A 139714-nucleotide genomic window follows, 5' to 3' on the forward strand; every position below is an offset into this window, starting at 1 on the left:
CCTCTGGAGCCGCGGCCCTTGTTCCACCGAAAGGAACCGAGGACGCATGCCCGGCCCGGCGTTCCTGCCCGTCAGAGCTGTCTGCTCCCATCAGGACAGGGCCTCTGACGTACAAAACCCAGGCCCTGCCTCGGGCTGGTCTCAGGTTTCCACGGCACAGTAAAGCGGCGTGTTTTTATTTCTCCATCTGTAAACATCTCTCCCTCTAACACGGTAACTGCTGTTTATACAGAGCTATAAAAACAGAGGTCAGAGCACAATAAGATTATAGTCTTACTTCAATACATCCAATCCATAATAAAATAAAATCTTACAAACGATCCAGAGGACCCGTTTAGGGGTTCTCGAAGAATTAATGTCCGTCGTATGTAAGGATTCTATTTGGGCATAATATTTTCCACAGCTGTCAGGGTCGATTTAAAAGGCAATATCCTTTCACTGCATTTGATTTAAACTCTGTTTATACCACGTGGGGGATTGTTAATTCTGCAACATCTGACTCAGGGGTGTTTGATTACGCCGAGGCCACCGCCAAGGGGACGACACGTGATGTCGTGGGAGCCCGGGGAGCAGGGAGAGAACCCAGCGGCGGGAAACGAGGTGCTCTGCTCCCCAGGCAGAGCCGGTGGGCTGGTGGCGGGAGCTTCGGTCTGAGATGGCTTGCCCGTGGCCACGCAGCAAGAACGCGCAGAGGTGGACTGTATCGGGCGACCTGGCCCCTGTCCGCCACCCCTGTTGCCCTACTCCGCTCCTTCCTGCTCTAGAACCTACCTCACCCCTCACAGCTCGCCGGCTTGAACCCCTGCCTGGGCTACGCCGGGTGCCCGGAAGTTTCCACGGGAGTTAATTTCCGATTGCCCAGTTCTACCGATGTCCGCTCCTGAGGAAGCGTATTTGGCCAAGGTTGTCCGTTGAAACAGAACAATAAAGAGATTCGTTAGAAGGGATGGGCTCACGCAGTTATGGAGACGGGCAGGTCCAGGCTCTGTAGGGCGAGCAGGCTGGCAGGCCGGAGACCAGGGACGAGGCGATGTTTCCGTTCAAGTCCGTCGGCTGGTGGAATTTCCTCTCGCTCAGGGGAGGTCAGTCTTCTGTTCTCTCCAGGCCGTCTACTGCTTGGAAGAGGCCCATCCACTTAATGGAGGGTAATTTGCTTTACTCAAAGTCTACCGATGTAAATGTTCATCTCATGCCAAAGACGGTGGTCACAGAAACACCCAGAATAACGTTTGACCGCGTGGCTGGACATCGTAGCCCAGCCAGGCTGAGACGTAAATTAACCATCCACAGAAGTCAGGACGTCCACATACCATGCCGCTCCTTGGAGCCTCAGACAGCACAGCGGCTCGAGCCCAGGGGCTGCCGTCAGCTCCGCCTTTCGCCAGCTGGGGACCTTGGACGAGTCACTTCCTGTGTCTTGGGTCACGCCCTCTGCTGACCAGGGGAGTCAGAGTCCTGCCCCTTGCGGCTGGGGCGAGGGCCCAATGGGCCGGCGTCTGTACGAGCTCGGCAGCGCGGCCGGCCCGCGGGGAGGTCTGGGAAACGCTGTTCCGGGGCGGCGGCGACGGCACGGCCCCACTGGCCGGCCCCCACCTCCCCGCACCCCTGCCCTCTGCAGCTGTCACTCGCCTGCCCCCTCTTCGGAAGCAGTCCTATGCTCTCCACGCCTTTCCATCTGCTCTGACCACTGGCTTCTGACTCAGCCAGGCCCTCTGGACCCTCCTTAGCCTCCATCCCTGGAGCCCACAGGGCTGATCTCTGTCCCCTCCCCCCCCCCCCACGTATGTGTGCACATAGACACAGGTGCACATTCGCACGTGTCCAACACACGCACACACACCCCTCACGTATACACACATGCACACTCCAGGATTGGGCAGCTGTGCTGGTTTGGCAAAAGCAAGCGGTATATAAAATCCCCTTTGTCTCCGCGTTCAGACAGGGTTTACAGAGACGCCCGCCGTGTCCGGCACTGTGCCTCCCTCTGGTCGCACGGAGACAACAGCGAGAGCGTGTGCTGTGTTCTTCCGGCCGCCGTGACCTTACGTGCCCGCTGAGGGGCGGATGGACGCCTGACACGGAAACGCGGCTGACAGACGAGCACTTTCCTTCATCCCACAGTTACTGGGCCCCCACCGGTGTGCCGGGGGCTCGACCAGACCGCTCCGGAAGCTTCCATCTGAGGCTGTCCTTGTCCCAGCCGTGACAGACCCCACGGACTGTCATCCCCTGCTCCCCCGGTCGCGGGGGGCTCCGGCCCCGCGTGAGGCTTGTGAGCCCTAGAATACTCGTCCACAGAGCCAGAGGCAGGGCAGCGGGACCCGAGCTCCACGCCATCCGTCACCAAGCACCCATGAGCGACAAATCCGTGCCAGGCCCAGTCCTCGAGGAGGAGGTCGGTAAACCCACACGGTGGATCTCACCCCGCCGGGGTCAGCGGCCGCAACGGCGCCGATGGCGAGAGTCACAAGAGCCCTCGTCCCTCCCACCGCCCCGGGGTGCCCCCGCCAGCCCGGGAGCGACGGCTGCCTCCGAGCGCGCCCAGCCCGGCCCTTTCCCTTCCTGCACCCGGCGCCTCACGCTTCCCCACCCGAGCACCAGGCCACGGGGTTGGCGGGTGTCTAGAGCTGCATTTGAGGAAAAAGATGCCCCTGTGAGTTCCTGGGAGCTGGGGCTGAGGCAGGGCGGGAGGCAGGCCTCCGTGGGCCTCGGGGGGGGGAAGGAGGGAGGAATCACCTGAATCGTTTAGATTGGTTTTCACTCCCGTTTTTCCCACCGGCTGCGTATAGTTGAAAATGATGGTCCTGGGACTCCACGGTGCGTCCTCAGATCACGGCTCACAGGGATATGTTCTGTGACAGGGGCTGTGGCTCTGTGAGGGTCTGTGACACGTTCTGGCGTGTCTTTGTGTATCAGTGTGTGCGTCAAGGACTTCAGCTGCGCAGCCAAGCTGTGTGGGTGACATCTGTGTACAAGGTCCAGCCTCACGGAGGCGGGTAACAAGGACGGCCATGCAGGTCGGGAGGCCGGGGGGCCTGGAAGCAGGGGGGTTGGGGGACCAGGGGGCCTCAGCCCAGCCTCGTGGCCCACGGTGTCGGGGCAGCCGTGTCACTCACCTGCTCTGTGCTGGCACAGGACCAGATTCCCAGCCTCTCTGGCTCTGATGGTCCTACGTGCGTGGAATGTTCTCGGCTTTCTCTAGATTGGCAACAAGCTGTAGTTGTGCGACTTTCCATAGATAACTTCACCCTAGAAAACTGCGGGAAACCAGAGCAATAAAGAAGGTTGAGGGAGAGCCCAGGGGGTGCTCCAGACCTGAATGAGGGCCTCGGAGGTGCACCGCAGTGGGGCAAAAACCCGGACTCTGAAGTCAGACAGACCCGGATCCCTGGCTCTGCCCCTTGCAGGCTGTGTGACCTTAGAGAAGTCACTCAACCTCTCTGGACTTCATCTCCTTCATTTGCAAAAAGGAACTGGCCACAACGGCAATGACAATCACACGGGCCACATGGGGAGACGCGAGGGTGAAAACATCACCGCGAACTTACTGGCAAACCGCCACGTGGTAGGTGCTTCCGGCACATTTGTTGCTATGATTGCTGGAATGCGTACCCGAGGTGCACATCGGCGGCCCCTTCCCTGGTGGCCGCTGGTCGCAGGGCTGAGCAGCACACGGCAGCGCTTTGCCTGTGAAAACATTTTGGTGCAATTTTCCGACCCGCAAAAATATTTTTACAATGAAAACGCACGTCTGGTGTGGAGCTGCTCAGTCTCACTGGCTTATTTAGCTTTTCAGGAAAATAAACAAAAGCGAATTTGCGGACACTGGGGGATGGCCTCCAATCAAACAATCGTGCCCTCCCCCCCCCACCCCACCGCCCTGCCCAGCAGACAGACCGGGTCAGCCAGTTTGTCACTTGTCTGGGAGGCCAATGAGCCCAGGGCCTTGCAGTCTCCAGGTGCAGCCGGGTCCCCTGGGCGCCTGCCCGGTCCTCGTCGCTCAGAGGAGGGGACAGCCCACAGCAGGAAGGGGACCCGCCCACGATCTCGCCGCAAGATGGTGTTTGCTCACTTGTCAGCTTGTTTAGATATCTGATATGATGTACCGAACACACAGCAATTCCTTAAGGAAGCCAGTCCGTCCCCGTTTTTTTCACAGGAGGAAGATGAGGTTTGCAGAGGTTGCTTGACGTGCCCAAGATCATCAGGCACCAGGGCTCAAGATTCCTGAACTCCCAGAACGTCTCCGGCCACGGCTAGATGCACCTGCAGCCGGCTCACCCCAGGGGCCTCAGGAAGCCGCCCTGGCCGGTTCCTAGCCACCCGAGACGTGCGGCGAGGTCCGCTCGGGCTAGAGGCACCGGCAGACACCAGTGTCCTCACGTTTTCCCAAAGGCCACTCTCCCGTGCCCGCAGCGGTTGAAGGCTTCACGCAGGCACAGCGGGCCCCTGGCCTCCGGCAAGTGCACCCAGAGCTGCACCTGCAATCACTCGCTGGGACGAGTGTGGAGAAGGAGAGGCAGGGACACGTGGGCGCAGATGTCGGGGGGGGGGGGGCCCAGCCTTATGTGGGGGGCAAGGAGGCCTCCCGGACGACGCACCATCGCCGGGGTGAGGTAGCCAATGAGCAGGAAAAAACACCCCCACAAGGGGAGGGGCGGGGAGGGGCACAAACCGGGCGTTGACGAGCCGGAGGTGGCAAGAGCAGCAGGTGGGGGCAGAGCCACACGAGATGGGGCAGGGCTGACTCAGGCCACGCCTCCGGGCCTCGGAAGGGATTCGGGGCCTTCTGTGGACACGGGGCCAGTGGCTCGAGGGCTCCGAGGGTTAAGCAGGAGCCTGACTTGATGGGAATTAAGCATATTTACCGTCATTCTGGCCACCAGGTGAAGAGCGGCTTAGAAAAGGCAGGTCTGGGGGCGCCTGGGTGGCTCAGTCGGTTAAGCGGCCAACTTCGGCTCGGGTCATGATCTCGCGGTCCGTGAGTTCGAGCCCCGCGTCGGGCTCTGTGCGGACAGCTCAGAGCCTGGAGCCTGTTTCAGATTCTGTGTCTCCCTCTCTCTCTGACCCTCCCCCGTTCATGCTCTGTCTCTGTCTCAAAAATAAATAAACGTTAAAAAAAAAAATTAAAAAAAAAGGCAGGTCTGGGGGGCCGCCTGGATGGTTCAGTGGGTCAAGTGACCGACTTCGGCTCTGGTCATGATCTCACGGGTCATGAGTTCGAGCCCTGCGCTGACAACTCAGATCCTGGAGCCCGCTTCAGATTCTATGTCTCCCACTCTCTGTTCCTCCCCCCACCCCCCCCAGAGTTGTCCGGGAAGAAGAAGAAGAGACCGGCCATGGGGACGGAGTGACACCAGGCCTCCTGCCTTCCTGGGCTTGGTGACCAGGCAAGGGCAGAGGGTCACGAGAGGGAAGGGTTCCACATCACCCCGGGTTTCTGCCTGGAGCACCTGGCTGGAAGCAGAGGAAGAAGACAAGTCTGGGGGCCCCTAAAGTCTGGAATGTCCTCTTTTGTTCTCGACACAAGACGGGCCCCCGCAGGTCTTAAGCGCTGTCCAGCTCCTGTGGAAAACCCAGCTGAGCCCAGAGGCACGGGAAAAACAAGTTCAGCCACATTCCCATCCACAGCCCAGCACCTGGCCTCTGTGATGCAACTTGCCCCAGGCACCTTGGTCAAATGCAGGTTCTCAGTACGCAGGTCTGGGGAGGGTCCCAGGGTCTGCAGTCTCACGGGCCGCTGCTGTTGGCCCCCATACAACCAAGTAGCAAGGGGTTACGGAGACCCTGCCTGGACTTCCAGTCGGAGACTCGATGGCCCCGTGCCTGGGGGAGGTCCTCTGGCTCGTCCCACCCTCAAAGGCAGGATATCTGCCCCTCTCCCTTGCCATCCTCGGCCCTCCCGAGGAATCCTGTGGTCGCTTACGTGCTCTTGGCCCACGGGTGGTATCTGCCACTTTCCTGCTCACCTGCTCCAGGACCCAGGAGCTTTGAGCACGGAGGCCGCCGATGCCTGCCTGGGCACCAGAAGGACACAGCCAGGCCCTGCTGCAGGAAAGCCGGGCTGGAGGGGCGCAAGGAGCGTCCGGGTGGACACCGCCAAGCAGCACTTGTATATGTGGGTCTGGAACCCAGAGCGCCGTGGGTGGGAGTGGGCAGTGAATGGTTCCCGGCAGAGGACCTGGAGGAGGGGGGCTCGTTAGCTTCCTAGGGAGGCAGCTTCACGCAACAGGAACGTATTCTGTCACAGTGCCGAGGGTCAGAAGTCCACAGTCAGGGAATCGGCGGGGCCGGGCTCTGATGGTTCCGGAAGGAACCCTTCCTTACCTCTTCCAGCTACCAGTGGCTCCCGGGATCATGGCAGTCCTTGGCTTGTGACGGCACGACCCCAACTCTGTCTCCAGGGCCACAGGGGCTTCTCCTCTCTGTGTGTGTCGTGTCTTCATAGGGCCTTCTTTATATATATATATATTTTTTTGGTATGTATATTTTAATTATTTTAATTATATATTTTATATATATTAAAATATATTTTTATATATTATGTATATATTTATATATTAATATATATTTATATATTAATATATATTTATATGTAGTATATAAATATACTATATATAGTATATATATACTATATATAGTATATTTATATATATTTATATATATATTTATATATTTATATTTATATATAGTATATATAGTATATAAATATATATTAATATATATTTATTTATATATATTATTTATATATTTTTTATTTTAATTATATATATATTTTAATTATTTAATCTTTATTTATTTTTGAAAGAGAGAGTGCGAGCAGGGGAGAAACAGACAGAGAGGGAGACACAGAATCCAAAGCAGGCTCCAAGCCTTGAGCTGTCAGCACAGAGCCCGATGTGGGGCTCGAGCTCTCGAACTGCAAGATCATGACCTGAGCCGAAGTCGGACGCTTAACTGACTGAGCCACCCAGGCGGCCCTCTTCATAGGGCCTTCTCATGGGGACACCAGTCATTACAGATCAGGTCCCATCCTGATGACCACATGTTAACGTGACTACATCTGCAAAGACCCTATCTTCACATAAGGTCACGTTCCCAGGTATCGGGTTTAGGGCTTCAGCATCTTTTGAGGGGACACAATTCAGTGCACAGCAGGGGGGCGGGGAGACCCGAGGGAGCCAGGAGCCTCCCAGTGCTGCCGGTGAGGCGTTCCCATCAGCCAGCACACCCCCCACCAGCCCCTAACAGAGGAGTGACTAGCCGTGTGCCCTCTGCGCGGCCCCTCAGGGCCGCCCGGCAGTGAGGTCCTTGCCTGTAAACTGTGCTCCATTGGCTGTAAACTGTTTGTAAGGTTTTAAATAAACACCCACAGTCCTTCTGAAGTCTGGTGGCTTTTACCACTCAGCCTGGGCTTTGGCAGTTGTCAGCAAAACTCCACGGCCCCGGACTCTGGAAACTAACCAATGGGCAGAGCCACCCACAGAGGCCAGCGAGGAGGCCGCCGCCGCCCTGCGGGGACCCAACAGCCCAGGAGGCCGGGGAGGGGTGGGCTCTTCTCTGGCTCAGACGCTGTCTGGAGGGTAGGAACTTGGCACACTATTTCCCCCGTCGGCCTCGGTTTCCCCGGTTGTACAGGGAGGTCCGGACTCAGCCTCAAGCAGGGACACTTCGGCGGAAGGTCTTTATCCGCCGAGGCCGGCTGGGCCCGGGGAACAGGCCCCTTCCTTTACCATAATGGAAGCCGGGGGGACCCCGGCTCCCCTGCGGGAGAGGCAGATGGCCCATTTACCCCCGTAGCTTCTGGCCCGTATCACTTCGCAGCCCGGGGCCACTAGCTGGTAGCCAGCGGGCAAAATCCAGCCCCCACATGGGGCTAACCGGGCGACCAGAGGGTGGATTTTAAGCGTTTTTAAGTAGCGACCCATATTTTAAGGTGGGGAAATGTCCTGTAGAGATCCGGATCTGGAGCTTTCCTTGAAAAGCCCCACCGGGCAGCACGGAGCCAACGCTGCCTTCTGGAAGGAGGCCCGCAAGCGTTCACTCAGCAAGCTGGGAGGACGGCAAGGTAGCTGTGGCGCCCAGTAGAGTTAGCCGGTGGGAAAACGAGAGAGCGATTCAAGAGGCACAGCGTTTCAAAAAGAGCGGTGAGGGAGGCATGCGGAACGGCCCAGGGGTTTGCTGGGCCCACGGGGCCCCTCGGCAGCGGCCCGGCCGGCCCAGACCTCCTGGATTCCAGTCAACCAGAGCTTTCCCCAGCGTCGAACTTCCGGACGGTTCCACCAAAGGGCACCCACACGACCGTGTGCCTAGAGGTGGGAGCGCGGGCTCCAGACGCTTCCGGAGCTGGAGTCCCCACGCTGTGCTCGTGAGCCGTGAGGCCGGGGCGAGCCCAGTAACCCCCCTGCGGCTCAGCACCCTCACCTGGAAATGTGCCCCCTGCGAAGGAAACGGAACATTCAGGGAGGATGATGCGTGAAAAACGATGAACCTGCTAATTGGGATCTATTTCTGTCGTCGTTATGGTTGCTTCTCCTGCTGCTGCTGTGGTGGGGGTCTCGTGGCTTGGTTTCTCCCCCCCAGAGACAGACTCTGAGGCCAGGCGGGGGTGCAGGGGCAGGGGTTTGTTTGGGGGACAGGAAGGAGCCCAGGACACGGCGGCAGGGAGCGGGAAAATGAGACAAGGAAGGGAAGGTGGCCGGAAAAGGCTAGGTGGGCAAGCCTGTGACCGTGGTGGGCAACTGCCCCCCGGGTGCTGCTGGGGACTCTGGAGCTAGTGCAGCCCATACGCCCCAGAGCTTACGCACCTCAGGGTTTACGCACCTCAGGGTTTACACACCTCAGGGTTTACACACCTCAGGGTTTACACACCTCAGAGCTTATGCACCTCAGGGTTTACACACCTCAGAGCTTACGCACCTCAGGGTTTACACACCTCAGGGTTTACACACCTCAGAGCTTATGCACCTCAGGGTTTACACACCTCAGAGCTTACGCACCTCAGGGTTTACACACCTCAGAGCTTACGCACCTCAGGGTTTACACACCTCAGGGTTTACACACCTCAGAGCTTACACACCTCAGGGTTTACACACCTCAGAGCTTACACACCTCAGGGTTTACACACCTCAGGGTTTTTACACCTCAGGGTTTACGCACCTCAGGGTTTACACACCTCAGAGCTTATGAACCTCAGGGTTTACACACCTCAGGGTTTACACACCTCAGAGCTTATGCACCTCAGGGTTTACACACCTCAGAGCTTACGCACCTCAGGGTTTACACACCTCAGGGTTTACACACCTCAGGGTTTACACACCTCAGGGTTTTTACACCTCAGGGTTTACGCACCTCAGGGTTTACACACCTCAGAGCTTATGAACCTCAGGGTTTACACACCTCAGGGTTTACACACCTCAGAGCTTATGCACCTCAGGGTTTACACACCTCAGAGCTTACGCACCTCAGGGTTTACACACCTCAGGGTTTACACACCTCAGGGTTTACACACCTCAGAGCTTATGCACCTCAGGGTTTACACACCTCAGAGCTTACGCACCTCAGGGTTTACACACCTCAGGGTTTACACACCTCAGAGCTTACGCACCTCAGGGTTTACACACCTCAGAGCTTACACACCTCAGGGTTTACACACCTCAGGGTTTTTACACCTCAGGGTTTACGCACCTCAGAGCTTATGAACCTCAGGGTTTACACACCTCAGGGTTTACACACCTCAGAGCTTACGCACCTCAGGGTTTACACACCTCAGAGCTTACGCACCTCAGGGTTTACACACCTCAGAGTTTACGCATCTCAGGGTTTACACACCTCAGGGTTTTTACACCTCAGGGTTTACACACCTCACAGCTTATGCACCTCAGAGCTTACACACCTCAGAGCTTACACACCTCAGGGTTTACACACCTCAGAGCTTACGCACCTCAGGGTTTACACACCTCAGGGTTTAACACCTCAGAGCTTATGCACCTCAGGGTTTACACACCTCAGAGCTTACACACCTCAGGGTTTACACACCTCAGAGCTTACACACCTCACAGCTTACACACCTCAGGGTTTACACACCTCAGAGCTTACGCACCTCAGGGTTTACACACCTCAGGGTTTAACACCTCAGAGCTTATGCACCTCAGGGTTTACATACCTCAGAGCTTACACACCTCACAGCTTATGCACCTCAGGGTTTACCCACCTCAGAGCTTACGGACCTCAGGGTTTACACACCTCAGGGTTTACACACCTCAGAGCTTATGCATCTCAGGGTTTACACACCTCAGAGTTTACACACCTCAGGGTTTACACACCTCAGAGCTTACGCACCTCAGGGTTTACACACCTCAGAGCTTACACACCTCAGGGTTTACACACCTCAGAGCTTATGCATCTCAGGGTTTACACACCTCAGAGTTTACACACCTCAGGGTTTACACACCTCAGAGCTTACGCACCTCAGGGTTTACACACCTCAGAGCTTACACACCTCAGGGTTTACACACCTCAGGGTTTTTACACCTCAGGGTTTACACACCTCAGAGCTTACACACCTCAGGGTTTACACACCTCAGAGCTTACGCACCTCAGGGTTTACACACCTCAGAGCTTACACACCTCAGGGTTTACACACCTCAGGGTTTACACACCTCAGAGCTTATGCACCTCAGGGTTTACACACCTCAGAGCTTACGCACCTCAGGGTTTACACACCTCAGAGCTTACGCACCTCACAGCTTATGCACCTCAGGGTTTACACACCTCAGAGCTTACACACCTCAGGGTTTACACACCTCAGAGCTTACGCACCTCAGGGTTTACACACCTCAGGGTTTACACACCTCACAGCTTATGCACCTCAGAGCTTACACACCTCAGGGTTTACAAACCTCAGAGCTTACGCACCTCAGGGTCTAGACACCTCAGAGCTTATGCACCTCAGGGTTTACACACCTCAGAGCTTACACACCTCAAGGTTTACACACCTCAGAGCTTATGCACCTCAGGGTTTACACACCTCAGAGCTTACGCACCCCAGGGTTTACACACCTCAGGGTTTTTACACCTCAGAGCTTACTCACCTCAGACCTTACACACCTCAGGGTTTACACACCGCAGAGCTTAGGCACCTCAGGGTTTATACACCTCAGAGCTTACGCACCTCAGGGTTTACACACCTCAGAGCTTACGCACCTCAGGGTTTACACACCTCAGAGCTTACGCACCTCAGGGTTTACACACCTCAGAGCTTACGCACCTCAGGGTTTACACACCTCAGAGCTTACGCACCTCAGGGTTTACACACCTCAGAGCTTACGCACCTCAGGGTTTACACACCTCACAGCTTACGCACCACAGGGTTACACACCTCAGGATTTTTACACCTCAGAGCTTACTCACCTCAGAGCTTACACACCTCAGGGTTTACACACCTCAGGGCTTACACACCTCAGGGTTTACACACCTCAGAGCTTACACACCTCAGGGCTTACACACCTCAGGGTTTACACACCTCAGAGCTTACATACCTCAGGGTTTACACACCTCAGAGCTTACACACCTCAGGGTTTACACACCTCAGAGCTTATACACCTCAGAGCTTACACCTCAAGGTTTACACACCTCAGGGATTATACACCTCAGAGCTTACACACCTCAGGGTTTACACACCTCAGAGCTTATGCACCTCAGAGCTAAACACCTCAGGGTTTATACACCTCAGAGCTTACGCACCTCAGAGCTTACACACCTCAGGGTGTACACACCTCAGGGTTTTTACACCTCAGAGCTTACTCACCTCAGGGTTTACACACCTCAGAGCTTATGCACCTCAGAGCTTACACACCTCAGGGTTTACACACTTCAGAGCTTACACTCCTCAGAGCTTACACACCTCAGAGCTTACACACCTCAGAGCTTATGCACCTCAGAGCTTACACACCTCAGGGTTTACACACTTCAGAGCTTACACACCTCAGGGTTTACACACCTCAGAGCTTACACACCTCAGAGCTTATGCACCTCAGAGCTTACACACCTCAGGGTTTATACACCTCAGAGCTTACACACCTCAGGGTTTACACACCTCAGAGCTTACACATCTCAGAGCTTATACACCTCAGAGCTTACACACCTCAGGGTTTATACACCTCAGAGCTTATGCACCTCAGAGCTTACTCATCTCAGGGTTTATACACCTCAGAGCTTATGCACCTCAGAGCTTACTCACCTCAGGGTTACACACTTCAGAGCTTATACACCTCAGGGTTTACACACCTCAGAGCTTACGCACCTCAGAGCTTACACACCTCAGGGTTTACACACCTCAGAGCTTACACACCTCAGGGTTTACACACCTCAGAGCTTACGCACCTCAGGGTTTACACACTTCAGAGATTACGCACCTCAGGGTTTACACACCTCAGAGCTTACACACCTCAGAGCTTACGCACCTCAGAGCTTACACACCTCAGGGTTTACACACCTCAGAGCTTACACACCTCAGGGTTTACACACCTCAGATCTTACACATCTCAGAGTTTACACACCTCAGATCTTACACATCTCAGAGTTTACACACCTCAGGGTTTACACACCTCAGAGCTTACACATCTTGGAGCTTACACACCTCAGGGTTTATACACCTGAGAGCTTACACACCTCAGGGTTTACACACCTCAGGGTTTACACATCTCAGAGCTTACACACCTCGGGTTTACACACCTCAGAGCTTACACACCTCACGGTTTACACACCTCAGGGTTTACACACTTCAGAGCTTACACATATCAGAGCTTACACACATCAGAGCTTACACACCTCAGGGTTTACACACTTCAGAGCTTACACACCTCAGGGTTTACATACTTCAGAGCTTACACATCTCAGAGCCTACGTACCTCAGGGTTTACACACTTCAGGGTTTACACATCTCAGAGCTTACACACCTCGAGGTTTACACACCTCAGGGAATATACACCTCAGTGTTTACACACCTCAGGGTTTACACACTTCAGAGCTTACACACATCAGAGCTTACACACCTCAGTGTTTATACACCTCAGAGCTTACACACCGCAGAGCCCACACCTCAGAGAAAACCCACCTCAGAGCTTACACACCTCAGAGCCCACGCATTCTCAGAGCTTATACACCTCAGAGACCACACACCCCAGAGCTTTCACACCTCAGAGCTTACACACTTCAGAGCCCATTAATTCTCAAGCTCACACACCCCCGAGCTATCCATCTGCCCTACTTCCTACCCCTGTGAACTCGGGAGCTGCAGCCTGATACACCAACACCACCTTTAGCCACTCATTGGCTGAGGGCTGCCACCAGGGGGTGTTCGTCTCCCAGCCCTCTGACCTGCACGGGGGAGGAGAAGTGAGCTTCCACAGCATTTGGGAGACAAGCGGTAAGACCTGAAGTTCTCTAGGTGAGGAGATGTGGGCAGGCCACCATCGTGTCTGCCAGAGCTCATGTTTCTCTCTTCCATGGATGCAAAATCTGCATTCGATTCCATGATATGCTCATGTTTGTTTTAATATAAATACATATTGGTGGGGTGCCCGGGTGGTGGCTCAGCCGGTTAAGCGTCCGACTTCGGCTCAGGTCATGATCTCGCCATTCGTGGGTTCGAGCCCCACGTCGGGCTCTGTGCTGACAGCTCGGAGCCTGCTTTGGATTCTGTGTCTCCCACTCTCTGCCCCTCCCCTGCTCGTGCTCTGTCTCTGTCCTTGTCTCTCTCTCAAAATAAACAAATATTAAAAAAAGATAGATAGATGGATTGACACTGGGCCTCAAGAATTGAGTAAAAGCGAAATTATAAGAAAGTGCCTCATACTTACCCTGCAATTCTTTGTACTCCCTAGCACACTGCTACACACACACACACGCACACACACACACACATCCATGACCCTGTTTGTGAAACTGAACCCGCCTTACTTCCTTCAAACCTCACAACGATCTTGTGCGTTAAGCACGTATTATCTATCCCCCTTTCACAGATGGGGATATTAAGGCCTACGGTGCCGAGTGGCCTGTTTAGACCTAGGGTGGTAAGCAGGTGAAAAACACTGGAAGGCGGCCCTTGAGCAGCGAGACCCCAGGAGCTATGGAGGCTATGGAGGGGCTCCCCTATTACCCTATGCAGGGCAATAGTCGCTAGGACCAGAGGTCTCCCGGAAGTGAGGCGGTGGTAGAATCAGCCTGGCATCTCAGAAACGTCATTGCGGTGACCACGCAGAGAAGGGGTCAGAAAAGGCTGGAGTGGGGGCCGGAGAGCAGTGGGGAGGCTGCCGAGATGTGTCCTGCCTGGCCTGAGAAGGACAACCCAAACCAGGAGCTCTAACAGAAGAAGACTTGGCAGGAAGAGGGCTCACCGGGAGGCAGATGGGGAGATGGCAAAGGCAGGGGACCAACGTGATTCCCACGTTTCTGATTTGGGCAACTGGGTGGAAGCTAAAGGAAGCCCTTTACTAAGACAGGAAGCACCGGGGGAGCAGCGGCTTCGGAGAGGCTGGGAAGGGGATCGGTTCTCAAGGAGCTGATGTGAAGGGCCATCCAAGGGGAAGTCAGGGGATGGACAGATATACGAGACCAGAAGGGAGCATGACTGGTCTCGACTGAAGATGACGTTCCGGGGAGCCGTCCTCACAGCGGGTAATCAAGGCCATGGGCGTAGAAGAGCTCATGAGGAGAGGGAAGAAGGGAGAGCAGCACCGAGGGAAGAGCTCAAGGAACACCCACATCCAAGGTCAGGCAGAGAAAGAGCCAGTGCCGGAGACTAAGCTGTGGTCACAGAGGTCAAGGGAGAACCCGGAGAAAGGAAGACGTGGCGGCCAAGGGCAGAATGTTAGGATCCAGCAGCCTCTCTGGGGCTGGCACACAGCGGTTGCTCTAAGAAGGCTTTGTTGAGGGAAGGAGTGTATGAACGAATTGCATTTCCTTAGTGCTTCGTAGCTTGCAAACTTCGACCACGGCTACGGACCCATGTGACCCTTATAAGAGGTGAGCAAGACTGACCCCATGCTACAGGGCGAAAGCCTGAGCTTTCAAAAACTTCCGCAGTTGGTGGAGAACCTGTAGGTTCTTCACAGGGTAATTTCTCTTCCCTGGCTCCCCGTGGCTCTGTCTGGCCCTGAGGGCAACTAATTGGTGCCCTGGGGTTAAGCGCTTTCCCAGAGCCCCCGCCGTGCCCCTCCCGCTGCCTCTCACACCCCTAAACACCAGGCGGGTTGCCTACACCAAGCAGGGATATTTGGTGTGTGAGAGTTGATTGGTTTTTGACAAAAACAGCTTGGCCTCTTTTTAGCACCTACTCATCCCCCAGGGGTTGGAAACCTGATATTTTAATGATTTGCTCCAGACCCTTTGCGGGCGGGGTGGAGATTTTGTGGGGCCAAAATCGGTGGAGGCAGGCCTGGTAGATGTAATTAGCAGGTGAGGCTCACTGGCTGGGAAATCAGGTACGGTCAGCCCTCTGTGCTGGTCACTCACTTCCATTCCAGCCGGAGAGATTCTTGGTTCCCCAGAGGTGGAGGAGCGGGCTTCCCAGGCTAAGGATGAGAGAGACTTCGGGAGAGGTTGCTCTCTCGTCTCGTGGCCGCACAAATAATTTCCCTCCGCTCCTGTTTGTTTGGTCCCAATTGGTGCGTTTTCCTCCGGTCCCTTTTCTTTCTCTCCTAAAAGATTTTCCTACATCCTTCTGATCCTCTCTTTGGATTACAGAACCTCACAGGAGGAAGGAGGCTGATGTTCCACCTCTTCATGTTATAAATGGAGAAACTGAGATGCGGTGAAGATAAACGTCTTACCCAAAGTTACCCAGTGAGTTATTGCCATCATTATCATCTTCACCATTGTCATTGCAATCACCACCACCACCATCACCACTGCCATCATCACCACCATCACCATCATCACCATCACCATCATCATCACCACCACCATCATCACCACTACCATCATCACCGCCACCATCACCATCATCACCATCATCACCATCACCTTCATCATCATCACCATCACCGTCATCACCATCACCATCATCATTACCATCACCATCATCATCATCATCATCACCATCATCACCATCACCATCATCACCATCATCATCACCACCATCATCACCACCACCATCACCATCATCACCACCATCATCACCACCACCACCATCACCATCACCACCATCACCATCATCACCACCATCATCACCACCATCACCATCATCATCATCACCATCTTCATCATCACATCACCATCATCACCACCATCACCATCATCATTACCATCACCATCATCATCATCATCACCATCATCACCACCACCATCATCACCACCACCATCACCATCATCATCACCATCTTCATCATCACATCACCATCATCACCACCATCACCATCATCATCATCATCACCATCATCACCACCACCACCATCATCACCACCACCATCATCATCACCACCACCATCACCATCATCACCATCATCACCACCACCATCATCACCATCACCACCATCATCATCACCACCACCATCATCACCATCATCACCACCATCATCACCACCATCACCATCATCACCATCACTGTCATCATCACCATAATCTTCATCATCACCACCATCACCATTATCATCACCATCATCATCACCATCACCATCATCACCATCATCATCACCACCACCATCACCATCATCACCATCATCATCACCATCATCACCACCACCATCATCATCACCATCATCACCATCATCACCACCATCATCATCATCACCATCACCATCATCATCATCACCACCACCACCATCACCATTATCATCACTACCATTACCATCATCGCCACCATCATCATCACCGTCATCATCACTACAATCACCGGCATCATTATCATCACTATCACTATCACCACCACCACCACCACCACCACCACCACCACCACCGCCATCAACATAATCACCATCATTACCACTACCACCACGATGACCACAACCACCATCATTCCCATCATTTATTTGTTTGTCACCCCAAAAAGAATTCAAGGCACCTTAGCCACCACAAGATCATGAGTCTTCAGACTCCTTCCTGAGGGATACTCCTAACCCCCATCGTGTCCTCTGTCTCTTGCTAAGGTTTCCTACTTTCACACCATGTCTTCCTCCCCGTCATCCCTTCGCCAGACTGGGAGCCGGCTCTTGTCACCTGTGATTTCTCACAGACACACTCCTGTTCAAAATCCAATCCGTCTCTATTGTCCCTGCTGCTTCGGGAAGGACTGAAACAGAAGGACCCTGGAGAAGAAACATCTACCACCCAGAAGATGTGAGGGTGGGGGAACAGATGAAGAAAGTAGCAGGTGCTCTCAAGTGAAAGGGGTCCCGGCTGACCGCTGCCTCGGCTCCACAGCCGGGGAGGTGAGAACACAGATGAGCCACATCTACTCTCTGCACCTCTCTGTCTCCTGGTTTAGAAAATGGTCTGAGGGAGGGAAGGATTCTGCTGGGAGATCCGAACGCCCCAGACGGCCGTCACACTGCTCGGTTCTAACAGCATGAGGCCCGGGGAGGAGGGCGGAAGGTCTGGTCTGGGCATTCCCTGCAGAGGGCAGAGGAGGCAGTCGACACAGCCCCCAGCCCCTAAAATCTGACCGGCTCCAGAGGCTGGGCTGCATCTCCGCACCCCACCTGGGGATTAGGGTTTTAGCTGCCAAATCTCCTGACGGGCCACTCCTCCCTCACCGAAGCCCCTTAGGTGGGTGCCGGCAGGTTCACACGTGGGAGGTGCCAGGGGCCTAATCTCTGCAGGGACAGCCACCGGGGCAACACCGCCCTCCAGGCTGTGCCCTCCCGGGTGAGCTCCCGGGCACGTCATTCCCCAGCCTCCCCTCTCCCAGCCCTCCGCCGCCTCCGCCAAGTCTTCTTTCCCACCCTCCGTCCCCCTACCTTGCCTTTTGCAGCCTGACACTTTGAAATGCGGGTCCCACTTCGGCCGGGTTTGGCCAGGAACAGCCATCTGTCACGGCCGCGCTTTTGGAAGGAGTATGAAATTCACAAACCTCCTCCGAGAGCCTCCCAGCAGGGAAGAAGTTCGGCTCCACTGTCCTCTCCAGAGTGACAAGCGAAGGGACAAAGATGACTTCAACCGTCCGGGAGCCCCCACAGGGGCTCAGTCAAGGCCCGAGTGACGCCTGGCGGAGCGAGTCTGACAACACGGCCAGGATGCCTTCCCCTGGCAGCCTAATGAGGTCCTTCTGGAGAACGACTGCCAGGAGGCGAGGCCACGGCAATGGTGACATCCAGGGGACCGGCTCAGTCGTGGAACAACTGACCTCGCCATGGCGCGGGCCAGCAATCGATCCCCAGCCTGGCCTGGCGATTCCCGACTACGCGGGTGTTCGTGGCTCCAAGGTCTGAATTACCTTTCAGAAAAAGGAATGCAATATAGTCCCCAAATAAATGGGGGTGCAGCCAAGAGCAGCACCTTTTCCCCTCACCTGGGGCTGGGGGCCAGCTGGCAGGGGATGAATAATCATCTTCAAGACACGGATGTGACTTAGGCGATAACAGGCCTGTTTATTTCACACGTGCTGTGTGTCTGGCCCCGTGCTAAGAAACAGAAGAATCCTGAAGTGATGCAGCCACGGTCACTTCTACGCAAGAAGGTCAAACACCTGCTAAGGGGCACAATCCAGGTGCAAACCCAGCCCTGCCGGACTCCAAAGCCATGCTTCTTTCTGTCGTGTCACGTCGTCTCCACCTCGCACCATCCACTGCAACCAGATCGCTCATCTTAACCACACAAGAACCAAGGGTCGTGCCCAAGTAGCCGGCCCAAGGTCACCCAGCAAATGGATGGAGCCCGGTCCTGTGCGGCCCGAGCGCGGGTGGGGAGTGGAAGAGGAGGGCTGGAGTCAGGTGACGGCTGTGGTGGGCCAGCTGAGGAGCCACACGAGGAGGGTGGGAGGCAGGGAGTGGAGAAAAGGGGAGGACAAAGCCATCTGAGGGCAGGGCATGGTCTGGGCTATTTTTGCCCGAAAAGTCTGACAACTGCACGGACACAGATGCAGGACAGGGAGGCTGAAGATCGAGCTGCCGCTTAGGGGTCATGAGGAAAGTCCAGGCAGGCCAGTAGGAGAGGCAGAAGCGGAGGACAGTCTTGGAGAGAGGGCGAGAGGAGGCAATGCTAAGGGAGAGGTGAGCAGGAGGGAGGAGGAAGAAGGCATTTCCAGAGACGGAGGATAGCAGGTGCATCGACCGAGGAAAGTAAAGCAGAGGAAGCAATGAGTCTCCCGTGCCCATTGGAAAAGGCTGGGTAGGCACTGGGACAGCCGGGCCGGGCTTGAAGTCCAAGCTGGAGTGTCAACTCAGGATGCAATCTGCACATTCAACATTATTCACGGAGTAAATACGTACTGGAAACCTCTGGTTTCAAGCTCTGCACTAGACACTCGGGTAGGAAAGATGCTTTGTGATGGTCCTTGCACTGCAGGAGCTCAGACTGCCCCCATCCTGGGCACCAGGGATGATGACAAAGAGACTCCCCACCTTCTCCTTCCTCTAAGAGCCAGGATGCCCCCATCTCTATCCACCACATCTCCCTACCCCCATCTCCATCGCCCCCATCTCAGTCACCCCCCCATCTCCATCAGCCCCCATCTCCCTATACCCATCTCTATCACCTCCCATCTCCATCACCCCCTATCTCCATCACTCCCATCTCTATCACCCCCCATCTCCCTACATCCATCTCCATCACCCCATCTCCATCACCCCATCTCCATCACCCCCCATTTTCACCACCTCCCATATCCCTACACCCATTTCCATCACCCCATCTCCATCACCCCATCTCCATCACCCGCCATTTCCATCACCCCCCATCTCCCTACACCCATTTCCATCACCCCATCTCCATCACCCCCATCTCCCTATACCCATCTCCATCACCCCCCATCTCTATCACCCCCCATATCTCCCTACATCCATCTCCATCACCCCCCATCTCCATCACCCCCATCTCCCTACACCCATCTCCATCACTCCCATCTCCATCACCCCCATCTCCATCACCTCCATCTCCCTACACCCATCTCCATCACACCCCATCTCCATCACCCCATCTCCATCACCCCCCATCTCCCTACACCCATCTCCATCACTCCCATCTCCATCACCCCCATATCCCAACACCCATCTCCATCACCCCCTATTTCCATCATCCCCATCTCCCTACATCCATCTCCATCACCCCCCATTTCCATCACCCCCCATCTCCCTACACCCATTTCCATCAACCCATCTCCATCACCCCCATCTCCCGACATCCATCTCCATCACCCCTCTGTCTCCATCCCCCACCTCTAACCACCTCTTTCTCTTCGGTCCAGGTGTGAGTTTCTTCTCACTACACTGTTCTATTTGCCTCTGTGCACCATTTCCCCACCTGGACTGGTACCACCTCCATGGCAGGAGCCACCAACCTCCACAAAATCCATTGCGTGGTAGATGTTCAGCAGCCAAATAAGATACCCTTGATTACTATGCTTATCAGTTACTTAATAAAGGTACTCGTTGCCAAATAAGTATTCAACAGTTCCAAGTCCTAATTAAAAACAAAAATCAAGCAACCTAACTTCCGAAACTTGTGGATGACGCTTTGGGATCTGTTCCTCCGTTTTGCTTTCTCATTCAACAGACTGGGGCTGCCCTGGGCCATACAGAGATGATCCTGAGACCCAGCCCCCAGTGGCTCAAGGTAGGGCTCCAGGAACGCGGAGTAAGACTGGTGACATGTGACTCGGGAAATAGTTCTACCAAGATGAGGAATCCAGGAAGGCTTCTCAGAGGAGGGGCTGCCTTGAGAGCTGGGCAGGGCAGCCCAGGTGGAGACGGACGATTGTTCAACAGAGCAGGGGCAGGGAGACTGGGGCCATGACAGTGGAAGTGTGTGGGGAGGCTGGAGTGTCTGGGTTTTCCCGTTTGGGGGCTACGGGGCAACCACCAACCTGTTCAGAACTCACGGACCAAGGTAGGCTGTAGGCCGATGGGATCCTGGAGTTTCCTCATCACATTATTTCAAATCAGGAATCCTTCTGGGCCAGCATTCCTAGCCCTTCAACCATCCAGCACTGGCCCCCAACAGACATCCCGGGTCCGAGCTCTGTGGGGACAACCTTGCCACCACGGCCCTGGAGTCCTGCCCAGCCTCAGAGTCCATTTCCCTTTTAAGGTAACCTCCCCCCCCCCCCCCCCCACCGATCCCACCTCTACCCACCTTCCCCAGAACCCAGCACTGCCTTCGCTCCTTGTGACACCCCTTCCTTGGGGTGCAAACTGGGTTCTGGCCGGTCGGTCGGATGTTCGGGTGCTTCCCCGTCCCCTGCAGCGGAGTGGGTGGGCGTGCAGGCTCTGGAGGCAGAACGCCAGGGCAGAGGCACTGGAAGGTCTCCTGGAGGAGGGGGCCGGAGTCTTTGAAGGGTAAATAGGAGCCTGTGAGATGAGGGAGGGATGAGAGAGGGGCCTCCAGGCGGAGAGAGTAGCACAGGCCGAAGCTGGAGGCGTGAAAACACTTGGCATTTTGGGATCGTGGTAGAAAGTCGGGTGAGGAGGAGTGTTAAGTGCACGGGGGGGGGGGGGTGCAGTGGGGGGTGAAGAGGACGTGGAGGTCCGAGGGCCGGCGGGACAGGCTGCCGATATAGTGTCCAAGAAGGTAAGCGCAGCCCCTCTCGGGCCCGAGCACGTGGCTCATGCCAGCGGCCGGCAGCAGGTGCTGGCCGCACACCCACCTGGACGACACACACCTCTAGGTGAGTCAACCCTGCAAAACACCAAGGCATCGCCTCCAGGGTTTTCTAATGGACCCTCCCGTTTAGAGCTTTCCTGCTGGACCCTGCTTAGCCCTCCCTCCCCCTCCTTTCCGGGGGCTCCAGGGCTGCGATCGTATCGGCCATCATTTTTTTTTCATTCATTCATTCATTCATTCATTCGCTCACCGATCATTATCCTCCGCCCTTCCGACGCTTCAGACAGGCCGTCCGTTTAATTTTGTTAAAACTAAACAGCGTGCTCCGTTCTTTCAGGACGCGTGATGTGTTCTGGGCAATGTTTTTCAGAGCAGTGAAACATTTCATTTTTCCCCCCAGCATCGAGATGTGTCAAACATCATTTATGCCTGGACATAATTCATCCCTCAAGATAAATATTGAAACCCAAGAGAGGAGAGACGGCGGCAGAATTTCCAGGGGCCGGGGGAGGCGGGGGGTGGGGGGGGGGTGGGGGGTGGGTGGGGGTGGGGGAGAGGCTAGGAAAGGGGGTCTCCCTTCCTGATCCCACCACCGGAGGGGTGAAAAAAGCATAAACGAAGCGAAAGTAAAGTAGCTAACTCCGGGTCTGCTCCCAGTCTCCCAGAAACGGCTGCAGACTTTTTTTTTTTTTTTTTTTTTACAGGCCTCTTTTGTGTCTGTTGAACTGTTGCTCTGTCTTGCATAAAATCTCTTGCAATAGAAGCCCTCAATTAAAGTCACCTGCTGGTCTTTGTCAGCTGAGGTTGACGTTGTCAAATCGTGCAGAGCTCCTTAAGCCAATACAAGTCATTAAGGAGGAGGTGAATCAGAGATCCGACATGGTGGACAGGAGCCATCCATAATCAATTGATATCTTCCTCTGCTGGAGGCGGGGTCTCGGGGAGCCCTTTCCCGCCACCCCCCCCCCCCCCCCCGCACCCACCCTCAACTCACCTCATCCACAGGGGCCGCTACCCCTGGATCTAATTAGGCTGAGTCTCAGCAGGTCCGAGGCTGTGCTGAAAGGCCATCAGTAGGCGAGCCCATTAATAACTCGCCGGTGCCCTGCGTATTGTAATTGTCAGGCTGCAATTTACAGTAATCCTCCAATGCAAGAGCCCGAACTATTGCAGCTGATTGGAAATGCATACGCCCATTTGAAAGAGAAAAAAACACAAGATGCACGGGTTAAAAGGTCAGAGCATGCAAGTGTGTGTGCTGAGTGACAGGCATTTTAGTACTAGCCTGGGACCATATTTTAAAAGGTCACTGAAAACTCTTGGCTTGGGCCCTCTGACAAACAATGAACGTTCCATATATTTATTTGCCATCTCTTTGTTTTTACAGCAAGCAGAATAAATGAGTTAAATGACGTTGTGCGGGCCTGCATATTGTCAGCACAGGTTATAAGTCATTATTAAACTCCATCAAATCAAACCGAACCCGGTCAAGGCAATGAGACTAAAAGTTATTTGCATTCCTTCTGTCATAAAAAATCATATCCCCTTACTCAAGACTTTCGTTTCTTTATTAAATGCAGCCACAAGAGTATTTCAGGTCTGGCAATATAAGCTCAGGAAAACCTTCTCGGTATAACTCAGTGTAACAGCTTAGACCCGATTCCACTAAAAAGTCCCAGCTGAGCGTATCTGGGCACTCAATCAAGACATACATATTACTTTTAAATAAGATTAGCCTTTATATTTTGCTGCTTAAGTTAAAACTTTTCATGTCAGTCTCTACTTTTATGTAAACTCCAACATAATTCTGTTTTAGCAAAACACTTCAAACAAATTAAAAACCTCAAGTCCAACGTGTCCTTAACGAAAACTTTCTTAATGGCATCGCAATGTGTTTGCTGACACTAAAACACTTTTAAATGAGATGGATTTTCCCTCCACTTCCCTGCCTTTGTAATTACGGCTGCTGCGGGGAGTGTGCCTTCGGTTACAATGGCAAAAGCAGTTATCTGTGCTCCAAATAGTATTTGACCGATAGCTTGCCGGCGACCCACGGCAACTGCGTAAAAAACGTGTCTTCCCCTATCTGCCTCCGGCCGGGGTCACATCGGTTGAGAAATGGAAGGTGACCGACGGGGACCGTCTGGGGGAGGGGTGCCGGGAAGCCAGGGGGTAGGCAGGGAGGAGGGGAGAACCCGTCCCACCGAATGGCCCTTCTATGGTAAGTCACAGAGTTGTTGAGGTGTCGTCAGCCGAAGCAGAACCGTGGCATTAGTGGCACCCCCCACACCTGGCCCCTCCTGCCTGCCCGTGGCACCTGGCACACGGCACCTGAGGCTCCCCAGCTTACTCCACGTTCTCTCACGGAGGCCACCGAGATCCTTCCAAGACACGTAGGAATCACCACCCCTACGGAGGGCTGAGGGTTTGACAGCCCTCAAAGGGGAAGCGCCAAGAGGTACAGAAACTTGCGGAAGGTCACATCTGTGGTATGGCGGGCAGAATTCTCAGATGGCCCCTAAGACTCCCATCCCCTGGTGTGTAAGCTGTAAATAACACCCTCCCCTTGAGTGTAGGCAATATGATGGGATGTCACTGTCATAGGTTATGGTATACGATCAAGGAGAAATTATTTTGCAGATGTAATTAAGGACCCTAATCAGTTGACCTTAAATTAATCAAAGTGGGCATCATCCTTGGTGGGCCTGACCTAATCGGGTGAACTCAAAAAAAAAAAAAAAAAAAAAAAAAGGATCCAAGCCTTCCCTGAAAAGAGACTGAGGGGGGAGGGCAGCTCTCCTACCAGCCTTGAAGAAGAAAGCTTCTGGAAGTTCTGCACCTGCAAGACATGAATCCTGCCAAAAACCATGCGAACTTGGAAGGATCCCAGGCCAGATGAGACCACGGCCCAGGCAACACCTCGATCGTCACGACCTTGTGAAGCCCTAAGCAGGGAACCCAGCTAAGCTGTGCCTAGACTCCTGACCCACAGAAGCCTGGGGGGGTAACAAATGTGTACTGTTTTGACCCATCGAATTTATGTGAATCTGTTGCCCAGCAATAGAAAACAAGTCCACATGGCTTACGATGTACTCAAGGCCTCGTGGCCATCAACCCAGTAGGCTCGCCCCAATATCCACACTGCGGCCATATTTCAACCCCACATGTATACTCCTTTCTAGTGTTTGCGGTCTAAACATCAAATGTATGCTTATTTTTAAGTGGTTTGTGTCTTATCGTTTTCTAATCCTAAAGTATAGTCTTAAATACACTAATATATACTTCTTGATTTGGCTATTACTGCCAAATGTTAGGAGAGCTTTCCTAGAATACAAAAAGCAAGAGCCCGCGGTGCCTTTTCCTTTTTCATTTCCAAGTCCCACAAACGGCAGCATGGGTGACACCAGTATGAAATTTTCTTGCTGAGCCCATAAAAATTAGTACCTTATGAGAAAAGCCATACCTTTAAAAACACCTGACTAAATATTTCATAAACGCAACGTACAGCAAATTCCTACAGTAGATTCACTGGATTTACAACCATCAAACTATATTAAACTTACAATATCAAGATTTATCACCTATTAAATGGAGTCTCGTTTTAGTAATATCTAGCATTTGCTCCCAAAGGATCTCAAATACCTTCGACCCTTCACCAGGGCACTCCACCGTAATTCATAACGAGGTAATAGAAACCCTCGCTGTAAGGCTGCTGCTGCCGCGTTTGGGGATTAGCTCACCTATCAGCGAAAAGGTAGCCAGAGCTGGGCTGGACGGCGGCCGCTTTACAGAGTGCGGAAACGGTACCGAGATCCAGACCGTGGGGGGAGAACCCCACAGAGAACCACAGACGGCCAGTCGCAGGGTCCTAGCAGGCTTGTGTCCCAGTGGTTCTCCAACATCAGTTTTTGGCAGTGGAGCCCTTTCTTCCCACGCGATGTTGTAAGAAAGCTCAATAAATAAAACAGATAAAACGGGAACAGCTCTGGCTGAGCTGGGAAGGGGGCCCCCGGCCCCCCCGGGCCTTCCGCAGCACACACGGCGGGGGACAGTTTCCACTCCCGCGGTTCCTTGCCTGGGCCTCTCAGCTCCCCGAGATGCTGATTTTGTTGCGATTCTAACTCACATTTGCTGGTGCGACTGAACCCCCACCTTATGTTTGAGGAACCCGAGACTCAGAGCGGGAGAGACGAGCTTACGGAAGTCAAGGCTTAAAAGCACAGCCCGGAAAAATACAGCCTGCCCTCAGGACGTGTCCAGGGATGTCATCATCCGTGTTGAAATCATAAACTAGGGGTAAAATGTGAGTTAATTTGGAAGATTTAGAATTCCTTACCTTAAAGAACTCAAAATCAGGGCTTTATGATATAGGCAGGTGTCATAACAAAGGAATAACAAAGAATGACGTGCTCTACTGAAAAGACTGCAATGTCTACGGCACCACAGACCAACGACCACTATAGTGAGACGTTCTGTAAGAACTTCTATTCATCCCTCAAAACCCCAGCTCAAGTACTACCCTGTCAGTAAACCAGCCCTAAGCGTCCAGGCTTTCTTCTACTGTGCCCTAGTCAGTCCTTTATCAGAGGGAACACCGGATTGAAACTGATTACACACAGCCATTGCCACCGGAACTTGAACCCTGAATATAGCCTCTGTGTGTTGTTGGCTCTCAGGGATGTCTTCAGAGTCCCGGCTTCTCTTTACTCGTCTGAAAATGAGAGCAGCGGTCATACCTACTCTGACCTGAAACACAGGGAAAGTGCTTAGGACAGTAAGCACTCGATAAATGTTGTCATTACTATTTAAACTTGGTCACGTTCCCCCCAGCCTTTCACACGATCACACTACCCTGTTTTATTGTCTTCCCGGTGAGAATCATTCTCCAGAATGATCAGATTTCTTCTATTAAGATCTGTCTCCCCTCCCCACTCCCGCACCCCCACGGAGCGTAAGCTTCTGCGCAGGTGACGGACTCGTCTGACTGACGAATGTCACTCACTCCCCGGTGGCCCCACGGGGGCCCCGGCCACAGGGGGTGCCGGACCAATGTTCACGGACGAACGCATAAATGTGTTGAGCGAAAAGAGCAAGGACATGAGCTCGGCTTCTAGGAATTCGTGGTCTTAGCCAGGATTCAAATCTCTATTACTTCTGCGTTTGCAAATTCAACGTTCGTGGCTTTGCGTGTCGACTCTTAGTAGATCCCGTGGGCCAACTCCCTCACCGTAGAGGACGAGGCAGAGGCTACGGCAGGCTAATGACTTGACCAGACGGTGGCTGGCCGGGGGCTGTGCTGCGGTGCCGGCTCCTGGACACACCGGCTGCCTGGCTCCTTTCAGCATCCTTGGTGCAGGAGGGTTAAAGCTGGATCGCCCTGGGGGCGTGTCTGGGACTCAGGAATCCCAGATGCCTCGAGATGCTCAGACCGCTGGTTGACAGTACGTCCCCTTTGTCAACAAAACTGGTTTCGGGGAGCCTTACTTCTGGAAAGCCTCGGTTTTCTATTTATACACATAACCGCAAGTTGGAATCCTGGCTTGTTAAGAGGACTGATTCAGCCCTTTATTCCCAAATAGGTAAATATAAGTAAAAATAACTAACCGCCAAATAAAACCCAAAGTGGCCTTACGGCTCTTAAAAGAACTTGAAGCTCAAACGCGCTTTCCCATAAAAGCAACTCTGTCCCGCTGTGTCTGCCCACACTGGAGCCTGGCCTCTGGGTGGGAGGAAACGACGAGGGCGCTGCCTCCCCCCCCCCCACCCCCCCCGGCCCCCTTGTCACGGGGAGAGCCACGGGTGGCTGTCTTGTCATCACCAGTGTGTGAAGTGTGGCTCTACCCACCCATCACGCTGGCCCCCTGGCCGAAGCAGCAAAAGCCAGCGCCAAGTTCAAAGTTGTGACTAGAGCACTCTTTGCCTCCTCAAGGAGCCCCTTCCTCACGTAGGTCAGCCTCAGGTCAGACACTTAGTAGGCTGCTTAAGAAATATATTCTGGACCAAGGAGTACCAACATGTTTGTCCTAGCCCTTCCCATTCCCCGAAGGGTCTGTGGCAACAGTGCGACAGTGACAGTCCCCATGCCGCTACAGGACAGGGTGGAGACGCGAGGCGGGCGTCTGTGATTACAGACGCGTGCGCTAATGGGCGCACGGGGAACTGCTCCCCGGAAACAACTATCGTCGATTTGGCCACGGCCTGTCTTCCCCACCAGGATGCACCACAACATAATGGCCTGAAACGAGGGCAAAAACTTCCCATTATTCATTGCTCTGCCCCCAGCACCCCCCGGGGGAGGGCCTGCACCCAGAAGGTGCTGCATAAACACCGGAGTCAGTAGAGGGAACTGGAGGTCTACCGGAAATCTGGCTCTGAGTTGCCTAGTAGTCTGAGCAAAAAGGGAAAAGATCCACTATGAGATTCGGGGTCCATTTAAACCGAATCTTCAGGAAGATCACAGGTTCTTCCGGGCATTTCTCTACCGGGTCTTTAGCTCGACGTGTCCCAAATGTGTCAGAATGACCAGGGGACCTAGCCTTCACCCAAGACTATGACAATATTTAGGAACGCCAGGTCCTAGTCTCTTTGGAGAAAATATTGTAAAAAGCAGGGATGTTCCCCACTCTGTGCCCACGCCCACCTCCCTCCTGACCCGCACGGCACGTCTCCCGAGGGATCACGGACGTCTACGGACAGCAGATGGAGAACACCGCGGCACTGAGCCGACACCGGCATCTAGCGAGGTTCTACTGTGGTCCAGAAGCATTTGGGACTTGGGACGCGTAGTGGTGGTGAGGACACAGTCCTTTGCATGCCTGTAGCTCATAGACACGGGGGGCAGTGGCAGGGACCAAAGCACAGGCACAGGCTGACGGTGGTGGGAAGGAGGCGCCCGGCTAGGTCTGCCAGGCAGGAGGGCAGTGCTGGAGGAGTAGAGGCGGCAGGGAGGAGGGCCAGGACCGTTTCAGGCTGAGTCAATGACACAGGACAAGGCCTCTCTCAAAGCTGCAGACTTGGGATTACAGGGAAGACAATGGCCGTCCACCCGAGACGGGCAGGGGGCACCCCTCTGAGGAAGGCGAACTTCACCTCTCTGTGCCTCACTGTCCCCGTCTGCAAAAGGGGGACTGCGGCAGTAACAATGAGCATTGGTTGTGGGCTCATGACGTGTGGGGCACCGCGCCCAGCAATGTACACAACCTGCCACTGAATCCAAACGATGCCGTTCCTCATGGTAGAGGCAAGGGCGTGAGGCCAGGAGGGCTAAACCACTTAGCCAAAGTCACGCGGTGCTGGGAACCAGGCGGGCTGAGTCCGGATCTCAGTTAGAATCTCTGTGCTTTCCTGCCCTCCAGTAGCAGTCACGTCCATACTTGTGGTGCGCAGTAAGTGGCATAAAACGAATGAAACGTAGCACAGATCGGGCGTTTAGTATATGTTCAGTAAACCTTCGCTGTCATGGGCCCACAGGCCCTAGAAGGAAGCCTTGAGGCCAATGTGTTTTGCGATTCAGGACGTTTCGAGAGAGCCAAAGGCAACCCACAAGAGGGGAGGATAGATTTGCAAATCACAAATCTGGTAAGGGCTTAATATCCCAGAATACATAAAGAACTCTTACAACTCACCACCACCACGAAAACCGATTCAAAAATGGACCAAGAACCTGAACAGACATTTCTCCAAAGAAGTTAAAACAAATGGCCCGCAAGCACATGCACAGATGCTCAGCAGCACTAATAATCAGGGAACCGCAAATCAATACTATGAGACGCCACCTCCTATCCGTTAGCACAGGTGTGATAAAACCACCAACCACCCAAAGAAACAAAAAGCCCTGAAAGCAAGTGCTGGTGAAGATGTGGAGAAACCGGAACCCTGATGCAGTGCCGAGGAGAATGTACAACGGGGCAGCTGCTGTGGAAAACGGTAAGGCAGTCTCTCACAAAATTAAACACGGAATTACGGTTAGGAGCGAGCAATCCCACGTCCGGGTGTACCCGCCGAAGAACCGGAAAGCAGGAATGCAGGGTGTGTGGACACCAGTACCAAAGCAGCGTTATTCACAAGAGCTGAATGGCGGAGGCAACCCAGACGTCCATCGGCAGATGAGTGGGTAAGCAAAACTCCATGTGAATATACAGAATGGAATACTATGCAGCCTTAAAAAGGAAGTTCCGAACCTGCTCCAACACGGATGGACCTTAAGGACCTTATGCTGAATGGAATGAAGTCAGATGCCAAAGGGCAAATGCTGTCCGACTCTACTCACAGGAGAAGAGTCAAATCCAGAGACTGGAAGTAGAGTGGTGGATGCCGGGGGCTGGGGGAAGGAGGGGAAGGGAAGTTAGTGTTTCACGGATACAAAGTTCCAGTGTGGGATGAAGAAAAAGTTCCGGAGACGGATGGTGGTGACGGCTGTACGACAGCGGGTTGTACACCGAACGATGGCAAAAACGGGAAAGTTTTATGCGTGATTTGCCACAAAAAGAAGAAAGAAAAAGATCGAAGGGTCGTTCCCGCACTGCCTTGCAGGCAGCTTAGAAAGCGAGCTCTCGGCCCGCACCTCTACTGTGAGTGCACCTCCCTTGCTCCTGGCGTCTTTGCAAGGACAAGTCTGTTTACAACCCAGCCGGCTGTGAAGCGGCACGCGCCAGCCCATCTAAAGCACGCGTCATGTTATGCCGATGGATCCGTAGAAAGAAAAAATTTCACTTCCATCTGGATTCTTTTCACGCACATCACGACCTGCAAACCGATATGCTCGGCCCGGCTGTGTTCTCTGTTGCAAGCCAGGGGAGGGCAGGGTCACGGTGGCAGGAAGGGGCGGTGGGACCGGACCGATGCTCGGCCTGAACTAGCCAGTGATTTCTGGGCCGTGACACTGGCACGCACACGCACGTGGCCCTTAACCAAACTCCTCAGAATGAAAATATACAGGCTTTTTCTCCTTTCGTTTAGAGAAGGTGGAAGGAAGGGAAAAGTTAGGGATTGAACTTTTCACAAAGGAAAACTAAGATTTTTTTTTTCTCCTTCTGAGAAACTTATACTTACCGTCTTGTTCCTATAGCCAAATCATTTCTAGTAGTCCTTAGTTTACCGAGTTACAGAAAGATCGGGTCAAATCTTGGAATCACAGAATTCTTGCACAGCCAACAATATCAGGAGTACGTTCTAAAGACAGAGAAGCTGAACCACTTGGTTTCAGAACAATCAAATTCACTTAAGGAACGTGGCAAATGTATCACATGATAACCCAGGACTCGGAACACATTCAATGTGGCAGAATTTCAGAAAAACACACACTGGTTAGGATTTAAATCTCGAAAAGAAAAAGACAATTGTTGCTATGCCACCCCACAAGTCAGCGTGAAGCAGAGCTCGGGAGACAGACCTTTCATTTTATGAAAATGTGCATTTTCATAGGACCATGGAACTAACACACTTCACGGGTCCTTTTTGCTACAACTATTTTAAGTGTTATCACCCGCTTGACCTGAATCCAAACGAATCAAAACGAGAAAAGAAAAAGAAAGGAGGACACAAAATGAACAGACCATAACTTTATTGGAGATTGACTCTGCTACAATTATTACAAAAGGAAACAACTAAAGGGAACTGGGACCCATAAGGTGCACTGCGTATTTCTGCAGCATGGTGACCGTATGAATGAATTACATCATGTTCCTTAAAAACAGCTGCAGCATGTGATGGTGAATATGTTATTGTCAATCAAATCATGTTAGTTTTTCTCGATTTTAGTCATTTTCCTTCACTCTATTTACAGCAGAAAAAGCCAGAGATTCTACTTGGGGTTCACCTTTGCATTTCTGCTATGTAACCCTGCTGATGCAGTGAATTCTGAGTGCCTCTGTAGGATTTAAAGTGTCTGTGGTTGACGTCCGAATGAAAATGGACTAGGGGGGGAAAAAAAAAAAAGACCAATCAATCAATGACTAAAATATATTTACAAGTTAGTTCTGAAAGACCATTTTCACTGCGAGTGGAGAATACAACAGTCTCGATGTAAATTCCCGTGATATTGCTAACCAGGGTCTCCAACAACTGTTAAAAGATCACTTTAATATTCTTGGTCTTAAACATATCTTAGAAACTTCTCATGTACAATATAAAATAAAGAAATTTATTTGGAAAGAACTGAATTCCCGAAAAGTAATCAGTGGCTGAAAAAATAGACCTATTCAAATGCAATCAAAACGACCGTACAGGTTGATGGACGCGACACGAGTCTCTCTTGCGCAGAGAGCACGGGCTGGGTTGAGGGCTCCGACATTAATTTCAGATGCAGTTTAAATAAAGGTATCCAGGGTCTCAGTTTGGTGGCTTAACTTTTGTGTGAAAGGATTCGGTACCCTAGCAGAGGAAGGTAGAAGGTTTGAAATCAACCGGGCCTGAAGACGGAACGAACCGTGGTCGGTCTGCGTTTCGACGCTTCTCTGCACCCCGCAGTCCCCGCAGAGCACCCCGGGCGGGGGGAGAAGGATGGCAAAGAGCCCACTGCTGGGTGAGCGGTCGCATCTGGGAACTGAACCCACAGAAGCAAAGCGGCCTCAAGTCTCTTGCTCTTTAGGCAGGGCAGTCTGAATCTCTCTGAGGGCCAGCTATTATTAAGAATGTTAAAATATTAATATTTTTAAGAGATAATTACAGGAGTGTTAGAGGTCATTCTAGATTTCATCACTTCACATGACGTTAAAGGAAAACCGAAAAAGAAAAAAAAAAGAGTAACACATACGTTTAAAACATACTTAAGAGTTCAGTGAACAGATCTCTGTCATACACAAACAGTAAGAAATGCCACAGACAAAAAACAAAAAAAAAAAAATGACCTATTTAAGTTGTGCGAGTATATGACACATTGCAGGCATTATAATCATCTTTTTCAAATCCGGCAAATCAAAACAGCAGCGAGGCCAAACCACATTTTTTTTTTTCTTCCTCTCCATGAAGCAGATTTTCCTTGAAATGAGGTAAAGCATGGTACCAAGTGCAAGGCTTCTCTGTGCTACACGAACAGAACGGAGGGGGGACAAAGCTATTACAAAACGCAGCATAGTTAGGACCGTGGAAAGGAGATCACGAGAGAAAGGAAAAAATCTGTACAACGAAGGTTCGTCCCCACTAACCTCCACACAATCATCGGAAGGAGCTTCTGCAGCTGCTTCTTCAGGACACCCCCCGACCCCCCGCCCTGCCCCGCACACACGTGCCCGTGGCGCCCCCCCCACCCCCCCCCCCCCCCAGTGCCCTCGGCTCGCGGGGCTTCCGTTACATTCGCTCTCACAGTGCAATCACAGGAACAAAGGGATGACACACGCGGGTGGCAAGTGGGGCGACAGAGAGTGATTTTCCTCCTTAATCAATGGATGCAAAACATTTCAACAAGCTAAACTGGGGGTCGGGGGGGGGTGGACTTTACAGCATTAAAAATCAGCAGCACGAAAGCGTTCGTAACCCATCTCATTTGTCTAACTCGAGTTTTTATTTTTTGACTTCGTAAACCAGGGGATCACAGAATCCGTCCGAGTGTGAGTCACAGATCAAAATTAGCTATCTGTCTCCAACAACAGAAAAATGGAATAGCGAAAGGTTGCTGTTGAGAAAACATTTTGAATGGTAGCAGAAAATTTGAACCCCTGAGAATGTATGACCTAATCATATCCGAGTCTGAACTTTTTAGTTTTAACAAAAAATACTCTTCTTAAGGTTACAAAATATATTGAGGCATTTTTCTCCCAACGGGAATTGTAACTGTGAAACAATCTGGTTTTGGTGCCAGGAGGCGAGAGAATCCCTTAACGCTGGGATTAGTGCATTAGACGCAATGCAAAGCCCTGGGCTCCCGGCATCAGGTAGTTTATAAATTAAGAAGAGATTTGTGATAGAACGTTATCACAAAATCACCCTCACAAGTACAATTCACATCCAGCCTTACTTGTCAATTATACACGTTTACAGTTAATATAATTCAAGAGTTGCTTGGTGTTCACTTGCTAGGAGATCTGACACTGAGGTTTTATTTTAAAAAACCGAATAGAAAGCGAAGGTTCCAAATCGGAAAGAAGTGTTTTCAAAAGGAGTCTACCCAAATCAATTTGCTCAAAGACACACTGAATAATTTAGATCGCAATTGAAATTTAAGACCGGAGACAACGAATAACATTGGAGAAGCTTAACATCCCCCTCCAACTCAGGTCTCCTCAGAAAGTGGAGCTGACCGTTTTCCCTGCGCACGCGTGCAGAGAGAGGTGTTTCTCTGGGGGGGTGGGTGGGTGGTGCAGGTAAAGCAAGAAATACAGTATCTGAGTGTATTTGAAAACAAAAACGCAGCATTACATGAAGCATCAAGTTCAGGATGGAAAACATTAGACACCTCTGCTCGGCTTTCTTAAACTTCAAGCATAATTAACAGAGCAAATTGCAGCAAACCTCTACTGGTGTGTCGGTGGGAGTGCAGGACTGACCCGCAGCTTTTCAAAAGGTAAATTAAGAGGTATTATAGTTACAGTGCAAAAAAAAAAAAAAAAAAAAAAAAAAAAAATTAAAATTTCAAGCATAATACATAAACATAGCACCAAACACGGGAAAAATGCATGCAAAAGAAAAGAAAAACTGAGGTATTTAAGTGAAGAGTGCCTACAGGTCTAATTAAAGAAACTTCGGCAAATGCCTAAAAATGTTTTTTTTTTCTTTTTTTTTTCCTTTTCCAAAGATGGAAAGAATGAGTTTATCTAAATGAATGACCTAAATCACAGATGTATCAAAATTACGGCAGTTTATCACAAACGTTACACTTCCATGGCATTAACAGCACGGCTTTGGTAGGTGAGATCTGCATGCAACACTGTGAAAAGTACAGTAAGACATTGACGTGAAAAGAGACGAACGGTAAAGGTGCTTTGTTTTGCTTCTTTAAATAAGTAACCAATCACTTATAAAATCTGCAGCATATTTTAGGTGTGATATGTCTAAAGGTTATCTTGTTAGAGCAACAGCCTACAGGGCAAAACCGTTTGCCACAATTTCCATCAGTGGAGCTACCTAGCAGGAGGTTTTTAGTAAAACTGGGTATTTAGCCAAAGATCCTTTTTATTATGGTGCTTAGAAAAAATCCAGAGACTACATATCTATTCTGGTTTTCAAGATGCCTTCAGGACACATACGACAGAAACGCTAATATAATCCTGTAATAAGTCACAACCACACTAGTGAGTTGCAAGTATCACACGGTCTCGACACCTTAAATGCATAATAAAATGAAGGGAATGTAAAATAGTTTGTTCCAAAAGGATCGGAAATCAAAAGGACATCCATGACGGCTTTACTTTTAAGGCGAGAACCTTTTTCTATGCAAGACTACGTGGCATGAGAAAACGAAAATCTGATTCACCAACGTGCCAGCCAACGTTAATGAAAAATCTGTCCCTTACTATCTATGAAGTGCAACGGCGACCGGGAGACATCGTCTTACACGACAGGGCATGGAAAGAAAGGACGGTGCGGGCACTCTTCTCCTCTGGCAGACCGCACCATTCTCCTGGGCGCATGGGCCACCGGGGGACCCGTGCCGGCGCCCACGCTGAGGAGGGGAGGACGCCCCACGGAATCCAGGGGCCGTCTCAGCTGTAAAGCTCCTTGGCCTCCTACCACTAAGCGAAGCTGACAGGAATGAAACTAGGTTAACACAAAAACAAAAACAAAAACAAAAACCCCAAACAAAAAGAGAACTGCCGATAATTATTTTGAACACTTGCCAAATGTCATCATTAAAGCACTCTTGTGATCTGAACAAAGCGGAAGTGAGGAAAGAAGACGAGATTGTGTTTGCGCAAAAAACTAAAACTACAGTTAGCTCCAAAATTTTTATACATATGTTAAATGTTTTATTCTGGAATCTAGCTTGTTATCAAACAACCTTTAAATTCTGCCTTCGATTCATTCCGCTCACTACCGACTTGAAATCACCCTTGTCAATTTCAATGGTTTTCCCCTTAATTCTGCTTTTTTGTGTTTTTCACTTTAAAAAGGGGCTTCAGCTGTTGGGAACCTGAGGTTGATTGGCTTTGAGGCTGCGGAGGGCTCTTCTTGCTGCCGCGGACTTGGCAATCCTGTAGCTTCGGCCGACGCCTTTAAATTTCCCCTTCCCCACCACTTCCACCGTGACTCTGACCTTGCCGTCGTACGTTCTCTCAGCCGGGCTGCGAAGAAACCAAACAGCTTGTATCAGAAGTCAGAACTATTTATTATGATTGTCAATCAGCACTGAGCACGCACTCGGTGGGGGGGGGGGGGGGGTGGTGTGCAAGCCGACAGCATACAAGGAAACGTGCAGCGCACGGGGGCGCGGACCCCGACAGACGGGGCTGCGTCTCGCTTTTAACGCGGCGTTACTCTATGAAAGCAAAAGGGGAAGTCAATCAGACCACAGATATAAAGTGCAGAGCGCATGCCCCAGTGTAAACATTTTTCAGAATCATTAGTTTATGACATCTCTGACAACTCCCACTCCCCCCCCCCCCCCCCCCGCCACCCTCGTTTTCAAGCAACTTAATTTTTTCCATGCACGTTCTGCCTTACCTAAATTTGGCAGTTTCTGGTTCCATTTCAAGCAATTCTCGCACAGGGGAGCGGGGCACATTTGCCGAAAATTTTTCTGTAATCAAAACGAAAGAACAGCGTGCGTGATATCCTTGTCATTCTTTTCTAAGGATGATTTTGTTTCTTTCCGAGGGGAGCGAACGGTACCTATCAGCGGCCGCATCATAGGATAGTACACCTGCCAGACCATCTCCAGGGACATCCCGCTATCCATGTAAATGGCACCAGCAAGTGACTCGAAAATGTCCCCCATGGCCTTTGGAACTTCAATATCCTCTTCTTTCTCTTCGTCCTCCTCAGACCTCCTGAGCTATTTACACAGAGAAAAGTGATGTGTAAGCAAAAAGACCATCTTTAAAGGCGTTCCACAGAAGTGCGTTTCTTTTCTCAGCTAGGACTCTTACTGTACCTTTAACAAGGGTAATACCACCAACCATTTGGGGCAACCGCCTACTACACCGTAACAGGTTCTTCATAAACATTATCTTACCTAAAAAGAAGATTTTTCCAACTTCTCAAAGAAAAAAACAAAAACAAAAACAACTCCCTTCCCCGTTCAGTATTATTCTATACTCGGCAAAGGGAAAAAAGAGTACTTCTAAATGAAAACAAAATCAACTTTAACACAAAATTAGAAATAGTTAATGAACGTATGAAAAAAATTTTCAAATCCACTCTTCATCAAAGAACTTCATCTTAAAACATTTCTACCCCCTAGCGGCTTGGCAAGGATTAGGCAGAATACTAATCCGTACAGCACGGGCAAGGGTTGTGTGAGTTACTTTGGGGAGTAGAAGTTACCACTTTTGGCCAGGGCAATTCTACTAGAAGACAGATTTCTCCAAGCTCCCTTTTTATTAAACCCCTTAGTAAGCACTGCCTATTAAGAGTACCTGACACGTGTTCAAATTAATGTAATGAAAAATTATGAATATGCTAATGCCTTTTAAAAGTTCAAAATTCTTTGAACAGTAATTCCATCTCTAGGAATTTATCTGAAAAGGGTACTGGCTATGTTGGCCACACCTATGTTTATTAAAAGCCCTAAGTAAAAACAACTTAAATATCTAGGCACAACGGACTGTTTAAACACATTCCGTCAGAGCTATATCGACTACTGTGCAGCTACTGAAAGTTGCAATGCCGCCGGATACACGGAAAGGTGTCCTCAACACGTTACGTGAAAAAAACACATTGTGGTACACTGTGCATCATATAATGGCACTTGATAGTTCATGTATGTTTATGTTTACACGCACTGGCAACAAAACATCACAGACCGTCAGTGCTGGTTATTTCTAAGGCAGCATACTCGCGTAACTTTAATCTTCCTTTTGCTTATTTGTATTTTATAAAATAAACACAAATTACTTGTGAGAAACAAAAAAAGAGGTGAGGTTTTTTTTTAAATTTCTAGATGGACTGTTTAGCCACACAGAGCTCTATAGAAACCACTTGTAATGCTGACTCTTGGGAAAACAAGATACTTACTGTTGGTACATCATGGTTTTGAGGTAGAAAGGAATTCTAAAACTTACTGAGTTTAATTCTCTCCGTTCACAAAAGAAGAAACCGAGGCCCGGAGAGGTGGAGAGACTTTAAGATCCAACAGGAAGTCAGAAAAGCCAGACCACTGACATTTCTAATCACTTTTTAGGACTCCTAATACATACGTCTATGTAAACAAAGGTCAGGAAAAGAGGGGACACGACAGAACTGGCGTGGCCCACTGTCATCAAAAACGGCCGAAATCGAAGTTTGGCCGGTGCCTCAAATTCTAAGCTTAAACGCTTCTGAAGAACGAGACCAGAAGTCCTACTGGGAACACAGGAGCTGGTCCTAAGTCGTGGTCCCACTGCTAGCTGTGCTCCAACTCGGACCATTCACCCCAGACGAGTACCCGCCGGGGAACGTGGATTCCCCTTCGGCACACGCTCTGTAGTGTTTACAGGGTCTGACGCTTCCCTTGCGGCCACGCCTCCAATTTCTTTCACCGCGAGTCAAAGGAAATGCACTGCTCCCCAGCCGAGGCTTGGGGCAATTAAAAGAAGGGAAGGTGCAGATCACCGAAGGAACAATTAAAACGGCCACCAGCATGCCACACACATTTCCTGCCTCCTTACAAGAAATCTACAAAAGTAAGAGAAACAAAGGAATCGGGACGTGGAGAACAGGACCCGAGAGTGCTCTCCTGGGTACACACAGGCATGCGGAAGGATGGCAGCGAAGGATCAGAGGGGAAAGATGGAAGTGAGATCCTTTGCTACAAACTTCAAAACAGCCCGGAACACATTACAATGAGCTCCATGACGGAAGAACCTCGGGCTGAACTCAGGCCAGAAGCCTCTCACATGCCACCGGCTAAAATCTCAGAAGGCTGGTTTTTAAGTGAGTTCTCCTATTTTCAAGCAGCAGCAGCAGAACAGACACACGTTTGTGACGCTTACCTGACAAAGCATCAGCGAACCTTTCTGATCCCTTGGAACAAGCAAAGGCAGAATAAACCGCACGAGCCCTAAGGTCCACGCTGGCTTGGGCAGGGGAAGCCGGGGCGGCCCGATCCGACCCGGCCCCAGGCCCCGGCCGCTTCCCTCCCCCGAAGGTCCGCGCTGCGGCCCCGCGGGCGCGGTCAAGGGTAAAGGGCCGACGGGAGCGTGCGCGGCGCGCGGCTGTCACCTCCGTCCGGAGACGGGAGCGCCCGCGGTGGCGCCTCACTCACCTCCGAGTCCATGCCCTGCATCTCGTTCTTCTCCAGCTGGAACTGCACGAAGTCGTCGATGACGTGGAAGAGCTCGGGGGAGACGGCTTTGAAGTACTTGTGGTAGTCGTACTTGACCGCCAGCGACGCGAAGATGGTGTTGTTGACCAGCGCGGACCGCAGGTCGGTCAGGACGCCCGGGGAGTGCTGCCGCGGGTCTTCGTAAAGGTGCTTGGTTATGAGGTAGTCCAAAATCGCATCTCCCAGGAACTCCAGGCGCTGGTAACAATCTGCGGGCGGCCCAGGGCGCAGCCGTCAGCTCGCGCCTTCCCGCACGGTAACCCGCACGGTAACCCGCAGCGCGCGCGCGCGGGGCCCCAGACCCACCGCAGCCGGGCCTGGCGGGCTTCGCGAAGTTCGTGCATCCGCTCCAGTGACAAGCCGTGTGACGTGCCACACTTACTAAAGCCTCTGGCAATTCAATCTGGCCAAGAAAGCGTATTTCGTATCTATAAACTGGGGGTCCTAAAAGCCTACGGTGGCCCAAAGAGTGCTGCGCGAGCGGACCCACACCGGCCAGGGGGCCCCAGCAGGGCGGCCCCCCCCACCCCCCCCCCCCCCGGGGGGCGCAGGGCTGGCCAGGCGGGTGCTGAATGCCACCGAAGCGGCGGCAGCCTCGCTCCCGCGCCAGCAGTCTGGGGCCAGTCGTGCCCTGCCCCACGCACCCCTCTGCCCCACCTGCTCTTCCTCCCCCCCCCCCCCCCCCCGGGCACTTCATGCTCCCGGCGCTGATCCCCACGCACCCCGTGTTCCCCACGCTCTGAGCCCGTGCAACCCCGAACCCTGCGCTCTGCCCCCGTGTAACTCTCACACAAGTGTGCTCTTTGCCCGCGCACCCCGCGCTCTGGCCCCACTCCGGAGTGTGTACTCGCCGCCCTGCCTCTCCACTCCTGGGTCACAACAGCCACCCGGGAGGCCAGCCAGTATACTAGAAAACCCCCTTCTCTGCCTGCGCAAGAACTGCGGAGTTTGACCCGAACAAGGGGCCGGAGAAAGGAGAGGTGAGGCCGTGCGCAAAGACCCGAGGCACCACGGGTCGGCTGCCCACACCGGAGAAGGCCCCCAGCCTGGGGCCGGCACCCCTATCTCCTCACCATGCCCAGCAGGACCCGCGCAAGCCAGGAGGCTGGGGCAGGGACAGATGGGGCAGGGACAGATGGGGCAGCGCGTCCCGGATACCTGGAGCTCCGAGGCAGGGCCCCTCACTCCGCAGAGGGCAGGAGGGACCATCGGCTTCTGCACAAAGAGAAACAGCCCTCCGTGCTGTCGGTCCTTCCAGTTCAGGGCCAGATCGGTTTTTACTTTTTGGCTTTGCACTTTTCTGATCATCTTAACCTTTATTGTTTTCCTTAATACAGACCCTCTACTCTGCTCTGGGATTCCAGATTCAAGCACTTACTACTCGAATACAGAAAAAAGTACACAGGCTTTTCACAAGCTGAAGCTGACAGCAGTTCCAGGCACCTAATCTCCCTTCTAATCTGATGGCCCGGGCGCCTACTAAATAGAAGAGGAAAACCTGGGGCGCAGTGCCGAGTGGGAGACGGCAGCAAGAGCGAGAGCAAGGGCAAGGAGGCCCTCCCCGAAGAAGTTCCTTTTCATCGGCTCATCTTTAGATCCAAAGGGACCTGAAGAAAGGGAGGGGCCTTTCCGTTCAGGAAGAACCATAAAAAGATGTGACAGTTCATCCAGAATGTATGGATGAATCAAGAACCAAAACCAGCACTGAACAGGCAGCAGAGAGCCACCGGGGGAAGACTCAAATGGGAAAAACACAACAGAATACGAAGGCTCACACTCCCCTGTGCGGCACGTCTACGCGAGCGCGTAAGGAGGGCCAGGCCGCCAGCTGCCAAGGATAAGGCGCAGGGCTCCCGGAAAGCAGAGGAAAATAAAGCCGCCTTCGTTTTTCTCTTGCTCCCTCCCTCCCTCCACCGTGCACGTTAAGCACCAAGCCTGTACATGCGTAGGATGCTTTTCTCTAACGGGGCCCAAATAACGCAGTTAACGCAAAGTGGCCGTTTCAGGGAAACGGAGTGCGGGCTGGGGCTTCTTACCAGTGATAGTATTGTAGTGGTAGGAGGCGTGCGTAAAAGCTTGCAGAAGGTAAGCCTTGTTCTTGAACCTGTAGTTGATTTTCTTCTCAAAATTCTCAAAACCCGATATCAGGTGGTTCAGTGTTTTATCTGCGTCCGGATGATCAAACATGCATCGCGGTGGAATCTTCAAACAACCGTACTCCAAGTCTTTCAGGACGGAGGAGCGCGGGCCGGCCACCGAGGCGGCGGCCCGGCTCCCTGAAAGGGCCTTTTGTTGGCCGTTGAAATTCTCCCTGGCGGGGCACATGGCCTTTTCCCGATCAGTCCTTTTAATTACCGGGAGCACCTTGAGCCCCAAGGAGCAGAGGAACAGCTGGGCAGCCCTCTCCCCGCAGCTGGTCAAATAGCAGCCCAGCAGGGCCTCCACACAGTCGGCTATGCTTTTGTCCGCGATGCACTGCTCGGTGTGCAAGTCGTAAGAGATGGACTGTTTCCCTGTGTCGACGCCACAGTTCTCTTCCGACGGATTCCAGAACCCCACCACAAAGTCATCCTCTTCGACGGCTTTGCTGGGATCCAGGTAGCACATGGCATCCCAAGAGCTATAGTCGAAGTCCTCGAAATCTGAGGAGAATGGCATGCTGCCCAAGGAGGCTTTTTTGGGCATTTTCCATTCGTATGCAGAATCAGTGGCTGAGAGAGGAGAAAGAGAAATTTTCTTGACGAAAGCTCCCGATCCCATTAGCATGTTATCTATGAATTTGATATGTTCCTGATCATACTCCAGGAAATCGTCTTCGTCGTCGGCGTCCTCCTTTGGAACCTTCCACGTCAGATCCTCCCCCTCCTCGTCGTCCTCCTCAAAGTCCTGGTCCAGTTTGCCATTAGCCAACATGCAGTCTTTTGTCTGAAACGACGGGGAATGGGGAAGGAGGGGAGACATAGCTGCTGTTTTTAAAAGGGTCTGAAACTCAATAAAAGCAAGGGTTGTGGATAATTTCAAATGACAACCACAAATACTAAAAGGCAACTTTAAAATCACGGCCATTTGTTTTCAATTAACATAAAATAAGTTATTTAATCATATAAACAAAGTGAAACATGTTCTTTGAATGTTCATTTTCTAAGTTATAAAATGACCTTTAGCCAGTATGAAGCTTTAAGTTAAGGATTTCTGTACGTGGATATAAAGTTAAAATTAATGTCCGCGAGGCACGACTGCAGCTAAGGAGGCTTACTCCAGCAGACACACAATAAAAGCACTCACGGGCCGATCACAGAGGTCTTCGATTTTGCTGACAAAGTTTTAAAATGTTTCGAAAAGATTTTCAAATGAATAAAATTAAAGTCCAGATGCAGAGAAAGCATTATCTGTGCAATGAAGAGTATAAATATATGAAAGAAGATCAACTGCTTTAAAAATCTGTAGAATATTAAAAATGGGCAACAGGGATTCATGGGAAAGTCTGTCCCCGCTTTCCACTGCAAATCAAAGTACATTTGCTATAATGTAAAACTAGATTGCTCTGCTTGAAAACTAGAAGTGATCACTGAACTAAGCTACGAATTTGGGAAATTATGCTTTTCCCCTCCACCGTGCTACAGTAATCAGAGGAACAGATTATAGCATAACTGACAAAAACAGAAGAAAAGTTAGACTAACATGAAACACAACAATCCAATTTCTGTCAGAAGATCTTTGCTAATTCCGATTTCTTTGGCAAAAGCTTATTTGTGAATGACAACCTTAATAATGGGCTAGGATTCAGTAATGATGTAACTTTTTTGCAATGCTAAGAGATGCCAAATTTCTGTTGCGCAAGAAATAAAAAAAAATAAAATAAAAAGACTTTCCTTTCCTTTGGGGTGAAAGGCAGGAGAGTTTGCTTCAATTTTGATAGCAACAACTTTCCAGAGATTTCCTGACAAAAGTTTTCAAACCTCGTCAAGTATTTTTTAAATACTGCAAATATTTCATTTTAAATCGGACTCAAAAGGGACAGTGTAGTTGTTTGAAAATAAAGACGAGTAGTGAGCCAATGTAGATATGTATGTGTCTACAACAACATACCTGAATGTTTTTTGTTTTTTTTTTTTTAATAAAAAACGTTTATAAAACGTTTTCAAGGTTACGGAAGAATATGAGAAGAAACTATAGTGGCAGACCTCTAGGAACTACTTCCTGCAAAAAGCCCTGTACTCTTCCGAGGTAACATGAGCTGTTTTGACTACTGTTTGGTCCTTGCACTAAAAAAAGGCAAACTGCCATTAAAACAAAAAATCAGAGTGAAAAACCGTTTCATTAAATAGAATCTTCGTATATCTTCAGTAAGATGCTCCCATAGTCTGAAATTGGCAATATACACACACCAACCCCAAAGACTGGGTTTTATCACAAAGCAAAGTTCTTTAATGCCTCTGGGTTTCAGTTTCTCTATCTGCGAAATAGCAGGGTCCGACCTCCCTAAATAAGAACACTTCAGGCTCTTCAGAAAAATGCCAGCATAAAACTCTTTTCGTTTCCAGTTCAAGTCAACCTTCTACCTGAGTTATTACCTTCTGCACTCGCATGCAAAGGTTTCTCTTAAACCTACGTGGGGAGGAGCGAGGCGGGTGAAGCAGGAATGCACACGCTCTCCTGTGTCTGTTTCAGTAAGCGTAAATTACTAAGTGAAAATACGAACAGGATCTTTAATATATTCCAAAAGTCACGGTGCCAGGTCATCTGAAATGTTAAGGAAAATAAGAAATGTCTGTTCTAACTTAAAACAAAATTTTTTTTAATCAAAAGGACTTGTCAATGTCACCTTGATGCTAATTTTTTTTAAAGAGCCGATTATATTATGAAACTACTTACAAGGCAGAATAATTATCACTGGAATGTTTTTCATAGAGATGCAATATTTTCTCTAACGTTCTCAAAATCTACATATTTTCCTCTAAGGTTCCACCCATTTCTAAATCAGGAACGAATATAATTTTTCTAACCCAACTTGCATTAAAATATTCTGATGCTTTTCCAGAGGAGGTCAATTTCTGTGAGACACTGAAATCATCTCAAATACTGCACGAGTTAAAAATATGCTCAATGAAGAGATAAAAATCAAAACAGGGTCGCAGAGCATCAGGCCTGGAAATATTTGAGCCGAGGAACCGGGACGCGCGTGTCAGAAAGAAGACGGGCAGAGCACATATTTAGGAGGCATAATCTGTGAAAGAAACGGTATTCTCAGCGTTGGCCTGGAGGAAAAATGAAGTAACAACGATCTAGTTTCTCATTAATGCAAAATAAATGTCCAAGAAAGCAAAGTGCCAGAGAGATCGCCTTTGATTTTGGAAGAGGTGCTCTCGTTCTCCAGCCGCCCACCACGGGGAGGGACCGACCGCTCTGCCGGCTCACGAGCCCTCCGAGGTGCCCTCTGGTGGCCTTCAAGACGAGACAAAATGAAGCCGCTGCAGCTAATACTTGGTCGTCTCAAGTCCCTGGCAAAATTTAAACTGTTTCCAAAAAACTACAACCTTTAGGATCTTTTTTTTTTTTTTTTTAGTTCACTAGAGAAGGCCTAGTCCTCACTGAGAAATCCCTGAACTACAAAGCAAGGCTTTACTGAAATTAATGACTTCATAGATAGGAGATCACAGACCACTGAAGAGTCATTTTATTGAACAGAGCTAAGGATCTGTCCTCACTTGTAATACAGGGTAACAAAGTGAAATATTATGGAGTTTTGTTTTCTTCTTTTTCAGAGTCGCAACATCATATACCTCTGGAAAAGGAAGATGATAGAATTGTCCCCCCGCCTCAAAAATATCTAACACTGTTTCTGAATTCAATGAAGAGACAGTCTCCTTAGAGAAATTAACACATCAAATTCCTACTCTATTACAAATATGCCACGGAAAAGAAACAAAAAATTAAGAGAACAAAATTCTCCCCGTTCACCAAAGTAGAAGTCCTTCCAGTTACCAAAAACTTACCATTTCATCTTTTTCCCATTTATCTGTATTACTTTTGTCTTGGTTTACTACATAACCAGGAGGAAGCCAATTCACAGGGGGATCAAATATGGACACCACCATGCGGCTGGGCAGTCCCTTCTTTTTTCCAAGCCGATACAGATTACAGTTGCTGACCTTTAGCAGAAAAAACGTGTAAGACACTTATCCATAAATGCCCACTGCTGGAGTTCACACCAGGCAAATAAACACATTTTTAGTTAAATGTTGTTCGTATCACCACAACTGGTCATCAATTATAGAGAACGTACAGGTTTTCTGCCTATTCACGGTAAGAAATTTTACGTGCCCGTGTATTCTACAACCTTTAGTGTCGTTAGATGAATACTTCTGGATATAAAAACGCAGATCAGAAAAAACTAATATGCAAATTCCCTATAAAGTCAGAACAAACAATTCACACAATTTCAAACTTTAAAAAAAAAAAACACAACCTGATGATATCAAATGCAAACTGCCAACTGGGACTATCAGAATAGAAAAGAATCCCTGTAAAGCATCTAAGGTGTCACAATATTCGTAATGAAATAAATGGGGGGAAATGCCACAGACTCTAGCTATGTAAGTGGAAACTGGCACTGAGTAAATGGAGCTAAAATCATTTTATACTCCTAAGCCACAAATGACATTTTTGTTTAATCATTTTAAAACACAGCAAAGGGTAATAACTCCATGTTTATTCACATCAATAAAACAGCTTCATTGTTTGCCCTGTGCTGTGTTTTTCCTACAGACCCCATGTCCTCCCTAACTCACTCACTCGTTAACATTTCTACCTAGAAACGTCTAGTAAAAACTTGGAAACAAGGATCTAGAACGGTCCACGCCATATGCATTTTCTATAAACCAGGTTCCTTTCTACGTAAGCACTTCACGAGCCCTTTCTCTGGGGAACTCGGGACCACTGAACGGGTACCCACATCCCTGAGAGAACAGTCAGAAAACTGAGGGACTGCTAATCCCTGCAGGCGACACAGCTGGGGGCGGGGGGGGGGGGGGGGGGGGACCGGTGTCTGCAGGTGACACTACGCGAGGCACGCTGTCAGAAACGTAAGGGCTCTGATAAACGCTAGCATCCTTTTCCAGAGTCGGAGAATCACAGCATCACAGCCGGCAACAGGAGGACGAAGACGGCGATCCCATCCACTCAGACGGCACGGGTGGCGGGACGGAACAGGAAGAAAGAACTAGAGGCCATTCGACAAGCGGGGGGAGGGCCGTGAGAGAGGAACGACAGCGGGGGTGCGTGCGTGGAGTCCGCGCGAAGACCGGCGAGGGGCTCAGGCCCGGTCAGGACACCAGACCGGGCTGAGGGAATAACGATGATCTCTCCTGGAAGCAAGGAGCCAAGGCTGTCCGGGCAGACGCAGAGATGCTATTTCGGAAACGTACGCTGATTTCTTCCTTACCTAACAGAGTACATGTGCTAACGCTTTATACCGATTCTCAGCCTCTGATGTTTTGTTCCTACAACCACCTTCTTGGTGACCCCATTTGTTCTGACAGCCTCGATTATCACTCTCGTGAAGACTAGTCGCCCACGCCGTAGTTCAGTCCTAAATTCTCAACGATCCCAACGTTTCACTTCATTTTCCACGAGGTCCGAAAACCCTAATCCTCACCCCGATTCCTCCATTTGTGCTCCTCCCACCAAGAGCGCCGCCACGGCCCCAGCCTACACGAGGGCACCCCGGCATCACGGCTCTCTCTGCCCCCCAATCACAGGGAGGGGCAGTGAGAAGGGCGGCGGAAGGAACGGGTTCTCGCTTCCGACGCCCTCCCGACTGGCAAGTTAAGTAACCCTACGCCAACCAAAAGCAACCTCTCCAGGCAGGAGTCTCCCCACCTGCAAGATGGAGGCGTGTTATCCAGCCCCCAGGGGCTCAGTGAGAAGAGTAAACGAGGTCTGTAAAATGCTCAGTGTAGTGTCCGGTGTTACAGAGTGACATCGGAGGTAGGGGAGTGTGACGGTGAAGAGCACGGTCTCTGAAGCCGCACTGTCTGGGCTCCGCCACGTACTTGCCACGTGACCCTGGGGCAAGCTAACACCTCCTGCCTCAGGATCCTCGTCTACAGAAGAGGGATAATAAAAGTGTATACAATTATACATAAAATCTAAAAAATGTAATAAAAGTGGGGCGCCTGGGTGGCTCCGTCGGTCGAGCGTCCGACTTCGGCTCAGGTCATGATCTCGCGGTTCGTGGGTTTGAGTCCCGCGTCGGGCTCTGTGCTGACAGCTCGGAGCCCGGAGCCTGCTTCGGATTCTGTGTCTCCCCTTCTGTCTGCCCCTCCCCTGCTCGTGCTCTATCTCTGTTTCTCAATAATAAATAAACATTAAACATTTTTTTTAAATGTAATAAAAGTATGCAGAATTTAATTAGGCGACTGATATAACACATAAGGCTGCAAAAGTAGCGTCTGGCTGGAGGAAACGCTTAGGAAGCGTGAGCTTCAACTCTCATTCCCCCCCGAACTACTACTCACCTCGGTCCTGTCCTCACTGCTGGAACTCGAGAACCATCCCCTACTCTGCTTGCTTACACTCTGCAAAAGCCCAGCCGATCGCCCCGCTCGGTCTGGCTTTGCGCTTGGACTCAGGCCGCACTCTGCCACCAGAGCGATCACGTTACAAGCAGCGCTTCCAGAACGGGAAGAGTCCCTGACGCGAAAAGTGCCCCCGACATCCAAACACGCGCAAACTCCTGGGCCCAGCCTTGAACATCTTCCACGACAGAGCTTCCCACACCTGCCCTTTTACCCCTTCCTCTGCCTGCTGCCACAGTTGGGTCACTGAGTGCTGCCGACGCGCCCTGCCGTCTGTTCACTGTTTACACACTAGGTGCCAGTGCATCTCCTCCATGAACGCCTTCTCCTCCCAGAGACGGTCCTTCTCTCTGAGCGTCCGGGGCAACGAGCAGCTTTGTAAGTTACACGTCAAGCACGGACGTGTTGCCCTGTGACACCTCTTTTATCATCGTTTAAACATTTTACCTTCGCCGCTTCCCCTCCTGAAATCTTGATTCCCGCTGGCGTGGGGTCACACCCTTCCTCTGGGCTCTCGGTCCCCTGCGTGCTCGGAGCTCAGGCGTCACCCCCTTTATGCCGGGGAGTCACCGAGCTCCCCTCCCTTCCACACCCTCCAAAAACCCTGAAGACGAGCTCCTCCGCACAAGACCTGTGTTTTCTCCAGGTCCGGATGCCTTGTGTGCCAAGACGGCATTCTCCCAGATAAACTTTTCTCTCCACTAAAATTCAAGCGCGAGCACCCTCCCCGCCAAACAACCACGCCTCGTACCTCTTCACACCCCCTGGGGACCCAGCGAGCACATGTATTCTCGCAAACGGTCCCATCAGAGCTGAATTTCCATCCATCCACAAGGCACACACAGATCAGCTGACGCCCCAAACCTTGGGGGCTTCATCAGGGAAAGGCAGCCTCCTGTCTGAGCGACCCCTCGTCCTCTGAAACCAGCCCGCGCGTGACCCCACGTCCTAGGCACGCCGAACGCTTACTCTGAGTGAGAAACACGGTACTTCTTACCTTTTTGCTTCTCATATAGGAAAGGCGGCCCTCGTGCGCGTCGGGGTAAGTGCAAAACAGGTACGTGGTGATGGCATGCTTTAGAAAGGAGTCACCAAGCATTTCAAGCCGCTCCAGGTTAAACCCATCGCTAGCATTTGAAAGGGTCAAAGCCTGCAGAATGAGTCCAGGGTTCGGGCCAAGAGTCCTCGAGGAGTAGCCGGGACAAGGGCTCTGCGCAGAAGCCCTCCCGTCCCGGGGCGCGGGAACAGCTTCGTTAGTACCGGGCGTCGTGGCCGCTGCGGGACTTCCATCTGAGGTAGATGTGTTAGCATTTCCATCAAGGTATTTGTTACTCAGGAGAGTACATTCATCGCTGGGCTTGGGCTGGTTCTCGTGACTGTATAAATTCTGAATGGGATATGAGGTAGTTGGTTGTACAGGTATTTCCTGCTTGTAGGAACTCAGCTGATTTCCTTGGCAAAAGTCTCTGTTAGCTAAATCGCAACCGCCATTGGCAAGGTTTTTACTGTACGAAAGACCGTTGGTCGCCGTGAGATCTGTCGAAGCTTCGATCTGGAGCTTACCGGGTGACTCACCGAAGAGCGTTCTGCAGTTCACAGACATTTGGTCGTGATTTTCTAGAGAGGAGGTTCTAATAGCACCTTGACGTGCAGCATTTTCAGGGACTACAATTGTGCTGTGCTTACAGTAATTGTCGTTTTCAGCCCAAGAGGAGCTAGCAATTGAGGTGAAGGATTTGCTGTCAATAGATTTCTTCCACCCGAAGTCTAGGTTGGGGTATCTGCAGAGACATTTTTACGACTTCGTCAGACCCTTCAAAAGGGCGAGGTTCAGAGCAAGAACAACGTCAACGACATAAATAAGCAAAATAACGATCCCTCCAAACGAGCTCCCACTTTGGAGGAGAAACAAGTCTCCGAGGCAGAAATCACCATATCGGAATTCTGCCCCGAGTACGTCAGGCAGCGGGACGTGGCTCCCTGCACCGCTTTAATCCGCCGCCCGACAGCAAGCGCGGGGTGGGGGCGACGCGCGGGGTTGGCAACGGGACCCGGAGCCACCGTCTGGGCTGGGATCCCAGGCCCTCCGGCTAACGAGCTCGTGATTTACGGAACCTCTCTGCACCCCGGCTTCCCACATTCAGAAGAGGGCTGACCACTCCTACCCCACAGGGCTGTTCTAGTGATTAAATGACCCAAGACAGGCCACGGCATCCGAACCAGTGTTTGACGCCGAGGTTAAGTACTCAGCAAATGCAGCTGTGACTACTACTATCCTGTTTTAAGATTCCTTAATCCCTGGAACCACTGTGGTCTCCACAATTGGGTAACCGAAATTAATCTGAGTGGTTAAGCCAATAATTTCCTTAGAACGCGGAAACTTTCCTAGCGGGAAGAGAAAAAGACAAGGAACATCTTGAGGCAATTGCCATTTAATAGAGACTTGATTTTACAGAAGAGGAAGTGGTCTTCCAATGTCAGCAGGGCAACAAAGAACTGTTTCCGTTTTCGCTCTGACCGCCATCACTGAAGGAGGAACGACCCCCTTCTCCCTGTGCAACTTCACAAGAATGTAGGAATCAAAGGATGCATTTATTTCATGTGTGAGACATCCATGCTTTCTTTTTAAGCTTTTAAGAACCGTTTTATATAAAATTAAAATCGGAACTTAATGCAGTTTTTCTGCAAACAGGCTTCCATAACCCCGCGCTCCTTCTGGCTGACAGCACAGGCATACCTAAAATCCACGGGAAGTGATCGGACTCCCACGCCAGCATCGCTGGCCGTTTGGGCTCTTAGCTCCTCTGCGGTCAGAAGGCAGTGAAGGCGGTACAGTATGCTAGGGAGACAGACTGCTTTTCTCCACAGTGATGCTGGAATCGGATGTATAGCACAGAGCTCTGGAACCAGGATCTTTGAAGAAGCAAAAATGTGGACAAATATAAAGCAAACACACAAAAGAATAAAAAATTAAAGACCAGTTTCACTAATGGATAAAGACGAAAATCAAGAATATTAGTAAAGTCTTACTTCTAAAAGCAATCCCTTTTAAGGCTTAAGGCTTAAGGCTGAATGGGATTTAATCTAGGATTTATAAGGATGAATCGAATTTTGCCAATAGACCAAGTATCAAAGGAAACCCATCATATTTCCAAAAAGCCATTCAAATACAGGTTCACACACGGTATTAGCTAAAACATGACAAAGCCTAAGTGTTGGGGATCTTCCAGAAACTTCCTAAGTCACTCAGTTCAACCTGCTGATAAAGAAGTCAAACTTAACGTTTCAAAATAGTAAATGATGCTAGAGTAATAGTGAACACATTACCTGTTTATTCTGCAGACTTTCCCACTTGGCTTTTCTCTTCTCAGCACTGCTTAGAGGAAGGGCTTTCCCCTTCTGATTCAAATGGCGAGGTGTCAAAAGATTCAGTCTATAAGAATTTCAAAATATTTTTATCAAACAAAAAGAAGTATCCCCCCCCCCCCCCCAACCCCGACCCTTCACAGGGGTTCTCTAGCTCAGTGTGCCTACAAATCACCTGAAGAGCTCATTTAAACTGAGGACTCCTGGACCCCACCCTGGGCAGTTCTCTGTGCAAAGAATCTCCCGGTTTCAGAGTTGACAGGCAGGCAGTGGGACAGTGACCCCCCTATGGTTGTCTGCCGACCTCTGCAAATAGTGCCTCAGGTGACAGTCAAATGCCATCTCTGAAACCCCTTACCTCGAAGATGTGTGGTCCACATCCAGCAGTGGCTGGTTGAGATTGGTCAGATCAAGGTTATACTTTGTTTTATAATATTCTGCAAAGGTTTCATACTCAGGGGAAGGAAATTTACTCAGTGGGGTAAGATCAGTGTATACATCAGCTACATAAAATCGATGAGGCTGATCAAAATTACGGTATCTGAAAAAGAAAAACAATACACTTGAGGCAACTATTCTCAACGCGTGTTTTTAATATGAAAATGCAAATTATGATTTTAAAGTTCAAAGGTTGAAAACAAATAGCGCTGATGAACACTTCAATTCCAAATAATATATTTCAAGTGGGTGTCAGATGAAAATTATGTTTATATTAAGTAAAAATCGCTTCTCCATTCCGCCCTACGTTATGGTTAACCTCATTCTAAAGATCTCTGATCACTCTGATTAACACATGAAAGCTACATGGCACCTTTAACTCTCTCTTAGTTTCACTAATATATACGGGGCAGAACACTTTCAACATCCTACCAACTGAGTGAGCAAGCACTCTGCATTACAAACATGCTGAACGTGAAAGGTGCCTGCCACATAAATGCATGAAGGCACCACTCATGGTATTAACAGTCTGATGGCAGCTACCATTTAAAACAGGACTTTAAGGGGTGCCCGGGTGGCTCAGCCGGTTAAGCGTCGGACTTCGGCTCAGGTCACGAGCTCACAGTTCGTGGGTTCCAGCCCCGTGTCGAGCTCTGTGCTCGACAGCTCGGAGCCTGGAGCCTGCTTCGGATTCTGTGTCTCCCTCTCTCTCTGCCCATCCCCTGCTAGCTAGCACTCTCTGTCTCTCAAAAATGAATAATAATAAAGTCAAAAAAGTTTTTAAATATGATTTTAAGTTGCAAAGAAGAAAAAACAGAAATCAGGAAAGACCGAATTACAGCCAGTACTCTAATTTTATGAAAGGTTCCTATATTTAAATTTATTGCTCAGAAACTATCCCCTAAATTCTTACAAAATAAGAAAAAAAGCATCCTGATTTACTACTTCATTGCATTTAATACCATTATTCCCTATAAGAAGTTTAAGAAGCTATTGTTTACAATCAAATTCTTTAAGACTTTGGGGATTAAAACAAGGAAGATTTTGGGGTGCCCGGGTGGCTCAGTCAGTAAGCATCCGACTTCAGCTCAGGTCATGATCTCACGGTTCACGGGTCTGAGCTCTGGGTTGGACTCCACGCTGACAGCTCAGAGCCTGCTTGGGATTCTCCCTCCCTTCCTCCCTCTCTCCCTCCCCTCGCTCTCTCCTTCCCCTCATTCTCTAAGAAATAAATAAACTGGAAAAATAAGACGAAGATTTTAAGAAAGCCTTTCAACAGCATGTAGATGATCTGAACTTCACAAAATCAAACCCCTCCACCCACAGCATTCGAGGTGTGGTTTCTCACAAGAGGAAGTCAGCTAGGGAGAACAGGCCCCACCAGGAAGAGACACCTACGCTTCCCAGGAGATGCATCAACGCCACGGCCCCCCTGGGTTTCCACTCGAGGGAGCGACTCTCCCGAAACAAAGTGCCACCCCCGCGTGGTGCTCCGCTTAGACACTCACCTCGGAATGATGACTGCGTCCTGGTAATCCTCTAATTTAAAAACAAAGGGTGTTTCTTTTGAATACTTTGTGCTGGGAATGCCTATGCGAGCTTCAGATTTCTCAATATCTTCCATGAATTTAAAGTCAATGTCCAAAGTGCTGGAGTCATTCACTTAGGGAAGGAAAAGACTCTTTAGCTCGTTAAAACAGAATACGGGTGGGATTCTTACTTAAGCTACGTATCCGAGTAGGTGTCTAATTTGGAGTGGTCTCTAGTAAGAGATTCCTCTAGCGGCCACCATGAACTAACGTTACGCAAGCCTCCCTTTTCCAGCTAGTATCGGCCAACACGTCCGAGTCTGGGCCCTTCTTACCAACGTTAAGAGGTAGAACACAGTATGCTGAATCAGCGTCTGTGGGTTTAAATTCTAGTGCAGGTTTTTCAAGCCGAAGAATATGAGAGAATATATACTGGTGAAGTCTTGTGATCAACTCAAGCATTTGGAGAGACAACGTGAAACCAGACTTCTTCAACTCAATGGATATGGTAACCTCTCCGGAGCGCGTGTACACAGGAAAGTGCGGGATCTTAGCAAAAAGAAAAATCAAGCATCCCCAGAGTTAACAGGTATTTTATTCCATCACAAATATTTCATTTCAGAGGGGGAACGACGCTGTCAATCCGGGGAACAGAAGGGACACCTTGATTTTTAAGTAGCAAACATTCTGAGGTAACGAGAGATAGCTTTAGCCGTTCCCTCTTATCGATAGCAGTCCTAAAGAGCTGTCTACCTGAGGTATGGGTTTGGCCGTCAGTATTCCAAAGCATCTCGTGGTGTCCTCAGGGGGATAGAGCTTCCGCCTTCTGAAGTTGAGTTCATCAGGTAAGGGTGTCGTCAGAACCATTCCTATCACATACAGGTAACAGGGCTGATCGGGTTTGGGATAGCTATCCCTCAAACATTCCGGAATCTAAAATTAGAAAGAAAACTTAAGCAAGGGTGACAGCCTCTTGTCCAGACACTGGCAAACAAACAAACAAACAAATTTACTTGCAGCTTTCCTAAAAGCTGATGAGAAAAAGGGAAGCAAACACCCAGGGCAGGAGGCCTCATTCCTTAACTCTGGGGGACAGCCAGCGCTGCTCAGGCCTGGGCTCTGGTGGCCCATGGTCACCTCCCTCATAATGCACTGCTGACTCTAACACCAAAACTTTATAAAAACGACCAAACCCTGTAGGGCATTTTCTTAGAAACGCTCTTCATTTCAGCTCTTTCTTTTGATCAGAGAACTCTTCCTTGCGGCTTTTAGTCTTTACTCACTGCAGAATATCAGAAAACATGCAAAATTTTACAAGTCCCACGTAACTGTATTGCTCAGATATCGCCTCTACTATTAACTTTTTGACAGACTGCATCGTCTTCCAGATGTTTTCCTGTGTGCACACGTGGATCAACATACACACACACGTGTGCTTCATCACCCACGGAATGACACAACAAAGACTGTCGTCACCTTATTTCTTTTATCTCCAATTCCTACAATGAGAACATCTTTCTTGGTCAATACAGATCTGCATCATTTTTAATGGCTATGTAGTTATAGGAGTAAAATGCAGTTTAACGAGCCTGAGACTGTTTCCAAGCTCTCAATAGTCACACAACCCTACGCAACAGAGTCGTGAAGTTTCTGAGGCTCAGGGGCATAAAATGCATCTGTAGTTAAAAGGCACAGATGGGGCGCCTGGGTGGCGCAGTCGGTTAAGCGTCCGACTTCAGCCAGGTCACGATCTCGCGGTCCGTGAGTTCGAGCCCCGCGTCAGGCTCTGGGCCGATGGCTCGGAGCCTGGAGCCTGTTTCCGGTTCTGTGTTTCCCTCTCTCTCTGCCCCTCCCCCGTTCATGCTCTGTCTCTCTCTGTCCCAAAAATAAATTTAAAACGTTGAAAAAAAAATTAAAAAAAAAAAAAAAAAAGGCACAGAAATACTGGTGAGGAGACAGGGTTATCAGAATGCCAGATAATCCAGAATGTATCTATTGATTAAAACTGATTATGACTGACGACCTTTGTCACAGGAAACAAGCCCAGTGGTCTCCGGGGTAAATGTCGAGTAGGAAGACAGAGAAGCAAACCCTTGAGGAAAACTGAGGGAAACAAGCATTTCAGGGAACGGGTTAATATTCATAATTTTTAAACAACTGACATGATTTTGAATCTTGAAAATGCTCAGCTGAGTGAAAACCTTCTAAAAAGTAAAATGCTCAACAGCGCTGCAAAAAAAACCCAGAAGAACCATACTTCTAGGCTAGGATGAAAAATACACAGCAAAATTTTGCTTTTGTTTGCAACTCTTTTTTTTTTTTTTTTTTTATTGTTTATTTCTGAGAGTGAAAGAGACAGAGCGTGAGCGGGGGAGGGCAGACAGAGAAGGAGACAACAGAATCCAAAGCAGGCTCCAGGCTCCGAGCTGTCAGCACAGAACCCGACACGGGGCTTGAGATCATGACCTGAGCCGAAGTTGGACGCTCAACTGACTGAGCCACCCAGGCGCCCCTGTTTGTAATTTTTATGGGGGAAAAATCTTAACAAGTATTTTTTCAATAAGACCTTCAGTCCAGTACGGCTCTGCCCGGAAGTCAGACTCAGGGACATCTTAGCACATGAATCCTGCCAGGATGCCACAGAGTTAGCCAGACGCGGCACGCTGGCGGAACTGGCTTTGACTGCAGGCGGGCCACATCCTGGCTCCCGACAAATCCTTGAGTGGGCACCCTTCCACCTGCCTATCTTATCGTGCAAATCCTCTCTTGTCTTAGTCCCGAACGCAAATGAGGCCAACATCTTCCCGCTAAAGGGAATGAAACAAAAAACACCTCTCTAAAGGGAATGAACTCATTCTGGATAGAATTTGACAAATGAGGCCAAACTCCTTTTGAGGAGAAATACAAAAGCAATGTCCTAAGTGGGAAAGAGCACAGAGCGCACATGGGAACGAGGAGGGGCTGGCTGATCTGGCAGAAGCTGTGATGGGAGGAAGCGAGCTGAGATCCCAAGCGGGCCAAATTACGAGGCCTGGGAAGCCAAGCAGGGGAATGCAGATTTGAGGTAGCAGGAAATAAAAAGTCAGAAAGGCTAGATTCATATGCAGTTCTAACCGATACTAACTGCCTTTGGGTAGCACTGTCTTCGCTTTGTGGAACCTGGTCTTCCTGGAACGCTGGTCTCTTCTTCGTCATGTAAATCGAGCTCTTCTTCATATTTAACCGTCTCTTTCCCAACTGGCATCAAATGGTCATCCAGTTCACCTAGGAAATGTACCGAGAATTAACATAAACAATCCGGATTTTGCCTCTCTAATAAGTAAATAATCCAGAGAGGCACGATATTAGAAAGCAACGGGAAGGGGGGTGAAAACTAAAGCAGCTTTGCTTTAATAGCACAGCGTAATCGGACGTGATGCTTCAGGGAGGCTATTTTGGCGCTCATAAAAGTCAACATGAGCAGGATTACAAACTCTGCTCCAAGATGCAGAAATAACGTCTAAACGAGGCACAGCACAGGGAGTATAGCGCAAGGTGCTAGAATAGCATTGTATGGTGACAGATGGCAGCTACACTTGCGGGGGGCACAGCATAACGTCCAGACTTGGGGAACCACCATGTCGTACGCCAGAGACTGATGTAACATCGTGTGTTAACTACACTTCAATTAAAAAAAAAAAGTGTTTTTAAATGATGTCTGAACAGAGAAACAGCACTCTGTTTTACAAAGTCTATGGACAACAAGACTTCCCTTTTTTTTTAAGTGGATTAATTTGTAAACTAAACCGATCTGAGAAAACGATCCATTAAAACACAAACGCTCATGACTCAACAGTTACAAGAAGACCTTTATGTGTTGAAAAGGGGTCAGTAAAGGGAGCAAATACATTACAGGTATTCGCAGGGAAGCTGGGGCCTCAAAGCTGGTACATGTCACGGGACCCTCACGTTACACCGTATTTACGTACGTACGTCCGCCTTCACCAGAGCACAAGGAGAACAGCGAGTTCAGAGGTCCTTGATGTGCTTTTGTTTTACAAGGGTTTCAACCTGAGTTTTATCTGCATGTGCTTTTCAATCACTCTTACCAATTTTGTGCAGTTTTTCACAGCAAATGAGAGCTACAACTCTTTCGGCCAATCGTATACAGCTCATTGGCGGACCCTGAAAGTAACAAAAAACATTTCCACTGTACATGAGCGTAGCTATCGATCATTAGCACGTACGACTTCTAGGAAGCCTCTGCCCCAGCATCTTTAAAGCTGAACTTTACCAGAGTAAAGTTCTTCATTTTGAAAAATGCCAACAAGTTTGTTAAAACCCTGATTTCCACAGTTGAAATGGCCATTTTTAAAAGTCCTTCCCAGTAAAACCTAGATCAGCTATGATGGAGATCTGACAATTTTAATGAATACAGATTTCAGTAAGATTTTAACGTATCTTAGTCCGACTAATCTATGAAGAGGAAACAAACTAAAGATCTATCAAAATGTGACTGTAACATACACATTAACAGCACAAATTTTCGTATGTAAGAGAAATTAGTCATCCTGGAATATCTGGAAATCAGTACTGGGACCAAGCACAGCAGTTACACAGAGGCAGATTTTCGGGTGAACAACCAAACAACTACAAAAGCCCAAACATATTTAATAAATTCTGCTCCTGGAAGTATCGTAAGCCACAGCTGAGGGATTCGGTCAGAAACGCTGATACTAGTAAGATCTCAGAGGAAACTTTAGGGGTCATCTAGCTATACAGTCTGTTGAGGATCTGAACGTGCAGTTGACCACAAAAGAGACTTATAAACCTTCCCTGGAGAACAGATTTAAAGTGGGGCACCTGGGTGGCTCAGCCAGGGAGCATCAGACTTTGGCTTGGGTCACGATCTCATGGTTTGTGGATTCAAGCCCCGTGTCAGGCTCTCTGCTGTCAGTGCAGAGCCCACGTCAGGTCCCATCTCCCTCTCTCTGCCCCCATCCCCCGCACACTCTCTAAAATAAATGAACATTAAATAAAATTAAGAAAAAAAAAGATCTAAACCTAAGTTACCTATAACTTGCATTGGCGTAGAGAAGCTGAAAAAAAAAATCCATTAGTGACATATTTTCAAGGCACAATCATTTCTTTTTCTAAACTTACAACAATGGAGGCTCGAAGAGGTGAGTTAATTGGCAGATAAAGAGTTGAATAAAATGTACCATCAGGCAACTCTCGAGTTCTACATTTAGGAGCTAGATGAGTAAACGGATCACTTGGTAATCTAGCACAGTATCTGTGAAGAAAAAGAAATTCTGATGCTAAATCCACAACTGAGAAATAGGGGAAAAAAATCCGTTTTGGTAGTCATATCCTAAAGTTTAAGTTTTTATGTCCCTCTTCCCCTCTACTGGATTGGTACTGACATGGGAAGTGTGAGTTCCACTGCTTCCAACTTTCAGTAAGATGGAACAGTGCCGTCCAAAAGAATCGTCTGCCGTGACAGTCGGTGTCAACACTGTCCAACAGAGCAGCCACGGAGCACTTGGAATGCGGTGAGGACAGCTAGGAAACTCACTTCGAATTTTATTTAATTTTGATTAAAGTTAAAACTCGAATTTAAAAAGGCACGTCCAGGGCTACCATACCGCACAGAAAAATATCGTGCGGAATCCGTAAGGAGAACACACCGCCAGGGTTTGGTCCTTACTGTCTTATGTGCCCTGGCAAACTACCAGGCCCCGCCCAAGGAGGGCGTCAGAAGAGGCCGGAAGGACAGCCCAGTACTGACATATCACAAAGCATCAGAACAAGAAGACCGCCCCTGCCCTCCCACCACACCCCACGGCAGTACAAGGAGAGGGATACGGAGCAGGAAGCTAGCTTCAAGGGCACTGAGACTGAGCGAGGAGGGCGCTGGCTGGGACGGGAAGGTAATCCGGTGGGGGCAGGACTCACACAAGGAGGGCAGCAGAATGAGCAGCTGCCCTGCAAGGTCATGACCCGTGCATTCGGGACACCCAAACACGGCGGCAGCCCTGCGAAGTAGGAGACTGCCTACCTTCAGGGATACTAAACATAACGTAACTATTTTGAGGACAATGGGAGTCCTATCTCTCACTATGGAAGAAGCCAGAACAAAGATGGAAAAGAGGAAAGCTAGAATGAACCCTGTGGTGTCATGGTAAAAGTGGACGTAACAACATAAAGGTAGTCAGGTATGCAAATAAATACAGCTATAAATGTGCATGTGAATACACACACACACACACACACACACACACACACGTAGTTTCTAGCTCTGTCGACTAAGGAGCCTGAGAGTAGCAATACTCCAGAGGCAATGAACACACTTAGTACTCAGACTTTGGTTTCTAAACACCACTCATCTGCCACTAAAAAAGACCAGAAGCTTTTGGAGAAACAGCCAATATCTAGGCTGGGGCAAGGAAAATAGGAGTTAAATCTAGAACATCTTAGTGTGCCATAAAATAAGGAAGTGACCAAAGAACAATGGTGATGTAAAAAAGACTAGCTTGAAGGGGCTTCCACTGCCAAATCTGAGAGAACTGTAACATCAAAACAAATAATAAATGATAGTGAGCAGAATATAACCCACTCAATAAAACAGAAGTCCCTCAGTTTGTATTAGATAAAAACATTAATAAATAAAAAGAATAAATGAGCGGAGAAAAGAGAAAGCTCTTCGTCACGGCAGAATGCCAGCAAACAGAACAGCGGAATCAGAAAATCACCATTTTGCAGATGCCGCAGCAATGATCAATTCAGGCCAGAAATATCAATGGATACTTAAACTAATGGGTGAAACCAGGAAGAGGAATAAATTTTACATGGTCTTAAACCACCTCCCCATGAACTACACACACTATGGAGGGAGAAAAGGCAACTTTACGACAGAGGAAGCTGGCAGACCTTCTGGAAGTGATCAGGAGCCACCACCACCAGTAAGAGCACAAATCGACACTGAGCGCGCCCGGCGGGACGGGATGGGAACAGAGCATCCCTTCTGTGATGTGCCGGCTCCAGTGCACAACCTGGGGCTCAACGTCGGAAAGAGCAGATAAAGCCACGCTGAGAGACGGCCTACAAAATGGCTGGCCTGTAAGCTTCAAACGTTTCAAGGTCATTAAAGTCAAGGAAACTGAAGAGTAATTCCAGGCTGAAGGAGACTGGAGAGATGAGAAAAACACACACAACTCCTGATCCTGGATTGGATCCTCTCCCTACCAAAACCATTCTCGCGAAACCTGAATGGGTCTCTCTGGGTGCGGGGCATATGAGAGTTCTCTGCAGTATCCCTGCAACATTTTAAAGTGTGAAATGGTTTCAAATTAAAGAGTTAAAAAAAAAAATCTTATGTCGGTTGCTGCTTTATTTTGCCTCTGCACAGAAACTTATCCTGATACATAATCTAGGCATGTAGCTGCTTTTCTTAGTTCTTGGAAAGGTTATTACCAATTCTGGACAAAGTAAATTAGCCCATGATCAGAAATACAAGTTAATGTATCGTCATCTTGTAATATCGCAGCTAATGGAAAATTCAACATCCCTCAACGTTCATGGCACGAGATTTTTCAGGATTAAAAAAAAAAAAATTCAGTGAGCAAGGTAAAATTAAATTAAATCTAATTAAAAGAAGCATCCCTTGGGGCACCTGGGTGGCTCAGGCAGTTGAGTGTCCTACGTGAGCTCAGGTCGTGATCTCATAGTTCGTGAGTTAGAGCCCTGCGTCAGGCCCCACACTGACAGTTCGGGGCCTGCTTGGGATTCTCTCTCTCTCATCTCTCTCTGCCCCTCTCCAACTTGTGCTTTCTCTCGCTCTCAAGATAAATAAATAAACTTAAAAAAAAAATCATGCCTTCATTAAGTCAGCCTTCCAACAAAACCTAAACATTTATCACCGTGCAATACAGTTTTTACCTTTTGACCAAAAAGGAGCATGAGTGGAAAAAAGCAACTTCTTTTCTTTCTCTCACCAAAATATTACAAGCCACAAATGCAAAGACTGGTGATTGTCTGCAACAGGTAAACACTACAATACTCGCAGGTTTAGACCTAAGCCTTGTAACACTCCTAGGTTTTCCACGCAAGTGACTTCATATCATACCTGTTGATGTGTCCAATGGCCGTGTTGATCGTGACTCGCGGACCACCATCATCGGGCCTCAACACATATGGCGGGAACACATCGTCATCATCCACAACAGGTTCAACGTCAGTCTCACCCGCATCAACGGACTTGGAACACTTGTTTCTCAAGATCTGGACGTTGTAAAAACAGACTTTACGAGGAGAACAAATGCCGTGTTGCCCTATGTCAGTTGTCTGCCTCTGCACCTACGGAAAAAGCTCTCTTGACGTGCAACAGCGCTCTCTCCTAAACATGCTTCAGAATTCCAAAGTCACCTGATGCAGAAACTCCCTCCCGGAGCACTCCCCCCGCCCCAGCTCCAACCGTGGAGACACTCACCGCACGTGCACAAGGTTTGCACGGTACCGTATCTACACACACACGCGCGCACACACACACGCACACGCACAGGGGCTGTGTCATCACCCTGTGACGGCTCCACAACTCAGCCCCTCAACTGGGACTGCAGCGCCCACACCAACAGGACACACTTTCCAGGCATTTTTCCCCCACAATCCACAGGACCATTTTCACCGTGGGCTTTCAAACAGTTCGTAAAATACTGCTGGCTCTGTGGTTACTTGACTTTTCTTACAACGTACACACTGCACACCCTTGCTGAGACTACGCTCTGTAGGTAAAACTGCTTTTACCCATTTCTTTGCACATAAAAAAAAAAAAAAAAAAACCAAAAACTTAAAGACACCCTACTGACTCTCGGAACTTACCTTTTCAATAGCTTTGTATGTTTTAAGGTCTTCTTCAAAACTTTTTATTTTGTCTGTATCTGCTAACATTATGTAATTAGAGATCGGTGCCCTTGCTCGTCCCTTAGATTGAACATAGGATCGATACTCTGTGGGTAAATCAAAACGAACCACCAAGTTGCATTTTGGTATGTCAACACCCTCTTCCACAATGCTTGTCGCAATAAGCAGGTTGGTCTCATGTGCTCGAAATTTCCTAAGTACCTGAAAAAAGTCCACCAAGAGAAGCAATTCTAAGAAATTTCCAAAGGAACGGTGCAGTACCAGTAAGTGAAAACTGCCGTTTCTGACACGTGTGCAGAGAGACTCTGGTTTATTTTCAGCTGAGCACGACTCGAAAAATCAAAGTGCCCTTCTGCTGTACACAAGTATGCACGAGCCACAGAAAGCCTTCCGGGCGGAGAGGCTGGCTTCTTCAATGGCCACCACAGAATGCAGCCAACAGTGACCAAACGAATCCGCTTCTGGAGTCCTGCTGATACTCTGACCTCACATAGGGTATCTTCCGGCCGTGACACTGTGCCAACAGCCTCCCAAAGATGGCAAGACTCTTTCACTAGAATCCCTAAAACACTTGTAATTCAAAATGACAAGTAAGGCATTACTTACTTTCTGGCATCTCGGGACATTTTCGATTTAAGGAATCAGAACTACTCATTAAAAAAGGTAAGTGAACAATTTTTTATGTTAGATTTAAAATAACACCATTTCCCAATCTAGGAGAAGTTAAATTATAAAGGAAGCTGCCTTTTAAACAGATCTAGCATACCGGCTGTTAGACTCTCCAAACTTGGAATATTATCAAATAGCTACGGCATAGAAAACGAACGCCAACGTGAATTAGTCTACCTTGAAGTTAAATAACAAACTTCAAATAAAAACTTTTTGTTTGCCAGCCAGAGCACTATATTAGGTTTCCCATCTTTACAATGCTGTCTCCTATATTAAAATCTTAGAATGTATGAAAAACTTTAAGCCCAAATCTTTAAAACATAGCGTTATTTTTGAAGTATTCAAGGCAGAACTTTAAACGGAAAACAAAACACTTTATAGGAGAACAAATTCATTTTGTAGCTCAGTCATACGCAGTCAACAGGAGTTACGGTTACACATGCTTTGTTTTTCTAGGAAATGCCATCAGTCCAATAAAGGAAAATGAAATGGTTGATGGTAATTAAGACCAAATTGATTTCCTAGACGGCTATTCTAATTCTGAACATATGAATCACCAAACAGCTACCTCATAGGAGACGGCTAGTCCATCTATGAGCAAGTATTCTATGCGACCGAAAATGCCGCCAAGCAACTATGAAGAAAGGGAGCTCCTATGAGCAGAGTTCGTGTGTGTGTGTGTGTACACATATATACATATGTATGCATATATGTCTACATACATATTCTGAAAATTGTTACTGTACAATTATTTCAACTTAAGTTACCTCTTCCTGTTTTCTGAATTCTGCTTCCATCTGTTTGTTACGAGGCTGATTCTTTCCAATGCCATGTCCAGTTATAAAATTGCTGCTGATGTAAGCCAGCTCTGGATCTTGTTTGCCAGCTTCCTTTATCAATCTAAGAAAATTACATACATTTGGAAGTTAAGCATTGCTGAGGGAGAAAAAAAAAATGTAAACTTTTTTGTTTGTGAGGTCTCCCTTCAAATGGAAATTACGTGTATTTTTTGCCAACATACCTAACAAAACGGGTCTTGGTGGTTTTTGTTTTTTGTTTTGTTTTGTTACATTTTGTTTTCAACTAGCTTAAACAGAAATCACTGCCACTCTTCACCGCGTCGATCTGTGGACCAAACACTTGTAACGCCAAATACAGGGCTGATTTCGCCTGCCGAACAAAATGGCCACAGTACGTCCAACTTTCTAATTTGGCAGTGAGGACTTACTAGGAATGTAGCCCAGTAGGGGACAGAGCTAGGCAGGGAGAAACATGGAATCCTCAAACATCTTGGCCTCAGGCCAGGACCTATCATGAAAAAGCCGCACACACTTCTCCGAAAGCTCAATGTTCTTCTACACACACACACACACACACACACACACACACACACACACAAAACTTGCGGCTGCAGTCAAGCCCCTGTCTCTATGGCCAAACTTATGCAGAATGTGTACCAACACCCTGAGGCCAAGAGGGGACTGGGAGGCGGAGGCGAGGGAAACCTCATTCTCCGGCTACACGTACTAAGAGAGCTCCTGCTGTGTGCGAAACAGCATGGTTATTTTAATCTCACCACAACGCCTTGTATCACTGGAAGCAGAGCTCCAGGGCAACGGATGCCTGTCTGCTGAGGCGCGCCTCCAGGCCCAACACTTTCCTGCCCCCAGGCCGCTGACACCCCCCACCGCCCACCCCAGTTCTGCACAACAGAACACGCCAGACTTCGGCACGGCAGTCGGTGCCAGAGCCCCCATCCCATCCTGTCACGGAAGACAGGCTCCCCAACTCGTCCCTCCTCCTGCCTGTTGCTCTGTATTAATCCAGAACGCCAGTAACCTAAAGCGGGCCTTCTGGTTGAGAGATGGAAGAAAGCTACAGGAGGGGGGTCACGTTACTCAGGGACAGAGGTTAACAGTTAGTGTTGCCATTACAGCTATTTTGGAAATATCCACATTCGAAAACTCAGCACGCGGGATAAATGGTTCCACACCTGACGTAAGTGATTCCAGATGGTTCTTCTGAAGTCATACGCATAGTATAAATTCCTAATAGAAAATTGCATTTTTAAGTCAAACCATTCTTTTTTTTTTTTTTAAATACATGAAACAGACTAATATCAAAGAGCTGGAAGAAACCTTGAGTGGCCATCTAGAATATCTCCCTGCCTCCAGATCAGCCAAACACATGCATGTCTAGGTTAGTTTACACGTCTGTTCTACATTCAAATCAGAAACCTCCTTAATATGTTCCAAGCTTTGTTTAGTTATTGTAATAAGCTTACGATGTCAGTAACAGAAAGAAGCGTTACAGGCCAAGAAATCGCATGCCTGAAATACAAAATTTATTATCTTAGAAATAGGTACTTCCAAAGGATTGTGTATGCAAATAAGCATCAAGAGGTTAAAAAGTACACTTCATGTCAGGCAGTAGGCAAAATAATTAATTCAGTCAGGCAAAGGATGTGTTTTACTTTGCCAACATGATCACGTTAGCAGATTTCAACGAGCTGAGAAGCAGAAGGCACTAAGAGTAAACGTATTTCTCCTACTGAAACTCACATCAATACTGCAGAGGACAGAAGAGACAATATGCACGTGAACAAACCCAATCTCTTGTAAGCAGTAATTAAACGCTATATACTTATGATGATGGTGTTTAGAGAGGAAACTTTATCAGATAAATGAGGGGATGCCTAATCACACTCCTCAGACAAAGCTATAGGCTTCCAGAGAAACGAGGATGGTCAGGGAGCTCACAAGTGAGTTACGCAAACTGCTGAGAGCCTTCGCCGTACCATGAACAGAGGCCACGAAGTCTTGTTTCTTTTGAGTTTCACACTGAGTTTCTGTCAGCTGTTGCACAAGCAAGCGGTTCATTAAGCCCTGCTGCTCTTTAGTGCACAGAGCTTCTCAAACTATCTGCAGCTAAGAACCAGTTATTTATTTTTTTCTAGTATCAAATCCATCAGAGAGCGGTATTTTTTGTCAACTTCCATGAAAATTTACTAAGAAAATGAAACAAATATTCAAGAGCCAATGGTCTTATATGCAGCAGACATCACTGTCAAAACTGAGAGTTTTTAGATGTTTGCTCTAAATCTCTGTACCTAGCTCACTCAGTTGGCACCAGCCCACATAATGCATTGTGTTACATGCATCGCCTCCCAGTTACATCAGAAACAGCATGGGCAGGGGCGCCTGGGTGGCTCAGTGGGTTGGGTGGCTGACTCTGGATTTTGGCTCAGGTCCTGATCTCAGTCTGTGAGATGGAGCCCCGCGTCAGGCTCTGTGCTGACAGTGCAGGGCTTGCTTGGGATATTGTCTCTCACTCTCTCTCTCAAGATAAAATAATAGACATTAAAAAAAAACCAAACAAACAAAAAACGAAGCAGCATGGTCAGAAATAGGAAATATGTGCACTAGATTCAGAAAACTAGTAGAACTGTGATTTCACTAAGCTTGCAAATTTGTGCAGACAACCGTATGGGGAAAAAAATTCAAAGAAACAAACACATCGTTTGAAATGTCTGCCAAGTACTAAAATATGTGAACAATAGCTTTTAATAGTCTCCTTACGCCTTACATTTTTTTAACATGAACAAATCAAATGTAATTCCTCTGCGATTCCACCAAAAGAACCATCACCGATGGTTCTAGTATACAGACACTACGCGCCCTCAAACGTGTGCGCAGAGCACGTAAGAAAACGGCGCCTACTGTATCAGGTGATAAAACAGCCATTTTTACATACGTTAAGAGACAGAGAAGTAATTTCTATCCTACAAATGAAGATGCTGAGGCTTTAAAGAGTTAAATAACTTTCGGGTTGCTCGGGTGGCTCAGTCAGTTGAGCGTCCAACCCTTGATTTCAGCTCAGGTCATGGCCTCGCAGTTCGTGGGTCCGAGCCCCATGTTAGGCTTCGCACTATCAGTGTGGAATCTGCTTGGGATTCTCTCCCACTCTCTCTCTGCCCCTCTCCCCACGCATGTTTTCTCTCTCTCTCTCTCAAAATAATAAACACTTTTTGTAAAAGTTAAATAGCTTCCACAAAATACACATCTAAAAAAGTGAGTAGAAATAAAAGGAACTGGGGCTCATTGACAAAATGGCTGATCAACAACAGAAAGGATGAGGGCACGTTGAAGGGACACAGGAGCTGACCTCAAGGAGCCCCAACGGCTCAGAGCAGAACAACGAGAGCAACAAGGTAAATGACCAAACGTCAGGTTAAAGCCTGAAGTGCGAAACACACAAACGTGAGGGGCGCCCGGGCGGCTCAGTCCGTTGAGCGTCCGACTTGGGCTTGGGTCACGATTGCGCGGTTCGTGGGTTCGAGCCCCGTGTTGGGCTGTGCTGATGGCTTGGAGCCTGGAGTCTGCTTCGGAGTCCGCTTCTCCCTCCCTCTCTGTCCCTCCCCTGCTCGTGCACTATCTCTCAAAAATGGATAAATGTTAAAAGAAAATATTTTTTATTTAAAAAAATTTTTTTAATGTTTATTTATTTTTGAGACAGAGAGGGACAGAGCATGAATGGGGGAGGGTCAGAGAGAGAGGGAGACACAGAATCTGAAGCAGGCTCCAGGCTCTGAGCCATCAGCAAAGAGCCTGACGTGGGGCTCGAACTCACGGACCGTGAGATCATGACCCGAGCCGAAGTCGGACGCTTAACCGACTGAGCCACCCAGGCGCCCCTAAAAGAAAATATTTAAAAAAATAAACGAGTCCACAGTGAGAAAAGAACCTAGGTCAATGAATATAAATAATAAATAGGATCAAAGAGAGAAGAAGTTTTCCTCACAGAAGAATTCCAATAATAAATGAATTGGCTTAGTGATCTGCTTCCACAGAATAAAGTAAGGAGAAAAAGAACACCTTCCAGGAGAAACCTGGCAAACACTACCATAACCACGTGACGAGGTTTCATGTCACTGGTGATGTCTCACGTCGATGACCATGAGTCCCCCTGATGCGATGTGATGAGAAGGGCACTTCATCTCTACAGTATTCTTCCATATCCTAAATCCCTATTTTAATCCTGAGAAAAACATCAGACAAATTCAAATTGAAAGCTAGCCTACAAACTACCTGGCCAGTACTCCTCAAGACTATCAAGGTCATCAGAAGCACGGAAAAAGAGAAAATACAAGAGACCAGTGGAGATCAGGGACACACAGCTAGATGCAACATGCTACCTGGGATTAAGACGATGACACTAATGGGAAAACTGGTAAATGAAACTGAAGTCTGAAGTTTGGTTAACAGTAACGCACCAATGTTAGTTTCCTGGTTGGGCCAAATGTACACGATAATGTCAGATGTTAACAATGGATGGGGGAAGCCAACTAAAGGGGACAAGGGAGTTCTGTAATCTCTACAACTTTTCTGTAAACATTTAAGTTACTAGGGAGACAGAGGGAGAGGGGTAGAGAGAGGATGTAAACCCAGGCGTGTCAGATTCGATTGTCATACAAGACTAATAAATGACACAGTGAAAAGGGCCATATCTGCCTTATTTTGGGAGGATCACAAACGGAGTCTTCACTTCCTCATCTATGATACAGTTAATACATGCACCTTCCTTTCTCATGGAGTGTTGGAAAATTTAAAAATAGATCTAAAAGCGGGTCTCCTGGGTGGCTCAGTCGGTTGAGCGTCCAACCGGCTCAGGTCATGATCTTGCGGTCTGTGAGTTCGAGCCCCACGTCGGGCCCTGTGCTGACAGCTCAGAGCCCGGAGCCTGCTTCGGATTCTGCGTCTCCCTCTCTCTCTGCCCCTCCCCCACTCACACCGTATCTCTCTCTCTCAAATATAAACGTTAGAAGAAAAAATTTTTAAATATATATCTAAAAGGTAAGTTAGAAACCAAGGTATCTGGGTGGCTCAGTCAGCTAAGCGTCCGACTCTTGGTTTCGGCTCAGGTCACGATCTCGCAGTTCATGGGTTCAAGCTCTGCACTGGGTTCTGTGCTGACAGTGCAGAGCCTGCCTGGGATTCTCTCTCTCCCTCTCTTTCTGCCCCTCCCTTGCTCTCACTCCCTGTCTCAAAAAATAAACTAAAAAAACAAAACAAAATTAAAGGTAAGTTATAAACCATAAAGCCCATACATAAGGCAAAAGGAAAAGTGTAATCCTAAGACTATACACGTGGCTACATTACACACAGAAGTAGCTATGATTCATTTTTTTCAATTAGGAGAGGACAAAACTGCCCATGTATCACAATAGCTTAGACTCCCATGAAACTATTCACTGAGGAAGGGTTTTCCTCCCATTAAACTGATGGAAGGAAAGAATGTGGATTTCAGGAAGTTTTTCTAAGCTTATTAAAAAGCTTACTGGAACAAGACCTCTATTGTATATTTCATTAGCTGCCCATAAAGTTGACTCTCAAACCGCTCTTGATTCATCATCCAACACTAAATTCCAGGCACTTTTCATGAAAGCTGATCACAATTAATCTGATCCTCAAAGCCAATAGGAAATAACTGATTGGTTTTTGATACACGGTTTCAGGCTAGTATTCCTGCAGTGAAAACTGGCACAGCTCTACATTGAAGAATTCACGTAGAGAAGAGGGAGAAGAAGAAAATGTACCCCATTTCTTCCAAGTCCCCTAAAGTGTATTTAATTCTTAAACCATCCTGTCTGGGGGCAGGGCTATAATGAAGCTGGAGCTGACCCTTGAAATGCCTCTCCCCCATTCTAAGAAACAATCCTGACGGTCATGCGCTCCCTGGTCTGTGTCCCGGATGGTCTGCCCACTATAAAGCGCTGGTTTTTAGTGTTCTGTGATGCCCAAGGGCATCATGATTGTAGAAGGATCTGGAAACTAGGAGGGAGGATATCAGGATTCTAGAACTGTCTCTGCCACTGCCTAGCAATTTCACTCGGAGCCAATCACTTTTCCTCCTGAGGCCCTTTCTTTTTTATAAAAATAAGTAGGCTGGATTAGATAGTCAATGAGTCCCTTTCCAACCTTAAACTTCGGATTCCAATGTAATTCACTACCTAACATTATTTTACTTTGTATTCATCATAAGGATCAGGCCCAATGACTATGAAAATTACCAGACTAAAAACCGCCAGATGACTACCCCAGAGTCCAATTTCTCATTACTCAAGTAAGTTTTCAAAGCCCCAAAACAGTGAGAAGCAGTTTGGGGGGGGGGGGGGGGGGGAATCCCAAATTACCACAGGAACCAAAGCCGAATTTCTCCTCAGAGATCACTACTTGCGGAACTGGCTCTTAGAGATCAGCTCTGGCCAGTTAATGGATCTCAGAGAGAAACAGATCGTCGTCTGATTGTCTGAAGCACAAAATAAGGCCCCTTTCTGGCCCTTTGATACCACAGCATCTGTACACAAACCAGGAAGAACCACACGTTACCAGACCGTCTGACACAGATCTGGAGTACCGCTCCCCGGCTGGGCCGACGTCCAGGAAGAATCAACTTCTGGCAAAGAGGAGGGGGGAGACGGGCATCCACGGCCTAGTCTGGATGCAGGGTCATCCTTTGCCAATATTCTCAGAATGCTTCCCCAACATTTTTATTTTCTTCTGAGTCTATGAACCAAGCCAAAGTGCAAACCCAGTTCTCAACTTTTTCCACCGCGGATCTGCAACCCTGAATCGACATTTGTCAGGAGGAAAAAGCTAACAGCAGCAGCAGCAACAAAATAACCACGATGATTCCCCGGCAAAATTTATCCTCCAACTACGTGAAGGGGAAAGCCTGGTGTGAAATGCTCAACACAAAGCCTGACACACAGTCACGGGTGAACTATCTGAACAGCATCTGACAACTAAACGGGAGACAAAAAGTGTTTCACTGTAACGTCACGGAAGTTTTCCATACTCGCTCTCTGTGTCAAACGGGTCACAACCGATGGACATCCTTCAAGAAAAAAAAAATCTCAGGTCATGTCAGACCCAGCCTTTCGGGAACACGACAGTCACACGCACGTCCCCCCCCCCCGTCGATGCCGGTACAGCATCGCACACGACCCATGACGGTATCGAGTGAAGGCCACCCACCTGGGCCTTCCGCCAGTCTCAGAGCGATTACAGAGCATCCCTTCAGCAAGCCAAAAGCTGCCTCGCTCCACTACGGGAAGAGCCGCTAATCTCGGACGTTTATTTACCTGTTTAAGACAACTGCTGTATATCTTCTTTCCACAAAAATGATCCCGCATAAGATGTTGGTGAACGGAGACGGGAAATTGGTCTCCGGCTTCTCTTTTTCTTCGATCTCTTCGTCCTCGTCATCATCCTCAGAATCACTCCAGGACACGTAATTATCCTGATTCCTGTTATTATACCACTCGACGCTCTCGAACTGCTGCCGCTCATACGGTTTGTACTTGCGCAAGATTTCGAGCAGTTTTATTACTTTAGGAGTTACAAATTTCAGGTCAAGTGAGGCAGGAGAGAAGTGCTCTTCACATAGTGCATGGATTTTCCTTAGGAAGGTGTCTGTAAACAATAGAAATTTCCTGTGCAGCTCCTCTTGCTCGTGTTTGATGTACTTCTGCAGTTCCCGGACCATCATCCCGGCGACCTTATCTGCACACCAGGGGCCCAGGACCACCAATACGGCACGACAGTCTGACAGTATCTACAGGACAACAGAAAGAGCCAAATGCTGAACGGTAACATCACGCAGCGTTTTCACGCACGGTTCAAGCGGGACTGAAGCTGTCTCCAATCGGCCCCTTCAAAATACATTCACCCCACTCATCCAGACACTGAGGCCAGGGCCCCAAGGTTGAGGGGGGCGGCCGGTGGGCTTTTCAATCTCTACTTTTTCATGTACGTGTATGCCCAGAACCATCCTTTTGTCTTCCCCAGAAAAGGTAATCATTAACAGAATATAAAAGATGCACCCGTATAAGGTTAATAAAATTTAATTTCAGGTCTGTTGTTACAAGTAAAACGGAATCACTGACTTCCAGGTAGATATGCAAGGTGAATTATGTAGCAGAGCAATTTTCTTTGAGGCGTCAGACAAGAGCAAGAGAATTTTCCTTGCACTTTATGCCCAGAGAGCCACATCTTCTGCTCTTAGCTCAGAGTGGAATGTAAATCCCTAACGAGGCTGTAACTGAGGGACTGCCGGGTCTGCGGGCCAGTAAAAGGCAAACTGGGTTGAATGCAGACTTAATGAGAAATCAAGGGCTGAGAAGAGTCTAAGCACGGCTGCTCCAGAAAAAAATCATCAGGAGAGAAATCTGGACTCCGACGTAACAGCGTTATTTCACAAAAGGTTTGTGGGGCGCCTGGGTGGCTCAGGTGGTTGAGCGACCGACTTTGGCTCAGGTCATGATCTCGCAGTTTGTGAGTTCGAGCCCCGCATCGGGCTCTGTGCTGACAGCATGGAGCCGGGAGCCTGCTTCGGATTCTGTGTCTCCCCGTTTCTCTGGCCCTCCCCTGCTCATGTTCTGCATGTCTCTCTCTCTCTCTCAATAATAAACAAACGTTAAACAAAAAAATTAAAAAAAAAAATGGTTTGCAAAGTCCTAGGATGATGGTTCTCAAACTTCAATGCATCGGGATACCTGGAGAACTTGTCACGTCTCAGCCAGCTGAACCCCTCCCCTGAGCTTCAGCTTCAGCAGGTAAAGGATGGGTCCCTAATCTGTTTTAACAAGTCCTAGGGGGACGCTGACACTGCCGATCTGGAGTCCACACTCTGAGAACCACTGATCAAAAAGGATCTCCTCCCAAAGCTGTACCACTCAGGAGCGATGGGCTCAGACGCAGTTACACACGGGTAACAGCAGAAGAATTCGTTCAGCCCGAGGGTTTGACTAACTCATCTGACCCAACAACGGACCCCAACCCACCTCCTTGTTTTCCTTTTTCCAACCTATTTCCTGAAACCAAGGAGGTCGACATTTAATAATGTCAGGTGACCATGAACTCAACCCGGTATGATCTGTTCCATGAAAAAAGTCCAGGAATAAGAAGACGAGTCCTTGAACTAAAACATACCAACAGCCTCATGAGAAGCACACTGTCGTTTCGACAGGAAAACTCAACTCGTACTTTCTCTACTTACTTGTACACGCTTACCTGCTTAGAAATTGAAGTCGAATCTCTCTCTTTCGAACGCACAGATATGTTACAGTCGTTGATAAAGTTCAGTGCCTCCTCCAGCTCCAGCAGCAGCCTGCCATAGAGGCCACTTCGGTCCGTGAACGGCCCACAGTCCACCACAATCTCACACGGTTGAGAAGTGTATCTGTAACGAAACAACGGGTGTCACTTCCACAGTGAACTCACTCCCACACTACGATCCCCGAATATGTGTCTACACCCTGGGATCACAGGCAGGCTCGCAGTGGTCTTCCTCCCAGGGCGCTCACTTTCAGATGTGCTACGCTTGCTCAGGAGGGCTCTAGGAGTGACTGTCTAGAGCCCACGTTCAAAGAATTCTGTGAGTCTTATCATGACCTTATTACCCCAGGGTTTGTAGGTTTAGACTTTCAGCTTTTGCCTCTTTGGGCATCGAGATACTCAAACAACTCAATAATGATTACTTCTCAGACACAGAAATAGGGACGGGGGCGGATCATAGAGGGAAAATGCTATCATTGAATCTATCCACCTCCACACTACTCGAAACTCTTAGCATCTGCAAATTCAACTTTATTTTAATGTGTTTTTACCATATCCTTGTAAGGAAAACTCACCTAACTTTGAACCGATTATGGTATCATCCTTGGATCTCTTATGCCTTTATGAACTAGGACAACGAGAACAGCACATAATATTCGAAAATACTAACAATGACTGGGGCGCCTGGGTGGCTCAGTCGCTTAAGCGTCCGACTTCGGCCCAGGTCATGATCTCGTGGCTTGTGGGTTCTAGCTCTCCATCAGGCTCTGTGCTGACAGCTCGGAGCCTGGAGCCTGCTTCAGATTCTGGCTCCCTTTCCCTCTGCCCTGCCCCCCCCCCCCCCATGCTCGCACTCGCTGTCTCTCTCTCTAAAATAAACATTGAAAAAAATTTTTAAATGAAAGCACTAACAATCATTAAGGAAATGAAATACACTAAAGACATGTGTAAATACTACAGTTTTCATTATTCTCCATCAGACTTTATACTTAACCAGAGAGTCATGCTTAGAGAACTGGGAAGTACCAGATTCAATAGACCACTTATCAGTTTTACTTAAGTGCCCTAATACCTCTACTTCTGCAAACTTCAAGTACTGCAGGCTTCCCAATCTAATTCGGAACAAAAGTACAGCCTTTCACTGCCACATCAGCTCATTCTGGCTCGAGGAAGTCAAAAACACCACGTCCGAAAGGTGGCGAGATTTGTATTTCATGCGTGTATTTCATGTTTTTTGAATCCTTACATCCCACGGATCCGAAACATTACCTTTTCTTCTCGTTCTACAAAGAGATTTTCCCCAAGTTCCTATTAAATGGCAGGTACACTGCAAGACGTTTTCCACGTTATCAACGTGACTGATCATCAAGGAATCCCCCGAAACCCCTGTCAACATCATTTTACCGGTTCCAAGACAATAAAGGACTCGCCTGAAGTCATACAACTCCCAGTCAGTGGAAGCCAGGATTTCAAAACCTGTCTGATTTAACTCCCTGAGAAATCGGCTTCTCTAGTCATTATAACTGTTCCAAGAACTATCGCCTATAAGGATGCTTTAATGTGAATTGAATCAACTTAATTATAAACCTAATTGATATAAGCTCCCATCCACCAACTCAAATCAAAAAGTGTGTATGTGTGCACGTTTTACTGAAACTCAAAGCAGCTACCTTTTCAAAGACACAAACCCAGAAAGCATAAACAACATTATTCTCACACAGTCACACCCATTTGCAAAACACTGGGGTTTTTCCAATCAGTTTAAAACGTGGCGTAGGGGCGCCCGGGTGGCTCAGTCGGTTAAGCGTCCGACGTCAGCTCAGGTCATGAACCCGCAGTTCGTGAGTTCGAGCCCCACGTCGGGCTCTGTGCTGACGGCGCAGAGCCTGCTTCAGATTCTGTCTCCCACTCTCTCTCTGCCCCTCCCCTGCTCGTGCTCTGTCTCTCTTTCCCTCTCAAACATAAACATTAAAAAAAAATTTTTTTTTTAAACATAGCACAAAACACTGAATTCTATCCATAAAGTCGTATTCTTGCAAAGTATCACGCAGACACTTAGGTTGGAACGACCGCGCACACACGTGGGCAGAAACAAGCTTCCTGTCCTGGCTCCCGGTCCTCGTCCACATCAGCAAACAGGAGGGGCCCACGCTCATGGCATCTTCTGAGAGACGAAGCCCCTCCATCTGCTGTTCTCTGTGGAGACAAGGGGAGGTCCCTGCCCTAAGGATTCTCAGACTCGCTCGTTCCCTGCCTCAGGCACCCGTCCACTTGTACAGGCGCTGCCCGGGAGGCCCCAGGAAAGGGAAGGAAGGGGAAACTCCAGCCGAACGCCTACCTGTCTAAGACCACCAGGTCAGTTGCGGTCTCAGCGTTACTCTTGAGGATTTTCTCCAGCTTCTGAATCTTTTCTTCCAATTCCTCGGGATCGCATTTCCCATTTAAAATGGAAGCAGTCAGTCCCAAGATACGAGGACACGATGGACAGTTTTCACAGAGCTGACACGATAAGAGATGCTGACAGTGAGGCATTCGTTCTGCGAGGCCAGGACGACAGAGACACTGCCAGACCGACACAAATCAGGAAGATGGGCAGACACTAAAAGTATCACTTATGGAATGACTGGAGCCTGTTTCAAAGATCCCTGTATCCAAGAGGCGTATGTCAATGTGCTACGACAGATGATATAATGGATGTATCGCGCATTACGTACTTCATTTACTTATGCTTAAAAGTTTATCCCAGGACTAGATTTACTATAGGTTACGCATGACAGTTCATTATTATAGATCTCAGTGAAAATTAATTTCACATTCATTCGTTCGTACAGGGAACGAAGCTCCCAAAACTGGTAACGGATATCACTGCTTTTGATATATAAAAACACCGCTTATTCTCAGGAATTTGACTTGCATTAAGACTGATAAACACCTAAAAACTTACCTTCATAATTTCTCGGTAGGGGTGGTCTAGGATCGCAAGATGACACTCATCAAACACCAAAAGGTTAATGTCCGACAGCGATAAGTAACCATTTTTCAAAACATTCAAGGCGACATAGCAGGTCATAACAAGAACCTAAAAGAAAGCCGACATCAGTGTACGAACGTGCGTTCACCTGCCTACCTGCCTGGATACACTTCTGTTAAATCAGATTACGGAGCCAGCGTTCTGTAGGAGAGAAGTGAGGAACTCATTAGTCAAAATCAAAACAGACGTTCTAAATGTATGCAAGCTAATACTTTGGAACCAAGAAGCAGAGATGGGCAAATACGGAAACAGATGAGGGGAAAAAAATACTTGATAACTGCGACCATGCTTTTATGGTAAGTCTCCTAAAACTACGTCAGGTTTTCAGGTTCCTATTAGCCCCATTTTGACTGATGAGACCTATTACTTTAATCAAACGACAACACAATTCTCCCTGTGTTTTCCTCTTTTTTCCCGTTGAACTGACAAGGTTTTCTGGAAGAAGACACCGACCAAATGTTCTTTTCAGGGCACTATCTCTGTGCGGACATCTCACTGTTTCATTGATGAGGACTCAACCCCGTGTGTGAGACACGCTAGTCCGTGTGCAGGGCTCCAGCTGAGCTACGGGGCATCTCCTAACCGCTTCAGACACACCAACACCAAAAAGACCCTCTACGCACGCTGGCTCCACACAAACGTGTAGGTCAGAGGAAGTCTCTGGCCAAAGACCCAAAGGTCTCAACCGAGAAGCGTCTCCAGTCTCAAGACACTTAACTCAAGCGTAAATTTTCTGAAAAGCAGGTTATCCGCAAGCGGGAAGTACGTCATCAGAATTTGTGTTTTTCCAGCCAGTAAATCACACTGCAAAGCTGGTTCTCTTCTGTGCAGTAAGAGCAACATTATACGTTCCTATTCATTTGGTTTCAGACCGTGAGAAAGAGTACGGAAGGGCCAGTTCCTAGGCTGACAAGGTACAGGAACGAGTTTTCAAACTAAACAAAGACAACCAAGACTAAAGGTCATCTTACAGACGAAGTCGAGGACTCGTAGGGATTTACAAAGGGAAATTCCTTTCCAAGTCTTACCTGGTGCTTAGTAAACTCTTGGTTCCACTTCTCTTTTGTCCAAGCTGCATTTACTTCCAGGCTTGAGTATTCCCCAACCTTGAGGTCTGAATGAGTTCTGACAGCTGACACTTGTGGAGCAACCTGGTTTGCTGATTACAGATACAAATACTCCTTGTAAATAGGACAAATCTTACGTAGCTGGCTCTCTGGACTACTAATGATTAAGACAGCTAAGGAAATCCTTATTATCATATATCATTACCTAACCCCCAATTTTTTAGATAGCCAATTGAAAACCGTATTTCCAAGGTGAGCCTCCAAAATGCTCTTACTAGACTTAAGACCTGGTCCTCCGTCATTCACTTCAGAGAACCCTATGCCACCCTCCTTCTTCACAGCCGATTTTCCCAACCTAAGAACAGAACTTCTAGGCTGGAATGGGAACTACTCCAGATCCACCCCCACTCCTGTTTTCTTCAGTAAAATCAGATCGTTTTGCCAAGAAATAAGACGGTCTCATAGATATTTAAAGTACAGGAGAACATCACATGTTGAGACCATCTGAAAACAAAAAAGGAGACCAGTGCCCCAGCAGCTCAGGTTCACATTTTACACTTTTTGTTTGAATATGTAAAGCCAAACACAAATCCAGGATCACAGACTCTGACTGAATATCTAACTTTTAAGAAGCACCTACCTCCCCTTCTGTAATTGGCATAGTAAAATCACAAATCACAATGCTACCAGTCTCATAAATCAAGCACTTTTTGATGGACTTTGCAAAGCTAAAACAAATATAACCAGAAAGAACTGTGACGACACAGATTAGCTTATGTTCCGAAAGGCAGCCCATGCAAAAACCGTAGCATCAGAATTAAATACGTTTAAGGAAAAAGCTGAAGTTTAACATCTGTGAAATAAAACGGCTGACGCTTAAAAGTACTATAAAGTTAAGAGATAAGACTAACTGCTATTTCTGCTCTCAGAATCTCAACAAGTATATTATTCTTCAAACCCTCTATACGTTCCATCATCTAACTTAATAGCCACAGAGAAAAAGTGCTTACGGGACACCCCTGGGTGGCTCAGTCGGTAAAGCGTCTGACTCTTGGTCTGGTCTTAGGTCATGATCTCACAGTTTGTGAGATTAAGCCCCATGTCGGGCTCTGTGCTCACAGCTCAGGGCCCGCTTGGGATTCCCTCCCTCTCTGCCCCTCCCCCATTCTCTCTCTCTCTCTCAAAATAAACTTTTTTTAAAAATGTGCTCAACCGTAAAATCTCATCCAACGTCCTCCACACAGTATGATAAAACAGTTTCTGCATTACCAGAGTTGACCAAGAACACCGTCCTTTTTCCGTTTCTGTGGAAGTCTCCCCTGATCTGATAGGACAGCTCTTTAGTGAGTAGTACGGCAATAAACGTCTTCCCTGAGCCAGTGTTTAAACAGACTATGGTGTTATGATCCAGAGCTGCTTCGAGCAGTTCCACCTAGAAATACAGTGGGGAAGAAGATGCCACACTTCTTATCTGGGTACAACACTGGGAAAACTGGGTTCTGTCTTAATTTAGGAAACTTCACTACTTCCTGAGATCTTCCTCTGCTAAGTCTGCCAAAACACAGACTCTCTGCATCTTTCCAGAAGGAGATCACAGGCGCGAAAATGCCTGTGACGTATGGCCAGCTGTGTTGTAGAAACACGCGTGGGGTAACGTTTACAATCTGTTTGAGAGTTATTTTTGCAGGGGGGACAGAAAACTCCCCAAGAATAACACGAAGAACCGAGTTTACAGTAACCGTGGTCCTGCCCGTTGGTGGTGGTTCGAACCCGTCTCCATTCCCTCCCAGCTCTTGAGGACAGACACACCCAAGCGGGTACTGCGAGGGGAGAGGTTTTCGGAGGGGAAACAATAAGGAACTTCACAAACAAAATGATTACATCAATCGGCTGGCAGATGTTAGAAAAGAAAAGGGCCATTAAGAACAAAAGTATCTGGAAGGAGAAAATTACTCAGAAGAGGAGAGCTTGAAAAGGTAAATGGGTTTTACATAAGACATGTCAACTACGTGCTAATTGACTCCATTTCAGTGGAAACGCTCCAGTATTAGTGTTCTCATTAGTACCTGGTATTTTCTTGGCGTATAAATGTTATCATGGATTGCTTCTTGTTGCCATGGCAGTCCAAAGAAAGGGCCCATTGGTGAGGAGGCAGGGGTCACGAGCTGCAGGCCCGCCATGCTGAGGGGCTGCAAAGCAGGGCTTTCATTCATCCAGTGCTTTTCTCACTGCATTTTGCTCTAGCGCAGCTCACTGCAAAGGGAGAAAGAACACCGTCACCCCACCATGCGGGGTTAAGGACGAAAGAAAGCCAAGAAACAAGAGAAACATCACAGTGTCACTCCTCCGGACCCTTGCAAACTTCCCCTGTCATTGTTTTAGCTTTTTCTCGATCTAAGAGGATCGTTTTCAAAAGTCAAGCGTTCTGTACTTTCCGACCCGGCAATCCTACACCTAGAAACTTGTCTGAAATAATTAGGCAACCACACGAAGAAACAAGGACACGGATACGTACTGATGCCTTAGTACCTGGGAACAAGCAATAGCTTTCAAACGCACTGATAAGAAGTGAGCACGTAAATGATGGTATAGTTCTATCATACAATACTTTGAACTCACGAAGAAAATCCGGATCTGTATTGACTGATAGAGAACCATGCCCGTCATATACCTTTAAAAGAAAATATGAATATGATGCCTCTTTAAATACATATGTACATGCGAAGCACGTGGGTGCATAAACATTTTCAAGCATTATCAATTCTATTGATGCCACTATCGATAAACTTGCGAGAGAACGTTTGGAAGGCACTGAAGTTTCAAATACCTGCCAACACTTTGTCATTGTATCTAAAGACCGTAAACACACAAGGTCTTTTCCTCGACTGACAACCTAGCTCAACTGCACAGCTGACCAACGATTTAAATATTTACCTTTAAAATTACACATATCCTAGATGAATCAAGACAAAGGGCAACCATTCTGAGTTTTTCACGGTAGGTAAGGGCTCTTCTGTGTTTCACGTATTCTTTCCCAAAGAGGAATTGGATTATGTAAAATGACAAACTAAACCCGAGTCTTTTTCAAACTCCTAACCTGCACACAGAGGGTCAGGGTCTCAGACCTCAACGTGGCAGTCCACCATCGGCTTTCTGACTGTCAGCAGCATTTATTTGCCCCCAAAGGAAATTTCTGCCCGCACACTGCTTGGGAGTTTTCACTGTTATCACTCTATGAAACCGGAAAGAAGCCCACTCTTCGTCCCTTGACAAGAACCTTTGAATCTCCCGAGGCGTGAAATGGACGACCACGATACAGGACAGCGACTGAAGCTGTTCTATCAAATCCAACGAGAAGTCTCCAGTCTCCCTTGATTTCAGAGGTCAGTTCAGTGGACAACAACTCAACATCTGGCCAGTGCCAGTGTGATCTCCTGTAAATAGTGGGGGACACAGGGCTGCGGGCGCGGAGGACAGCAGCAACACAGGTGCGGCCAGGTCAGACAGCACAGACCAGCCAGGATGACCTACGATCGTTCTCGTCATCCCTCTGGGAGGAGGACGGCGAGCAAAGGACTGCGGAGCACGGTCTGAACGCTACCAACTGTGTTCTTCCTAGAAATAATCCGCTCATCGTCTACTGAACCAAAGCCCCACCAACCATTCTTTTTACCCCCCGCGTAGCGTTCACTGTTCTCAACTCCTCAGGCCCGCTGCTTGCACGCCCGTGGGTTAACCAAACACGGCTGCCAAGAACCCAAAGCTAAAGCCATGGCACCTCATCTCCTGAGGTCCACTGGGCCACTCTGCAGGCCCACGGCCCAGACCACAGGCCCCTCCCACCGACTACCACCCGGTCAAACCATTCTGCATTTTCCTTACCGTGAGCTGCTCGCTGTCTGGGACGACTTATGCCGAAAGCCTGACCCCCTCCCTCGGCCTCCACCCAACTCAAATGCCAATCCAAGACCGATCACAACTATGGCAAAAGGGGTCAGGAAATCAGCATATATCCTGACCGCCGAAGAGAATAAAAAAGGAGGAAGGTGGCAATGCCAGTCCCCAAAGAGTTCTTCCTTCACCTGCCAACACCAAGTGGAGCCAGGAACCCGCGACACCCCTTCCTGCTGCTGTCACCGCTGCCACCATTCTTTCTCACAGAGATAACAGTGGCAGAACTGTAACTAATAAGGCCCGAGAAAGAGTCTAAAAAAATAAATGAGAAGAATGTTCTATTTTTCCAAAGGGAGACTGTATCCTTTAAAAATGTGTAAAATACAAAGAAAAACTCTAAAAACGTTCCAGATGAAAGACTATAAAGAGACATGACAGCTAACTGGAGTGAGTGATCTCAGACTGGATCCTGTACTGCAGAACGATGCCACAGAGGGCATTACAGAGCCCCTGATAGAACTGTCAAAGTCACCGAGGCTGGTCACGGCACTAAGGCTGTTTAAGAAAGCAGCCTTATTCCTAAGAAGCAGACCCCACGGTGTCCAGGGGTAAAGGGCCATGAGATGTACGCAACTTCTCCTCGAATAGTTCAGACAAAGAAACCACATACACGTACAGCAAATGTGTGCAACACGTTAAGCAAAGCGCGGATTCTCTGCCCCACTCTTAACCTTGTGACTTCGCTGTACGTTTGAAACTGTTTCCAAAAAAAGACTCTCGAAAAGTAAATATGTACAAGTGGTGAGACTGGGACTCCCTTGCACACTCGGTTCGCCCGCCACACCAAGCCACCCCCAGAACGTGGCAGACAAACAGTGCAGTTTGTAGAATGAAAACCGTGCCCACGTGAGTGACAATAAAAAATTTCAAACGGCTTCTGTGCACCTTGCAGACATCAGGTCACCTGGCACGCATTTGCACAGGGATGCATGTACACCCTGATTCTTCTACCGGCACACGTGTGTAGGAGCACGCGTGAAGAATCAAGTTCAAGCGAGTATTTGATAAACTCAACAAGAGAGTCACGACTGTCGCACAATAACATACAGAACAGAATCGTCACAGTTCCAAAGGTATTTGTGTAGGTTTTGGAAACCCACACCCTCTCCTGGGAGGGCGGGTGCGGGAGAGGGTCTGCAAGGAGACAGGGGACCGCGATTTAACCCTCTCAACCTGCTTTTCCGTCAGGTCACAATAGTTAAGTTCATCTTCACCGATTGAATGTACAGTGGCTGGCCCCAGAGATACTTTCTATTTAGGGAAAGCGAATCCAAGATGAAAAACCTCAACAGGTAATCCAATAATGTGAAAACAGAGCAATCTGTAATTTTGCCAATTTTTACTTTCTTTGGTGTGTTTAAGTAGATTTTTTTTTCCCCTTAAGCTGGTCTTCAGGAAAAGCTCTGAATCCCTGCTGGTAAGTAAACGTTCTGTAGTTTCACAGATGAACTGATTATTGATTAACTGCTTTCGCAGAGCCAACAGACAATGCCTTGTGATGGCTCCTCGATGACAGAGTTTAAGTTTCTGGACAAACAATTTACATCCACAAAATTGGTGAGGCCATTGTATAGCTTCTACGTAGTATTTTCTCAGAAATAATTTAGTAAAACACACGAACAAACTCTCTTCCTCTTTCCACGTATGATAGATAAATCACAGATTTACCGTTTTAATGTTTGAGATCTCTGTGTTGCTGTTGTCCGAGCTGCATTTTGACATTGTGATAGCAGTTTATTGGAAAATCACAGCATGCCCAAGCTTCTGCTCTAAAAATAAATGCAAAAATAGCCAAGTTTAAGATTCCTGTACTTAAAACTGAATATAAACACATCTACAAGAAAGCGCCATTGATAAGAAAAGTTAAATAAAAGACCATTATTTTGTATTACATTTTAAACAAAAGACATTTGGGTTATTTTAGGGTATGAAGTCTTATTCTAAAACAAAGAACAAGAGAGTGGGGGCTGGCAACAATAGCATGTCTAATTCCCAGAGATCTGGGGAAAAGAAAAAGTTAGAGGAAAGTTCAAGAAAAGGCTGCAAAAGGAATACAAGAAAATCAAACACAGTAAACAAAATCTAAAGATAGCAGCTAGAATAACGGGGGGTAAAAATGGCAATGCCACGTATATGTCATTTCCTAAATTCACGTACACCAAAGAAACGAAGATCACCGAAAGAGGCACTTGGCTGAGAAATCCCAATCACCGCGATACGTGCATGAAATCTGTCAGCAATTTCAATTTCTCAGAATGGAATTAAAAACACAACAGTTCAATCCACACTATAAACTCTCTTACAGAATTCATTCATGAATAAAAGAATTCAGAACACACCCCAACAATACTGTTATAAAGAACCATAAATTCAGTGCGGTTCTGGTAAAAGATCACAGATCAAAAACTAAGGAAGTGTGTTAACACGGGAAGCTTCATTTAAATAACAAATGTTGATTTTGTCGGCTTTGACACCAAATCTTGCTCGTGCTCATTACGCTAATGACTGCAGTGTCTCCACTCCCAGAGGCTCGGGAAAAGAAACCGTGAAACTCATCCGTGTCTGGTCTAGTCGGGCGAAGGCCATTCGAGCACAGGTGACGCTTTCTCATTTCACAGACAAGTTCGTTTTGCTAGTCAGTTAACAAAGCAGGTCTTAGCACTGCTGTAGTATGTACATGTTTACCTCAAAATGCTGATTCTAAGTTCTTTCAGTTTCCAAGTCTGTATTAATTCACACCCTAGGTAACCTAAAAGCAATCAGAGAGAATATTTTAGAACATTAAACTCGTTGTTAAAAACCAACTTTAAGAAAATTCCTATTCGACAAACTTTACATACTTATCAGAGTAAGATTCCTGGTGACTTATTTTTCTACTCAGAGTCAAGAAAACAGTACACACCTGAAAGAGCTGCCTTCAAAATTAGCCTTTGTTATGTTCTAGTACAACTGAGAACGTGTGCAGGTTGTTGGCACAATCCAGTTAGATAGAAGGGAGAATTCTTGGCAGTAAATTCCATCCACCACCCCCCCCCCCCCCCCCCCCACCGCCGGTAAAATCTGACTTTGAAACTGCGGGAACACCATGTGGGTCGGTAACCATGCTTCCCAGGTTCCCAGGAGCGGATCTCCCCTCTCCTGGCGCCTGTGTGGGTTTCTAAAGCTACCTCCTACTGTGACGCTTAATTGCATTCTGTCCCACCACCTGGGAAGATACAGACTCAGTCCACCATCAAGGCCTCATCTGTCACGCTCCGCCCCGCTGTCATTCACGTTCGAACCTTTTCTCAAAACACCATTAACTAAAATAATAAAGCTGACAATGCTTTAAAATTCAACTCCACTCTTACAAAATCACTGTTACCCAAATTATTTCCTTAGGCATTTCGGTACTGACGTCAGAGAGTTAACGCACCAAGTACAATGAAAACTTATTTTGTGTTCACAAATACAGAGCCAACAGGTCAAGTTTTCTCATTTTAATTGATGATCAGAACTTCGACTACAAACATGCAAACTCCTGTTTGAGAAGCCCCTTTTAGATAGCTCCAAAAAAGACGTGCCAGGTATCAGGCACTCGGTCAAGGTTCAGTCCGAACCAACAAACTTCACGCACATTAACTAGCATCTAACTCCAGCCATACCCCTTCAGACAAAGGCTTGTGACAACAGACAGCTTAACCATTCTGATCTAAGGTCCAGAAGCATCTAGAGCTTGCCGGTACACATTTTCAAGACCGGTAACACAACTTGCAACTCAGTCATTTCATCGTCACGCGTCACAGGTGCCGACACTCTTAACTCCACAGGTATCGCTGTCCAGATTTCCTTCCTACTCTCACGAAGCCCAGCACGTGCCGACTACTCTAAAGTCCCATAGTGAAGCAAAGAAAACCACGCGTTAACACCGTGACGGTAAAATGCTGTCAGAAGTACTCCTGTAAGCGAAAACAGATAAAACTGAGGACTGTTTGAAGAGCCTTTGGATCCCGGCAACAAACACGATGTCGGAGATCCGGGGCATTTTACCCACCAAGCCTGAAATCACCAAGGGAGTCCGTGCTTATAGACGCAAAGTGATGGGTCTAGACGATTACTGGCATAAAGGCAAGTTACAAGTAAGAGGCTTCCCTCTCCCAGTGGGTCATAAAAGGAAGAGATTCTCCTTCCCTCCCTCCCTTTGTTCACAATTTCTTTCTCGACACTTTCCAAACGGAAGTGAATCTCTTTAAAAGCCAAAGAGCCTGTAGCCGGTCTCCCATCTCAGGAACGTTTTCCTAGCACCTGAAAGGTATCCCTGAAACCTAATCCTCAAGAAAGACAAGGCCCGACGTCTCGCAGTCTCCTAGGTAGAGATGGGCCTCATGTGTCACCGAACTCCAAACCGCAAAACCTACCTCTGGTCACGAAGATATGAGGAAATGAGCAATTTTATCTTGAAAACATGGATGTCAAATGTCATAACCACTTGACTGTACAGAAGAGTGACATCTCTTGGTCTTTGGAGCCTGCTTAGCGGACAGCCTGTGAGGCCCGTGGCCCTCCGGTTTAATGCTTACCCAGTAAGAAAACTGTTTTCTTCCCTCTACCTGCGTGGACAGATTTTTCTGGGTGAAAGAGGAGGTTCTGTTTTCAATTATACTTCCTCAACACTCGTCTTTAAAACAAAACAAACCCATAAAATATATTCTCAAACAATATCCATGCCAAATAACAAACTTCCATTTCTTGGAACTTGAATACTAGAGAAATCTTAGAGTTTGCCATCCAAGTACGTTAGGGGGAGGAGCTTTTAAAATGATGACAGAGCTAAGCGCACCAAAGCTTGGCTCCTTCAAAGAGGATTCTGTGCACGGCAAGGACCCAAGTTGTTTCAAAACCACTCCCACCGACCTTCCTTTTCTAAGTTAGAGTCAGGGCACGAGCAGTCTCAGCCGTTTGACCTTCGGAAGCCGAGGTGATGCCCTCACCCCTTAATACTTTCTCACTTACAGTCACTCCTCTCCGAGGCCCGCCACATGGGAGGGGCATGGGGTAAGGCCACCTGGGGAGCCGGAAAGCAAAGTGGTTTTTTTTAAGTATCTATCATTTAAAAACCATCTGAAAGCCAACAAGGGGTCCAGTCTCAAAGACGACCCCGGTTTATCAGGCTCCCTCTAAGGTGGTTTCCTTGCCTGTAAAATATACTAAGCTATTATTGAGAATCTGGTTAAGATCACGTATATGAAGCTTGGTAGAAAAAACGTTCTTGTGACACAGAAAATGCTCAGTGTATGGCAGGATTTATACAACCACACTCCCATCCCTATCTAGTCCTCCTCTCTCTCTGCTCCTCCCCCGCACGCTCGCTCGCTCTCTCTCTCTCAAAAATGAACATTTAAAAAATGATGACAGTTTGGGGGCACCAGGGTGGTTCAGTTGGTTGAGCGTCCGACTTCGGCTCGGGTCATGATCTTGCAGTCCATGAGTTCGAGCCCCGAGTCAGGCTCTGTGCTGACAGCTCAGGGCATGGAGCCTGCTTTAGATTCTGTGTCTCCCTCTCCGCCCCTCCCCACTCACACTCTGTCTCTCAAAAATAAATAAATGTTAACAAAAAATTTTAATTACAAATTTAAAATTTGTAATGAACAAAACTGCTTACAGTATGGAATACAATGGAAAACAGCAAAGCACTTTTATTTAGAGGAAGATCATGACAAAGTCAAATTACAAACTAAACAAAAGAAGAAAAGGTGGAAGGAAAGAATGGAGAGAGAAAATTCATCCAAAAATTGAGGATGGGATTATGACCATAAGCCATCTTTTTCCTTAAAACTTTTCTGCATTCTAAAATTTCCTGCAATTCGAAAAATTTATTGCTTTTAGAACTGGAAAACAAACTTTCACGTGGAGGATGATTTGCAGTAAGACCACGGTTTAGAGAGAAATGATTCCGGGGGCACCTGCCTGGCTCAGTCGGTAGCACATGTGACTCTTGATCTCGGATCGTGGGTTCAAGTCCCATGTTGGGTGTAGAGGTTACTTAAATAAATAAATCTAGAGAGAAATAATTTAGACTTTAGATTAAAACCAACAAAAACAAAGAAAACAAAAAGTTTTTTTTTAACTTCTCCCTTCTGAAGCCATTAAATGTGGTAAAACTTACCCTAGCTTCTATGACTTAAACCACAAATTCACTAGCTTTCTTCTCTCGCACTACTCTATGAACCAAATTTCTGGGTTTCTGTAAATCTGTAACAAACATGTTTACATCTCAATGTCATGAAGCCTAAAATTAGATCTGTCCAAAACCGAAACTGAATACAGGTCAAACACCATTTTAACAAATATCATCCATCAAAATGTCCACATAAAAAGTATCTCTAGGCTGCCGGCCAGTGGCCCACGTACTTGGAATATTTCTTAAAAAGACAACATTCCTACACACCAAAATGGCACTTGGAACTGTCCCTCCCCTTCAGGTTACCTACAAGGACATTTACCCTTCAGTTTGTTTCAAGAGGTAAATACCTAATACACCGCTAACTTTCAAGGTGAATTCTAAGGCTACTGTTTGATTTCAAGAGTCTGTCCTTTATTCAATAAAAACACTGTTCAACAAGTGCTAGAATTTACTCAATTCGTGACCCTCTTCTTGTCTATCTTTTACGTATCACATAAGAACATCCATGAGAGAAAAAAAAGGCCACCATTTTCTATGTTAAGCTGTTTTAACACAACACAACACATGAACATTTTAATACTAAAGAAAGGTTAGTCCTGGGGCGCCCGGGTGGCTCAGTCGGTTAAGCGTCCGGCTTCGGTTCAGGTCATGATCTCGCAGTTCGTGGGTTCGAGCCCCGCGTCGGGCTCTGTCGGGGCCTGGAGCCTGCTTCGGATTCTCTGCTTCGGATTCTGTGTCTCCCACTCTCTCTGCCCCTCCCCACTCACACTCTGTCTCTGTCTCTCAAAAACGAATAAACATTAAAAAGAAAAACAAATTTAAAGAGAGGTTAGTCCTGAGACAAAACGAGTCTGAGAGACCGCGGACTATGATGGCTGTTCAGCTTAGTCAACTTGAGTCAGGAAAGCAAACATATTAAAAGCTCCGGGCAAGGGGGGGAAGCACCAAGCACTGGAGCGCAAGACGGGCACCCACTCGTGTTCTCCGCTTTCCCCAGAAGCCCAGGACTCGTGTATCCCAGCCTTCACACGAGCTTCCGCTTCCGGGCCCCCACCTGCCGCTCACCCCAAAGAACCTGAAACCTATCACTGGACTCCCCTCTCATGCAGCACACAGGGGCCCACCCTACCACCCAAATCATGGCTTAATTTGTATCTTCTGCTCCACATTAGATACTATTGCTATAGCGATTTCCCCCCAAAACTGTAAGATTTTTCAAAGGAAAGATCGTCTCATACTTGACTTGCACAGAATTAAAGCAAAGCTGGAAATATCAATAAATTTGGTTTTCATTAACTAATTCCAGGTAGAGAAAAAAGCCTTACTGATCTAACCTTAAATTAATATGTATCTTTTTGCAGGCCAAATAACAAATTCAATTTGGATACTTCTTACTTTTAAAAGACTTTAAACCGCCCACATTATTTTCACAAGTTTAACACCCCATCCTTGCCCCGTCCCCCAACAAAGAAAAGTTCAGGGCTGATCAGAAGCCATCAAAGGTACAGAGGCACCCATCTGCACAATGATAATCCTGCCAGCATCCAGCTATCCTATCCCGCCAGCCTCGTCCTCCCAGAGCTCCGAACCTCGGCAAAATCGTCTTGCACATTAATGCAACCTGATTGGATAGAAACCTTGAAAATGTTTCAGCAATAATGTACAGTTCTAAAGTTACAACATAACTAACTGGGAAAACCCAAAGACTCGCTTTAGAAACGTTGTTTTATTAGGTGTGAAATCTAGATAAAGTTCTATTTAATGTCAACTAATAAACGGAGAGGAAAGACAAAAAAAAATCACCATTTTTAACCATCACGTTACTAATTGAGGCAAGAGTCATTAACGGATGCTAAAGATGCTGGGTGAAGTTTACAAAAGAATATTTACGTCATCTTAAGGTATCTCTGCACAGATTACCTACGAACCCTAATGAGAACTGGTAACGTTGCCCCTGGAACACCCAAGAGATGACACCCTTAACCACAGTGACATCTGGGACAAACTGGGACTGGGACAAACGGACATGTAACTTCTAAATGTGATGAACTGAGAAAGAAACGTCATTTATGTAGATTTTCCTGCCCAAAGTTGCAAAGCCTGAATCTAATCATGAGGAAACATGGAAAGGAAATTTGCGGTTCATTTCACAAAACAACTGGCTCCTGCTCTTCAAAGATGTCAGCATCACAGAAGATACAATCTGAGAAAAGATTCCAGATTCCAAGTGGAAACAAACGTGTCGACTACATGCAACACACACGGTGCAGTTCCTGGACTGAATCCCGTACAACAGAAGGACAATGGCCATAAAGGACATTACTGGGCTGAGGCAGCACAGGCCACCCGAAAACAGGCCACTTTGGCGTAAAGAGTATTCTGGGCTGAAGGCAACGGAGAAATAGCAGCTGCGGGAGGAATTCTCTGCCCTTTCCCTCTCTGCCTCAACGCAGGACATAAACGTCACTTTGTGAAAGTGTCCCTCCTCCCTACTCCAGTACCAGGAAGAGATGTTAATTATCCCAAAGACCCGGAGGATGTGAATCTGCATAAACAAACCTTACTAACATAGTCCCTGTTACTCTCCCTCATCTATTTCCCTTCCCACGACTGACCATCCCCAGAAGCCCCAACTCTCATTCCTTTGTCTTGTCACGCGTCCAAAATACATCGCCCTTTATTAAAATGGTACATATGCTCTCAAGTCTAACTGCTTCCTTGGGTTTTCACTCCTCCCGGGTGAATCTCCAGTGTGCATATGCCAAACAAATCTTCTGTCTGGTTCATCTGGCCTTTGTCAATTTAATTCACAGGCTCCATCCACGAAGAGCCCAGAGGAAAAGGTTTTTTCCTCCCCCCACAGAGACACTGGTGAAATGTAACTGTCATCATCAATGCTAAAGTCTCCGAATTCGGTGACTACACTGTGATTATGTAAGAGAATCTGCTCTTGTTCTTAGAAAATCTACCTCGAGTATTCAGTCGTGAAGAGTGTAAGGCCTGCCACTTGATCTAAAAAGGTTCAGAAAAGTAACAACGGAAGGCAGAGAGAGAAGGCAAATGTGGCAAAATGTTACCTATTGGTACATGTAGGTAATGGTGTGGGAATTCTTTAGACTATTCCTATAGCGCAGGAGTTTGACAATATTTTTCAAACAAAGTGAAAAACAAAACCCTAGTAAACACTGATACAGATATTTGACTATCAAAACACACGGGGAAAAAAAGGGGGGGCACTTAAGGTGATTTTCCCCACTTAAAAGACCTTTGTTTTGCCTCCTGCCCCTTGAATTATTCATTCAACAAATATTTACTGAGCGAGACATCCGTACCGCCGGCTTGTATTCTGGAGAAGGTGAGCGCCGGGCGGGAGCTCAGTCCTGGAGGGACTCAGTCCGGGAGGGGACAGTAACAGGGCCTCATGCGGGGGAGGAGCCAGCATGTGAAGAAAAGAAACCAGGCAAGTCACGCTGAGGACATCATAAGCCCTGTGCCGTGGCACCTGCCCCACACAAGTGTCCAAACAGCAGGATAGGTTGGGATAAGCAGGAGCCACAGCCTAAAGGGCTTCCCGTGCAGCCCCACCAGGGCCGAGAACCCGCGGGCTCCAACAAGATCTGGGCCTCTGCTCTTCTAGTCTCGGCACACGCCAAGGGCTCCCACCTAGTTCATCTCGGCCAAGGGCTCTGTGTATGAGGCCCTCCAAGGCCCAGAGGCAGGAGCGGTGACGGACAAAACAAGGAACTTCTGAAGTTTACTCTTTCCTTTAGAAAGGACCTTCCTTTTCCTCGTTGTAATCACTGCCTCTACTCATACAGGAACTTTCTCTATTTGCACACTGCAAGTCCCCTGTCCCGGGCACTAGGCACCCACTTATCCCAACCGTGGAGGAGGCAGGATGGCTGGTCACTCTCTCTCTCGGGATGATTCTCTATCCTTGGCTACCTCATCTCTACTTGGAGATCCACACTTGGCGATCAAGAGAACTTCAGGCTGTTCCAAAACCTGATCTAATAAGAAAGATGGAGATTCATTACCGCTAAATACAATTTAAAAAAATATATGTCCATTACGGAAATTCGAGAGATGCTTCAAAAAAGAGAAGAGAAGCAGCATCAGAACAAATGCAGCCTCCTGAGGTCACCACCCTTATTTCACTCAGTTACAATTAAACCCAGAACACACACATTACAGAAAGAATCCAGATGAGAGGGGAAAAGAAGTGGGCTCCAAAGTCAGAGTGGTGACGGGATCCATTTGTAAGCTATGAGATCTTGGGCACATGACCTCATCTGCCTGTCAGCCTCCGCCTTATTTTATTATTTTTTTTTAATGTTTATTTATTTTTGAGAGAGAGAGAGAGACAGAGCACGAGCTGGGGAGGGGCAGAGAGAGAGAGGGAGAAACACAGAATCTGAAGCAGGCTCCAGGCTCCAAGCTGTCAGCAAAGAGCCCGCCAGGGGGCTCGAACCCACGAATGGCAAGATCATGGTGTGAGCCGAAGTCAGACACTTAACCAACTGAGCCACCCGGGAGCCCCTCGGGTCTACAACGGGAACTGTCTGTGGAGCTGTCAGCCTCTGGCTCCTCTCTCTCTCCTACATCATCCCACAACACCTACATTTAATTCAGTGGCTACATCACATAGGCAAATCACTAAAAAAATAGATACAGTGTTAGGCGTGAAAAAGAGAACTTGGGTACTGGGGGGAGGAGGTGAAACACTGCAAGAGCCTCACTAAAGAACACGCTGCGTGAGGCACAATTAAGAGCATGTGACATTATTGACATATTTGGGGACTACAAAGGAGGGGAAAGAAGCAGGAACCAAAACTACACGTGCAGGCTCACATCTTTCAGAATATTTACAACCCTCTTAAAAGAAAGAAAGAAAGAAAAAACATAGAAAAGAATCCACACTAGACCAAAGGCAAAAAACCGGCAGCTACCAAACCCTGCAAAGGCAATGTGTTGTTAACCTCCTATACTACCAGAACCCAGCAAAGCCACTAGGACACCCCAAATGTGTTTTAGAATTTTCTACATCTGCTTCCGCCTTATTGTATGGATAAAGCCTGAGGTCTGTAAGGGACCGAGGCAGTAAGTGAACTGTCTGAATGCACTCAACACCAAAAGCATGAGTAAATGTTTGCTATTTGCCAGACCCAACCTCCTGCCAAGGACTACCAAAAACCATCAGTCCTAGGTAGGGGGAAGAAAAGAAAGCGATTAAAAACAAGAGAAGAATATTAATGGAGCTCAAAGCACCATGTAACTAGGTATAGGGAAAACATGAGTCAAACCAGTATAGCAAGATGGCTCAAAAGTTCAATGCATTCCCTCTGCACTTAGAGGATACAATCCAAAATCCTTACTGCACACGGCCCTGCATCCATCTCTAACTGGGACTTGTGTAATTCTACCTCCTCCCTGCAAACACATCCACCAAGGGCCTTTCTACCCCAGAGCCTTTGCATATACCACCCCCCCCCCACCCCTCAGCCTCAACTGTAGGTCTCATCGAGTGCCACTTTTTCAGAAAGTCAACAGTTTCAGTTAAAGACAGTAAATCTATATATCCAGAACCAACTGGGGTGCCAGGCACAAGCAGGATCTTTTTGAATGAATAAATGCTGACAATTCTTACCACTAAGAACCAATCCTAGAGGTTATTTCAATATGGACTGCCCCACTCCCAAAATGTTTTTAAGGTGCTATTACTTCCTACTTTAACGACTTATTTTTATTTTTACTATCACTTAGAAACAATCCTGCAAAGAACCAAGAACATGTTAAATTATAAGTCACTAGTCAAATTAATCCAAAATGCAATGTGGTCAAAGATTAAAAATTTAGCTCCGAATCTAATTACAGATTCCACATAACAATAGCTTTTGAATATAATTTGTTTTCAGGGAACTAACTTTGTCCACATAAATCACACTTGTGCCCGAACTGGAAGAGTATTTAAAAAACTTAATTTGAGTGGCATTAACCACTGCTTATTCTTCCATGAACCACAATGAAGAGTATTCTTCATGTTAAATCACTTAACAATCTCTTTAAAAAGTTGCAATTTTTCCAAGTGGAACAAAGTTTTATCTGGTTATTTCTATTTTTAGTATCAGTTACATCTTAGTAGCCACTAAAGAAAGTACTTCAGAAGGGGGCAAATTCCCTGAAAAACAAAACCGACCAAAATTAACATCTAAAGCAACAAAAAATTTGAAGAGGCCTATAGCTTTAAAAAAAAAAAAAAAAAGATTATTAAAAACTCCCAAGCCCAGATGGCTTCACTAGAGTGAATTCTTCTAAACATTTAAAGAAACAACTACAATCTTAACAACAAACCCTTCGGGAGGACGGAAATGAAAAGGGATCCTTTCCAACTCTTTCCGTGAGACCTGCATAAACTCGACAACAAAATCCAACAAGGAGATCATGGTAAAAGTAAAATTACAGACCTATCTCTCAAACCAAAAGTGTAAAAATACTAATCAAAATGTTAGCAAACTGAATCCAGGAATGTATAAAAAGGATCATGCATCACAACCAGTTAGTTTATCACAGGAATGCAAGGATGGCTTAACACTCAAGAGTCAACTGATTTAGGGGCGCCCGGGTGGCTCAGTCGGTTGAGCATCTGACCCTTGATTTTGGCTCAGGTCACAATCCCAGGGTAGTGGGATCAAGATGCACATCAGACACTGCACTGAGCATGGCGCTTGCTTAAGATTCTCTCTCTCTCTCTCTCTCTCTCTCTGTCTCTCTCCCCCCCACCCCTCCCCCGCTCACACATGAGCATAAGTGCACGTGCACTCTCTCTAAAAAAAAAAAGGTCAACTGATTTATTAATATTTAATATAAAGCTACAATACATAAGACAGTGTGGGTAATGGCACAAAACAATGCAACAGAACAGGCTATGGAATCAGACCCAAACATACGAGTTATTTAATTAATGGCAAAAACAACACCGTAGTATAGTACAAAAAGGATGGTCTTTTCAAATAACAACTGGGTTAATTGTGTATCCAGATGGAAAAGTGAGTCTTGACTCCTTCCTCAAGTCATACACAAAAATCAGTGCCAGCTGGATTGTAGTTCTAAACATGCAACGTAAAACAATAAAGTCTTCAGAAAACAACTTAAGAGAATACCTTCATGTCGTTGGAGTAAGCAACAATTTCTTAGACGAGACGCTGAAAGTACTAATCATACAGGGAAAAAATGGACGGAGTGGACTGCGTCGAAATTAAAAATGTCTGTTTATGATATGATCCGATTAAGAGTGAAAAGGCAAGACAGGGTAGGAGATACGGAAACAATCTCTACAGATCAGTAAGGAACAGGCAGAGAAGCAAATGGAGCGTAGGCAAAGGACTTCCCAGCACAGGGTATCAAACGGCCAATAACCTTCAGAAGCAATTAGAAGGATGCAAATTAAGCCACAATGAGCTACTACCACACCCATCAGAACGGCCAAAATGAAGACACATGGTATCCAGTGTGGGAAAGGATGTGACGCTTAGAGAACTTTCATACAAGGCTAGTAGAACTGCAAATTGGAAGTATCTGCCCTGAATATACGCATATCCCATAACCCAAATAATTCCGTTCTAAGTGAACGCCGACTGAAATAGACACATATTCACCAAAAAACATGCAAAAGAACTGCACTACTCCTAACAGCCAAAAGTGAAAGCAAGACAAGTGTCCAATAACAATACAACAGACAAGTAAACATGGACATATTCATACAACAGAATACTGTGAATCTCACACACTTCAGATGTTAAGTGAAGCGACCCAACACAAAATCATACCATATAACTTCTACTACCATAAAGTTAGAAATAAGGAAAAGTCAGTACAGCGTTTGCTTTTTTTTTTTTTTTTTTTTTGGGGGGGGGGGCAGGGGACCGGGGCGGGCGGGGGTGTAATTGCCTGGGAGGGGCACTGAGAGGAGCTTGTAAAATACTGGTCATATCTGCTCTTGATCTGGGCGTGTTCACTTTGTACATCCTTGTGATTTAGGTACTTTCCTGTTTATCAGCTGAAACTGATTTCACTTAAAGTTTATTTTAAAAGAGAAGTAAAAATCCTTAATACAATATGCAAAAATTCTTCATTTACCATGGTACATATGAAATACCGTAAGTTCCCACAGGAAGAGGGAAGGGAGAAGATTTACCTTAATGGAGCATTAAATTATCTATTATCTAATTGAATCCTCCAAACAGCCCTGAAGCAAGTGTCATTTCCATTGTACAGGGATTTGAAATAACCTACCCAAGGCCAACTGACCAATAAATGGGAGAGGTGGAATTCTACCTGAATTCTGACTCCCAACTTATTTCCACAGTATACAATACTCGATAATCTCAAAGGAGGGGTCGATTAACACCGATTTGCTAGTCAAAATAAGGTGCTCCTGGATATGGTTCCTTTGATCTCCCCAGGGGGTTGAAAAAGAGTAAAATGCAATTTAAAAATAACAGAAGCAAACTGAATGTTTCATTTTCAGCTGAATCTGCATAAACACATTTAAGTAAAAATACTGCTTTAATTTTAAAGCCGCTGGCAGCTGAAATCAGCCCTGGCCACTGACATTCCTCTCGGCCTTTCTAGTCTAGGAACTCAGGTGCTCGATAAACACACAATAACTGACCACATATCCCGCCATTTCTTCTAGTATCTTTATTCCATTCAACTGATGACTAAACACAATTGACTACCTGATACAAATACTACAAAACGAACTTCTCTAGTAAGATAAAAAGTACTACCTGAAACGAGACTGCTATCATAAAGGGGGTTCAGACATGGTGAAATAAACTAGAGAAATTAATATTCCAGAAACTACCATGCACTGTGTGATTTTGGTCTTCACTCGATACAGAAAACACAAGTAAGCACTTTAACCGAGCATCTGCTGCAGAGACCTAGATAATACAGGCTTCATACACGTATACGTGTATTATACGTGTATATGTACGCGCGCTATGTGTGTGCAAATTTGTGCACGTGCTTTAAAGAAAGGCTTTAAGGGGCGCCTGGGTGGCGCAGTCGGTTAAGCGTCCGACTTCAGCCAGGTCACGATCTCGCGGTCCGTGAGTTCGAGCCCCGCGTCAGGCTCTGGGCTGATGGCTCGGAGCCTGGAGCCTGTTTCCGATTCTGTGTCTCCCTCTCTCTCTGACCCTCCCCCGTTCATGCTCTGTCTCTGTCCCAAAAATAAATAAAAAACGTTGAAAAATAAATAAATAAAAATAAAGAAAGGCTTTAAAACAATTACTTCTTTCCCTATTCTTGGCGAAAGTACAGACCCAGCTCACAAGTAAACAAACTTCCCAGAATTCTCTTTTCCTAATGTTCACCAACACAAAAGCTAGGTGTTTACAAAGACTGAGTGTCAAAAACAACATTCTCCTTCAGAACTGCATCATATGTCGATGGGAATTTTTTATATCCCCAAAGGGAAGCACTATTTGGCAGTGACTATTTCCCATATTTTAGCAAAGAAGGGCTGAACACTAAAGGCATGTATCAGATAAGCAAAAAAAGAATCATTCCTTTGAAGGTGCTAACTGCATTTAGACATGAAATTACAGCTTTTGCCTTACCTCCAGCTCATTTTACCTACTGCACTCAAATGCCTTAGGTGATTTTTGTTTGGTTTGGTTTGTTTAATCATTTGTTTACATATTCTTAGCAACAAAATTCTGCCTTTTCCTTAAAACACCCCAAATTATTGGGGCGCCTGGGTAGCTCAGTCGGTTGAGCGTCCGACTTCGGCTCAGGTCATGATCTTGAAATTTGTGAGTTCGAGCCCCGCGTCGGGCTCTGTGCTGACAGCCCGGAGCCTGGAGCCTGCTTCGGGTTCTGTGTCTCCTTCTCTCTCTGCCCCTCCCCTGCTCACGCTCTGTCTCTATCAAAAATAAAAAAATAAAAGAATAAACACACCCCAAATTATGTTTGGCCTAAGATCAATAAATCACTTGGGTTTAGTATATGCAGCAGGTACATCTAAAGATTGAGAAGTTTGGGAGTTTCCCTTTTTAATGTTTAGCTATACAAGACTGGGAAAAAAGCTAGGTGCTCTCAGTACAGTGTTCAACACAAAATAAAAGCTTTTAAAATTAAAGTACCAGGGTTCCCAGTAGACACTCTTCTCATTAATAGTACCCAGGGCCTCCTGATGGGTTACTGGCTCCTCACCATACTGGTCGGGTAGAAGGCTTCAAACCGCTTCTGTGAAATTTTCTCCTCATTCACCAACATTTACTGAGCTGTACTGGAAGCAGAGACAGACGACGAAAAGTCTCAACTGTGTCTGAAAGATTCTGCCATCCGGTCAAGGCAAAATCTGGCTCTCTCTATACTTTTCAAGACAATTTCTCCACGTTTGCATTTTACATTCCCTGCTCAGACCCGCCCACAATTCCGTGGTCTCCTTTCCCGTGGTCCCTGTATACAAACCTTAATACTCAAGAAAAATGCAGCCTCTCTTTTCCATGCCTCATGTTCAGTCGAAACCCTCCGCTTGAAATGGAGAGGTCCCGGAGTACTAGGGGTGCCTTAAAGACTACTGACTAGAAGATATTTAGAGGCTTGCAAATGTTCTCATTTTACCAGTGAGAAAGTTAAAATCTAGAAAGGCCAAGGTAACTTGCGCTTACCACACGGCTAGTCATTTAGAAGTCAAGCCAACTAGAACAGAGGCTTCTCGACCACACGTTATTCTGCACTGTTCGTTCGATTCCATCCATCGTGTGGAACTTGTGCGTCAACCATCCAGAATTTCGTCACTGCTCCTTAACCTATTAGTTGTCTTTGTGTAGACACGGCCTAAGCAAGCACGTGCAGATAGGATTCAGGAGGGATCCCTGCACCTCGTATAATTTTATGTGAAATTAAGAGTATGTACGTTTTTCTGGAAATAAGATTCACATCTTTCATCAAATCCGTAGTCTCTGTCTATAGAGTAAGAACCAGTGGCCTACACCAAGGATGTGTGACAGATATATAAACAGTTCATGATGGTGTGAAATACAGATTCAAGGATGATGTTTTATTCATGCATAATAGGAGGATAATGGTTAATTAGGGAGAGTTAGCAATATAAAGGCATTATTACACTTGGTATCTCTATTACAGAGACCCAAGTCAGATAGATGGCTGCACTATTTGATACAGTGCAGACATCCCTATGATGCTATAGTAAAATATTAATCTTTAATTCTCCAAGGTGGAAAAAGCTTAAAATACCACTGATCAGAGGCCTTCAAATCTTTGGGTTTGACAGGTTAATTGCCCTCCTAGGCCATAACCAACAGAAAGACACAAGTCCTGGAATCTCAAAGTATTAGATAAGTCTGCTGCTGCCTTTCTTTTCCCCTTCCAATCGTCTTGCTGATCTAACTCCTTGGTCAAAGAACCTTTCTACATCATTTCAAAGATCGAGTTTTACACTGAGATCCTCCTCTCATTATTTGAGTTCAATACATCGTTTTTAAAATTCTGAATGGGTTTGTAGACACCTAATTCCCAGAGGAATTTTCCAAACGTGTTTTTTTAAATCGCTACCTCATTGCGTACATCGGGCTGTCGGCAAAAACAGAAGCAACGTCACAACAACCACAGTCAGGCTGCCTCAACAATGAGAATGCTTTCGATACCGGTACAACTCCCGATTTTTATAGCAATTTTCTTCTATGAGTTTCTTAACACTTCTCTTGGTCCACAATGTTTCTATGCACTTAATCATATGTACACATCACAAATGGAGGAGAATCAAGAATCAGATTCTTGGACAGAATTCCAATCAGATTCAAGGACAGATGGCATGATCTATCCAAAAGAAGAACGATGATCTTTCTAAAAGCCTTAATACACAAGCAATATCGTGCTCCGTAAATCTATCTTGGCTTCTAAGGACGACTCCAAAAAAAAAGTAAATATAAATTAATCAATTCATTAGGCAAATCTGAGCACCTTCTATGCCAGGCACTATTCCACCCTTACTATCTTATCAACCTTAACGCAGCCAACACTTACTATTACCATGAGCCTCAAAGATGAGAACGCTAGGGCCAAAGCTTAATTGTTTTGTCTTCTTTCCAGTAACAGGCTTAGGGACCTCCTCTGACAATGTTTTCTTGTGGCATCTTCTTAGTCACTTATTTAAAATGTAAAGCAACTTTGTGTATGAAAAAGAATCCTAACAATTCATTGACAATTTCAGATGAACGAGAAAGCCACTCTGTACTCGGCGATCTGTTTTAACAGAGGCCTTTTTATATGACTGAAGATTTCAATTTCATCAGCTTGACTTGACCTCAAAAATAATGCATTGCTCTCTGTATTCATTCACTGAGTATACACCACCATGTAAGAAAGGCAACTGACACGCGTTCCTAAAGACTGGCAGAGAGAATCTGGAAGATCCTGGCTGCCTACGCTATCCAGAAAAGGGTTCATTTGTGACTGGATCGTGATTCAGCATCGGTCAAAAGCCTGAATGAGACCATTGATATTGCGGGAACATCACCTGAAAGATAAATTAACTAAACTCTGACGAATCAAATTACCAGTACGAGGCACACCTGCACTACTGAAGCCTGAGGCTTTTCTCCGCTTTCTCTAAAATGGCAGGTGCAAAATGTTTCCCTATCTGCAAAATGCAACACATTTTCTCCATCTATTGTTAATGTCATTTTATGCAAGAATCCAAATGATTCTTCTTCATACGAGAGAGAAGTCGGCTTCTCCTGGTTTACTTCCTCTCATTAGTCAATGCCGACTATATAATTAGTTCTGTTTCCTCTTTTGCTTTGACTAATAAAAATTAAAAGCAAAACAAAACAACAACCAAAAAAAACCTCTTCGGTTACATGCAGATGCTGAGGCTGTCCTTGCCCTCAGCCTCTCACCGATAATTCCTTCCAGCAACGTCCACACTCCACCCCTCCACTTAGGCCACTGTTTTCGGTCTTCTCAAATCAGTCCATCAGTGTAAGACAATCTCAAATCCTTTCTCAAAGTAGACAAATAATAAAGTAGTAAATGGCTATGTCTACACAGACTGTACTACCACGAGAATCGCCTTAGCGGAAATTAGTTGTAACTAAAAAAATAAAATCAGCCTGGGGGCGTCTGGGTGGCTTGGTTGGTTAAGCGTCCGACTTCGGCTCAGGTCATGATCTCATGGTCTGTGAGTTCGAGCCCCGCGTCGGGCTCTGTGCTGACAGCTCAGAGCCTGGAGCCTGTTTCAGATTCTGTGTCTCCCTCTCTCTCTGCTCCTCCCCTGTTCATGCTCTGTCTCTCTCTGTCTCAAAAATAAATAAACGTTAAAAAAAAAAAAAATTTAAAAAAAATAAAATAAAATAAAATAAAATCAGCCTGTAGCATGCAAAGGATTTGATGAACATCAAAGAATCAGAAAATAAAGAACAAAAGATCCACCTCACAGGCTCAGGAGGTAGACTGCAAAAGACAGGGTGCGTGCTGCTTCGTAAGATCATCACCTACTTCGGCAAGTTGTAAGTGCGTAACGATAGGAAAAAATATTCCAAAGAAACTTGTGAATAAGACCCAGTATAACACACATACATCCACTGGCATTTCTGAACGAAGTAAACTCTTGAATGTCCAAAAGGGAGAGCACAAGGTAAACAAGATAAATCACTTGGCTTCAACTTACTGTTTACACAAGTTGAACACAGACCTTCCCAGTTTCGTCCTCTGGCAGCATCAGAGCACTCCAAAGCCCCACGATGAATCAACTGAATGAATTCACTTCCTTGCACATCTACTCGCCAAGCAGTGATAGGAAGCAAGATCATAAAAATGAGTACATCCTGGGACTCAGGGAGACTAAACTCATCTCTCAACAGAGGGGAATTATTTGTAGGATAGTGTAACCGCCTAGAGCAACCCTCAGAAAACTCATACTACAGTAACTTCTGACTCTAGCGTTTTGATGATCAAGAAACAGTCTGACCGCTTCTGAGTATATAGAAGAAGTGAAGGCAGGGACTCAAACAGACACTTGTACATCTATGCTCCCAGCAGCATTAGTCACAAGGCTAGAAGGCAGAAGCAACCCACGCGTCCATCCATGAAAAACCAGATAAAAAAAATGTGGCGTGTATACACATATACAAGGAATATTATTCAGCCTTAAAAATGGAGAGTCGGACAGGCACCTGGGTAGCTCAGTCAGTTAAGCAAGCGTTCAACTTCGGCTCAGGTCATGATCTCACGGTTTGTGAGTTCGAGCCCTTCGTCGGGCTCTGTGCTGACAGCTCGTAGCCTGGAGCCTGCTTCGGATTCTGTGTCTCCCTCTCTCTCTGCCCCTCCCCACTTGCGCTCGCTCTCTCTCTCTCAAAAATAAACATTAAAAAAAAAAAAAAAAAAGAGGGTCTGACCCATGCTACAACATGAATGAGCCCTGAAAACTATGCCAGCTGAAACAAGCCAGTCACAAAAGGACAAATATTGTATGATTCCACATATACTAGGTTTCTGGAGCAGTCAGATTCACAGAGATGGAAGAATGGGGGGTGCCTAGGTGTGGGAGGAGGGGGGAATGGGGAGGTAATGTTCAATGGGGACAGAGTTCCAGGTGAAGATGATGAAAAAGTTTTGAAGATGGATGATGGTGATGACTGCAAAACAACAGACGTATACTTAACGCCACCAAACGGCTCATTTAAAATTGGTTAAAGAGGTAAATTCTGTTATGCCGATTTTACCACGAAAAAAGAAAAAAATATGAATGATTCCGATAATCAGGGGTCACCAGAATATTTAAGGTTAGAAAAAGTTCCATTCATTCAGCAATTAAAACAAAAAATTTTTTTTTTAACATTTATTCATTTTTGAGAGACAGCAAGAGACAGAGCACAAGCAGGGTAGGGGCGGAGAGAGGGAGACACAGAATCTGAAGCAGGCTCCAGGCTCTGAGCTGTCGGCACAGAGCCCGACGCGGGGCTCAAACTCATTGACCTTGAGATCATGACCTGAGCCAGTCAGATGCTTAACCGACTGAGCCATTCTGGAGCCCCGTCAACAAATATTAACTAAGGACTTACCTGTCTTTTTTTTTTCTTTTTTTTTTAGTGTTTTTACTTTTATTTTTGAGATAGAGACAGACAGAGCTTGAGCAGGGGCGGGGCAGAGAGAGACAGAGATACAGAATCCTAAGCAGGCTCCAGGCTCTAAGCTGTCAGCACAGAGCCCGACGTGGGGCTCGAACTCACGCGCCATGAGATCATGACCTGAGCTGTAGAAGTCTGATGCTTAGCCAACTGAGCAACCCAGGCGCCCCAGGACTCACCCGCGTCTTACACACGTTTTCTCTTAAAATCCACTCATAGTAACGGAGTGCACTGCAAAGAGCCCACACGCGAGGACTCTGAAATCAAACCACGACTGACTCCTGACTGCTACTTCTAGATTCACAACTCAGGTCAATAATCGGAGTCTTCATATCCTTGCACGTAAAAGAAGGACGATACTGCGTTTGTCTCAGGGAGGTCTGAAAGAGCAGGTATATAAAAGCAACCGAAACATCCTGGCACAGAAGAAGGAGGCACTTTTTACCAATAAACGTTTCCTTTCTTTCCTTTGCCAGAAGTAATGACCACAGGATGTTAACCGGGTCACAAGTGAGGGAACCTCTACGAAATACCCACTTTCTCAAATGAAACAAGCATCTCGCACGTCGGATGGTGGCAGGGGAGAGTCCCAGGGTCATAAGCGTCATTCCTAGAAGGCAGCACTACAGCGAAAGAGCTGCCACCTATGTACCACCCCCCAAATCACTACCAGGTAAGAATCAGGAGCCACATCAAAATAAAATGTCTTCTAAACCCAAGACAAGAAAACTTGGCAATGGCAAAAAACCCTGCTGTACCAACTCATACAGAAGAGTCGCAGGCATAATACAGTCGACAGAACTTAACCTCTGATGGTGAGCTGATCGCGTTAAACTAACTGCAGGAAAAGAAGATCTTTTCTCCCCGAATTAAATTGATGAATACATCTTTTCTTAAAACAGCATGTGTATACCATGGATAAATCCATTAACCCATGTTGCTATTTAAGTGTTTATAGTGACCATCATATTACAAGCAATGTTTATAGTAGTTCTAACCTATAAAGAGAGTAAGTTTTATGTGACCTAAAATGAAGTTCTGAAATAATTCTATGCACGTGTCCATATATGTCTGTGTGTAGACCACATATTCCATGTAATGTACACACGCCACAGGTAGCTAACTGGCTCCAAAGACAACACTGCGAAATAAACTGATGATTCCAGAGCCTAGATATTAATGACGCTCCCCCAAATACTAACAGTCCTAAAATCACTACTCCCTCGCGGTCTCATTCAGAATCCTGCACCATCATCCATCATCCAATACATTGTTGGAGCTCTCGGGGCGCCTGGGTGGCTCAGTCGGTTAAGCGTCCGACTTCAGCCAGGTCACGATCTCGCGGTCCGTGAGTTTGAGCCCCGCGTCGGGCTCTGTGCTGACTGCTCAGAGCCTGGAGCCTGTTTCAGATTCTGTGTCTCCCTCTCTCTCTGACCCTTCCCCGTTCATGCTCGGTCTCTCTCTGTCTCAAAAATAAATAAACGTTAAAAAAAAAAAAAAAAATTTGTTGGAGCTCTCGATTCAGATGGGTTCTTACTGAGAAAACGACATGTTTACATCAATACATTTTCAATTTAGTGAACCTCTTACGAGAGCACATTAAAAAATATGTACTTTCCAAGTAATTTAACTCCTAACGCCCGTCCTTTTCCATTCACTGAGTGTGCTGCACTTGAAAGACAAGCAACAGAAGACAACTGAAAATCGGGATGGTAAAGATTCAGAAAATTCAAAGCCAGAAGCACCTCCCAGCGGCACAGGCTTCAAAGTTAATTACTCTTTAATAAGATGAATGCTTATCTCGTGATAATCCTAAGAATGCTCAGACTTTTCATGTGGATCAGCAGCGGGTCCCCGGAAGAATGACTTTTCTTCACAAACGCACAGACTGAACCCTGAAGAGCAAAGGACTCCTCACTCATCCTTGTTTTTACAAATCTCCGGGCAATTAAAGACACATTACGGGGTGTGTTAGCTCTGCTGCGGGCAAAGCCTTCGGGGCAGCTCGGTTTTTCTAGACCATCCCCATGAATCTGATGCGCTCACCTAAAACATACACCGACTTCCCGGGGATGAAAAACCCTCCAGAAAGGCTCCTCTGCAGGGTTCAGGCGTTCTGGCAACAAAAACATCGGAGGGGAGGGGCGAAAAGATGGCCCCGGCCACCCGCCCCGGGGGACCCAGATCTGGTCACCTGCCAATAAACGCGAACAATCCTCGCCGGGCGGGACCCCAAGGCTCGCGCTTCCCCGCCAGCAACGACAGCCGGCCTCCCTGCCCTCCGAGCAGGCCCGGCGCGGTCCCGAGGATGCTCCCCGGACGCCGCCGCGGGGTCCCGCACCGCTCCCGCGTGCGTAACCGGACCTGTCAAAGCCTGCTCTCCGCGGGCCCGGCGGGCGGCAGCGCGGGCTCCGCGGCCCCGGCCGCCGCCAGCGCGACCGCACCGCGGCCCTCTGCGGCGCCGACTCCGGAGGGGCGCCAGGGGCCGGGCGGCGCGGAGCCCGGCCCGGTGGACGCCCGGCTCGCAGGCCGCGCCGCCCGGGACCGGGCGAGGCCGCGCGCCATCCGCCCGCGCCGGCTGCCCTCCTCGGCGGGTCCGGGCCCGGGCGCCCACGCGGGCCTCCGCGCCGAGGCGGGCGCAGCCGCTCCCCGCCCCGCACACAAAGCGGCTCCGCGGGAGCCCGCCTCACCTGCAGCACGGGGCGCCGCGGGCCTTCGAGAACCATCGGACCCCGCTCCGGCGCGCGCGTCACAGCCCAGGCCTCCCGGTGCCGCCTGGCGCCGCCGCCGCCGCCGCCATTTCCTCCCGCTCGCCGTCGCCTCGTCCCCGCTGTCAGGTTACTCCATTCACCTGGGCCTGGAGCAGCCTGCGCCGCGCCGCGCCTCCGCCTCGACCCCTCCCGCCCGCGCCTGCGGAGACTGCGCAGAGCCCGGCTCGCCCGCAGCCCGCGCACGGCCCGCGGCAACGGCGCACAGCCGCTTGAAGAATCCCACCGGCGCCCGCGCCGCCCCCTCCGCGCCCCCACGCTCCGCTCGGCCCCGCTCGCCCCGCGCCGGCATGAGAGCGAGCCTGTGATTGGACAGAGCGCGGCGGTGAAAGGTTAATCCCGGCCCCGCAGCCATTCAGGAGCCGGGAGACAGCGGACGCGGGAGGCGGAAGCCAGGCGGCGTTTGCGGCCCAGCGCCGGGAGTGGACCGAGGCGATCCACCGCCTGCGGCCCGGCGCCTTCGCCGCGCTCCTGGGCCCGCGCGCCGGGGCCGCGAGCGCTCGCCGGGCTCGGCAGAACCTCCCGGCTCTCGGAACTCGTCCGCCTCCATCGTTGCCCCTCTGACACCCACCGCCCCCTAAACGTGGCCCTTCCCCACGGCCGTAATTGTTCTCCGGAGGCTCAGCGCTCCTCTTACCACCGCCTCCCCTTTTTAAAGGGCCTTCCCACTCGCCTGCTTCTCCCCCGCGGTGGTGGTGCCGGGCCCTCCGCATTTGGGGAGACAACAGACCCCACCCCCGCCCCGGAATAGGAATAACCGGATAATGGGACGGAGAAGGGGGGGGGGGGGCGCTTATGTAAATTGTCCCTTTGCAGAGGTTGCAACCCTCTGCCACACCTCGTGTCTGTGAATTAAAGAGTGGATGGAGGTCCAGTAAATCGTGGGCTTAAAGAGAATCCTATTAATTTACCCCCAAATGTAGGCATCTCTTCCAGAGGACTCCTGGGGTAGGCTGGTGCACTGCAGGGGATGCTTCCAATCTTAAGCTTTAACACTCAGCACCTACTCCGTGCTAGATAGCCGGTGTTCTACAGCCGCCACCAGCCTCGTGTGGCTCTTGAGCACTTAAAAATTGGCCAGTCCCAAGTGGGATGTGCTGGTTGGAACTCCTAGATGTATATGTGCTTTACCAAAAAAAGACTGTAAGACATCGCACTAATAATCTTACCGATGACATGAAGTGATCATGTATTTTACACAGCGGGATAAACAGTATTTTCACTTGTTTTTTTTTTTTTTTTTTTTTTTTTGCTGTGCTAGAAGAATTGTGATGTCTTACGTGGGCCACATTTTGTTGCCATTGGACTGGCTGCCCTAAGGCGCACATGCTCGTGATATAAATTGGAGATGGGCATTGTAACTGGCCCCATTTTAACAGATGGAGAAACTGACTAGCCTCCAACAGCTAATAAATGAACTGAGATTAGAGCCCCAGGTAGTCTGGCTTCCGGACTGGCGTGCTGTCAATCACTACTGTGCTCAAATTTTGATCATACATCTACCATAGTTTGGCTTGGAGTTTCGCCTTAACATAGAATGTTCATGGGCAAAATTAGGAAATAGAATGCTTTGGGCAGACCTCCATAAAAACGTTTCTTACGCGTACCGCACTGCGGGCAACAGACCTCCCCGATAACACACATAAAGGCTTTCGGGAGATAATCCTTTGTGAAAAGGATGGCTTCTCAGGGTGAAAATAGGCACTAGCAGTGGGAATTTGGGGGCAGGTAAAACTTTTAGCCCCTCCTGCTGTCCGTTCAATCTGTCAAGACTAGCTGGTCTTCTCCATCAGGGGATTTGTCTAATTTTCACCAGTTTTTTTTTTTTTAATTAAAAAAAAAGAGTGGTACATACATATGGTTCATCCCTCAGCATAACAATGTATATAGTAGAAAGAACCTCTCTCTCACACCTGTCCCCAAGCAGATATTTCTTCCTCATTCATCAGAAGAATTTTTTCATGTGCATACAAGCCAAGACTTCCTCATTTACAAAAATGGTAGCATGCTCTACACACTTACTTTACCTTGCCTTCTTTACATAATATATCATGAAGGTATTTTGCAGCAATATATACAGAGGTCCGTGCTATTTTTTTTAAATTTTTTAATGTTTACTTATTTTTGAGAGAGAGACAGAGTGGTGGGGGGGGGGGGGGGGCGGTGCAGAGAGAAAGGGAGACACAGAATGCAAAGCAGGCTCCAGGCTCTGAGCTGTCAGCACAGAGACCTACGCGGGGCTCAAACTCACAAGCCGTGAGATCATGACCTGAGCTGAAGTCTGATGCTTAACGGACTGAGCCACCCAGGCATCCCCTTGCTATTTTTTTTCAGTCCCCATAACACTTTATTGCTGGGATGTGCCTTGATTTATTTAACTAATTCTCTATTGGTGGGCACTTAGACCTCCAGTCTTTTGCAATTAAACATCCATGCATTTGGCAGCGACTGAGTATATGGGATGAGTGATGGATCCAAATTCTTTTTCTTCCAGATGGCTACACGGTTTGCCACTTATTGGCCATTTGTTGAAGGGTTCACTTGTAGACTCTGCATTTTCTTCCAATGATCTATCTATTCATGCTCCAGTTGCAGGCTTGTTTTTAAATCCAGAGACATAAACTCTTGTCAGGGATAGTGTTTCACACTTTGTTTGGATCACTAGAAATCTTGGAGCTAATATTTCAGCCCATGTTAAGCAACGGTATAGTACCATGTGGTATGCATTTTCGGTGGGCAAATTTTTTTATTTTCCCTCTGCCCTGATTATTTCCGTAATTTGTTTTCTTTTTTGTAGGACAAGTCAGGATATAAATATACCTTTGCTTAAGACTCTTTGTTTGCAAGTAACAGAAACCAACCTGAAGTAGCTTAACCAAAAGGGAAGAACTGTATCATAAGGTTGCAGATGCTTCTCACAGAAGCCGGGAGCAGGAATACAGCTGCAGCAAAGGAGTAGACCCAGGAGTTGGAAAGCTTTCAGGAACTCAAAGGTACTCTCTATATCCTTCTGTGATTTTTTTTTCCCCTCTGTGTCTACTTATCTGTGTATCTTTCTCTACTGACTCGTTCTCTCTGCTTTTCCATCTACCCAGGAGAATACAGTCGTCCCGCTATTCAGCTAGGAAGTCAGCCCAGCGTGGAGATCAGAGCCAAAACAAGGAAGGTGGGTGCAGTCCTGCAAAGTCAGGCAGCCAATTGTATATACAAGGGGACTCTGCAAATGAAAAACTATATTGAGGACCACAGAAGCCACATTCCTCACTGTTGGAGAATGGGGTTACAAATATTGAAAGGAGAAAAGAAGAAGGCTTGAGTGGTCAGGTTGGAATTGGAGATACTGATGTGAACCTAAGGCTTTCAGTATACATAAAAGTATATCTATGTATGTATACTTCTAGCTCTGTCCGCTGAAAGAACCCTGGAGCAGCAGCCCTATATCCAGGAGAACACCTAACATCCAGATTGAAACACCATCTTCTGCTAAAAGGAACCGGGAATCCTTGAAGAAATACCTGATTTCACGGTTGGGACAGAGAAAGCGTAAGTGAGCCTGGACCTTCTTGTCGTGCCAGAAAACACGAAAATGCTCGAAGAGTGAAGGAGACATTTCAAAACAACAACGTAGTCCGTTTGAAGGGACTCCCGCTGGCCAAATCTGGGAAATTGGAACATCAAAATAAATGATGATAGTAGGAGATTATGTCCCATGGAGTAAAATAGGATCCATGAGTCCACGCTGATATGTGTGTGTGTGTGTGTGTGTGTGTGTGTGTGTGTGTGTGTTTAATGAATGAATAAGTGAAGAGAAAAGAGACAGGTCTTCCTTAGGATAGAATGCAACTAGAGATTTGGAAGGAATAGGGGCTCCTGGGTGGCTCAGTGAATTGAGCATCAACTCTTGATTTCAGCTCAGGCCAGGATCCCAGGGCTGTGGGATCGGGACCCACATCAGGGTCTCTCTGACCCCGTGCTGGTGCGGGACCTACTTAAGACTCTCTCCCTCTCTCTCCTTCTCTCTCTCTCTCTCTCCCCCTCTATTCCTCCTCCCTGCCCCCCCCCCCCTCGAGTGTGCATGCTCTATCACTCTCTTAAAAAAAAAAACTTAGAAGGAATGATGGAATTCGAAAATCACCATTTGGCAATCATCAGACAAGAAATATCAGTGTTTGCTAAATCTCCTGGGTGAAAGTTGGACAAAGAATGGGATAGCTACATAGGTTCAAAGCATCTCCCCTATAACTCTTAGTTAAAAAACAAGAACTTTACAAAAGAGAATCTAGCAGACGTCACCTTACTCAAGTATTCAATGTAAACTTTCAGGCAACAGGTCACAGGTACGCCCCAAGCGTGCTACACGGCGCAGCTATAATATGGGCTTTATTGGGGGAAACTTAACCGCAGAGAAGCAGCAGCATGTCCTCACGCTATCCCGCGAACTGCCGTTGTGACACAGCCCAGGCCAAGCACAGCTATTGTGTGTGGACCGTGTCAAGGGTCCCTACCGGACAAGGTCTGCTTCGGCCGGCAGCCAGGGACACGACAGCTGGAGCTGCAGTCCAAGACAGAAAGTGGGCCCCACCCCACACTGCATTACACGCATTAAAAAAATTTGTTTTAGTGTTACTTTTTGAGAGAGAGAGTGTGCCAGGGAGGGGCAGAGAGAGGGAGACACAGAATCCGAAGCAGGCTCCAGGCTCTGAGCCATCAGCCCAGAGCCCGACGCGGGGCTCGAACCCACGGACCGCGAGATCGTGACCTGAGCTGAAGTCGGACGCTTCACCGACTGAGCCACCCAGGCGCCCCTATTTGGTATTTCTAATAATGCGACGCTTCACCGACGGAGCCACCCAGGCGCCCCTGAGCATCTTGAATCTTATGAGGAAACACCAGACAAACCCAAGTTGAGGGATAGCCCACAAAATGACTGGCCTGCAATACTGGAAGATTTTAAGATTATGAAGATCGAAGAAGGACTAAAAAACACTTCCAGAACAAAGGAAACTGAAGGTATATGATGAGTAAGTGCGATGTGTAATCCTTGCTTGGTTTGGATCTTTTGGCCCTAAAAGATATCATCGGTGTAATTGGTGACAAGTGAATGGAGTTTCAGGGTAAAGGAAATATGGGAGTTCTTCACACTTCTGTATTAGTCAGGGTTCTACAGAGAAACAGAACCAATAGGATGTAGAGAGAGAGAAATAGAAGAGGAGATTTTTCATAGGAATTGGCTGACCCCGTCATAGAGGCCAAAAAGTCCCACAGTCTGCCATCTGCAAGTTGGAGAACCAGGAGAGCTGGGGTTGTAATTCAGTCCGAGTCCAAAGGCCTGACCAGGGGGCCATCGGTGAAACTCCCAGGGTCCAAAGGCCCGAGAACCAGGAGCAATGGCACCAGAATACAAAGGAACTTGTGTGTCATGTTAAGGATTTACTGTTTCATTTCACAGATGGAGAAGCCATAGAAAGGTTTTTCAGCCAACGGTGATGACATCAGATATACATTAAAAAATTTTTTTAATGTTTATTTTATTTTTTTTTATGTTTTTTATTTATTTTTGAGACAGAGAGAGACAGAGCATGAACGGGGGAGGGGCAGAGAGAGAGGGAGACACAGAATCCGAAGCAGGCTCCAGGCTCTGAGCTGTTGGCATAGAGCCCGATGTGGGGCTCGAACTTGGGAACGGCGAGATCATGACCTGAGCCGAAGTCGGATGCTTGACTGACGGACCCGCCCAGGCGCCCCCAGATACACATTTTTTTAATGTTAACTCCAGCCAGTGTAGACAACGGAGAAGCGCAAAATCGAAGGATTCATTTGCGAAAGTGTAAGGAAGTGATGGCTTTGACCCGGACGGTCCTAATGGGAGAGACATGGAGCTGACTTAGGCACATTTGGAGGGTAAAAATGTGTGTGCTTTACTCTCCCCTTGAATAGCGGTGGTTTCAAGTTCACCCGGAGTCTGTCTTCCGGGAAGCAGAAGGTGTAAGTCCGACGGAGCCCTGCTGGGCATCAGAGCTCTGCCATGTGACCAAAGGGCCTTGTGAACCGTGGTCGAGATTAGCAGCCCCGGGGCACCTGAGCGGCTCAGTCCGCTCAGTGTCTCACTTGATTTCAGCTCAGGTCCTGATCTCACGGTTGGTGAGTTCGAGCCCCACGTCGGCCTCCGTGCTGACAGCACAGAGCCTGCTCGGGCTTCTCCCTCTACCCCTCTCTCTACTCCTTCCCCCCACTCAAGCTCACATGCTCTATCTCTCAAAATAAATAAACTTAAAAAAATTATTTAAAAAAAAGATTGTCGGTCTTTACCACATGGTTAAACTTTTGTTGTTATGTTGCTTTTTTTTTTTTTTAAGTTTTTAAGTTTAAGTTTTTAAGTCTACTTATTTATTTTGAGAGTGGGTGTGCGATGCATGAGCAGGGGAGGGTCAGAGAGAGAGGAAAAGACAGGTTATTTTGCTTTGTTTTTAACAAAATAAAGAAAACAGCTAAACGTGAACCTCAATCTACTCAAGTAACATTTTCAGTTGGAATAAAATGTAGAGAAAAATACACCAGTCAGACACATTCAATACGTTTTTCACTGTCCCAGATCATAATTATATTACGCCTCTCTTTATTTTTTTCATCTTTTATTAACAAAAATTTTTTTTAATGTTTATTTACTTTCGAGACAGAGAGACAGAAGCGTGAGCAGGGGAGGGCAGAGAAAGGGAGATACAGAATCCAAAGCAGGCTCCAGGCTCTGAGCTGTCAGCACAGAGCCCGGTGCGGGGCTCGAACTCACAGATTGCGAGATCGTGACCTGAGCTGAGTTTGGACGCTTAACCGACTGAGCCACCCAGGCGCCCCACGCCTCTCTTTAAACTTGAGTAAAAATTAAGTCATCTCCTGGCATCTTGGCGTCTCTTGGTCTTGGGGGAAGACTTTTGATTCAATTCTGTCTTTTGCACTCACATCAGTACTGAATCCCTGAGGCTTGTTTAATTTAGAAGGAAAGAAGCCTGACCTTCAGACAATTCAGTATTTTACCAGGGAAAGTAACCCCAAAGTACTTGCCACTTTTCCCAGCGCCCTGAATAGCTCCCCTATAGAGTTTCAGTATCTTTTCACTCTGACAGGGGAAAATAAAACAACAGAAAGATTATAGCCCTGTGGTAACCTTATCAGTGTCACGGTATTTGATTGACTTTCCCTTCCCCTCCCTCACATCGGACTATAGCAATTTTCCCATATCTTGGAATTAGCTTTTTTTAATTGGGGGAAAAAAGACATGGTATACTTTTAATTTGTATTCAATTGTTACTTGTAAACAACCTTCACAGGGCATTAATACTCGCACGGGGGCCATTTTTCAAGGAGCTTAGAATTATAAAATCAGGTTTCCCCAGATTTTCTTTTAATGCAGTTAAACAGAACTATCGACTTTAATATTGAGTTTAGGTACATTTATCATTCCTTTCGTCTTTAAACTACCATTCACCTCCCTGTTTTTCTAGACCAACAAAACTTATCAGTCTTTCCTTTGAGCTCTCACACTCCAGAGCTCCTTCCATGCAGTTCTCTGACACCTTCCCCATGTGATGCGAGCCAAGCCAATCGGAACAAGGCCACTGCAGATGTAGCTGTGTGCTGTGTCCTGCTGATGCGTGTCCCCCAAATTCAGATGTGGAAACCCTAACCCCCAAGATGACGGTGGAGGAGGTGGGGCCTGTGGGAGGTGATTAGGTCATGAGGTGGAGCCCCCATGATTTACGAGGGCCTGGGATTCGTGCCCTCGTAAAAGGGCCCCCAGAAAACTTGCTTTCACGCTCATATCCCTGGTGTCGTTTGGGGCAGCCCCGTTTCCCCTTCTTCCGAGGCCAGACTGGACCAGGGCGCACCCATCTGACCTCTTTTTACCTTAACCACCAATGTAAAGACCCTGTCTCCACCTATAGTCACATTCTCAGGGTGGTGATGAGGGCTTGAACGTATGAATTTTGTGGGGCCGCAACACAGCCCATAGCACCCCACAACGCTGCTGCCGTCCCTGGGGTCTCAGGATGGGTGCAAGTGACCCCTGGCGTGGCAATCCCAAGCCGGATACCGGTGGGAGCCACTGTAATGACCAGTAATGACCTTCTCTCTTACCTAATAAATCAGAGGAAAAAGAGAGGCTATTGGGTGTGAATCCCTTCGCTTGGATCTTTCCAGGGCTCCAAACCTTCCATGACTTCTTAGCTGGGACTCAAGTCCCCCAGGAACCCAGCATCTACCGGGGTTTCTGGCCTCAGGTCATGCTCCCCCGATCGGCTTGCTCCGTATGCTCTGGGGACACCGACCTCCTGGTGCCGCCATGAAAACACTCTCCTTTCCAGAGGCAGGGTGTTTGGGTCCCTACGTTTTGACTTGCCTTTGTAACAGTTGTTCTACAGCTACTGGCCGGAAAGCCTCCCCTGCTCCGTGCCTGCAAATGCCCCTTGTCCTTCACACTTTAGTCAAATGCCACCTCCTCAGGTGGCCACCCCTGACCCCGGGCCCCCCAACTGGAGTTAACGCCCACCCTTGTTTTTTTCACAGCAACGCCCCCTCTGAGTCTGGCCCCGCCCACGTGGTGTTCTCTCTTCTCCCTGCCCCGACGCCCAGGCCAGGGCCCCACCAGGCAGAGCTTCTCGGGGACACAACTGGTGCTGTCTGTGTCATCCGTGCGTATTTCTGTGTCTCCACGGTGTACACAGAGCAAAAGGAAAAAGGAAGAAGGAGAGAGGAGGAGCAGGGAGGGAGAGAGGGAGAGAACAAAACCCAAGACTGCGTGATTCCCTATGCAGCCCACATTGACTTATCACACCACTGGTATGAAGGTCCCCTCCTCTGTTTAAAGTTGAGCGAAACGTACCTTCTTCCGCAGTTTCAATGCAAGTTACACCTACATTAGCTACCTAGGAGGCAACGGCCCATGTCTTATGCAGCAATGCACACACATTGCTTTGTCTGTCCTGGTGCAGCCCATGTTTTCTTAAGTAGAAATTCTGTTTCCCACGATCCCACCTCTGACGACATCATTCCACGGACTGCCAGGCACAGACCCCACCCCTAATCTCAAAGCTGGCCGTGTGAAGGCTGGAACAATTCACTTTTCTCCTGGCCGCATGACCCCCTCCCGGCCAATCAAAACCTTCCCTAAGATTTTTGTGCCTGGAATTGGTGAAGAGGAATCCCGGTGCCTCACTGGTCAGTGGGCGTAAGCGTGTGGTCCTGGCAGCCGTGTTCCCCTCGTGCGGAGAAGACCCATTTCAGGGGAAGCCAAGGACACCAAAAAATAGAAAAGACTGAGATGAGAGATGGAGACAGGGTGTGGAGGAGGAAGGAGAGACAGACAGAAAGACAGAGACAGAGACATTGTAAGATAGCCTTAAAGTCAGCTTCATTTTTTTTTTAGTTTGTTTTTGGTGTTTATTTATTTTTGAGAGAGAGAGACAGAGTGTGAGAGGAAAGGGACAGAGAGAGAGAGAGAGGGAGACACAGAATCCGAAGCAGGCTCCAGGCTCCGAGCTGTCAGCCCAGAGCCCGACGCGGGGCTCGAACTCACAAACTGCGAGATCATGACCTGAGCCGAAGTCGGACGCTCGACCGACTGAGCCCCGCCAGGCACCCGGCCCCCAATATTTTTAAAACCATTTGAATTGCGTCTCCATCCTTGCAAGTCAAGTGATTATGAAAAATAGAAAGCTTGAAGTTTCATCGATCCTTAGCAAATTTTCCAGAAAATGTGGTCACAGGACCATGTACGGCAGGAGAGAGGTCGGCCGCCGTCTCCAGACAGTCGAGACTGGAATCCAGCCCTGTCTCCTACAAGACCACCTTACAGAGCGTCATTCCTGTCCTTCATAAAGTGTAAATAATATGAGTACCCGTGGCTTGAGGTTGAGAGAATTCAGTGAATAATGTATTAGCACCTAATCGGCGTTCCATGAGTTGCGGTCATCGTGACTATTAGAGACACATATAGCGAGAATCGCCGAAATCAACTCAATAAAAGTAGCAGCACGTATTTGAGTACGCCTTGAGTATGAGGGTTCTCTACCCTCATACTCCTGTGCTGGGCACCCCGAGAAATGAGAGAATCGCATATGGTCTGTGCCCTCCAGACGCCGACAATCCCGTTGGCAGGATTCTGAGATGCTTCATATGAAAGCAGAGCCTTTCCCTGTGTCTCCCACTTCAGCGATCAGCCCGCACCAGGAGCAGAAAAGATGTCAGATCCTCTTTGGATCACATGTCCTTCGTACCGTCCCAGGCACAAAGCAGTAGTTCAATAAAAGCCTGCTGGATGAATGAAGCCTTAGGGAAAAGACAGCTGTTCTTTGGAAGTCGCTGTCACCGAACTGGCTCTTGAATGGTCAGCAGAGGATATACAGTAGGCTAGTGACAAGCAAACTCACTCCCGTGCTTCTGTGCGCTCTTCCGGGGTGGCGTCTCGTGAGGCCCCGGGTTTGGCTGCAGTGTTTTCTCTGAAAGTGAACAACACACTTCGCAGAGCTTCGCCACATGCCTGAGTAAACGTGAGTTCTTTTAGATTGAACTATGCATCTCTTGTATTCTCCCCGGCAGTTTGGCGACCGGGCGGTGGGAACATTTCTTCAGTTCCTCCCCCACCCCCACCCCTCTCTTAGGGAAAATCCAGTTGTGTGTCAAGAACGCGCAGATCTACTCAGAATGACATTTCCTGGGGCGCCTGGGTGGCTTGGTCGGTTGAGCATCCGACTTCAGCTCAGGTCACGATCTCAGGGTTCGTGAGATCGAGCCCTGCTTCGGGCTCTGTGTTGACAGCTCAGAGCCTGCTTCGGATCCTCTCTCTCTCTCCCTCCCTCGCTCATGCTCTCTCTCTAAAAAATAAATAAGCCTTAAAAAAAAAAAAAAAAAAAAGAATGACATTTCCTTAAGGTTCCCCGTCAAAATGAGCTGCCTCACCTTTGACTGTGCTGGGCCAGGGAGAAAGAACCGTTTTCTCAGCAGCCCTGGTGTTTCGTCTGCTCCCTGTTCAACTGTACTGTGGAGCCTGACTTGGGGCTGCCAGCCAGGCTGTAGTCCGGCGGCTTGTTGCAGACAAGCGGTTTTCTCCGATGATTGTTCATTACAGCTTGTCTGTATTGATCGGTTTCTTGGGGTGACCGTCAACCGACGTTTAAGGCTAGCTACCTTAATTGACAAAGGGAGTTTGTTGAAAGGATACCCTTAAATCCCACAGTAGATCCCTGTTATATCTGAGGGAGAGCTGACTAATCTAAGGGGCAGGCAGGAAGCATGACTGGTGTGAGAAACCCAGCAGCAGAAGGTCATGAACCATGGCTCTGGCATTCTGCCATGGATGTGTTTCAACACCCACACGCCTAGGTCAAAATTCCAAATGCCTGGGAGGAAGAATCTAATTGTCCCCGCTTAGGTCACGTGTCCACTCTTAGACCAAGGGAAAGTAACAAGGCTGTTGAAATAAGTCATGGGGATGTAACGTACAGCATGGTGACTATAGTTAATAATAACGCTATTCCATTTTTGACAGTTGCTGAGAGAATAGATCTTATTACGAGTTCTCATTACGAGAAAAAGGCTTCTGTACCTATGGACGGTGATGGAAGGGGACAATCTATTGTGGTGATCATTTTGCAATATACGAGTATCAAATCATCATGTTGTATCCTTGAAACTAATGTAACGCTATGTGTCAATTACACCTCAATAAAAAAAAAGAAAGAAAGAAATATGACTATGGAGCGGCTCCCCCTATGGGTGGGTGTCTTAGTTTCCTGTTGTTTCTGTAATAAATTACCACAAACTCAGTGGTTTCAAACAACAGAAATGTATTCTGTTATGGGGCACCTGGGTGGCTCAGTGGGTTAAGAGTCTGACTTCTGCTCATGTCATGATCTCGAGGTTTGTGGGTTCGAACCCCGCGTGGGGCTCTGCGCTGACAGCTCAGAGCCTAGAGCCTGCTTCCGATTCTGTCTTCCTCTCCTCCTCTCTTCCGATTCTGTCTTCCCTCCCCAGCTCACACTCTGTCTCTCTTTCTGTCTAAATAAGTAAACAAACATAAAATTTTTTTTTAATGCATTCCGTTACAATTCTGGAGTTCAGAAGTCTAAACTCTATCCCATTGGGCTTGAAGCCAAGGTACTGGCAGGCTGGTCTCTTCTGGAGGCTGGGAGGGGAGAATCCATTTCCTCGCCTTTTTCCGCTTCTGGTGGCTGCCTGTGTTGTTTGGCTTGAGGTCTCTTCCTCTATCTTCAAAGCACGACCTTCGGCTTCCAACATTAAATCACCTTTCTACGCTTCTGTAGTCAGATCTCTCTCTACCTCCCTCTCATGAGGACTCTTGTAAGTACCCTTAGCATCTACCTAGGTGATCCAGGATAATTCTTCCATCTCAGGATCCTTACCTTAATCTCACCTGCAAAGTCCCTTTTGCCACCCAAGGTAACATGCAGAGGTTCCAAGGATCAGGATACGATCTCTTCGGGGGCCGTCTTTATTCAGCCTACTACAGCGGGGTAGGAAGTTTTCAGAGAAGGACGGGTGGACAAACATTCCACTACTGATATCGACTGATGAAACTGAGTGATTGCTACGCCCCAGGCATTATGCTGAATACCTTACCCACATTGATTCATTTCATCTTTACTGCTGCTTCAAGAGTGGGTGTTACTATCATCTCAATTTGACAAAGAAAGGAATTAAGACTCAAAGAGACAAGGGACACAGATTATCAGTAGAAGACTGAGTAGAGAAGGGACCCAGTCACATACCAGTTAGGAGTGAATTTGGGATTTTTTAAATATTTATTTATTTATTTTTAATGTGTATTTATTTATTTTTTTAAACACTTTGAAGAACAACTTCTTTTATTTTTTAAAAAAATGTTTATTTATTTTTGAGACAGAGAGAGACAGAGCATGAATGGGGAAGGGTCAGAGAGAGAGGGAGACACAGAATCCGAAGCAGGCTCCAGGCTCCGAGCTGTCAGCACAGAGCCCGACGCGGGGCTCGAACTCATGGACCGTGAGATCATGACCTGGGCCGAAGTCGGACGCTCAACCGACTGAGCCACCCAGGCGCCCCAGTGTGTATTTATTTTTGAGAGAGAGAGAGAGTGAGCATGAGCAGGGGAGGGGCAGAGAGAGAGGGAGACACAGAATCCAAAGTCGCTTCCAGGCTCTGAGCTGTCCGGCACAGAGCCCGATGCAGGGTTCGAACTCAAGGACCACTAGGGCATGACCTGAGCCGAAGTCAGACACCCAACCAACTGAGCCACCCAGGCGCCCCGGATTTGAGATTTAAATTCAAGACTGACTGACATCAAGCCTGTGTCACTAGGCTTTTATGGCTGGGCTATGTTCCTCAAAAGCCAACGTGTACCATTCCCAGGTGCATTGACAGATGGGAACCCAATTCACACTGGGAGGTTGGTTACGGCAAATTCTAAAGTCAGCAAAGCTTGTCTGCAGCAGTCTCTATGGCATTTTCTCTTCTCTGACAACTTCTCCTCAACATGCCGTACTGCTTCCCAGCAAATTCAATCTGTCCTCCAGATTTCCCTTCCCCAAATGAAATGACACGGTCCAGACCCATCCAACTTAGTTAAGTGACTGATTTATTGTCTACACCTAGGCAATAGGGAAATGGGACGCAATTAAAAATCATCCTGGGACAACACATGGAAACTGGAACTGTCCTTGGCAAGCTGGATGTGTAGTCGATCCACGCTGACATGTGTTGTGACTTACCTCCTTGGGGCCCCATTTGCAGACAGCTTATTAAAAGCAAGGAGTAAATAAGACATCATAAAGCGTTTGTAGGTAATAATGGCTTATTATCTCTCTCAGGGGTCTGTATGAGTAGCTGAAAGAGATTTCAGTAAATCATGATGATTTTAACTCCAAAAGGAAAAAGAACCCCACAAATGGTACTGTTTCCAGTATTGAGAGAGTCTGGAGGTAAGATATGTATGTGGGGTGGGGAGAATGAGGGAGCAGGGAATAGAAGAAGGAAAGAAGAATATTTTAGGTGGAGGAGTTTCTAGAACTTTCCACAAAAAATGTCACATCAGTAGGAACCACTTCTGTGTGCCCCTAAGGCTAGTCTTGGGTCTTTCCCCTTTTGCTGTTGACTGTCTAAGGGCCTTGACCACAAGTCATCATGGATTTCAGCGGTGGGTCAGCAGGAAAGGGCAGACACTAGGAACCGGATGGGGGTTTGGAAGAGGAGTGTCTGGAAACTGGAATCAACAAGGTTCCCAGGATCCAAAAGGTGTTGGTAGGTCTGGGCTTGGTCCAAGAAGACTCAGTCTGTTGGGTAGGGCGCTGTAACAAACGTGGGTTCAGAACCCATCGGGACTTCACATAAGTTTCCAGTGTGTGATAAGATTCCACCTGGTAAGCGAAGATACTTGGATAATAATTTGTGGTTCCAAGGAACGAACTAGAAAAAGCTGAGCAAAGTATCCAAGTTCTAGACCAGTTGGTGAGATTCAAGTCCATTCCTGAAGCTTTGCTTAGAGAGAACTAGGAGATAACCAAGAACTTGGGCAGAAGCCCAGGAGCATCGATTGGGAAGACAAGGCTGGAGTAAAGAGGGAAATTGCAAATTGGTGGTCAAACAACAGCGATTGACCAGCCGTCAGGTTTAGAGCATCACCAATTACAGCAGTGCAGGCAGATCCCCCAGCACCTGGCTCCCACCGTGCCAACGGCTTCCCCACTGCCCGGTCCTGCAATGTAGCTTCCCCAGAGCCTGACTTCTGCAGTATACAGTCAGCAGCACCCAGCACCCAGCACCCAGCACCTAGCACCCAGCAACTGCCACAGGTTGTTTCATAGTGTCTGCAGCGAGATCCCTCTCCACGAATGGCTTTCCGCAGCATGGATGGATTTCCAGAAGGTTCCACAGCAACTGCTCTGCCATCCAATAAGCCATGCCATGCCCTCTAACAATTCCTGGATGTCAGTCCCGAGCCCTCTTTACATCTGCAATTCCGACATTCTTTAGAATTCCCTCTACTTCCTACCAGTCAATTCCTTGTGACGCCAATCATTGTTATAGTTAATAATTATATTAAACTTTCCCCTTTCAAATGTCCCTGTGGTTGCTGTCTCCTCACCGAACTCTGACTCCCGCAGAGAGCATTGACCACAGAGCCCGGGCATGGATGGAAATGAGTCTCCCTTCATCTTATGCTATTAGTGGGGGGCCCATGATGTAGGTTCGCAGACCCCCAGAAGCCTCTGAATAGAATTCAGGGTGTTCATGAACCAGGATAAGGAAAAAAAATACACCTCTGTTTTGACTAACCTCTAACTGAAGTTTAGTATTTCCTTCAATGACGAATGTAATGGAGGCAGCAGCCACGGTAGTTACGACACTTATTAGACCGGCTGCCATATTTGTTGTTAATGCGGTAAGAAGCACAGATGTAAATATTTCACAATCACCTGTAATGTAAATATTTTTGAAGTTTTTATTTTCTTAAAAGCTTCGAGAATTCTGAGAAGCAGTTTCAACACATTGCCAAGGGGATCCACGGCCTAAGAAAGGTTAAGGACCTCGTTCTGTAAGCAATGGGAGTTTCTGGCAGGTGCACGGTGAGCCAGCTGAATGCTTAATTTCCCAGCATCCCTTGGAGCTAGTGTGACCGCGTGGCCAACTTTGGCTAACAAGATGTGAACCGAAGTAATGCAGGCAACTTCTGTGTCATTCCATTAAAGTTAAAATGTCTTCCTCCCTTCTTTTCTTTCCTTCCTGGGGCTGGAATAAGGACACATTGGTGGGGCGCTGGATCTGTCTTGTCAGATGAGGTAACAGAAGCTGCATATTGAGGAGGTAAGAGCTACAAGATAGAAAGAAACTGGAATCCCAACATCTTAGAGCCACCATCAGAGACTCAACTCTTTTTTTTTCAAGTTTATTTATTTGTTTTAAGAGAGAGGGAGAAGGGAGAGAGAGAGAGGGAGAGAGAGAGAGAGAGAGAGAGAATCCCAAGCAAGCTCCGCACTGTCAGCACAGAGCACGATTGATGCAGGGCTCGAACCCACACACCGTGAGACCTGAGCTGAGATCAAGAGTCCTACGCTTACTGACTGAGCCACCCAGGTGCCCCAACAGCCTAAACTCTTAGGTGAGGAACATGACTTTGTTTACATCACTGGTATTTGGGGTTTTGTACCTGAATCAGTATCCTTATACAAAAAGTCTGTGAGGTGTGCAGAAAATCTGAGCAGTATTAGAAACCGAATCCAAATTGTTTGGGCTAAAACCTCTTTGACACATCGATTTAGCGAGGAAACTACTAGGGAGAGGGAGGATGTGGGTAGCGGGACTTCGGCTGCCTCTGGACGGGAAGCTAATTGGCTCCTATTCGCTGTGGATTCCAGCGTGTCTCAGTGTGTCTGTCAGGCGTTCATTCTACTCGTCCCTTGCCTGGGTCATTTGGGCAATTTCCAAGTATGATGCACATTATATTTAGTCCAAAAGAAGGATTTCATTCTTTTGTTGCCTCATCCATCCATTCATTTATTTATTGCTTCGTTCTTCAACAAAGGGTTTTGGAACACTGGCCGTGACCTTGTTCTCAGAGTCCCCTAAAGACTGGGGACATGATGGCAAAGAAGTCGGTGTCTGATTTGCGGAAGCTCTCAGCCCAGTGCAAAGGCAGGAGACAGAGGTAAAAACTAGGCGTGGTAATACCTTAATGCTTTGCACCTGCTTTATGGGCACTATTGAATAGACTAAGTTACCAAGGTTCTGACTTAAGGGTTCAAGATCTTAAATGCGGGGCACCTGAATGGCTCAGTCGGTTAAGCGTCCTACTTCGGCTCAGGTCATGATCTCACGGTTCGTGAGTTTGAGCCCCGCGTCCAGCTCTGGGCTGACAGCTCGGAGCCTGGAGCCCGCTTCGGATTCTGTGTCTCCCTCCGCTACTTGCACTCTGTCTCTCACATGGTCTCAAAAATAAATAAACATTAAAAAAAAAAGGATCTTAAATGCAATAAAGGTCTTTCTAGGAATTTCTGATGTTTTGCTTGATCCAAAGAAATTCAATTATGTAAGTTTTCTAAAAATTATCCATGAAAATGAGTATCTGAAAAAAAAGCCAGCAAATGATGACTCAGTTGTTAAGATGCGTAATAGTAATAATAATAGATAATAGGTATGGAATGCTTTTTGTGTGCCATTTAGTGCGTCGACGGCTGCATATTAATGAAATGCCTGATCACTCCTTCTCTCAATGTCCCGTCTTGCTTAGAAATGCCACCCAAGTCCAGTTAGTGGCCCAGTACTGTCCGTCCCACAGGTGAATTTGAACTTCCCCTTGTGATTCTGTTCCCTCCCCTTCATACTGCCACTGCCCTGCTTCTGATCTCTTTCATTTCTCCTCTGAACTCATTGCAATAGCTTCCTACCCAGCCTCTCCAACTCTTCACTCACTACAGTCCACCCTCTGCTTCGCTTCCAGACGATTGTTCTCTCGTCTCTGCCCTGCTTCAGGGCTCTCAGTGCTCCCCAGTGTCTGCAGACCTCCCACCCTGAAGTTCGAGGTCCTGCAGAAGCTGCTTATGTAACTTCTCGCCCTGCCACCTTACTAAGCTGCAGCTGCGCCAGGCTCCCTGTTTCCCAAACACATGATGACATTTCACGCCTCTGTGCAGCTGTTCATGCTGTTCCCCTTGCCCGAAATACCCTTCCTGTCTTTCTGTGCCCTCAGATATCCTACCGTTCAGGGTTTATCTCACCAGTCTCCTCCTTTGTGAGGTCACCCGTCTGAGACCTGATGCCCCGCTGCTCCCGCCCCTGACCTCCCTGCAGCAAAGTGAGTGTCTTCCTTCTCTCTACTTTCAAGGCACATAGCACACACGGGCTTTTATTTCAGCACTTACCACAGGGTATGGTTTTTACTTGAGAACCTTTTTCATCTACTGGACTGCGGTCGCTTGCAGTTTCTTCCAGTTCAAAACATGCCGTCTGGCCTGTGCAACGCATTCCTGCTACGAACGGATGATCTGGTCCGTCACAGAACCGTCACCTCTGACCGCGTCTTTTCATTGTCTTGAAATGCTGGTCACCTGGGAGTAAGAACACCATTGGCAACCTCCTTGCCCTGGCCCCTCTCCCTCCACTTCCCTACTCACCTCTCCAACCCTTTCCAGAAGTCCTTTGCCCTCTCGTCATTTAACCTCACCCCCTTTCAGTGATTGGAGCTTTAGGTAGAGCAGAGTAAACTCCTCTTAGACCCTAAAACCTCAGTCCTTCCAAGGCAGTACAGGGTCAGCAGGTCACCGGCTCTCAAGCCTGGGCTAGGGGCTGCCTTAAAACTGTTCAGCGAGAAGATCCGAGGGCAGGATACTCATGTTAATTATAGTTATGTCCCTTAAGAGTCTAGCAAAATGCTATGAGCCCGACATCACTTACAAAACTCTTAATTAAATTCATGATGAAAACAAACGAAGGTGCATAAAGTACAAACCCAGAGATATCCAATTCAAAGGATTTATAGTAGATGGAGCTATGTATTTCCCTGTGGTCTATTCTGTATTTCATGTATCATGTGAAATTATTAACATTTGGCATCTATTAATCAGTTGAAACTCTTTGCTTAAATATATTAAAACGCCATGGGACCCACCTGCCCCGGACATCCTTGTTAGCAAGATATTGTCAGAAAATGTTATTAACGAGGTTCCCAAAAAATTGTACTGTGATTGAAAGCAATTGGTACAAGTAATCGATATTATCCAAAGCCAGAGATACACCCCAACGTGAACTGTGAACTTTGGGTGATTATGATGTGTCACTGTGGGGACAGCAGTTGTAACAAATGTCCCCCTCTGGTGGGGGACATTGATAATGGGGGAGGCTAACTGTGGGAGGGGGGAGGGGGCGTATGGGAAATCTCTGTACTTTCCTTTCAATTTTGCTGTGAACCTAAAACTGTTCCCCAAAAAGTTAAGCCTGAAAAATAAAAGCCAGGGATACAATGACATCTTGAAGGCCCCGATAGATATCCTGTGCAAGGACATTCATATTTCATATAAGGGCAGTCAATTTCAAATAAAGAGGTCAACCCCACTTGTAATCTTAAAAACTCAAGAAAAGGTATTCTTTTATAAATAAATTTCTAAAATATATTTTCTAAGTTAACCAAAATGTACGTGAAAATGCTCAAATGTGGTGATGTTCTGTTCAAACTGCTGTATTCTTAGTAATCATAATTGGCTCAATTCTTCCGGAAATCAGCTTGGCAGGGAACACAAAAATAATTACTCCTTGAATTAGCGTTTATACTCCTGGGAACTTTTGCTAAGAAATACTCCAAAAGGAAAAAGTTAAATTCATGAAGTTGTGTATTATAGCATTTTTTTATGATGGTGAAATATTCAAAACAACCTAAAAACAAACCTTTAGATAGTAACTAAGTAAAATATGCCATTAGAATGATAGAATATTCTGCAACCGTTAAAATATGTAGGCAGTCCATATGAAAAATGTGTGAGTGAAGGGAGGGTGGGACCAAATGTTTCAGAATATAATCTCTTTTTTTTAAATGTTTATTTATTTTTGAGAGAGAGAGAGAGAGAGAGAGAGAGAGCAAGCAGGCCTCTCAGCCCAGAGACCGACGCGGGGCTCGAACCCACGGACCGCGAGATCATGACCTGAACTGAAATTGACGCTTAACCGACTGAGCCACCCAGGCGCCCCCAGAGTATAATCTTATATATATGCTCTTGTTAAGCTTTATAAAAATTGTACATAAATATAAACAAGGACTGCAGTAAGTGGAAAAATTCAAATGGTATATGTATTGATTACTAGTGGAATTGTCTCTTTTAAAATATTTTTTGTTGTTATAATGTTTTTGCAGTTAAAAAAAAAAAAACCTCTGAATAGCAGTTCTATTCTTTTATTGCTAGATCGAAGCCAGCAGAGATTTGTTTAGAGTCAGGATTTTATATCTAATCAGAAATAATAGCACTGTGCGTGGTCTTGGAAAGATCTGTTTTCCAACCACAGCACACATAATTCTGTCTACAGTCTTGTATAAATTAAATCACCAGACGACACGATCTTTAAAAGAGGGAGAAATAGTACCTTGTTAATCTGTCTTCTTCAGACCTGGCCTGCTGCTTGAAACATAATAGACGGGGCGTACAAATTTTTCATCATCTGTATTAACTGAGCAAATGGCTAAGAAAATTCCTAAACAAGCTGACACGACAAGGTCCCAGCTCGTGGCTGTGAAGTTCATGGGTTCCCTTCTGATTCACTGTACCTAAACTAAGCCAGAGAGAGCGTGCATGGGGTGTTCCAGGAGTGACTTTCGAGTGAAGGCCCGCTTGATGTAGTCATAGAAATTGGTCCTGAAAGAGATCCAGGGAGACAGAGTATGTTTCAGTCTTATCTTTATGTAATAAAGAATGAATTTCTTAGATTAGGGGGCAAAAAAAAGGTTGGGATTCCTTCGTTCCTTTCCCAATATTTCTGACCCTGTCCCCTAGGATCCGTGTGGGGAAATGGCAAAGACCAGGGAAACCCACATACAGGGAGTTATTTTAAGGGCAAGAACCATCAGTAGCACTTGTCAGGGGTCACTTCCTCTTAACTCTTATTGGTCAGAACGTGTCACATGGCCACACCTAGCCACAAGGAAGGCTGGGAAATGGAGTCTTTACCAGGCAGCTGGGTGCCCAGCCTAACGTCTAGAAAAAGTAGTAAGGTTGGTTTGTAGTAAGGGGATGGTTTAAAGCATTTTATTGTGGAAAATTTTAAGCACATAAAACATGTATAATAAATTGCAACGTGCTCATAATAAATCTTCAGGCACCGTCAACATTTACCAATCTTATTTCATTTCCCACACCCTTCTTCCTCACCACTACATATTTTTTTATGGATGTCAAAAAATTGGTAAAATATACATAGCATAAATTTGGATTATTTTTAGCATGACAATTTATCTATAAATACTTCAAATTGCCTCTCTAATATGACTTTTTAAAACATAATCATCTGCCACTTTTTGCATAACAAAATTAACAATAATTTGTCAATATCACCTCATTTCCGGTCCCTATTAAAATTTCCCCTCGGGGCGCCTGGGTGGCGCAGTCGGTTAAGCGTCCGACTTCAGCCAGGTCACGATCTCGCGGTCCGTGAGTTCGAGCCCCGCGTCAGGCTCTGGGCTGATGGCTCGGAGCCTGGAGCCTGTTTCCGATTCTGTGTCTCCCTCTCTCTCTGCCCCTCCCCCGTTCATGCTCTGTCTCTCTCTGTCCCAAAAATAAAAAAATAAAAAACGTTGAAAAAAAAAAAATTAAAAAAAAAAAAAAAATAAAATTTCCCCATATGCCAAAAAAAAACACTTTTTTTTTTTTAACATTTATTTATTTTTGACAGACAGAGAGAGACAGAGCATGAACAGGGGAGGGGCAGAGACAGGGAGACACAGAATCTGAAGCAGGCTCCGGGCTCTGAGCTGTCAGTACAGAGCCCGACACGGGTCTCAAACTCACGGACCATGAGATCATGAGCTGAAGCTGGACGCTTCACCGACTGAGCCACCCAGGCACCACCCCCGCCCAAAAAAAAAAATCTTTTTATGGTTCATTCAAATCAGAGTCCAGACAAAGTTCATCTGTTGCATTTGGTTGTTATCTTTTCGGAGCCTCCTTTATCCTGTAACATCTCCCACTTTTTAAGATGTCATCAATGTATTGGAGACACCAGGGCATTCTTCCTGAACAATAATATTCCACAATTGGTTTTTAACTTCTGTAGAATTCGGTTCTCAGGAAACCTTCCTTAGAATAAATTTCTAGACTTTTCTGGTCAAAAGGCAGGAGCATCTTGCTCCCCACACCAGCAAGGGAAGTGTTTACCCGGGTAGACTCCCACCAGTCGGGAATTATCCTAACACAACGCCTCACAGCTCCCGTGAACAGCAGGTGGCATCTGAAATTACACATCATTTTCGCATGTGTAAAACAGCGCCGCAATGTACATTTTGTTCATTTAAAACGGGGAGGGGCGCCGGGGTGGCTCAGTCGGTTAAGCGTCCGACTTCGGCTCAGGTCACGATCTCACGGTCCGTGAGTTCGAGCCCCGCGTCGGGCTCTGTGCTGACCGCTCAGAGCCTGGAGCCTGTTTCAGATTCTGTGTCTCCCTCTCTCTCTGAACCTCCCCCGTTCATGCTCTGTCTCTCTCTCTCTGTCTCAAAAATAAATAAACGTTAAAAAAAAAAATTTAAAAAATAAAAATAAAAAAAAATAAAACGGGGAAAGGGGTACTTGCAGCTTACGTTTCTTTAGTTACCATTTGCACCCATGGGTTCATGTAAGATGTGTCCTTTGTCTTCTGTGACTGGACTATTCAGATCCTCTCCCCGGGCAAAAAGAGTACCTTGTAACCCCTCTGGGTAATTATTCGGTAGTAACTTCCTATTATAATCATGGCTGTCGCTTACCTCTTTTTTTTTTTTTTTCATGAAACTTTAAAAAAATTTAATAGACATCCTTTTGTTGAGCAGTTTTAGGGTTAAGGAAAAATGGAGCAGGAAGAACCCTACTTCCCGATTCTGCAGTCTCCCTCCTTAACATCTTGCATTACCGTGGTACATCTGTTACAATCGATGAACCTGCACGGACACCTCATCATCACCCAAGGTCCACGATGCGGGCAACAAAGGCAAAAGGAAAAAATTCAATCTCCTTACTACTTACGGCCCATTGACAAGTTCATGAGACAGGCAGAGTGACCTTCCTCTAGGAACTCAGCTGCCTCGAGGTTAATACTTGGCTAAGGGCAAGGGGCAAGCTTGGCTTAACATTATCCTGACCTCCTGGAAGTGTCCTTTAACATATGACCGTCCCTTTGGAAACTTCCTTTATCTCTACCCCCTAAGACACGTTAGCAATCCTACTCCAAGCATACGGCCCACTGACTGAGGTCTTCTTAGACGGTAACAAATGACATTTTCCTAATAACAGCTAGCCCCCCGGGGTCCTGGAACCCCTGCTTCCAAATTCCTTAGAGACTTAGTCTACCCCTAATCCCCTCCCAACTTGAAAGTATATAATCAGTCACCCCTCACAATCCCAACGCATGTCTCTCTGCTCACGGGTCCCGTCCTGTCCCGGTCCTTTCATAAAACCATCTTTTTGGACCGGCGATGTCTCAAGAATTTTTTCCTGACTGTGCGCTCCCAAGCCGCAACCTTTCCAGCTTAGTCCACACTTTATGTAAGGGCTCACTCTTTGTGTTGGGTAGTTCTGTGGGTTTTGACAAGTGCATATTGACAGGTACCCACGATGACTGTATCATACAGAATAGTTTCACTGCCTAAAAATCCCCTGCTCTGACAATTCATCCCTCCCACTCTCCCCTGTGACCCTAGGCAGTCAACTGATCTTTTTACCGTCTCCATAGTTTGGTGTTTTTCAGAATGTCATGCATTGTGGTTGGAATCGCAAGGTGTATATAGCCTTTTAACAGTGGCTTCCTTCACTTAGCGATTTGCATTTAAGGTCCCTCCGTGTATTTTCGTGACTCGATAGCTCATTTCTTTGTGTTGTTGAATAACGGCTCATTGTCTACATGGGTCACAGTTTGTTTATCCGTTCACCTGTCGAAGGGCATCTTAGTTGCTTGCAAGTTTTGGCAATTATGACGAAAGCAGCTATCAACATCTGCGTATGGGTTTCTGTGGGCACCCGAGTCTCAACTCATGTGGTTAAATACCAAGGAGCGTGACTGCCAGATCAGATGGGAAGACAATTGTTAAAAGAGAAAAACACAAGCCCAGTGTGGAGTCCTTTGCCCCCTACGACAGCAAACGAAGATTTAACTACAGTTTCAACCTCGCCCGAGAATGTGATCTTTTAAGAGCCCACCTGCCATTTCCAGATCAAGCACGAGTGAGGGTCGCCTGTGTGATACAAACGCTTCCGCTCACCCCCAAAAGACGACGTTCTGGCTGAAACAATCCTTTCTTTTCTTTTGCCGATGACTTCTCGCGTCACCCCCCTTCCCGTGTAAACCTGCCATTCATGTAACTCCTCCGAGCATCTCTCTCTACTTGCTGGCCGGGCTGCCGCCCGATTCTTGAGTCGCTTAATAAAACCAACGAGACCTCCAAATACACTCAGTTGATTGTTTTTGCCGCCGTCGTCGTTTTTTGTTTGCGTGTTTGTTTCTCGAAACACTCTGTGTAGCTTTGTGGGAAACCGCTGGACTGTCTTCCAAAGTGGCTATAACCTTTTTTGCATTCCCGACAGCGACAGATGAGTTTCTGTTGCTCTGTATCGTACTGGCATGTGATGTTGGCTGTGTTCTGGATGTTGGCCATTCCAATAGATGTGAGGCGGTACCTCCTTGACTCAATTTGCAATTCCCTAATGACCTATGATGTTGAGCATCCTATTAAGCACGTTCTTGCCATCTGTAGATTTTTGTTGGTGGGGTGTCTGTTCAGATTGCTTTCTTACTTTTTTAATTGGGTTGTTTTCCTACCGAGTTTTAAGTTTGGGGTTTTTTTTGTTTTGTTTTGTTTTTTTTTTTGGTATATTTTGGATACGAGTCCTTTATCAGAGTCGGACGCTTACCCGACTGAGCCACCCAGGTGCCCCATGCCTGTCCCTCATCGGCTAAAAAGTCTTCTACACGTAGAGAAATCTCCTTCCTGTGGAGTCCTGCCTCCCAATATGAGATGGGGTGGTGGCGGGCACCTGGCTTTGGGGGAGGCAGCATTAGTGGAAGTTGGCAAAGTTGAGCCTCCTGGTGGTGAAAGGGCATCAGAGGGGTACCCCTGGTGCCTCTCCCCAGGGCTCCAAGGGGCAGGACAGGTGCAGGGAATTTCTCTTCGGACTCGGGGACTGTTCTCCAAGCTTTACCCCAAATTTGGTTCTCTGCCTCTGCCAACAATTCTTTTATTGCCCATATCCTTTTATTTACTTATTTATGTTCAAGAGAAAGTCAGAGCCTTTGATTACACAGACAATAAACAAAACCCCTCCAGCATTATTAACTCCCCATCCCTTTCATTTACTTCTTTCTGCTTCATCATCCAGAGTCGATTTCTTTTGCTTGGAACCAGGCATGTTGACCAATCAGTTTCCTTAAGACTCAGGCTCCCTTGGACCCTGAGAAACAGAGGTGAACTTTCAAGCACTTGTGTTTACAGGAGGTTGGCTACAAAAATATTTGCGGGGACCAAAATAGCACAGATGGCCATCTGAGACTGGATACCAGATTGTTTATATCAGTGAGTTACCCCATGGGACAGGCAGCAGAGGAATAGCCGGGAAATGAACGATGCTGAATTTAGAAGAATAATCTGCAGTGTGGCAATCTCTCAGCACCAGCCCTTATTCTGAGGCAATGATCAAGATATATATTGGGCTATAGCGGAAAGTTAGACTTTAAGGAGACCTCAGAGTCGAAGCATGGATCTTCTCATCAGTTGCCTGGGTGATGCCTTGGACGGGACCCTTGACATTTCTTTCTTTTTTTTTAACCTTTTTTTTTTTAAGTTTATTTATTTATTGAGAGAGAGAGAGAGAGAGAGAGACAAAGAGAGAAACCCAAGCAGGCTCTGTGCTGTCGGTGCCGAGCCTGATGCGAGGCTCGAACTCACGAACCATGAGATCGTGACCTGAGCCGAAATCAAGAGTCGGACTCTTAGCCGACTGAGCCACCCCGGTGCCCCATGACATTTCTCAGTCTCCATTTCTTCATCTATAAAATGGGGCTGATAATAATCTGCCTTCAGGATTATTGCAAAGATTGAAAGAGAACATCGAGGCTCAGGCAAACTTCCTAGTTCATGACAGATATTTAATAAGTGGTCATTATGGTTCGGTGTCCCAGTGGAAAAGAATGAGGTAACCCCACTCCCCAAAATGGGCAAGAGGAGTCTGGAGCGGACACAACCAGCTGCCTCCACTGTGCTCATTCTCTCCTTCTTCGTCAACAGACAGGTTCTTCTGTCTTACGGGCAGCTACTACGTTTCCCAACCTCCCTTGCTGCCCAGGGCTGGTCGTGTCTCACAGTGTCAGCCAATGGGACATACACGGACGTCTAACAGGACTGTTTTATTTTCCCCCTGGGGCTTCCTTCTACTGTCCTGACACAGAGATGCGAGGCTGGGGCTGTAGAGAACATCGTTTGACCGGAAGAGACCATGAGGGTGAAAGTCACACACTAAGGATGACAGAACAGAAGAAACCCGACACACGGGTGACATCATGGAGCCACCACACCTCAGGACCACCTACTTCAATGGCCTGTGCGAGAAATTAAAGCCTGTGTGGCAAGGCCAGGTTTCCAGAGCATGCAGCCGAATGTATGTATTCTCTGACGTGGGGACCCCACCTACCTGGCTCACAGATCCAGGGGTGAATTGGCTTTTAGCAACGACTTTATTTTTATTTATTTTTTTAGTAATGACTTTAAAACAAGAGTGATAGAGGGGTGCCTGGGTGGTTCAGTTGGTTAAGAGTCCGACTCCTGAGTTTGGCTCAGGTCACGATCTCCTGGTTTGGTGACTTTGGGTTCTGCTCTGACAGCACGGACCTCTGCTTGGGATTCTCTCTCTCCCCCTCTCTCTCTCTCTCCCTTTCCCCGACTCGTTCTCCATCTGTCTCAAAAATAAATAAACTCAAAAAACTTAAAATATGAGAGATAAATGTGCCGGGGAGGAAGGGCAGCCTAGACTTTTATCCCACTTATGGAACGGACGGTAAAAGTGAAAAAGCTATTATTTTCTGATAGATTTAAAAAGGCTGAACGTTTGCCGTAGCACCTACGCGGTGGGGTGTCTCCCTCTGGTTGGAGGTCGCGTTGGTCCCCGGAGTGCAGTGCTGGCCACCGTGTCACACGCTGTACGTGGGAGGATGTTTAGAGATTCACCCCCCGCCCCCCATCAGTTGGTATCTAGGGCTTGAGTGTTTGAAAGAAGGGGAGAACGATGATTTGGCTCAGTCCCGTCTGGTGTTTTGACGATGCAGGTGTACTAAAGCCAGGTACTTATCTGTGTCCACACAATGACGACTGGGCAGGACGTCCCGTGTCCTTGGCAGCCACAAGCCCTAGACCGTGTCTCGTCGTGGCCGGATGATTCTTCTAGCGGGAGACAGGCGTACTTGCCAGGGCTGTGGTCAGTGAAGGAGGTTCGAAGCTCAACTGGTCAAGGCCATTTGGGAGAAAGCTCCTATGATCCTGTAGGGGAGGGGAAATTTCCCGCTACCCTTCAGGATTCTTACGTGAAACGTATTAAAAGGAGGAAAGAAACCATCTAAGTGTAATGACTTGTACACAGAGGCCTGATAGTGGAATCGAGACCTAAAGAAATGACCAAGGTGGGTGGTTTTTGTACTATTTATTTATTTTTAAATGTTTATTTATTTTCGAGAGAGAGAGAGAGAGTGTGAGTGGGCAAGGGGTAGCGAGGGAGACACAGAATCTGAAGCAGGCTCCAGGCTGCGAGCTGTCGGCACAGAGCCCCACATGGGGCTCGAACTCATGAACTGCGAGATCATGACCTGAGCCAAAGTGGGACGCGTAACCGACTGAGCCACCCAGGCGCCCCATATGCTTTTGAGGCAAAGACAAGACATCTGTGAGGAATTGACAGGACAAAGAAAACTTAACTTTGGCAAGTTCGGTCGGTAAGGAATTCCAAACAGCATTTGGGCTGGGGTAGTAAATTAGTAAAGAGTAACAAGGGTTGTCTCTACAGTCTTCCAAGCTCTAAATTCTCCATCTCTGGTGATAACGATGTCTCTTTACCTCCTGGTGCAGGGAGGGGATCTTTCGTATGGGAGATTTATTTCCTGCTTTCAAGATGACGGAGGGAGATCTGAGTGTCCTTCCTCCCCTGGCTGTCTCTTTAAGTGATTAAAAAAAAATTTTTTTTTAACGTTTATTTATTTTTGAGAGACAGAAGACAGAGCATTAGTGAGGGAGGGGCAGAGAGAGAGGGAGACGCAGATCCGAAGCAGGCTCCAGGCTCCGAGCTTTCAGCACAGAGCCCGACGCGGGGCCCGAACTCACAAGCCTAGAGATCATGACCTGAGCCGAAGTCGGATGCTCATCCAACGGAGCCACCCAGGCCCCCGGGGCGGGCGGTGGGGGCGCCCCAAGTTCTTATTCTAACTCTGCCAGGCAGCGTGTGAACGAATCTCTTGTACCCAACATCAGCCTTCTCATGGGCAGGATGCCCACTTCCCGGGATGGTGTGAGTTTTATGATGGTGTGAGGGGTGTCTGTAGCCCTGGGACAATGCTCACGAAAGGGCAGCTAATGGCAGCCACAGACACCGCTTTCTTCTCCAGCTACTCACTGACCTTACGCCTGCCCTTATCACCAACACACGTGCCGTTTGGGGGGACGGACACCACTTTGGAGCAGGGGACAAGGATGACAGTCTAGGGACGATGCAGCTAGAAGAACGCTGGGAGCCAGTGCTTTGGTGGGTTTTCTGCCAGAGGCGACTGACATTGGTCCTAAATGGCACATCCTCACATCTGACCTTCTCACGGCATAGTCACCGTGCCCGATACGAGAAGGGGCCTCCAAGGCGAAACAAGATCGCGTGCAGCTGGTTCCAGGCTTTGGCGACCCAAACGCAGGACGGATCTTCCTCTCGTGTCCCCCACCCCCGGATAGTTTGATGCGTTTTCACCCCGTGTTTTCTCCTCGTGTCCGTTCGAGCAGGGAGCAGGTTTGCGGAGGGCTTCCTGGCGTTAGTGTTCAGAAGATTAGAAACGCAGAGACAGCCAGGTGAGAGGAGAGAATGCTCACCGCGGGGGGCAGGGGGGCGCAGAGGCAGAGGTGGGGGCCCCGTAGGATGCCATCGGGGATGGCTGCATGGTGCCCTGGGGACCCGGCACCCGGAAGGCGCCAGAGGTTCCCAAGCCCCAGAGTAGTACAGCAGCAGAGCAGCGAAGGGATCATGGGGGCTGGACGGACAGGTGACCGGTCACCCCGCGGCATTCCCTGCACCGTGGGCGGAAGACCCTTGGCCAAGGAGAGATGAAGGACACATCCAACAGGCATCCCAGCTTCCCCTGCCCAAATTCAGACTCCAGACCCGCCCCTCCCACATCCCCGCCCCTCGCCCAGCGCCCAGCACTGGCATCATTCCCACCAAACCTGGAGCCTTTCTTGACCCCCACACCCCACGCCCAACCCATTAGCAACTCCCGAGGGCCAGCTTCCCAAACGCATCCACATTCAGTCACTGCTCGCCACCTTGGTCTTTAGCGGTGTCCTCTCTCCCCACACAGCCGCAATGGCCTCCTAGCTCTGCCCTTGTCCCCCAGTCTAGCCTCCTCGGGACAGCCACAGCCAGCCTGCTGACAGGTGAGTCAGCACGTGCTCCAACCCCCCAGTGGATCCCAGCTCTCTCAGAGGAAAAGTCAAAGCCCTTATGACATCCTACGGGGCCAGCCCTCCCTGACCTAGTCCAGTGAATTCCTACCTCTCCGCCCCGCCCCCAACCACTGCTTTAGCCACACGGGACCCTTCGTGTCCCTTAAAAACACCAGCCGTGGTCCCGTCTCAGTGCCTTCGCACCTGCTGCTTCCTCTGTTTGGAAAGCTCTTCTCCCACACATTCCAGGGACTTGTCCCTGCATCTCCGTTGGGTCTTTAGTCAAACGTCTGTCCCTCAAAGAGGCCTTCTTGACTGTTAATATCTCACTTCCCCTCTGCTCCCAACCTGATTCCCCTTCCCGGCTTTTCTGCTGGCACTCACCTATACGTATGTGACATGCTATATATTTTGCCTATTTGGGGGTTCATGTCTATCTCCCCCGACTTAGAACGTAAGCTCCAAGGAGCTTACCAACAAGGGCTGTTGATACTCAGCAGCCGGAGCGGTGCCTGATCCCCAGCAGATGGGCCATGAATATGCCGTCTTGCCTTTGGTTTGCTTTCTTCTCTCCTTCCTTGTCTTACTTTTGCTTCCCTAGGATTGCACTGATCCCCCCGATGGTGCATGAGCACATAAGCCTTACTGGGGCTCTGTTTTCCGGGGCGCCCAGACTCCTAGAATCCCTCACGGTAGGCCACGTGGCTGGTGGGAGACAGATCCGGGTTCAAACCCAGGGCGGGCAGTCAGCTGCTTCACCACTGTTCTTTTTCTACTATTTCTTCTTGGAGCCTCACGCGCACAGGCTCGAGGCCAGTTAATCATCAGAAAAGGCACCTTCCCAACAGTCTCTACAGCTTGAAAGCCCCCCGGCTTCACTTTTACCCTGGCCACGGCAGTCTTGGTGGGGACACGGGAACGATGGTGCAATTTCTGACTCGCACAGACACAGACACACATGGAAATAAGAGTTATCAACGAGACGGACAGTTCGTGAAGTTTACACTTGAAAATTTTCTTAAGAATACACGTGATTTTCCGAGACCATTCGTCATAGCACCGGGCCTATGCTGTTCTATGCTAATAGAAAACGGTCAAATAGCAAATACTCCAGTGAATTTCCCACAGGTATAAATTATGCAAATAGTCATTTATAGCTTCATTTACAATAATCAATAAATAAGAGTGCACATTCATACTATTTCTTTTTACAAAGACCCCTTTTTACAAAGCTACGGCTCTATGTATGTACTAAATAGACAAAATAATCCTTGTTCTACAAAATAACATTTCACTTTTTTTCAATAATTCCCTTAGCGCCCTCAGTAAAAAGGTTCAGACATTTGTCCAGGAAGCTCTGCCGTGACATTGAAAGAAATGGTAGCATTGAATCCGTTAAACATATTACAGACCTTGAAATAAACTCCTGTCGCCATCCAATAGAACAGGCTCTGAAGACACCATGGCCAGGCCTAGTAATTTGCCCCAACGATGTACTATGGTAGCGAAAAACTATTTTTTCCAACTTGTCTTTGGCTCCGATGCAGGTGATGCAGGCACTATCTTATGGTGCAATTTCAAGCACAAAATCCCTCAACCCCCACCCCACCCCACAGGTACGGCGCCCACTCAGGGACATTCGACCCGGAGGTGTCCCTCGTTGGCTCCAGGGGTCCCATGTTAGAATGCACACAGCTGGAGTCCACTGAGATTTCTCTACCTGTTTGGAGTCTGCTAGGGAAAGGGGGGGAAGCTGGGAAGTGCAGAAAGAAAGGTCCAGTTTACAGCTCTTTGCTCCCACTGCTGAACTTTCACATTTGGAACAGATTTCCCCGGGGAAACCGCCTTCTATGCGGACCCGTGTTAAGGAGACCAGTTCAGGTCCGGGAGCCCTAGGAAGCAGGTCTCCCCCACCCTCCTCCCGACTTTCATCCCCACACCTCTAACAGACCACGCTTTGTTTTACCAAACGCTTCCTGAAGGCACCTTTATCAGATACTAAAGCCGGAAGCAATGTTCTAAGCTTTGGATTTCACTTACAAAATACAGAGATGCATTTATTTTAAGCAAAGAGGTCACTCACTGAGCTTAACAAACAAAACAAAACAAAACAAAAAACCCCATCGGACTTGCTAACCTTTGGATGTTTAAACCTAGGCAGGACTTTCGAACAGATCTTCCGACTTCTGACCCAGAGAGGTAAATGAATTACTCAAGGTGTCACAGCAGGTGAGCCACAGCCCGGATGTGGGTTCCTGATGCTCAGACCACTGTCGTCCTCCTTTGGAACCACGTCAACTCTCTGGGTTACAGAGAGTTTCCTTTAAGGAAGCCTTTCAATCCTTGCGGGGCATTTAGAAACACAGGCATTTGTGGCTGTTCTCCCTCATAGCACCGTCTTGCGGAGAACATCCTATTGACTTCAGGTGGGGCTAAGGGAAGCGGTCGCTGATGTGCATGGAATAAACCAAAAAGATATTTCCGTTTTTGCAATAATACAAAAATCACAACTTTTAAACTTCAAGGAAAAATAAGTATTTCTAGGTCACGGACCCACGAATTATGACTTCGTCCAAGTTCTCTGACTCCTGCAACCCCGCTTTAATTGTGCTCTGCCCAGCACCGTGAAATGTATTTGTTTTTGGAAGGAGAGAGCCTAATTTCCTGCTCTGAAAAGCATGTGTTGGCAGGTGGAGAGGTGATTAGCTGGGGCAGGATGCAGAGGTAACGGGTCGCTGAAGTTTGTGAGGTTAGACGCTGAGATTTTACTGCTAGAGGTTCTTGAGAGGCCACGAGTTTGGCTGCAAATTTGCCACCCCAGGCTAAAACACGAACTTGGGGCATCTGCAGTCATTTTTATGCAAGCATGAAGGGGACACTTCAGCGGCTCTGATATGGGCTTGGGAGTGAGTGCAGCGACTTGAGAGGGGGAAGAAGGACGCACGGTGGGGAATGACAATGGGGCTAACCCAGTTCCCCACCTTCCCGACTCTGGGAACCTCCACCCACAGTTGCCAACTAGGCCAAAGTCATCGAGAATCAGAACCTCGTCAGGGTAGAACTTTATTTTCTAAGCAGTGAAGCCCGGGGCGAAAATCAGGGTTTGCAAACAAGAGTCCTATGTTCCTGGTTCTGTGACCTTGGTTTTTTTTTGTTTTGTTTTTTTTCCCCTCCCTAGGCATTAGCTTCATCTCTGAACTGACCTCCCGTGGTTGTGCTGAGGGTCCGGGGAGTAATGGGCATACGGTGGTTGCAACTTCCTCTTTAAAAGGCTCGGGTTAGAGTGGAGACAGAGCAGCAGGCGGGAGCAAGGCGGACGGGAGAGGCTGCAAAGCAGCTCCGGTCAATGGAACGTTAAGGAAAGAGGGCGTCTGCAAAGCTTGGAGAGGAAGGCGATGCACAGCAAGGAGCTACTAGACACTTCCCAGCCTCGCGGCAGATTTGCAGGGAAGCACTCTTCATTCAACCAGTGTGTACGTGGGGGCCACTCCGCACAGAAGACGCCCAGAGGGCTTAATGGTCATGCCCATACCAGGTGACCGAGCGGGGACTCCAACCCAGATCTGGCTGATTCCCAAACCTGCGCTTTCCCCATCCCACAGTACCTCCCGGAGGAAGAGGACGAACGGAGTGACGATTTAAGGAAAATGGTTTCAGCTGGACAGACCCCTGCGGGATGAAACCTAGGGCGTCGGCAATTTAAAAGGTCAGCCGCGGGATCGGCCGGCCCACGGAGGGTTGAGTTGTGCTCGCATTTAAGAACAGCGTGGTCAAACAGCACAAGATAAATAGCTGTCTTCCTGGCTTGTGGATGGGACAGCCCTCGGCCAGCGAGAACTGCTTGCTTGATGTGTTTTCCTCAAGGTTCTCCGAACACATTGTAAACACAAACAAGTCGGCCTCCAGGCTCTGCGGAGCGGGGCGGGGAGGCGGGGGGAAGGGGGGTGGTCCTGCAGATGCTAGGACAGGCCGGGGTGCACAGGAACCCCCGTGGTCCTCCGCTGGCTCTCGGAGAAGCCGGAGATCCCAAGTACCCAGGAATCGCCCAATTACTCGGCCAAACTCACCCCAAGCCCGAGCCTAAACACGCGGGGTCTACACACGACAGAAATGTTAGATCCGGGGCACAATTCACCCCAAAGCCATGCTTCTCGGGCACCAGGCTCCCTAAACTTCCCTAAACTGCCGTCCTTCCGCAAGGAAATGCCTGATGAGAGGTGGGGTAGAAAGATCTGTGGACCCCCCGTCCGGCAGAGAAGCTACGTCTCCTTTCGTGGCTCCCTCACCCTGGCTAACTGTTCAGGCAAACTCTGTGGCAATTTTCGGCAAAGAAGCACGATCTCATTCATGCCGGCTCTCAGCCTTCAGCGTCTCACCCCGGGTCCTGGACCGTGTCCTGGGAGCAGCCCCGCTCACCAGCTGCAAGGGCCAGAGGTGTAACCTGCTATTCGGGGGGTGGCGGTGGGGGGGGGGGTCCCTGGGACAGCTGCGGGCCCAACATGTTAAATCTTCCCCCAAAGGCCGTTTTAGCCGAGATTATGCAACATCAGCGAGAGAGAAAGAGCACATCTGGACCTGGAGGGCTCTAGGTGTTTGCTTCCCGGCAAGAGCATCGCCGAGAAGGTTCTGAGAAGCCACGCCGGCTTGGGATTCCCACGCAGCCCACTCGGGGGGGTTCAGGACGCGAAGCTGAGTACAGCTGGGTAATTCGGCAGAGACCCTGGAGGAAGGTCTCTAAGCAGAGGCAGAGAGGCCACATCTCAAAGCTCCGGCGGGCCCTCGAGTCCCGTTGCGTGACTGCACTCGGAAAGAGACAGGAAGAGGCTCGGAAAGCGACATAACCACGGAAGGAGAATAGTTCTTACCGAAGAAGCTTTGGTGATTTGCGATATTCGGTAAGACACATTCTTGTTTACTCGGATGTGTGTTTGAGAGACTGGCGTCGCGATGTTCTGAGTCCTTGGCAAGGAGGGAGGGGCAGGGCACCTCCAGTGGCTGCAGGATGTAGTTTTGCAGAAAACTACAAATTTTCGGATGTGACCGGCAGGGGCGGGGGGTCGGGGGGTGGGTGGCTCAGTCGGTTAAGCACCTGACTCTGGGTTTCAGCTGGGGTCATGATCTCACGTGAGATCGAGCCCCGTGTCGGGCTCTGTGCTGACAACACGGAGCCTGCTTGGGATCCTCTCTCCTCTTTCTCTGCCTCTCCCCTGCGCCCGTATGCACACGCACTCTCTCTCTCCAAATAAACTAAAAAAAAAAAAAAAAACGTAATTGGGAATCACGATGACCATACTGGGGTCACTAACTAGCAGTGGGACTAGTCACATCCCCTTCCTGGCCTTCAGTGTTCTGATTGCTTAGATAAAGTGCCAGACCCTTACGAGATGCCTAAGGCTGTCGAATATCCTCCGACTTCTAAAGACTGACCAA

At 47.7% G+C, this 139714-nt stretch overlaps 1 protein-coding gene and 2 long non-coding RNA genes across 9 annotated transcripts in view; 1 reads left to right on the forward strand and 2 right to left on the reverse strand.

Annotated features, from left to right (window-relative positions):
- LOC132670266 (uncharacterized) overlaps positions 1 to 5104 on the reverse strand; it is a 5634-nt gene extending 530 nt beyond the window's left edge. Inside the window, exons 1-3 of one of the 2 annotated variants that reach the window (XR_009606560.3) lie at positions 3898 to 4356; positions 3117 to 3687; positions 1 to 234 (exon numbers count right to left, since the gene is read on the reverse strand). The exon at positions 1 to 234 is cut by the window's left edge and continues 530 nt beyond it. This is a non-coding gene — a long non-coding RNA (uncharacterized LOC132670266). Of the gene's footprint in view, positions 235 to 2718; positions 3688 to 3897 lie in introns of those variants that run through there. The other variant, XR_009606559.3, reaches the window with a different exon arrangement.
- Positions 5105 to 34532: 29428 nt separating this feature from the next.
- DICER1 (dicer 1, ribonuclease III) lies at positions 34533 to 105130 on the reverse strand. Of its 5 annotated transcripts, none has more exons than XM_078447882.2 (29): positions 104979 to 105079; positions 83489 to 83552; positions 82472 to 82572; positions 78916 to 79102; positions 78119 to 78281; positions 76811 to 76941; positions 75696 to 75830; positions 75090 to 75250; positions 72707 to 72875; positions 70777 to 71249; positions 63401 to 63533; positions 61923 to 62165; positions 61171 to 61325; positions 58206 to 58338; positions 57152 to 57227; positions 56188 to 56327; positions 53817 to 53996; positions 53399 to 53612; positions 53043 to 53196; positions 51455 to 51637; positions 51058 to 51163; positions 50468 to 50643; positions 48728 to 49511; positions 45148 to 45303; positions 41188 to 42076; positions 39092 to 39360; positions 36520 to 36682; positions 36352 to 36427; positions 34533 to 35972 (listed from the first exon to the last, which is right to left on the reverse strand). In XM_078447882.2, the coding sequence occupies exons 4-29, from the start codon at positions 79060 to 79062 to the stop codon at positions 35807 to 35809; spliced, it is 5775 nt and encodes a 1924-aa protein (XP_078304008.1). In that variant the 5' UTR covers positions 79063 to 79102; positions 82472 to 82572; positions 83489 to 83552; positions 104979 to 105079; the 3' UTR covers positions 34533 to 35806. The 5 variants fall into 5 exon arrangements, 4 of the variants coding, with proteins under 4 accessions (XP_078304008.1, XP_060476653.2, XP_060476655.2 ...); XM_060620670.3 differs by having other exon boundaries at positions 104818 to 105065; XM_060620672.3 differs by lacking the exon at positions 45148 to 45303 and having other exon boundaries at positions 104818 to 105071.
- A 180-nt stretch (positions 105131 to 105310) lies between these two features.
- LOC132670265 (uncharacterized) lies at positions 105311 to 108595 on the forward strand. Of its 2 annotated transcripts, XR_013555968.2 has the most exons (3): positions 105311 to 107888; positions 107991 to 108061; positions 108297 to 108595. It is a non-coding gene; the product is annotated as an uncharacterized LOC132670265 (long non-coding RNA). The 2 variants fall into 2 exon arrangements; XR_013555967.2 differs by lacking the exon at positions 107991 to 108061 and having other exon boundaries at positions 105563 to 107888.
- The last annotated feature ends 31119 nt before the right edge of the window (positions 108596 to 139714 follow it).

The sequence above is a fragment of the Panthera onca genome, chromosome B3 (genome assembly GCF_046562875.1).
Source record: "Panthera onca isolate mPanOnc1 chromosome B3, mPanOnc1 haplotype 2, whole genome shotgun sequence".
In the NCBI taxonomy this organism is placed as follows: Eukaryota; Metazoa; Chordata; class Mammalia; order Carnivora; family Felidae; genus Panthera; species Panthera onca.

Bases quoted from the DNA above. Each gene is read 5' to 3' on its own strand.
- DICER1 (XM_078447882.2), bottom strand. From the start codon at position 79,062: ATGAATGAAAGCCCTGCTTTGCAGCCCCTCAGCATGGCGGGCCTGCAG. The intron at 75,251-75,695 runs GTAAGTTTTTAG...TTATCGTGTCAG, and splicing joins CCTACCGAGAAATTATGAAG to CTCTGTGAAAACTGTCCATC. The intron at 51,638-53,042 runs GTGAGTGTCTAA...TTTCTTTTTCAG, and splicing joins GACGCAGTCATCATTCCGAG to ATACCGTAATTTTGATCAGC.